This window comes from Lagenorhynchus albirostris, chromosome 9 (genome assembly GCF_949774975.1).
Source record: "Lagenorhynchus albirostris chromosome 9, mLagAlb1.1, whole genome shotgun sequence".
NCBI lineage: Eukaryota > Metazoa > Chordata > Mammalia > Artiodactyla > Delphinidae > Lagenorhynchus > Lagenorhynchus albirostris.
In genome coordinates this window covers 14776239-14918782 of record NC_083103.1, presented here as the reverse complement: position 1 = coordinate 14918782, position 142544 = coordinate 14776239, and the positions used below count along the sequence as shown (strand labels likewise).

Sequence of the window (142544 nt, the reverse complement as noted above, 5' to 3'; positions counted from 1 at the left end):
GAAGGCATCCAATAGCCTGCGAGGCTTTAACCTGAAGAACAGCCAACATGTTGATCGAGCATTTAGTAAGCGCTGTTCTACATGTACTTGCTCATTTCATCTTTACAAGAGCGCTGTGGTGTCATTTCATTAGTCCTTTTGATGGAGGAGGAAGCTGAAGCACAGAGATGCTAGGTAATTTGGCCCAGATCACACAGCCAGTGAATAGCAAACCAGAATTGGAACATGGGTCTCCATTTGCAAACACTGCACACATAGCTCCTAAGCTACATGCTACTCAGTTAGGGGAGGGACCAGGCTTAGACCAGGACCAAATTGCTGAGGGGAGAGGCTCAGCTAGTTACTGGACAGAATGGAGGGCTCCGACTGTCTTCAGGGAGCAGATATGGCCGGGAAGGGGAAAGGTGAGAAAAGAGTCAGTGGAAGATGTTAAGGAGAGGAACTGGGGAAAAGCCATGTCTTCTAAAAGCCACAGGAGCTTCCCACCTTCCGGGCGCTGCACTGGGCCCTTTCATTCTGAGATTCCTTAACCTCATACTTCATGCAGTCTTTCATAGCAGTAAGTCTCTCTCTGCCCTTGTACTCTTTGGAACCCCCCAAAAAGTAAATATTGTGATTAACAATAATGAATAAAAGCAAAGGAGAAAGCCAGTGCTTAGTTTATGAACTACACATCCCCTGCCCCATTCTTGAGTGCCCATCCGGGCAACCCCTCCCCCGGCCAGGATTATCTCATTCAATCCTCCTACCAGTGGTGCCTAAGATCTGCCCATTCTATAGATAGGGACATTGACATGGAAGTGATGCAGCTGGCTTTCCATGGAAGTCTATGAACCCAAATCACACGATCCCTAACAATTATCCTATATTACCTGTTGGGATGGTGTCAGACCTCCAGCTGACAGTCTACGCAGGTGACCAAGGAGCCACGTCCCTTGCCCAGGGTCAGGCAAATTTGGTTTCAGTCTGCCATTTTCCAGGTAGTATATATGGGGGAGAGCCCGTATGGGGGAGGGGAGGAGGACTGACTTGAGAGGGAAATCGACTTATCCAAGGCCACACAGCAGGTCCATGGTGGCCTCAGGTCTAGAACTCAAGTCCTGTTTGTCGCTGTCTCTCTCCTGCCCCCCTCCACCCCGGCGCACATGCCACACTCCTGAGACAGTTAGCCTGGGGCCGGCTGAGCAACCGTGTGCAGATTGGATTTAGATGAGCACGTCTCACTCTGCCTGGCGTGCTGCTTAGCGATTGTTCTAAACCCGTGTGTGGGCTTCTGCACTCCCCCAGTCTTCTATTTCTTTCTACGCCCCCAAATGATCTCCCTTCCCCCACTCACATCCCTCTAGCACCCAGCACAGCAAGCTACACTCAGCAGGTGTTCGAGGAACGCTTGCCGAGTGGATGAGGCATCAGACCATCTGCAGGGGCCGGAGTGGGTGTCAGGTTCCCCACCCCCATCCAGCGCCAGCTCCAGGGCCCAGCCTGGCCGTCCCTCCACAGGTGAGCCTCATGGGTCCCAGGCTGCCAAGGGGGCGGATGGAAAAGCCTGGGACTTCTAGAAGGAAGGGGCGAGGAGGCCTAGCTGTGTCCAGAAAGTCAGAGGATGCTCTAGGCCAGGAAACGCCCCACACTCAGCTCTGACCTCCAGCAGGGCCCTTGGGTGCCATCCTTGTCCCCTGCCTGAAAACCCCAGAAGAATGGGAGCGCAGACCCCTCCCCAGCGGGCAGACTCCTGAGGCACGCTGCCCAGGGGAAGGGAGTTGATACACAGCTAAAACTGCCCCATTTTGAATTTAGAAACTGCGGGGAACGTGTGAGCAGTGTGGGCAGCTGGGGAAGAAAGGAGAGAAGGCTCAGGCTCAGGCTTGCTCATCAGGACAAACGGACTCCCTGGCGTCCCTCAGGTCACATGGTGACCGGGCGCGGACGGTACTAAGGATTCCCAGCACTACGGGTTCCCCACCTCTGCTGTCCCTTGAGCCCGCGGTTCTCCCGCCTGGGTGTGCAGGATCACATGGGGACCTGGCTCGCAGGCAGTTTCCTGGGCTCCAGCCCCCAGAGTCTCATCTAGTAGGTCTTGGGTAAGGCCCAGGGATTTGCATTGTCAATGAGGCTCCTTTACCCCCGTCAGGCGGGTGATTCTGGTGCCTGGTCTTTGAACCCCACCCTGGAAGCGCTTCCTTGGGTTTTGTCCCGAAAGGGTGGAAGCCCCGTGCTTATCTAGAAGAAGTTCTGCTTGCAAAGCTTGGAGGCCCCGGCCTCTTGCCTGCGGCCACTCACACTCAGGTCACCTGGTCCCAGAGTGTCTCTGAAGGCTGCTGCTGGCCGCTGGCGTGAGCCCATCCAGGGCCTGAGCAGGGTGCCTGGCCCCTCCCCTCAAGGGCCAGCTAAGGGGACACACACTTTTCCCTGAGAGGGCCCAGACCCCAGGCTGGGGCTGGAGATGGAGATTCCTAGAAGGGACCAAAGAAAAGGGCCAGGAGAGCAAGCAGAGATCTGAGCTGCCCTCAGATGGGCAGGGGCGACCATGCAGGAGAGGAGGGGGAACCGGCCGTCCCTCACCCCCAGGGCTGCTCCTCTGGGCCAGCCCTGCGGGTGATGGTCACAGCTGGCAGAGCTGGGAGGGCCTGGAGATCAGCTAGCTGCTTCCTAGACGGGAGACTAAGGTTCCAGAAGCGTTCATCTTGAGCACTTATGGGATTTTTGTCTGTAAACGCATCCCCATAACTCACTGCAATGCAACAAGCTCTGGTCTCGGGCTCAGGAAACCGTGAACTCCAGCTTTAATCACAGAGACCCCGGGCAGGGACTTCGCATCACCTGGACTCACTTTTCCCATCAACAGTGAAGAGACGGATTGGGTCAAATCAGGTAAAGCCACAACCGATGGACAGTGGCCGCCTTGCGTACAGTCTGCAGGAACACAGGGGTGTGTGCGGGCTGAGAGGAGACAATCACAGCCTTGTGCAGTGTGTGCCTGGCACTGTCCTCAGCAGTTGACACATATTAGCTCGCTCAGTCCCCCACAGCACCAACGTGAAGTAGGTTTCCTTACTATCCCCACTTTACAGATGAGGAAACGGAGGCACAGAAAGGTTAGGGACCTTGCCCCAGGATTCAGTGAGTGTGTGTAGCAGAGCTGGGATTGAATCCTACGTAGTCTGGTCCTGGAGCCCGCGCCCTTACCCACCACACTGTGCTTCCTCAAACTCGACGCACGTCAGCAATCTGCCCTTGGGCACGGCAAGGACGTCAGAGCCCGCACTCATAGTCTTTGCAGCCACATTTCCTGTCTGCGGTCTGTCACCCATAAAAGCTCGCACCGACAGGAGGTGAACGGAACAAGGCCACACAGCACGTCATGGAGGATTGGAGCCCGGGACTGGCACTAGGTTCTCACATTTGAGTTCACTGCACCATTCCATGCCTCCCTGGATTCACCAGCATTTGAGTTCAAAGTCAAAGGGTGCTGCTGACTATTTTTTTAAAAATACCCGCCATTCCCACCTCTGGGCCTTTGCACAGGCTGATCTCTTCCTTGAAAACACCTTTCCTTCTTCAGAGCGCATCTCAAATATCACCTCCTCCGTGAAGCTCTTCCAGATTCTCCTCCAACCGAACAGAAGCTGCCCTTGCTCTGCAGCCCCAGGCGGGGGCCTGAGTCCCATCCTAGTCCCGTAACTTGCCCTGGGCCACAGCTTCCAGGCTCTGCGTGTGCGGCATGGATCCTGGTGCATAACAGGGGCTCAGTAAGAGACGGAGGCACTAAACGGAACTGCAGCCTTCAGATTTCTGGCCTGTTTGCCGTCTCATTCTCTCAAGCTTTTTTCTTAAATGGAAAAGTAAAAATGAATTCTAGGCCTGCCTATGAATAAGGATTTAAAATCACCTTAGTCACAAGAACCTGATCTTTTCTTTCCCAGAGTCTGGTCTGCTGACCAGCTTCCTTTGTCAACCAGTTTGGGGATTTTTGTCCACACTTGGCTGTAGAATTTGCAGGTCAGTCTAACCACAGAGGCCTGAACTTCCTGTCACCCCGGGCCTGTGCGTGGGGTGAGGAGGAGACTATGAAAAATGTTCCTCTGCCCTCCAGGAAGCGCCAGGCTGACAGACAGTCTGGGCACGTTCAAGTCCATGTCCACCGGTGCTCGGAGGCCGAGGGGCACGTGGCCAGGGCCCCTGTGGAAAGATGTGCCCAGAGCCTTCTCCATTTTCTCATCGCTGGTTTTCTTCTCCCTCTTCCCTAGTTAGAATAGTCCTCTTCTCTGCAGGGCCTTGCTGGGAGAGTGGACAGAGGGAGGGCGGCAGGGAGACAGCAAAGACGGGGATCGCAGCAAACCAGGCTGAGCTGGCATCTGGAGGAGAGGAGGGGTCCTCCAGGCAGGCAGCCCCAGGCAGAGGTCCACAGCTGACTTTGGCTGCCCAGGAAAGCCATCCCAGGCAAGACGATTGTCCCGGGGCTTAGTGGGATGGCGCCTCCTCTGGGAAGCCTGCTCTGGCCCCCCAACTGCATTAGGGCCCCTCCCTGGCGCTCCCACATCCCCTGTGTCCCTCTGTCGTGGTGCTGACTGCCCACTTCTGTGACTGTTTATTGCATACCTTTCCCCAGGAAACTGGGCGCTCCTAGAGGGAGGAGACTTGTCAGGTCCTGAGCAACCAACAGAGGGCCCAGCAGGGTCAGCATCAGTGAGTGAAGGAATGAACGAACGGTGTAGACCCTGGGGAGGGGCCTTAAAGGGCATATGGGTCTCTGCTGGGAAGAGCCATGTGTTCTTGCTCTTTGTACTTGGCGTGTGACAATCACAAGTTCTGTCTATTCTTCTCCCTCCTACTTCATCTTCCAAACTCTGATGCAACACCACACCTACATACACACATACAAAGCACACACTTCCACACAAACTACAGACACATATACAGTTATACACACACAGACTTACCCATAGACTCTAGACAAAGAACACTTACACACAGTAATACAATAATACCCATACACCACACAAACAAGAATACACACGCACACACAGCAAACAACACTTACATCCTTACATACTTGCACACATAATCCCACAAATAATCCCCACACACACATAGGCAGACATATACTCATGAACATGCAGACACACCACCCCCTCAAGGACACACACTCTGAATGATGTGCTTACATTACTTCTCTTCCATCCAAGGATTTGTTTCTTTGTCTTTCTTTTCCCATAGATCTTGCTTTTCACCTGCCAACCCTTATTGAGAACCTGCTCTGTGCCAGGTACTACATATAAAGATGAATAGGGCTCAGACCTGCCTCCAGGAGCCTGCCAGTCTCGTGGAAGAAGCAGACACAGAAAGTGACAAACGTAAGCTGGTGTGATCATTCGATTCAGGAACTATTAGTCGAGTACTCACTGTGTGCTGGACTTGTTCTGGGCTTTGGGAGTACAGAGGTAAGTAAGGTCTTACCTTATCTTTGAGTCTTACTTACCTTTGAGTCTTACCTTACTTACCTTTGAGTCTTCCTCGCTTCAAAGAAATTCCAGGCTGGAGGGGAAAGAGATGGACAAAGATATAAGTATAATATCTCACTATAATGTACACAGAACAGTGGGACCTCAGAGAGAGTGAATAACTCTGTTGAAAGAGAATCAGGGAGGGCTTCACAGAGAAGGTGGCACTGGACTTTGTAGGATGAAGAGGAGTTCACTGTGATGACCTGATTCTGGAGCAGGTTGGCATTTGACGCAGAACAAAGGCAGAGACCTCAGAGGAGTCGATCAACAGTTCTGTGGGTCTGGATTGTAATGAGGAGTGTGTGTGTTTGGGGATGGAGTGAGAGGGATTGGGGAGGTCTGAGGTTAAAGCTGAGGCTGAAAACGTAAACAGAGGCAGAGGCAGAGACCAACATCTCCATCTTACAGTTGAGGGAACCTGAGCCTTGAGGAGGTAACACTGGCCTCTGTTGGACTCTTTCCTGCTCTTAGGGCCTGCAGCAAACCCCTCTGCCCATTCTCTCCCAATGAGACGAGGCTGCTTGCTCGTAGCTGAACAAGTTAAAAGCTCAGGGCAGGCAGGAGGCATTATTATTGGTTGTGATGATTATTTTCTAAAGTCCAGCTTGGCAGTGTTTCTGCCTCGAATAATTAGCAGCCCAGCAGGCCCCAGGCTGGGGTGATTTGGGCCTTTGAGGCTGAGCTGCCCCCAGCCCTGGCCCGGGCCCCCTGCCCCGCCGCTGATTGGTGGCTGTAGGCCTCAGTCGGTCAGCTGTGTCTAGCAGCTGGAACCCCTCCCCTTGGGGATCCTCATTCTCTCCCCCGACCCCACTGTCACTTCCTACGGTTCCTACCATGATGTGTCCACCACTGCCGCCCTCTCGTTAGCTGACCTCCCCGCTTCCACCACCAATTCTTTATCCTCAGGCGATTAGCAGTTAGCTCCCTGCGCCTCTGAGGTTTCTCCTTCCCTCAGTCTGTGCTGGCAGAAGGGGCTGAGTCATTTTCCTGAAATGAACGTTGCCTGAGGATGTGGCCAGCGCCCTCTGCCCTCCCCCTCCCCCAGAGCTGGGTGATCTCAGGTAAGCCACTTCACCTCTCTGAGACTCAGTTTCCTCCCCTGTAAATGGGGGTGTTCATCCAGCTGGACGGTGAGTGCAAGGAGCTCACACTTGGACAAGTCTCTCGCCCACTCTGGGCCTCAGTTTCCCCCTTTGTGAAACGTCGGGGAAGGGTGAAGTCAGAGGTCGAAAATTAGGGGTGGCTGAGCGACAAGTTCAACCAGCCATTTCTTCCGGCCAACATCTTGTGTTCCAAAAATTGCAACTCCAGTGCGTACCCCAGCGTGGCCCAGCCGCGCCATCTCCTTCTGTCTCACTCCAGCTACCTTCCACGGCCTCTGAAGTCACCTGAGTTTGAGAGTCATGGATTAGCCGGTCTCAAAGCTGCCACGAAGCCCCGCTCTAGGTCTCGGTGGCCCGGGGGTCATGGGACAGGCCAGGGAGAGACAGCTGTGCTGCAACAAGAAGCCAAATACCGTCAGCCAGCTGCCCAGCGCAGAACTGCTCATCCATGGCCCTCCTTCCCCATCCAGACCCTCCTTCTCTCCCCGGACCTTTGCCCCAGCCGCCTCACCCCCTTCCAGCCCAAGACCCCCCTGTTCCTATCCCAGCTTGTGTCAGTGGGATTTCTCTGAAAAGACCAGGATTTGACCATGCAGTCCTTTTGCCGGACCTCACCACCAATTTGCCCCCAAGTCCTTGCCTGGCATTCGATGCCCCCACGATCCAGCCCCACCTACCTTCCCAGACTCATCACCCTGACCTGCACCCTCACACTCCATTGCCTGGGTGCCCTCCTCCCCTTACATCCACATCTCTGCGCTTTGCATAGGCTGATCCCTCTATCTGGAACTCCTTCCCTGCCCTCGTCACTTGGGAAAGGCTTCAAAGCCTTCTCCGAGGTTGCCTTTTCTAGGAAGCTGTCCCTGCCTGCACCCAGGGGGAGGAAGGGAGTGCCCCCTCTGGACACCCCTCGGCTACAGCAAGTACCAGGAGGTAGTGAAGCCGTCAGTATCAGCCCCTCCTTATCACAATGTTTTCAACAAACTTTATAAACATCCACTCATCACCTAACGCAGCCCCACCTCGAGCAGGACAGCAGACCTGCCCCGCCCCAGTCACCTTGTACCTTCGGAGCCCAGAAAGGAGGCTGGAAACTGGCCGTAGATGATCAGCTAATGTTTGCTATAGGAACAAACAACAAATCAGTGTGGCCAGCACTGCCTGCCCGACCCTAACTCACATGAAATGCGAGAGGCACGAAGATGGACACTTGCAAAGCCCCCGCCTCAGAGTAACGATCCCCTCCCTCTGCCCATTTGTAAGGACCTTACCATTTACAAAACACTTTGACTTCCTTGCCAAGCGTCCCCTGCAGATAGCACAAATCTGTCATCCATCATCCCTGTGTCGCAATTAGGCCCAGAGAAGCAGGAGGCTGCTGGAGCCCTCCGTGCCCCGCCCCAGCTCGCCCAGCCGCCACCCTCCTCCTCAACGCAGCTGGCCATCTCTGGCTTGTTCTTGTTGCTTAGTATGAATATAAATCCGTTTCTGTATGTCTCTTTGTCTTTCTGTGTTTCTCTCTGCCTTGCCTCAATGTTGTACGTCTATCTTTATTTCTCCAGGCTCCCACCCACTCTTCTGTATTGCTGATGCCCCCCACTGCCCCGGTCTCTCTCAGTCTCTGTCTCTGGTTCTGTCCCTTTTCCTGAGCTGTCTGTCTCTGTCTGCCTTTCTCTCCATAATTAGCCTCATTCCTAGCTTTTACTCTCAGGCCCCATGGGGGGATGGGGGCGGGCAGCAGGACCATGGGGGAACCGTCTTTCCAGCACGCAGAAAATGGGCCAATTAAAGCCACAAGGCTGCTCAGGCAGCCGACAAGGAAGCAAAAATAGCCCCAGGCGGGTCTAGCTGGAAAGATAAACAGAGAAAAAGGGAAAAAGGGCAAAATGAAGGCTGAGTCCCAAGGTCCTTCTTGGCCAGACCTCGGGGGAGGCCAGACCCGGGGGGATGGGGGTGGGGTGGGGGTGGGGATGGGGGGTGGGGTGTGGGGGTGAGGGGGTGGGGGGCTTGGATTCACGCTGCTGCTGGGCAGCGCTGCCTCATCCTCCAGCCCCGCAGGAGCCTTCCTCCCACCTGGAGGCAGCCTTGGGGCTGCCAGACCTCGCAGGGCCTCCTCCCAAGTGCAACTGTCCCACTTCACACCTTCTGGAGGTGGTGGCAGCTGCCCCTCCAGCCTGTGGGGATGCAGGGAGCTGGGAGGGGGGAGGCGAGGCGCATCTAAGGCCTTCTCACTCCTGCCCTTCCATCCCCAGGAAACCAGCGCCTGCTCCACCCAAGGCACTTCTGAGCTGGGGTTGGAACGGTGATAGAATGAGCACCACAGGGGCTCCCCTGGCGGTCCAGTGGTTGAGACTCCTTGCTTCCACTGCAGGGGCTCGGGTTCGATCCCTGGTCAGGGAACTAAGATCCTTCACGCCCCGTGGCGCGGCCAGAAAAAAAAGCACCGCAAATAGTCTCTCTTCCAAGGAGCTCACAGGTCAGTGGGGGAGCTGGATAGACAAACAGGCAGCAACATGTGTGGTCAGGCAGGGAGGGGCCCTTGACTCAGCCTGGGAAGTGGGGCAAGGGTCCCCAAGGAATTCATATCTGCCCCCAGTGGTCAGTAGGGGCTGGCGACTGTCTCAAACAGAGGAAAACACAGGGACATTCAAGGAAGTATACAAAACCCCATGAGGCCTGGGAGGAGTGAGGAGATGTCTTGGGGGGGGGCGGTGCTTGTAGTCCAGGACAAGAAGCTTAGAATTTGTGCTCAGGGCACTAGGGAGCCATGATGGGCTATAGGCAGGGGAAGGGCACCATGACATGCTCCTTTACAGAGATTCTGCTGCCTGCAGGGGAGGGGAGGATGGACAAGGCCAGGCCAGGTCCGCCAGGGAAGAGGCTCCAGGCCCTAAAGTGGCAATGTAAATGCTAAAATAAACATAAAACAAACAAACCTGTTAGATGAATGAGTTCCTCAATCTGTCATTCCTCAGCTGGCCTCCGAGGCTGGGGCTGTGGTCCTAAGCGCCCTCCCTAACCTTCTCCCTGCTTCTCCTCTTCCCACTGCCTTCCCACCAGCCTGCTAGATTCCCTAGACCTGCCCGGATTTATCCCACCTTTGTGTCTCTGCTCATCTGATGGCTTCCTTCTAGGATGCTCTTCCTTCGCTCTCACCTATCCAAATCCTACCCCTCCATCAAGATCCAGTTTAAATGACCCCTCCTCCACGCAGCCTTCCCTCCTCAGGAAACATTATCTGGGCCTCTCTCAGGGCACAGGCCAGTTTGTAATTCTGTATCATTTTTTGCAGCCTGCACTGGGAAGTCAGAGCATCACCAAGGCTGAAATCTGGGTCTGATTCAACAGTCCTCAGGACTGGGCCTGGCCCAGAGAGAGGTCTCCGTGAAAGTTTAATGAAGGAAGGAAGGAGGGAAGGAGGGAGGGAGGGAAGAAGGGAGGGGAGGAGAGAGTCAACATTTATTGGGTCACCATATGTGTGTGAGGCTTGAATTGCTTAGCTTCTTCGGGGTGATCCATTACTCTGCTGTGTCTTTCACTCCCTGCTTAGTTTCTGACTTGCTGAGTCTGACCTATATTCTGATGTTCCCATCAGAGATCCTGATTTTTTTTCCTTCCCTAAAATTTACTACAATTTCAACCTCATAGTTTCTGCCTAGCTACAGAAATAGATGGATGGATGGATGGATGGATGGATGGATGGATGGATGGATGGTTGGATATATAGATAATTGAGTGGATGGAGTGAATGATCAAATTAATGACTAAGAGGAAACCATTTAAGAACAATTAATTTTAAACTATAAGTGACGTGATACCAGCAGTTGGTGGACATCAATCAAATTCTGGCCAGGTAGTCATTTATTCACCTGACACTAAGCACCTCCTTTGTGTCAAACGTCAACGGCAGACCCTAGGCATCCAGTAGTGAACAAATAAACGTGGTGCCTGCCGTTGCAGAGCTTAGAGTCTAGCGAAGGAGGCAGACAGAGAAATTGCCAAGGTGACACAGCAGGATAAGCATTGTGATGGAGAATACGTGGGAAGCTATCCAAGCAAAGAGAAGGGGCATGCATCCCTCACGCATTCAGGAGTATCAGGGAAGGCTTCCAGGAGGAAGTGACATCCAAGCTGTGCAAGGAAAGACTGATGAGTAAAGGGTAGGAAGGGTAAATGAGCCTGGCAGAGGGAAAGGCGTGTCTAAGGGGCCAGGAGGAAGAGAGTGCAGGGCAGATTTTGTTTGGGAAACTAGAGAAGGCCAATCAGACTGAAGCATAGAGCAGTGGGGTGGCAGATGAGCAAAGAAGAAAGACAAGAGCCAGGTCTCTTCGGGCTGTGGGCTCTGGAGGAGTTTGGTCTCTGCCCTAAGAACAGGGGATCCCCCCGGAAAAGTTCCAAGCAGGGAGACACCTGACCAGGGATTCACAAAGACTATTAACTGAATAACCTCTCTCGAAATTCCTTCTGTTGATGCAAAGAGATCATTTTCTTCTGATGTTTTCCTGTAAATAACATTGTGCTATAAATCATCTGGGAAATTAAAAAGCAGGAAATCTTGTACTGTTTTTCTTGGCAATGAAAAATCAAGAAAACGAAAACAGAATTCACCTCTTACCCCCAAATTTGAAGATTCTCATTGACCAAGCTGAAATTGCTCTATTTCCATTTTATCTAAAAATGACTTCATTTCATATTTCTAGCCCCAAAGTTTAAAAGTTCAGTAATTAAAGCTTATGCTTGTTAAAATAATATCAAGCTTCACTGAAGAAAAATAACCGGAATGCCAGCGTGTGTTCTTCTGGTTAAATAATACATTTTCTGGCTTGGATCCCTTTCAGGAACCGTTCATTCTCAAAGTGCTCACAATAGCTCTGATTAACCTACCGAGAGGAGTATAGTTCACATGCTACGTAAACGACTGCTTCAAATAGCTTAGGTAAATACAATCATAAAAGTACCAATGGATTTTCAGCTGTAGCTGCAAAAGTCAACAGAAAACAGGAAAGAAATCGCTGTGTAAAAACACAGCAGATGCCTGTCAAAAGGAGACCTATGCCCATGTAGCCTGCAGTCAGCACCCTCCACCCACACACCTGGTAACCCAGGACCAGGTGCGTGCGATAGGTGGTACCTCCTACAGACGGCCATGGGTAGGGGAAGCTGTGTTCAGAAGGTCATTTTTAGACCTGAAGAAGGAAAAGGTGCTTGCCGTTAGAAGCGCCAAAGAAAGGATGGTCCAGGCAGGAGGAACAGCAGGTACCAAGGCCCAGGGGCAGGAAAAGATTTAATGGAGATCAAAGCAGACGCTTTGGAATCCCCGTGATGTCACTGCCTTGCTGGGGGAATGCTGGATCCTCACGCGTGCCCCACGTGCTCCTTCCATCCCTTCTGTGCCTTGTCTCTTCCTTCCTAAGTAGGAGAAGGGGGGATCCCAAGGATGTTCAGGAGCTGCCTTCTCCTGTTCTGGCCCTGCCATCCTCCCCCCACCTCCTCTCCATCTTGCCCTCTGGCTGAAGAAAGGAAGGAAGGAAGGAAGGAAAGAAAAGAAAGAGAGAGAGAGAGAGAGAGGGAGGGAGGGAGGGAGGGAGGGAGGGAGAGAGAGAGAGAAAGAAAGAAGAAAGAAAGAAAGAAGGAAAGAGAGGAAGAAAGAAAGAAAGAGAGGAAGAAAGAAGGAAAGAGAGAAAGAAAGAAAGGAAAGAAAGAAAGAAAGAAGGAAGGAAGGAAGGAAGGAAGGAAGGAAGGAAAAACCCCCAGCAGTTTAAGGACATCGGGTCTCTAAACAAACACTCAAATATTTCTTCTCCCCAAGGGAGGTGGCACCAGGGCCGGGGTCAGGGATGCGAGTGGGTGGGCAGGGTCCTGAATGGGGAGGGGGCAGTTCGCTTGCCCAGACTCCCTCCGTCCAGGGGGGTCTTGCCCCCAGGCCCTAAGAGCCAGCCTTGAGGATGTTCTGCTGGTCTCAAGCCAAGTGGTACCTTGAATAAGTCTATTTATTCCCTGGGCCTTCAGCAGGGATATGACTTCTGTTTTCTTGTTATATTAACTTTTCATTTGTACTTTTTATTGTGAAACATTATATACATATAAGATAATTTATATAACATATGCATTTTTTAAAAGAATATTATGTTCCCACCGCCTCTGCGGCACCCATCCCCACTACTCTCCGCTCCACTCGGGTCCTTGTGCTCTGGTGCCCCCGTCACCCTCAGCGCCTGCGGAGGGGAGGGGAGCCCAGGGTGCACTCCAGGGCGCTGGGCAGGCGCGTGCTAGGGCTAACATATTGCATGTTTTAAACAATAATATGGGGCTTCCCTGGTGGCGCAGTGGTTGAGAGTCCGCCCCGCCAAGGCAGGGGACACGGGTTCGTGCCCCGGTCCGGGGGGATCCCACGTGCCGCGGAGCTGCTGGGCCCATGAGCCATGGCCGCTGAGCCTGCGCGTCCGGAGCCTGTGCTCCGCAACGGGAGAGGCCACTGCAGCGAGAGGCCCGCGTACCGCAAAAAAAAAAAAAAAAAAGTAATATGTTTACGTATAAAATAATAAACAAACAAATGGAGTCCTAATATTCACCACTAACCTAAGAAACACTGCCAGTGCCTTCTGAGCTCCCCGTGTGCCCTGCCCCTCTGCTCACCGCACCCCCCGACCCCGTTTGCCCCAGTTACCACTGGGCTGAATGCTGTGCTCTTGAAGCCAACCAGCCAGACTCAGGAACACACTTGTGGTGGGAAAATGTTAGGTTTCTTAAGCCCGTAGCTGCAAGGGAACACAGCCCAGGGAGAGCCCTGGGGTTTCTTGGTGAGGGGGGTTTGGAAAAGCCCCTTCGTGGTCTGGGCTCACATTGGATGATCCCAAAGGAGGGCTGCGGAAGCAGGTCCCGTCTGGACTAAGTACTCTCCAAAGCTCGGCACCTGATCACCTTGATCTAGGAGGCCGGAGGGTGAAAGCAGGGCTGGGGTTGTCCTGGTGAGGGAGCTGCACTGGCTCCGAAAGGCCGTGTAGAGGCGGGTGCCATGTCACTCGTGGGCTTGCAGAGGGGCCCGGTCATGTCTCATGCTCAGCACAGCTTATGGTTCTTTGGAAATGTCATCCATTTGTCAACACAGTTTCTCATTAATTAGTGTTAATCATATCCTTGCTTTTCTTTGTCGTATGTAGGTATATGTAGATTATATATTTATGTATGACTAAACAAGATGTTTATCACCATCGCGATCACAGAACCACCATCACCATCACCACCATCATCACCACCATCATCACCACCTCCATCACCACCACCATCACCACCATCATCACCACTATCATAACCACCTCCATCTACACCATCACCACCTCCATCACCACCATCACCACCTCCATCACCACCTCCATCACCATCATCACCACTATCATCACCACCTCCATCACCACCGTCACCACCTCCATCACCATCATCACCACCTCCATCACCACCTCCATCACCATCATCACCACCTCCATCACCACCTCCATCACCATCATCACCACCTCCATCACCATCTCCATCACCTCCATCACCACCTCCATCACCACCATCACCACCATCATCACCACCTCCATCACCACCACCATCACCACTATCATCACCATTTCCATCACCACCACCATCACCACCTCCATCACCACCACCATCACCACCTCCATCACCACTATCATCACCACCTCCAACACCACCTCCATCACCACCACCATCACCACCTCCATCACCACTATCATCACCACCTCCAACACCACCATCACCACCTCCATCACCACTATCATCACCACCTCCATCACCACCATCACCACTATCGTCACCACCTCCATCACCACCACCATCACCACTATCATCACCATTTCCGTCACCACCACCATCACCACCTCTGTCACCACCACCATCACCACCACCATCACCACCTCCATCACTATCACTACCAATATGTAAAAGCCCTCCAACCTACACAGGCAGCCTGAGTGGGAGGTCATATTTGTTCTGGATGTTTCATGTGTGTGGGTGTGGTTCTGTGTATATGCTGGGATGATTGTTGGGGGTGAGATGGGGGAGGCTATTTAAAGAGTTTGAGGCTGAGCAGCCCTGACAGCCAAGAGGCTGGCTACAAAGACCTGGACCCTCCTCACTGAGCACCTACTGTGTTCCTCTCCTTGTCTTTCAACCTCTATGATGGCTGAGGGACTGGGCTGCCAAACAGGTGTGGGGACTGAGAGTTGGACCAGGGCTGGGACTGGCAGGGGACCAACAGCAAGGCTCTGATCCACCATATTCTGGCTCCCAGAAGTTTACTGTCTGGCTTCTAACAACTCTGCCTTGGTGAGCCTCAGTTTTCTCATCTATAAAATGGGAATAACAGTAACCAGTCTGAATGGACTGTAGTGAGGATAAAGTGCTGTGCAAGTGGCTAGCATGTAGTTGGAGCTCAGTGAACTTGAGTCCCTTGTTCCCATCTGTGGAAGGTCACCACTCTCTCTCCTGACCCCTGATGCTGGACAGGAAACTGGAGGCTCCCGGAGAGCCCAGAGCGGATGTGACCTTCCACCCAGGCTGCTCTTCAGTGTCCTCTGATCCTGTCCTGTGCCCAGTGGCAAGGAGAACCCTCGGAGAGCAGGGTGTGGGCAGTGCGAAGGTGGGGGAGGCCAGGAGGCCAGGAGAGGGGAGGAGTCCTGACGAGGAAGAAAGAAAAAAGGCAGGAAGAAAGAAAATGTGGGAGGAAGGGAGGGAGAGAGGAATGAAGGGGAGGAAGAAAAGACGCTGGGGAAGAGGAGTAAATAACAGAGAGAGGAGGGGGGCAGGGAGAGAGCAGGGAAGAAGGGGAGGGAGGAGGGGGGAGGGAGAGAGCAGGGAAGAAGGGGAGGGAGGAGGGGAGAGGGAGAGAGCAGGGAAGAAGGGGAGGGAGGAAGGGGGAGGGAGAGAGCAGGGAAGAAGGGGAGGGAGGAGGGGGAGGGAGAGAGCAGGGAAGAAGGGGGGAGGAGGGAGGAGGGAGAGAGCAGGGAAGAAGGGGGGGAGGAGGGGGGAGGGAGGGAGGGGAGGAAACTGAGCAGAAGGCACTCGGTGCTCAGCGTCCCGAGAAGAGTCTCAGGCAAGGCCCCTAGGCCACCCAGTCCAGCCACCAACCCAGGCAAGGGGGAGGGCTGGGGGACCCTGGGTGTGGGGCTGGGCAGGCTGGCCTTACCAGCTGCCTAACGACCCCCTCCCCTCCACCTGCTGCCCCAGTGGGATCCTATCAACTTACCATGTCGTCCACTGGGAACAATGGGGAGCTGTAGGAGCTGTGTCATCAGCCGCCTCCCCCAAAGGAGGTGATGGCAACGTCTCCCCATCCTGGGCCGCAGGGCCAGCTGCCAGCCCAGTGGGGGAAGGCCCAGCAGCTGGGCCTCCCTCTGTCATGGCTCCTCCCTCTTGGCGCCCCTCCCCTCCCCTCTACATCCTCCAGGTCCCTCTCCCCAGGGGGTCCCCTACATTGGGCTGCTATTTGCTCATAATGGGGGTGGCAGGCAGGGGAGGAGTAGTGCAGAGAGCACGAGGGCGTCAGGACATGTGTGTTTCAGTCTTTGTCATTGTGGCAGAGATGACCAGCTGTCCCTCATTATCTGTTCTCCCCTTCGTCCTGATGAATTACCACCCCTAATTTCGGGCTGGGCACATGGCTGTCCTGAGTAAAGACCACAGTTCTCAGGCTGCTTTGCAGTTAGCTTTGGCCACATGACTAAGTTCTGGCCATAATATAAGTGCAACACCTGGGCCACATCCTTTTTGGGAAGGGCATGTTCTTTTTCAACCCTCTGCTTTTCTGCTCTGGAATGCAGACATTATGACTGTAGATGGGGCAGCCATTTTGGGTCATGAGGTGAAAGTTGTATGTTGAGGACGGCAGAGCAAATTAGCAGGTACCTGGGTCCCCGATGATCGTGGAGCTGCTGTACCACACCAACCCTGTATGCTTACCTCTCTTAGTTTACTGGACAGAGAGATAAACTTACTTAAGCCATTGATTTGGGGGCCTTTCTGTCACTTACAGATATACATAATCCTAATTGATAGAGTCTCTAACTTGTGATACGACCTTGGGCAAGTCACTTTCTGCCTCTGGGTCTCAGTTGATCTCTTTGAACAATGACAGTTTTGGACTTATAGAGCATCTTCAAGGACCCATCCTGTCCTGACATTTTAAGGTTCACTGCTGGGGTTAAAGGCCCTGCCTAGTGAACTGACTTTACAGAGTAATAGGAGACTCCGGAAAATAGAAAAGTCACCAAGAGCTGAAGGGGTCCATCAAGACTGGAGAAGGTAAAACAAGTAAGTGTTTCCCCAGAGCTCACGAGCCTTACCTAATCAGGCCCTGCCCACCCCTCCCACCTCATCTCCTGTGACCCCCCTCTCTTACTGCCTACACCCCGGCCGCGCTGGCCTCCTTTCTAGGGCACCAAGCTTGCATCCACCTCAGGACCTTTGCACGTGCTGTTCCCTCTGTCTGGAATGCTCTTCCCTCCAGATCTTTATTCAAGCCCCTGCTCATTGTCATCTCCTCAGAAAGGTCCAGCCCAATTCCCCTACCTTATATTGCCACCCTTCACTCCCTAGCACAACAAAGTTTAAAGATTTTATAGCACTTACTGACATCAAAAATTTTCTTGTTCATTATTTGCTTCTTTTTTCTGACTTTCTCCAGCAAAATATAAACTCATGAGAGAAAGTACCTGCCATGTTAACTGCTGTATCACCAGGACTTGGAATAGGACCTGGCATACAGTAAGTGCTCAATAAGTACTCAAAGAATAAATACAGGTAATGCTGGAAGGACGAGAAGGGAATTGGCATTGACTGAGAACCTACGATGTGCCAGGCACTGTGCTGCACGCTTCATGTGAGTCATCTCATTCACTTGTCTTAACACTCTCAGTAGGACTTGTTATTCCCATTTTTCAAACCTGGAAACTGAGGTCCTCAGATGATGGTGACTCAATCTCAGGTCCCAGATCTCTAAGCACTAGGGCTGGGATTTAAGCCCAGGTTCCCTGGATGGAGCCCAGTGGGTTTTCATGATTCTGGCCAGGCCTGGCCACATGCTCTGGGACCAGTTGGCATCCTCAGATGTCCCTAATGCCTCCCACGTGCCCCATCCTCTCACCCCACTTGCTAAGCAGCTCCCTATCACCTCCCAGGCAGCCACTTCACTGGCTTTGATTTTCAGCATCTTTTCCGTCATTTTCCAAGGAGACTGTGCTCTAAGCCTGCAGCATCACAGAGGCACTGGATTCCAGAGATGCTTCTTCCCACTCTGAAATGTGAGGACTTGTTCCTTCAGGAGGGAAAAAAGCACATCCTCTGCCAGTCCGCTTCAGGAACTCCTGTCTGATCTTCATGGCCAACACTGGCAGGGAAGCAGCTCTGTGGCCTTGCTCTGGTCTCCTCTGCCCTCCAAGCCTCAGTTTTCTCATCTGGAAAGTGGGGATAACGACGATACAAATCTGGCAGTGTGCTTGAGGGGTAAATGGGATGAAGGTGGGGCAAGGGGATTTGGTTTTAAGGTTTAAATCAAGGAGATTTCCTGCATCTAAATAAAAACACCTGACCTCCATCCTGTGGGCAACCCCCATACCTCTGATTATGGCATCCTGGTGTTATAACACATCAACAGCTCACCAATTTAAAGACCACCCTCTATCCTGAGTCCTCTCCCTTCCCGACTATGTGGTCTTAAACAACTCCCTTCACCTAGCTCAGCCTCAGTTTCCTTATATGTAAACTGAATAGGTTGGACTAGAATCCACTCCAGCTCTGAAATTCTAAAGCTTCTTTATCAAAGGAAAGTCTGAGAGATAATAGCTATTACTTAATGAGCATTTATTATGTGCCAGGGACAACGGTCAGCCCTTTTACCTATATTGTCTCATTTTGTCCTCACAATAACCCTTGAGGAAGGTATTATTATTCCCATTTAACAGCTGAGGAAACTGAGGCTCACGGACGAGAGAAATCACACAAGGTCCCACAAGGGTGGTGGGATTCTCACTCGGGCGTCTGTCCAAAAGTTTGTAATATTTTACTCCACTGTGTGCACGAGATTTGAATTTATTTTCACCCCCATTTTTTGACCAGTGTTTACCTGCTTTGTCTGCTGCTGAGGACAGGACTGTCAGGAGGTTGCCAGGGCTTGGGACCACCTGTAGATGAGACAAGCAGTTTGCAGAAAGTATGGAGCTGGCCGGCTGGCAAGTGGGGCCACAGCTTGTGTTCCAGTCTCTTTATTAGTCCAGGTATCTGGGTGATACATCCAATTTTGGAGGTGCCTGCAGTGGTGGCAGGGGATGGGGAAGGGGTGGATATGACAGTTCTCCAAGGAATCCTGAAAGCAGGGGAAAGAGCTACATAGGCAACATCACGTCATTTGCAAAGGTGCCAGGGAAATGTCAGAGTAAAATGTGCTGGCTGAGATCTGGGAATGAAAAATCCATTCCTGGCTTCCCTGAAGCAAATCCCTGCACTTCTCAACATCCACCTCAGACAGAGGAATTAGTCACTTGGCAGTTCTCTTCAGCACCATGGACAGTACCCCAGATCTGCCTTCCGGGTACCCACCCAGGCCTCAGTGTGCCAGGCACAATGACTGGCACCATGGCCAGTGGAAGGGACACTTTTGCTCCCACATCCCTGGGAGCCTACCATCTGGTTCCAGGGAGAAGACTTACATCGGGGAAAACCCATTCACACAGTGCTGGGCGTTCACTTGTGCTGCAAAAGGACCCTCCCAGCCAATGTTGCACTTGACTTCCATTCATGCATTTGGCTGTTACTGAGCAGCTGCTGTGTGCCTGGTTCTGCACCAGATACCGAGGAGGAAGACTGCAGATGAATAAAGATGGTACTTGCCCTTGAAAAGCTTGGGGCTAGTGGGGGAGACTGGAAACCAGCGATTACAGGACAGATAAACAAAATGCTTGCAAACAGCTGCACTAATGATGTGCCAGGCGTGGCCCTGTGACACATGATGATGTAAATGAGCTGACTACTGTTCTTAGTTCCATTGTACAGGTGGAGAAACCAGGTCAGGGGACTTGCCCAAGGTCACATGGCGATGAAGAGGCAGAGCTGGGATTTGCACCCAGGTGGTCAGGCTCTAGAATCTGCGACTTAAACCACTACCACAGTCTGTAAGGTAGTAGCGGGGAAGCATTTGGATGAGCCTAGAAGGAGGCGGTGGAGAATTCCTGGAGGAGGTGACAGCTGGGCTGAATTTTCCTAGTTGAGGGGAAGTGAGGAAGCAGAAGAGAGAATAGCCCATGTGAAGCCACAGAAACATAGCATCCCATATTGGTTCCTGTGGCTACAGCAAAGAGGGTGGGAGCAGGGAGGTGTTGGAAGAAGAGGTTAGAGGGGTCCCCAGAGGCGGGACCCTGGGGAGCATTGTACTAAACTAGGGAGTTGGGCTTTATTCCGAAACTCTGTGGAGACAGCAAAAGGTTTCAAGTATTGAAGGCAGATGATCAGATTTGTCCTCTGGAAAATGGCTGGCAGTGCACGCGGGGGTGGGCGGGGGGGTGGACCGGACGGGGACCACTGGAAGGTGGGATGTCCAGCCAGGGAGCTGCTGCAGAACACCAGTTGATCTGCAAGGGGGGACTGCGGTGGGGCAATGGAGTGGATGGTATGACCACAAGAGCCCTTGAGGAGGACGATTCATGATTAAGACCACAGGCTCTGGCCCCACATCTCCTGGTTCATAACCAAGACCAGGAGTGAGGAAGCAGCTGCTGAAGACAGCTCACCTTCAAGCTCATGCGCTTTGCTCACAAGTCCTTCTTGCTCAGGGCCCACTTACTCTGACTTTACATACAATTCCAACAGAGTTAAGGCTCTGATTCCCAAATCCACAGCACGTTAGAAGGAGAAAGTTCTCCAGGATGGGAGAAGAACTGTTAAGAGGCAGGTACCCTGAGAGCAGGGAAGAATGATAGCCAACATTAAGAGACCAAAACTTTTTCTAAAAAGCACAATAAAGTGGCATCATTTGGTAGATTTCAAAAGCAACAATACAACTTACATTAAAGGATACTCTATTTAATAACGTAAGGAAATAGATTATATATGTAAAAACATTTTCATCCAAAGGCGAAAATGAAATTTGAAAGTTTGAGTGATTAAAGGAGCAAACCCTTAGCTGTGCAGATTGGCCACTTGCTCCTAGGATCCAGGGGACTGAGTTTTGTGCCTTGCATGTTCAGGGTACCTTTCAGAACCCTATCCTATCCATGAGCTTACCTGGTCCTCACACCCATTCCATGAGGGAAATAGGCAGAGAGGCCATGCCCATGTCACAGAGGAAGAAACTCGTGCCTGTCTTTTCACAGTCTGTCCAAACAGCTCTTCATCTTTGCGCTCCGGCTTGGAGCGCAGGTCTCCAGACTGGTAGCCCAGAGCTCTCAATCAGTGCCCGCCCCCACCCCTGTCTGCCTCCCCTTATCTCCCTCCCCTTCTCTCCCTCCCCTTCCAAGACAGACCACACCCCCAACCCCCAACTCCCCGCCCCCGCCCCCCCCACCGCAGGTGCTCAACACATGCTGCTGCCGATTGGCTGGTGAGATGGCCCTGAGCAGCAGCCCTCTCCTCCATAGGTCTGTGTGTGGTGACGCCATATTCATTTGCATACCCATCAGCCAATCAGCATCCACCCTCCAGCAGGCAGTCCATCTCTGTACGGACCAAGCCCTCTCACTGAGACTGAGTTCCCCCCCCCCCCCCCCCCCGCAACTTACAACCGTGACAGAACCACCTTTAATCCAATACTCACAGTGCCAGGCCTGCACTGTGAGTTTTGCGCGTGTTCCCTCACTGAATGTGCACACCTGCGTGAGGTAGGAACTGTTCGTATTCCCATTTCTCAGATTAAGATACTTCCGAAGTTTAAGAATTTGGCCAAGGTCATGCACATGATAAATGATAGAGAAGGACTTTGAACCCGAGACGGTCTGACTCCAAATGCTGGGTTCTCAACAGCTCTAGTGTCTTCCAGCAGGGGTACAAGCGGGCATTCGCTAGGGCTTGGGTGGGGGCCCCACATGACTTCAGCCTGGGAAGGCAGCCCTCCAGATCCCTTTCTCCACTGCCCCACAGATTCTTGCTGGGGGAGAGAAGTCCCTACTGAGTCTGCTCCATCCGAGGAAGGAACTGGAGAGGAACTTCCAGGTAGGGGAGGAGCGGGTAGTGAAGCCGGGTTTTTAGATCTGGGAGGATCCTGTAAGGCCTTCTGGGGAGCCCTAGCTGGGGGCTCAAGGCAGGGCAGAGCCAAGGTCTTGTTGCCAAGGTGCTGGGTGACCTGGGCCATTGTGTGAGTAATGAGTCCTGAGGGCTCTTCCTCACCTGCCTTCTGCGAGGTTGACTTTCCAGGGACAGGAGATGGCAGATCCTAGCAGGACACAGATGAGGGAAGACACAAGCTCAGCCTCTCAGCATTCCCCCTTGTCTGGCACAGGCAAAGCACCCCAGCAGGGACCCAGGCACATCACCTGCCCTCCACGATCCAGCCACTCCCAGGAAGAGGGATAGAAGACCACCAAGAGCTTTGCGGTAAGTCTCCCTGTCACTGAGCCATTGCACAGGGGACAGCCAAGATAACCAATTCAGTGACGACGCAGTCAGGGAAGCCTTCCTGGGGGTAGCGGTAATTCAGCTAGACTTCTTAGGCCGGCTGATTGGATGGGCAGAATGTGGAGGGGAGAGCATGCCAGGTGCAGGGAATAACAAATACAAAAAAACAAGAGTTTACCTTGTAGAAGGAAAAGACCACCCCCTGAGGTCAAGGCAGGCAGGTGACTCAGACAGTGTATGACAGGGGTAACACTACAACCTTGGTTTCTTCACTCCCAGCCCAGCATTCATCTCTGTCTGAGCCCCAGCCTGCATTTCTATCCTCTTGTCTGTCTGGGTGTCAATGGACTGGGGCCTGGGTTAGGGTCATCTCCGCTATGTCTGCTGGGCAGGGCCCTGCTCCCCACCCCTGCCCCAAAACCCTGACTGGCCAGGCCCAACGCCTCCAGGCCCTTAGAGGCCAGCCTTGATTCTGCAGTTGGTCCTTTGGCTCCATCTGGTGGTAAAGCTGTGAAATGACAACAGGTGGCCCTTAAGAAGAGGCTGTGGGGGGAAGTGGTGGAAGAGGAAACGTTTGAGTCAGAGGAAGAGAAAACGGAGAGAAGGGGTGAGAAAAGAAAGAAGAAGTAACTGCTTTGTAGCCCATATGGATCCATGCACGTTGGTGAGAGGCTGACTGATCTTGGTCCCAACCCATAGCAGCTATACACAGACCCTCCCTGTTTACTCATCTATAAAATGGGTATAAAACCCCCCAACTTTATAGTGTTACCTTTGGTGATGCATTGACTGAGGGGCTTGAAGGGGCCTTCAAGGGTGCTAGAAATGATCTCTATAATGGTGGTTGTTACACAGTTGTAAAAAGTCATAGAGCTGGACACGCAAGGCTGTGCCCTTTATATAAGTTGAATTTAAATAAAAATACAATATAAACAATAATATCAATCTCACAGGATTTTGGTGAGGACTAGGTGAGATCATGTAGGAAAGGGGCTTAGCTTGGAGTCGGGCACACAGTAAGGATGCAGTGAGAGTTACTGCTGTTGTCACCAAGCGCTTTCAAATATAGCTATCCTTCCAGTTTCACAACAATCCTGTAAGTTGACTTACATCCTATAGCTGAAAAATGGAGGCTTGGTGAAAAAGTGCTCCAGATTGTCTAATTCCATTTCCTAGACTTTTTCTACTGGGCCCTCAAGCCAGCTTGGGCTGCACAGGACCCGGGTCATCATAGTTTTCTGGGCAGGCCCAAGGGCCACTATGCCCAGCAAAGCACCAGGTTAAGGTGTTGACTGCAGGTTCCCAGAAGACCTGGATCTTCTGGGTCACAGGGCACCAGAGATGTCCCTCTCAACAGAGCAGAAGAGAAAGAACCAAGCAGTCCACTGAAGGGACGGGGGAGGAGGGCAGCATGGGAGTGTGGGGTAGGGGAGAGATCCAGGGCAGATCTGGGTCGAAACCCAGGCTCTGCCGAGTGATGGGAGGTGAGTTGCTTCTCATCCATGGGGATCAGTTTCCTCCTCTGTAAAATGGGGATGAGAGTGTGGGCCGTTCCTGCAGCTTGGGGTTACCGTGAGAGCTGAGTGACACTGTGCGGGTGAAGACACTCCGGTCCTCCCACTGACCTTGCAGGTGGGCAAGAGCCTCCCCATTTTACAAATGAGGAAACTTTGAGGCTTAGATGCTACAGACCCTACCCAGCTCCCACCTTAGACCTCAGCCCCAAGATAAGCCATGGCATTAAAGCAGCCCAGGAAAGTGGAGTGAAGGCCTGGGAGTGTGGAGTCCTAAGGCCAGTCCAGAAACCTCAGTGCTGCAGATTAAATGGGATGATGTATGCGGCCGAAAGGATGGGTGGGGGCGGCACCCTGGAACACGTGATAGCCCTTTGGTTAATTCAGATCAGGGTAACAGCCTTGGCCTCCACAGCTGCAGTTGACCCTGCTGCCCCTCCTCCCAGCCATGGTGACACCAGAGCCCCTGGAGGAAACTGGGCTTCCCAGTCCCGGGTCACCCCTAGGATGGCCAGTCCCAGCAGTCCCTTGTGGCCCTGGCCTGCCATCTGGTGGCCATGGTAAGAACTGCCAGGACAAGACGTCAGTCTCTGGCCCCGCCTCCCTCTCCCTCAGTGCTGTGCCAGCCTCTGCGTGAAGGGAGCCTGGGGGAGCTGGTGGCTCTCCTCAGTAGCCCTCCGCTCCGGCTTCCTTGGTGGTGCGGTGGTTAAGAATCCACCTGCCAATGCAGCGGACACGGGTTCAAGCCCTGGTCCGGGAAGATCTCACATGCCACGGAGCCACTAAGCCTGTGCGCCACAACTACTGAGCCTGCGCTCCAGACCCCGCGAGCCACAACTACTGAGTTCACGCGCCACATCTATTGAAGCCCCCGTACTCTAGAGCCTGTGCTCTGCAACAAAAGAAGCCATGGCAATGAGAAGCCCGCGCACCGCAACGAAGAGCAGCCCCCACTCGCTGCAACTAGAGAAAGCCCGCACGAAGCAACGCAACTAGAGAAAAGACTCAATGCAGCCAAAAATAATAAATAAATAAAAATAAATAAATTTTAAAAAGCCCTCCGCTCTGGTGGGCAGCATCTCTGAGTGCCTGTCACTAAGCCCCAAGGCTACAGAGTAAACAGGACAAAGGTCTCTTTTTGGGTCAGGGTCAAGCATCACAGACCATGAGGTCAGGTTGGTTTGGGGCAGAACATTCTAACATAATTTCCTTTGGACAAAACAGAGCCCATGGCCCTGGGCAGGCTTTTACTACACAAACTCAGGTGTGGAAGAAATCACCCATTTCAAGTTTCCTTCCAAAGTTTCTTCTGAATTCCTCCTCCTCCTGGGCTTACCCATGATTGAATGTTCCCCACCTTGGATCACAAAGAACAGAGGTTTCTGCAGCCCCCCAAATGGGGACAGGGCCTCTGGGGGTTATCACAGGCCCAAGTGCACCTGGTCCATGGAGGGAGGAGGTCCCATGCTCCTGTGCTACCCAGGCTCAGGAGTTCCTACCCAGGTTGGCAGCCCCAGCTTGGGGTCCATCCTCTCTCAGTCTACCGTGAAGTCATTCCCCTTGGAGGCCTTGGCATCTCTTGGGGTGCCCCAGGGTGCAGGGATTGGCTTCCAGCTCCTCTGTCCTGCCTCCTCTTACCCCTTCGCAGCCTGGGGCAAATTAATTCTTTTCTTTGTTGCTTCTTTCACTATCCACCTGATTTAGTTAGTATTGCTATGTTACAGACCAACCCCCAACTGGGTGCATCAGACAGCCATCTAAGTATGATCATGAATTCTGCAGGTTAGACATTTGGACGGGGCACAGCGGAGACAGTGGTCTCTGCTCTATGATGCCTGAGGCCGCGGCTAGAAGACTTGAAGGCCGAGGTGGGAATCATCAGAGGCGTCTTCACTCACAGATTTGGTGGCCAACACTGGCTGTTGGCTAGAACTTTGAGGTCTTTCTGCATGTGTTAGATTGGGCTTCCCCACAACACGGTAGCTGGATTCCAAGAATAAGTATCGCGAGAGATGGAGGCAGAAGTTCACGGCATCATTCAGATCTAGCCCTGGACGTCACACAGCATCTTCTACCATCTTCTACTAGTTGAAGCAGTCGCCAAGGTCTGCCCTGGTCATAGGCTTCACCACTTGATGGCAGTGGTGTCAGGGTCACACTGTAAGAACACGTGGATGGGAGATATTGCTGTGGCCGTACTTAGGAAGTCCATCTGCCACGCCACCTCAACCAAAGCCAGCGCTTTTAGAGAAGAACCGCCGGCTTGTTCTTTCCAATACGCAACACTGAACTGCCAGAAACAAGGCAGCTCAGCGCTGGGCTGCCTGCTGATCCTGCGGAGGAGAACGTGAGAGGGAACTCTGAGTGGATGACTGCAAACAGGGAAGCCTGTCCAGAACAGAGTGCGTACTCTGGGAATGAGGTTCCAGGAGGAGAAATGGTTCAGGTCAGTTAAAAGCAAAAGCCAGAACAGTCTCTGTCTCAAAGCAGGAAAGCAGAGTCACTGCGTGTGGCTGATTGGCGGCTGTACCTGGGCTTGTCGTTTAGGTAAGTGCAGCTGGCAGAACGTAGTCTGCCATGGGCGCCCACCTGGGGTTAGGGGGCCTGGGAACCTCAGCTGAGCAGTGATACGTACACACAAGCACCAGGTTAGAGATGCAGTGCTCTAGCAGGTCTGCGCCGGGGCCGCCAGGTTTGCCCGAATATCTCAGCAAATGATGGAACTCAAAGACCAGGCAATACTGAGATGGCTAGGCACAAGGTCATGGGGTCAGACACCCCTGGCTTGATGGATGGATGACATCTCCAAGCTTCACTTTCTCATCTGCAAAATGGGGATAATTCTAGTCATAGAGCCATAGGCAATTTTAGGGTAAAGTTCTAAATCGGTAAGGCAAAAATCGAGTACAGACAAAACCACCCTTGAAAGCCCCTTAATTTCCCCCCCAACATGTGTACACATGGTTTTGCAGGTACAACCGTGTAGAGTGATTCTAAAGAAAACTAAATTTGGAGAACTGATGAGCCAGAACAGAGAAGGGCAAAGGAGAAGCCAGGAACAGATGGCTTGGCTGTCACACCATCTGCCTTTGAGAAAATATCCAGCCCCTTGCTGAGTGGGGGACCTGGAGGGGTGAGGATGGGATTCTACCTGTCAGGTTCCCTGACTGACTTCTCTTCTGTTTTCATATTAATCCTCTATAATCTTAATATGTGTTGTGGATTTGTGTGCTCTCGTCAACATGAAACTAGGTAATACACACGAAGGCTCCCAGCACAGTCTGTGGCACATAACAGATGCTCAGTAAACATGGGCTGGATTTGAGTCTTAATCTTGCTGGACCAGACAAGGCTCGTTTGCAGCCAGGACAGCTGTCCAGGTTGTTAGGACATCAAAACATGTCCCTACCAGTTGATATAGAGCTGCTGTCCCAGTGCCCCCTGAGGGCTCCCCACTGCCCCAGTTGCCCTGGCCTCTCACCTGGGATCCCCAAATCCCCCCATGATCCAGCGCCTTGAGGGGTGACCCTGGTCCAGGACCCTGCTCAGGCATAAGGCTGGAGTCTGTTCTGATTGGTTGATCCCTTGAGCTTCTAGGGTTAAATGTTTCAGGGGTCACCCTGCCCATGTTCCCAAGCCCCATGCAAAGCTGTCGGGAGGAGTCGGTACTGTTTCTTGCACTTCTCTACTGGCATGTCCTGCTGGGGCCCCGAGGATCCCTCACTCTGCCTGGGCTTTGGCTCCCACACATCCAGGGGGCTGAGCAGGTGCGGGGCAGGAGCGTGGGGTAGTGCACAGCCAGGGCCCACCAGGGCGGCTGTCTGTGAAGTCCTTGAGCCCATCTCCTCTCAGGCTAGCCCTGCAGCTGTGTGGAGACCCAGGGCCAGTGCCTCTGAGACTGCATCCTAGGACCTCTCCTCCAGCACTTTCTCAACTCCCCCCGGCATGCCTGATCATGCAAGAATGAACAAGTTGACCTGGTAGCCCAGGCGGCCAGCCCAAAGCAGCTGACACAAGTGTGAAATTTCTTCAAAGTCTTGGGTTTTGTTTCAAAATTACAGATTGTGCATTCTGCTCCACGATGTTTCTGTTTTTGTGTACATCTAAAAATAGTGCTTTAAATTACCTCCACTGAAGAAAATTGACTCTCCAGGAAGATGGCAGGCTCATCCTGTGACCTCATAGATACCTGGGTTCACTGCCATGGCCCTCTGGGCGCTCAAGGCTGGAAATTTGGAAAGGTTGGCCTCCACCCCTCAGGTAGACTAGATCTCTAACTTTTCGCCTCTGACCTGTGCACAGACACACTTTTTGAGCCACCGCTAATTTCGGTCTCTCTGAAACCGTAGTTAACCCTGACCACTGCCCTACGGCCCTATCAGGAGAGACTGTCTCTTTCTGCTTCGGGTAGGACAGAGTCTGGGCAGTGCCAGGGACCTGGTTCCCACCCTGCCTGGCAGTAAAAGCAGTATGGCCGGGAAAGGGGAAGCCCAGAGACAGAGCGTTCGCCCTCCTGGACCCAGCGGCATCTTGGCCATCCCAGGTGGTGCCCATAAATTCCTCTTGTTTTACCTAAGCTAGCATGAGCTGAGCCTCATCACTTGCTGCCGAAAGAGTCCCAATTAGTCAACATTCTGAGAGAGGAGACCACTCTGGGGGGACCTTCTCCGTCTCCTCAAATACTTGGAGACCTTCATGGAGAGGAGGGAACGTGGGCCAGAACCAAGACCGAGACATGGGAGATGGAGTGAGGCAGATGAAGGATGGGAGAAGGCAGTACTTTCTGAGTCAGATCCTTCCAGAGACAGCAGGGCCTGCCTCAACAGAGAGTGAGCTAAAGACCCCCTGGTAAGGAAGAGTAGGGGGATCCAGGCACTAGACGGGGCCGGGTGGGCTACTGGTCTCATAAAGTCGCTTCCCTTTCTGAGTCTCTGATTCCACGCTACTCTCTAAGCCCTGTCCAAGGATGGCATCTCCCTGCTCCAGTGCCCAGGCCTGCCTGAAGTCACCTCTCAGCTGCAGCACTGGGGGGTGGGCAGGTGAGCCTGTTCTCAGCCCAGGCGTGGTAACTGGCTGTCCACGTGTCAGGATTCTAGAATAGGAAAACTCAGTGACCCGAAGTGGCCCTTGTCTGAATCTCTCCATGACTGCTGTGGTTCATGCCCTTTGCCTGCAAACATCCCTGGAGGGCAGGGCATACAATCTCGGCAGGGCTGAGGTTTGCATGAAAACTTTCCTGTCCCCCTTTCTAGGGGCAGCTTCTCCCGCAGGAAAGATGAGCACCTCTGAGACCAGAGCCAAGACGTGGAGGCTAAGCATTGGAGCTAGAAAAGCACAGGCCCGAGTAAGAGTAAGATGTAGGTACTGGTGTCCCCTGCTCACAGTCCATCCCCGATTGGAATCACCGGGAAAACGTGCAATTGTGTGTGTGGCCGGGGGTGGGGGGGGGGACTAGGGTTACAGGAGGATTCGAACAAGGAAAAGAGGTGCACACTCTGGATTTTGAGGAATTTCTACACATTGTAGATGAGGCCAATTTGGAAAAAGCCCCCAGACTCGAGGTGCCACCCGACCCCAAACATCTGGCGGGCTGATACTGCCAAGGGGCTCTTCCCTGAACTGTGGGTGACAGCACTCAGACGGAGGACATGCCACGCTGCTCTGGCCGCCTAGGCACAACGACCTCACCGGCTTGTAGACAAAGGCCAGGTCAAAGTGTCCCAGATGGGCGGTGCACGATAGCACTTCCTAACCAGCGCACCGCATAACCCAGCGGGCACCTTCACGTCCGAGTCGCTGTCTGGTTTGCAGAAGTATTACTTCAGTTTTCCAGCAGAGGGCAAGGTGCTCCAAGGAAGAGGCGCCGTTTTCTGATTAGCACGGAAACCATTATGATCTTCGGGCAGCAGGAATCTTGGAAGTGACAACCCTCCAGACTCAAACCTGAGTCCGATCCCTTTTTCTATTTACATAACTCTAATTTTAATCAAAGTAATACCTCACCTTTTAAAAATGTCAAATGGTTCTCTGACTCAACAAAACCCAACGGTCTCCTCTCGTCTCATCCACTCCCCAGGTGCAACCACTTCAAATGCTTTCGGTGTTTCTTCTGCTAATCTACAGATTTCTAAATAACCTGCTTATCGTTCTAGTTCCTGGTTTCCTAATTTTAGACATCATCTTTGACTTACTATGATGGAAGATGAAGATTTATCTTTCTTATGATCTACCCCAAGTTCTCCCCTCTCTCAAACACACACGCACGCACGCACGCACGCACGCACACGTACTTTCTCTCTGTTGCCCGGCGTAATTATCTGTTTTTGTTAAGTCAATATTCCGGATATTTACTTGCCTACGATATTTCTGCCATCTCTGGACAGACGGAATGCCTATTTGCCGTCATGATTTTCCACCCAACATTGCTTCTAAGATACATGCAAAAGAGCGACCATGGACTTGGGCCCCGGGAAGTCACTAGTCTCACCATATACTCCATCATCCGAAAGCTGGGAGCCTAATTGGAGAGTGGAAGGGCCTTCAGAAGACTCGGTTAGTGCTACTTGAGAGAGAGTATCCTAAATGCTTGAGGATCTGATGTGCTTTCACTCAGCAGTCAGTATGAGGTATTTCCCCACCCCTGTCCACGGTAACTGGGCCAGGAAACACGGAGGGGAAGTGGCTTTTCTCACTATTATACCTAATAACCACTTGCAGAATTTCTGCTTCTTGTCCCCACGACTTTGAACACTGCTGATTTGGAAATCTTTGTTCGCAAGGGAGAAACAAAGGGGGAAGAAACCCGCTTCCTTAGGGATTAGAGACCTAGCTGTATGAGGTGCTGTCAGCAGCCAGCCAGCACCCTCTCCCCAGAAGTCTCAGTACCAGCTGTGCAGAGACCCCCCTTGGAGCTCTGGAAATGCCAGCACTGGCCGGGCAGCATCCCCTCCAAAGAGGCCTGAGTCCCAGTCCTGTGAGACACCTCCTCCAAAAAGTCTCTTCCCCTCCTCCCCTACCCCGAGGCAGGTAGATGTTTCCCCAAGTTACCAGCTCTGTATTTCCTCAGAGTTTCTGCTGTGTCTTCCAGGACCTGATTAACCAATTCTCTCTGTATTTCTCATTGTCACAAACTAGCATGGTTTCTGTTTTCATGGCTGGATCCCAACTCATGCAGCCATGAGCAAGTAAATATGGTAAATCCAACTTATAGTGCTTGTAAAGAAAAAGAAAACAAAGATTATGTGCAGTTCTTATAAAAACGTTTCTTTCAATTGCCAGATGTCGATACTTAAATACTTTGTGATGAATTTTACAAAATGTGGGTAGGATCTAGATGAAGAAAACTACAAAATGTAGCTTTGTAGTGAGCAACAGAAAGTATGCCCTGAACCAGTGGAGGCACATATCATTACAGGAAGAAAGTATCAATATTATAGATACCAATAATCACCCGTATAAATCTATAAACGTAATGAAATTCCAGTCAACGTCCCATGGGGCTTTTTTTTTTTTTTTGAAGTACAACGATGTAAGTCTAAAGTTTACCTGGAGGAATAAATCATCAGCGCTCAATAAAATAATGAAACAAAGGGAAACCTGCATGACAGTTATCAAAATGCATTACAAAAATGCAGCAATTAAAATCGTGTGGTTTGGCTCTATATCCAGTAACGGTGAAATGGTTTTCCTTGAATTAAACCTTCCTTCAGGTAATAATTATATACTCTGAACAAAGTATTTAAAAAAAAACTATTTTAAAAATGATTTCACTGAAGAGTGAAAAAATAATGAATCCAGAATTGTATATCCAGAAAAAAGTATCCTTTAAACGCGGGAAATAGATATTTCAAATAACTAAAAACTGGGAGAATTCACTGCCAGCAGAGCTTCTTGCTCTACTAGAAATACGAAAAGAAGTTCTTCAGGCTGAAGGGAAATTACACCCGAAGGAAACTTAGATTTACAGGAAGGAACGAACTCCCCAAATGGTAAACATGTAAGTATTTATTAAAGAAAAAACATATTTTATTCTCTTAATTCATTTAAAAGGCATAAAATTGAGGCAAAAGTCATAACACTGTATTATGGAGTTTGTAATACATAGTTGTAATATATGTGATAAAAGCAACACAACCAGGAAATTGTTACAAAGTTCTTACCTTGATGTGTTACAATACTGCTGATAACCTAAGGCTGCATGTTGAAATCCCTAGAGCACATACTACAAAATAATGCAAAGATGCTTAGCTAAAAGGTCAATAGAGAAATTAAAAGGTTATTATTTTTTAATTTTTATACAATGATTTGGAATACTGTGCATTTTAAATTTATTTATTTATTTTTGGCTGTGTTGGGTCTTCGTTTCTGTGCGAGGACTTTCTCTAGTTGCGGCTAGCGGGGGCCACTCTTCATCGCGGTGCGCGGGCCTCTCACTATCGCGGCCTCTCTTGTTGTGGAGCACAGGCTCCAGACACGCAGGCTCAGTAGTTGTGGGCCTAGTTGCTCCGCGGCATGTGGGATCCTCCCAGACCAGAACTCGAACCCGTGTCCCCTGCATTAGCAGGCAGATTCTCAACCACTGCGCCACCAGGGAAGTCCCAAAAGATTATTTTTTTAAATATTTAACTCAAAAGAAGACAGGAAAGGAGAAACAGGAGCAAAAGATGCATGGGACAAATGGGAAATAAATAGCAAAATGGATAAACCTCCATTCGACTATATCAATAATTATGTTAAATGCAGATGGATTAAATACTCCAGTTAAAAAGCAGAGCTTATCAGACTGGCTAAAAGAGCGGAAGCAACTATATGCTACATATAAGAGGCAATTTTTCAATATAGAGATACAATTAGGTTGAAAGTAAAAGGGTGGGAAAAGATAAACCATGCAAGCATTGGAAAGCTGGAAGCAGTAATGTTAAATCAGGTCAAATATATTTTAAAACAAGCAATATCAGCTGAGATAAAGAACATATCAGTGCTTTTGTTAAAAGCACTGAATTATAGACATGTATATTCCTAGTTACACAGCTTCAATTAAAAAAAAAAAAGGCTGACAAGACTAAAGGGAGAAATAGCAAAACCTGTGATCAGGTTTTGAAGATGCTACACTCCTTTCTCAGAAATCAAACAGACCAAAACTCAGTTAAGATATAAAAAATATGAATAAGATTATAAAGTATTTTGATCTAATTGTCATTTATAGAATACTACACCAAACAACTACAAAAAAAAAATACATGTCCTTTGCAAGGGCATTTAGAACACACACCAAGAGAGACCATATAGTAGACCGTTAAAAAAAACCTCAAAAAATTTCAAAAGATTGAAATCTTACGAAGTGTGTTCTCTGTCAACAATGGAATTAAATTGGATATTAGCAACAATAATATATCTAAAAAAATCCCCAAATAATTGGAAATTAAATAACACAATTTTAAATAATTCATTGGTCAAAGAAGAAATTATAGAAAAAAAATAGAAAATATCTTAGACTGAATAATAAAAATACATCTCAAAATGTGTGGGATATAGCTAAAGCAGTGCTTAGAAAGAAATTTATGCCATTAACTGTTCATATTAGAAAAGAAGAACAATTCAATTTCAATGGCTTAAATTTCCACCTGATGAAACGAGGAAAAGATGACCAACTAGACTCTGAGTAACTATAGACTTTAGTGAGAAATAAACTGTTAATACTGGCTCACTAACCATAACAAATTTATCACAGTAACATAAGATGCTAATAAATAATATGGGAAATTGGGTGAGGCATACACAAGAACACTGTGTACTGTCTTCTCAATTTTTCTGTAAGTCTAAACCTCAAAATATAAAATCTATTAAAAAGTAAAAATATAGCAGATGTAATTCAGCAACATATAAAAATGATGATACATCATGAGCAGTTGAGGTTCTTCTCAGTAATGTGAGTTTGTTTTAACATTTCAGAAGCAATCAGTGTAACTCACCTGTTAATTGTTTATTCTGTTAACAGAATTTGGTAGAATTCAACACCCATTCATGGTAAAAAAAAATTTCATCAAATTAGCAATAGGTGGGCACTTACTCCATCTGGTAAAGGAGATCTAGGTCCAGGTAGATAGAGATAGATGATATTTAGATAGACAAATAGAGACATAGGTAGATGGAAAACCTTTAGCTAATTTCATACTAATGAACAACTAGAGGTTTTTCCTCCAAAATCAGCAGTAAAACAAGAGCAGCTCCTGACACTTCTCTTCTACATTGTACTGATAGTTCTAGCTAGTGCAAGAAGGAAAACATTACTTACCATGCAAGAAAAAGTAAAAAATATTGTAGTCTGATATTCATGTTTTTAAAATGGAATTTTTAATTAAAAATCTTTCTGGAAAGAAACCTCTGGGACCAGATATCTTCCCCGGTGAATTCTTCCAAATATTTAAGGGAGAAACGATGCCAATATTATATAAATTCTTTCAGAAAATTGAGAAAGAGAAAACACTTCCAAGCTTGTTTTATAAAGCTGACATAACTGTGATAACGAAGACTAACATTTTATTATATATAGAGTCCCTGACTTACGATGGTTCGCCTTATGATTTGTTTTTTACTTTATGATGGTGCAAAAGCAGTACGAATTCATAGAAACTGTATTTTGAATTTTGATCTTTGCCTGGGCTAGAGATATTTGGTACTATGCACTCTTGTAATGCTGGGCAGTGGCAGCCACAGCTCCCAGTCAGCCACGTGATAACGAGGGTAAACAACTGATGTACATAAAACCATTCTGTACCAGACAACCATTCTGTTTTTCACGTTCAGTACAGTATTCAATAGATTACATGAGATATTCAACACTTTATTCTAAAATAGGCTTTGTATTAGATGATTTTGCCCAACCGTAAGCTAATGTAAGTGTTCTGAGCACATTTAAAGCAGGCGAGGCTAAGCTACGCTGTTCAGTAGGTTAAGTGTATTAAATGCATTTTCAACTTATGATATTTTCAACTTATGGTGGCTTTATTGAGCTGTAACCCCATTGTAAGTTGGGGAAGATTTGTATATTACAAGAAAGAAAAAGAAAATCACAGGTCAATATCTCTCTTAAATATAAATGTAAAAACCCTAAGTAAAATATTTGCAAATTAAATCTAGTGACATATAAAAGGGAACTATATCATGACCGAGTGGTGTTTATTCCAAGAATGCAAAGTTACCTTAACATTCTTTCAGTGCAATTTACCACATTATCAGAATTAAAAAGAAAAATTATGTAATCATCACAATAGATACAGAAATATTATTTGACAAAATTCAATACTTGTTCATAATAAGCTACCAGAAAAATGGAAATAGAAAGGAACTTCCTTACTCTAAACTAGTATATAGAAAAACACTCAGCTAACATTTTTAATGGTGAAATGGTGAATGCTTTCCCCTGATATTAGGAACAAGACAAGAAAGACTACTATCACTACTTCTATTCAGCATTGTACTGAAGATCCTAGCCAGTGAAATAAGGTAAGAAAAAGAATTAAAAGGTATAAGATTGGAAAAGTAAAACTACCATTTTTCACATACGACATAGGATGGTGTATGTCAAAAATTCAAAAGGATCTATGAACAACCTATTAGAATTAATAAGCAAATTTGGAAAAGTTGTTTAAACAAGGTGACTTTTCATAAATTAATTATATCTCTACATAATATTTTAAAAAATGGAAATAGAACTTCAAAACCCACCATTAACAAGTGGATTTTAAAAATGAAATGCTTGGGACTTGGCACAGTGGTTAAGAATCTGCCTGCCAGTGCAGGGGACACAGGTTCAAGCCCTGGTCCAGGAGGATCCTACATGCTACGGAGCAGCTGGGCCCGTGCACCACAGCTACTGAGCCTGCGCTCTAGAGCCCATGAGCCACAACTGTGGAGCCCATGTGTCACAACTACTGAAGCCCACATGCCTCCCACAACAAGGAAGCCCACCTCAATGAGAGGCCCATGCACTGCAATGAAGAGTGGCCCCCGTTCACTCCAACTAGAGAAAGCCTGTGCACAGCAATGAAGACCCAGTGCAGCCAAAAATGAATAAGTAAATAGATTTATTTTAGAAAATCAAATGCTTAAGAACAAAAACAATGAAAAATTGCAAGACATCTACACTGAAATCATTGTTGAGAGAAATTAAATAAGACATAAAAATGAATTGACATTCCATATTTATTGATTGGAAGACTCATACTGTTTCTCTCCAAATACCAATATCTCTCCTGATTTATAGATTCAGTGCCATTTCAATAAAAATCCCAGAAGGAAATTGAAAATTTTCTTCTAAAATATACATAGGCATGCAGAGAAACTAGAATAGCCGAAATGGTCTTGAAGAAGAACAAAATTGGAAGATTCACACCACTAGATATTAATGCTTAAAATTTAAAGCTACAATGATTAAGAAGGTTATATGGTTTTGTTTGACACCATAAACAAATAGAAGAAGGAAGTAGGATAGAGTCAGCAATAGACCAACATTTATATGGTCAGTTGATATTTGACAATGGGTCACTGCATTTCAGGGGGTAAAGGATTCTTTTAAAATAAATGTTGTAATGTTCTTACATCATTTGGCTATCCCTATGGGTAAAAATGAACCTTGATCCGTAACTCATACCATGTAAACTTAATTTGAAATGGATAATGGATCTAAATGTGGAAGACAGAACAATAAGGCTCTTAGATGAAAACATAGAGGAATATCTTTATGACTTTGGGGTAGGCAAACAAATTCTTAAACAGAACTCAAAAAACATGAACCATAAAATAGACTTCATTAAAATTAAGAACTTCTGTTCATAAAAAGACATCAGGAGAGTGAAAAAGCAAGTTACCAGGGAGAAGATATTCACAACACATATATCTGAAAAATAAATAAAACAAAGCCCAAAACCCCAGTTAAACATTGGGCGCAAAACTTAAGCACTTCACAAGAGAGAATATCCAAATGGCCAATAAACACATGAAAAGGTGCTCAACATCATTATTCATCGGGAAAAAGCCAATTAAAACCACAATGAGACACTACTATACATCCTCTAAAATGAATAAAAATAAAGCTTGACAATAGTAAGTGTAGGCAGTTATGTGGAACACCTGGGACTCTCTCATACAGTATATTGTTTGGGGGAAAAGTAAATTGATACGATTACTTTGGAGAACTCTTTGAAAATTTTGTATAAAGTTAAACATACACCTACCCCATCATCAAGCAATTTGAATCCTAGGTAACTACCCAAGAGATATTAATATACACATGTCCATCAAAAAATGTACAAAAATGTTTATAGCAACTTTGCTCAAAATAGCCATGAATTGGACAAAAGTTAAATGTCCATCAGCAGTAAAATAGATCACTGGTATATTCCTACAAGGGAACACTACACAGCAATGAAAGTGGCAAACTTCTGTATTCTAACAATATGGGTGAATCTCAGATATGATGATCAAAAGGAGTAGACATCGGGCTTCCCTGGTGGCGCAGTGGTTGAGAGTCCGCCTGCTGATGCAGGGGACACAGAAATTGAAGGAAGCAGGTAATACACAGAATAAGGGGGAAGAAGATATTCCTAGAGAAGTGAAAACATTGTATCCATTAAAAATAAAAGAAGCTATAAGAAAAACAGAGAACAAGAAATCTTGTTTTTTGATGGAAATTTAAACTATGAGAGCTGAAATTATTTTTTTTTAATTAATTTATTTTTGACTGCATTGGGCCTTCGTTGCTGCGTGCGGGCGCTCTCCAGATGTGGTGAGCAGGGGCCACTCCTCGCTGTGGTGCTCAGGCCTCTCACTGCGGTGGCCTCTCCCATTGTGGAGCACAGGCTCTAGGCACTCAGGCTTCAGTAGTTGTGGCACATGGGCTCAGTAGTTGTGTCTTGAGGGCTCTATTGCGCAGGCTCAGTAGTTGTGGCGCACAGGCCCAGTTGCCCCGCGGCATGTGGGATCTTCCCAGACCAGTGCTCAAACCCATGTCCCCTGCATTGGCAGGCAGATCCCAACAACTGAGCCACCAGCAAAGCCCTGAGAGCTGAAATTTTTTAAGAAAAAAGTCTAAATATTGAAAGATAAGGTCATGGAAATCTCCCAGAAAGTACAATAAAAAATCGTGGTATATCAATGAAAGGAAATGCTACTCAATACTAAAAATGGACTAACTGCTGGCTTAAACAACAATGTGAATGAATCTCAAAACATGCTGAAAAAAGTGTTGTAGAAAAAACAAAACAAAAAAAACAAGAATATGTGACAGAGACTCCAGGGAGTTACAAAGCCTATAGCTTATCTGACTCTTTTCAGAAAGATTTCTGGTCCACTATACAAGAAAAAAAGTCTGTAGGGAAAAAATATTTCTGATAGATCATTTGAAAGTTCTGAGGATGTCAAAAATTGTAGTGAAAGGCATTCTATAGTGTTGGAGTAAAATCTTAGATGTTAAAAAAAACTTAGCAAATGAAAAAAGATGTCTATTATGAACCCTAGGAAAACCAAAAAGCTGTAATCAAGGTAATTTAATTACAGTGTGTCTTTGGCTTAGCAATTCGCAACATTCACATGGTCATTACAATGAACACGCTGAGTAGGGACACACGCCAACACTGAGATGTGACCAGGTTGAGCCCAAGGTGGTAGTGGTGCGTGGGGCATCAGGGAAGAGGGAGTGTAAGTGAATGGAAGACTCATCTTCCACGTCAGAAAAATCAATGCATAACATCTAAAACTGATTAATCAGAAGCTAGCAATGTAAACATACAATTTGGAATATGAAGGCAAATACCATCTAAGAGTTAAAATTTCTGCCTCTAGGAATTAGAACAAGTTAATTAAATTAAAAAGATAAGGCAAAGTGGGGGCTGTGCCCTGTCTAACTTTAAAATATACTGTAAAGCTATAGTAACCTGAACAGTTTGGTACTGTGCAAATAGACAAATGATCAATGATACATAATAGAGAGACAAGAAGTAGGCATGTGTATGATATGGAAATTTAACACGGGATACAGATAGCACTGCAAAACAATGAGAAATGGGTGAATTATACAATAATTGGTGTTAGGACAGCTAGCTATTCACTAAGGATAAAAATAAAGTTAGATCCCTATGTTACACTCTGCACCAAAATAAATTCCAGGTGGATCAAATATTTTTTTCAAAATATTAAACAAAAAAAGAATCTAAGAGCATGTTTTTATAATTATCTGAAGGAGAGGGTCTTTCTAACTCTGCCCACAAAACCATAAAGGAAAAACAAAATATTTAAATTTCCATATAGCAAAAAAAATCATAAATACATTTATGAAAAATTTATGAATTGAGAAAATAAATTGTGTTATAGATTTCAAAGACTTGTTAACCTTCATATGTAAACTACATTTATGAGTCAATAAAAAGATACAAGATCCCAAATTTAAAGTGGACAAAGGATGTGATAAGCAATTCACAAAAGAAGCACAAAGATTAATAAACACATGAAACTATGCTGATGTTGCTAACAATATCAGTTTAAATATTGATCTGAAACAGCAATGAGATCGCTCACTTGCACATCAAATTACTGAAGATTAAGCAGATGGATGATGTTCAGCGTAAGGGTTTAGAGAAACAAACAGGCTCACACAAAGCCAATGAGAACTGATATTGGTACAACCTTTCTGGAGGGCGATTTGGCAAAACGTTTCAGGATGTGAAGCTGGGCATACATTTTGACCCTGAAACTTCTGGAACTTATTCCAATGGAATAATGAGAGAAGCACACAAAATATACATCTAAGGGTGTCTACTTCAGTATTTTTATGATAGGAAAATATGAACTACAGATGTCCATTTGTTTACATGTCTTTATGTTGGTCTCCCCAGGGACCCTCTTAGCTCCATGTGGGAAGTGGCTCTTTCTGGTATGTGAGAGGCCTTCAATGAATGTTTTAGGATTGGATGGACAGACGGGTGAGTTGATGAAAGAAGGGAGGGAAAGAGGGGGAAACAATGTTGGAGGTTGTTTGGAATCATCTAGTCTATTGATTCCCATATTTCTTAATTTCATGCACTAATATCCATTCCAAAATAATTGAGGGAACTATTATACGTTTGTCAACTCTTTATTTTGCCCAGTAAGGTCACTGGGGAAAAATCCCCCACAAAATTACCTCCAACTTGGGCTTCCCTGGTGGCGCAGTGGTTGAGAGTCCGCCTGCCGATGCAGGGGATGCAGGTTCGTGCCCTGGTCCGGGAAGATTCCATATGCCGCAGAGTGGCTGGGCCCGTGAGCCATGGCTGCTGAGCCTGTGCATCCGGAGCCTGTGCTCCGCAATGAGAGAGGCCACAACAGTGAGAGGCCCGCGTACCGCAAAAAAAAAAAAAAAAGTTACCTCCAACTTTCACATATGCTATTAACATCCATTCATAAAAGAACATTTAAACACCAAAATAAGAGAGACCACATCAACACTCTGACTAAAAGATAATCCTTCAAGTTGAATGGATTTAGCTTTATAAAAACAATCTCTATTACTTTATGGTTTTCATCTTCTCGAGGACCAGGGAAAAGTTCTCTGACAGAGGTGGTTCCATGAACCAGCATGTGGAAATTGGTCCCTCATTTTACAGGTTGCGAGACTGAGGCTCTGAGCCGAGGTAGGACCTGACTGGAGTCCCCCAGAGACCAAATAGTAGGGGGAGCACCAGAACCCACATCTCTTGATTCCTGGCCCAGAGCTCCATCTTCAAGACAGTGCCCACCACCTAACAACATGGCCACACCCTTCCTAGAATCAAGAATACTCCCCTGTGGTAGGGACTTCGGAGCTCACCAAAGCTAACATCTGATCTGGGCATAAATTATCTCGAAAACCCCCCTCCGCCCCACCCCCCTGGCTTACAGACCTCCACTAAAGCAAGCTCACCATTTGCAGCTACAGCCCCTTTTGTTGTCGGCTGGCGGGGGGAGGGCTCCATTTCTTAGGCAGTTCTCTTTTTCCCTGGAGCTGAAACGTGTTTTAATGTGGTTCCACCCCACATCCCTGAACCTGCTCCCCTATCTGCATGAGGTCCTGCAGGTTTAGGAATGTGTGGCATTCAGGGGTCTTATCCTAGAGTTTCCTGGAAGTTGAAAACAGCCTCTGTAACGCCTCAATCTTCATCCCTCCCTCCTTTCCAATCACTAACGCACAAGAAGAAGAGAACAACGCGTTGAATGCTGATTGAATCCAACATTCCCAACCCAATTTACAGATAACGAGAATGAGACTTAGAGCAGAGATCTGGGGCTAACTGAGGTCCCCTGAAATGGAGGGAGTTGCCCAGACTCTCATGTTTGGAAGAAGAGCTCCAACAACTAGCACTCAGACCAATGTTTCCAACTTTGATTTTACCAGTCTACCAAGGAAGGCCCTGTCTAGGATGCAGAGAAGTTTGCAAGGCAAGCTCTGCAGTTGGCACTCACCTGAGAGCTGGGGGTGTCTTTGGTCTACTGTCCTGGCTATATATATGGTTAAGAATTGTGGAGAATAGCTTTGTGATTGTCTACAAGTTACATCATTTCTTAGGTCGTAATGTTGCAAAGCAATAGAAATTGCTCTGATGATTCTGGTCATTACCCTCCAAGGTGACCCCCAACAAGCCTTCCTCCCGGTATTCACACCCTTGTGTAGTCCCCCCAACACTGTACCAGGGTTGGTCTGTGTAGCCAATAGAATGTGGCAGAAGGGATAGTATGCCACTCTGAGGTTAGGTTATAAAAGACTATGGTTTTCTTCTCCTCTCTCTGTCTCCCTCTCTCTCTCTCTCTGATCATTCACTCCACGGGAGACCAGCTGCCATACCACAAACAGCCCTACTGACATGCCCACTGCAAGAATCTAAGCCCTCTTTCCAACAACCACAGGAATAGGGTGACCAACCCACCCTGGTTTGCCTGGAGCCAACCTGGCTTCAAAGCTGAAATTCCCATATCCTGGGAATCCCCCCTCAATCCCAGGCAAATGGATCATTGGTTGTCCGACATGTGAGGGAGTTTGGAAGTGGATTCACCAGCCCCTGGCAAGGCTTCAGTTGACTGTAGCCCCAGCTGACAGCTTGACTGTAACCTCATGAGAGATTCTGATCCAGAACCACCCAGGTAAGCTGCTCCCAGGATTCTTGATTCTCAGAAACTGGGAGAGAATAGATGTTTATTGTCTTTAGCTGCTAAGTTTTGGGGTCATTTGTTATGTAGCGATTGATAACTAGTACATTGATTTAAGCAGAAGAGGAACATATTGAAAGGAGTTCAGGTAGCTCATGACCCTCTGGAAGGTTGGAGAAGCAAGTGTGGGGTACGCAGGAGCAGAGCCACGGCCAAGACCACACCACAGAACCAATGCAGTGAGGACACTGCCTGCTACTGCCCAACAGGTACTATAGCTTGCACCACAAGCCCCGCAGCACTGCTGGATCCAGCTACAGGCACTCCTGCCCCTGAGAACTGACTGTACCGCACCCCTACTCTCACCAGAAAGGACTGTCCATGGTTCATGCCTCTACGTGTCCCTAGCTTCCAATTCAAAGGTGGGGGAACTCATCCAATGGGCTGAGTCTCCATCATGTATCTCTGCCTTACTTTTGAGCTACTATATAACAGAGTACCACCGACTGGCAGCTTATAAAAAACAGAAAATTATGTCTCATGGTTCTGGAGGCTGGAAGTCCAAGATCAAGATGCCAGCAGATTGTGTCTGGAGGTAACCAATTTTCTGGTTCATGGACAGCTGTCTTCTCTCTGTGTCCTTCTATGGCGGGAGGGTTGAGTGAGCTCTCTGGAGTCTCTTTGGTAAGGGCACTAATCTCATTCATGAGGGCCCCACTTTCATGACCATTACACCTCCCAAAGTCCTCATCCGAATATTATCATGCTGGGGATTAGGTTTCAACACATGAATTTGGGGGGGGCGGTGCAGGGGCGGACACAAACATTCAGTCTATAGCACTGGGAAAGGGAATTTATGAGGTTTTCAGATTCTCTAGTGGGGACGGGGGAGGCCACACCCTGCTTCTCCCCAAGGCTTGGAAGGTGGGAATTTCTCCAGTCCCTGGAAGGGAAGTCAGTTGCTGGGCAGCCAGAAAAAAGACAAGTCCACATCAACCTTATAATGGGGTGGGGGGTGGGGGGGTGATAGTTAAATAAGATGGTTTGTGAACATACCTACCCACTTACCTGCCACTAGGTCAATGTTAGTAGCCACATGGCAGCCAAGGTGATTGTGTTAAAACATAAGTCAGGCCCTGAGTCTACCCAGCTATAAATCATCAGTGGTTTCCACTGATGTTCAAATAAAACCAAACCAAGGAAAAACATGGCCAAGATTCAACCCCTTCTCCTTCTCCTTCTTGTCTCCTTCCCTGTCTCCCCTTCCATACGATACTCTGCACACTGGCCATGGGCCATACAACAAGCCTGGCTAGCTCCTGCTTCAGGGCCTTTGCATGGGCTGTGTCCCCTGCTGAGGGGACTCAACTACTCCACTGTAGGAGAGGCTGACTCCTTTCCATTGATCAAGACTCCCATGAAATGCCACCTCCTCAGAGACGCCTTCCCTGTCCTAGGTTCTGAAGTTGCTCCTTTACTCCCAACCTCCATCCTAATCACCTCACCTTGCTGGGCACGTGGTAAGCAGCCCATAAGTGGCAGTGGCTTCTTTAGAAAAGAGGAGGCTGTTCCCTGCCAAACCTCAACAAGAGGGACAAATGGGGGATATCTTGGGGGGGGGATGGGTAGGGGATAGTGGTCTATCTTCCTGGGGAGTTGCCAGGAGAGAGGCACGCTATTTGTCAGTAGAACCAAAAAATAGCCATGATGATCTGATGCAGGGCATTTGATCTTAGCCGTCGTCAGCAGCTGAGTGAGGAATCCCTTGGTCTTAAGCCAGTCCCTCCTTCCTTCCAAGAGAGGAATCCCTCAGCTGTTGGGCGAGTGGACAAGACCAGAACAGAACGGTGCCTGGCTTAACACAAGGCCCATGGAATCCAGCTCCCTTCAGCAACTCTTCCAAATGTGGATTTATTTTAAATATTTATTTCTTGCCATTAAAAAGGGGGGGCATCTTTAATAAATGGCAGAGAAAACAAAGCTGAGTCAGTAGGATTAGAAGTGGGAAAGGAGGAATGAGGAGGAAGCAACTGCCAAAGTTGTTGGGAATGGGGGTAGAATTTGGCTCTGAGCTTCCTGGCAGGCTGTGTAAAAAGGGAAACCTGATCAGTTACGGAGCTCTTCTTATTAGCAAGGGAGATGCTTGCCAGTTCCTTGGGGGAAATGCAGTTGGTTTTTAGTTTGTTTTTTCCAGGCACTAAATCCTGAATGAAATTTCTCCCTCAAGGCCTTTGGAAGGGTCATTAATTGATGCAATAAACACTTGTCCTTGTTTTACAGCAAATGTGGAAGTGATCTGGGGGGCATTTAACTTGCAGCTCGTTGTATGTATGTTTTACCTGGGTGTCATTATTATTAGTAGGTAAGAAAGGCCTCAGATTGACTTTTCCTTCCAAAGAGCTGAGCTTCATTCACCTAGAGCATCTAAATATCCTCCCAGGGACCTGCAAGTGACTGGGATTGTTGACACATGTTTTGTAGGGCAGGTCATGAAGTACCTGACCTCCCATCACAAAGTTCTGGTCAGCTTCTATTGTGTGATATGCCCAAGGGAGAAACCAGGGAGATATATCTTACAAACCTTTAGGCTGAAAAGTTGCATTATGGAGAAGGACGATAAACCAGAAACAACCAAGAGTGGAAGGCATTGAACGATGGAGTCAGGCAGATGTAGATTTGAACCTTATCCTACCTCTAACTAGCTGTGTGGCCTCGGGCAAGTTTCTTAATCTCTCTGAGCATGGTTTCCCTGTCTGTAAAAATAATGATGATGAGGTCTGCCTTGGATTACTGAGAGAGTCAAATGGTAAGGTCCCTGAAAGTGTGTGTCATGTGCTCTATTCACTTCAATCCCCTTTGTACCACCCCTCCCCGCAACCAACTTGCTCTCAGAGAATTTGTGTGGAGCTCCCACTCCCATCCCTACTTCTGTGTTTCAGGCCCAACTCAGCCCACAGAGGGCAGCTGAGGCACAGCCTCACAAGACCTGCCTTGTCCAGACCGCTTGTCTATGGTGATTACCTTCAGGCCCTGGGGCCAGTTGCTGCCCACTGACCCAGAGCACCTGTGCCAGCCCTTGGCTGCCTTGGGCTCCCAGCAACCCTCCCAGCCTTGTTCCAGATTCCTTCCTGCGCTCTGGTCTTGATTATGTGGTTACAGGGCAGCTTCTTGAGGGCAGAATGTAGGACCCCTGGTCCAAATTCTTTGTGTCACACAGGAAGAAGCTGGAGCCCAGACAGGCAGAGTCACGTGCCCCAGGTTCCACGGCATGGAGTGGCAGGCTGGACCTCAGACCTGGGTCTCTGAACCATGCAGTGTCTCTGTGCTCCCCAAGTGTGACGCCAGAAGATTCCCGGCCTGCAATGCCTGAGGACCAGCCCCACTCCAGAGTTGCTGCCTGAAGGCCGATTGTCCCTGGCAAAGAGAAGCTAGACCAGGCCAAATGGATGGGGAGATTTAAATAGAAAACCAGCACCACATGGAAAAATTCCCTCTTTGCCTCACTCACCACCTCCTACTCTTAAAGATCTTTTTGCATTTCGGAGGCTGTGACCATGTTCTCTCTTTATCCACTTGGCTTTCTGGCCTCACCTCTGGTTCCTCTGCCCCACCCACTCTCTATTCCATTCACACCTGGCCACATGTCACACACCCTGGCCACTTTGAGATCTCCATGTCTTTGCCAGTGCCGTTTGCCTTCCTGGAATGCCATCCTAGCACTGGTGGAAATTGCAAACCCCCTCTTAGGGCCCACCTCTGACATCATTTCCTTGGTGAATCCTACTCCTCAAAAGGAACAAATGGCTCCCTCCTCAGTGTCCTTTCCCCTCCCTGCCCAAGCACCTGGCCTCCAGTATAAAGCTTAGCACAGTCGGGTGTGCATTAATTATTGAATCAATTTGAGTTAGCCATGAGTTCCTTCATCTCCTGGCCAGAACAAGACCTCCTGGAAGGACCAGATCTAACTAATCTTGGTACTCCCCAGTACCCAATACTCTGCCTGGCATGGAACAGACAGACACTAGGAAACTTTGATAGTTATATTGAGTCATATAATTATGGTGTTAATTACCATTACTTGAGCATCTACTGTGAGCAATCTGGTGCTACGCTCCTGAAGTACTCTCATGGCTCCTCACACAGAGCCAGCAGCGTGGGTTACTGGTGTGCCCCACTTTGCAGATAAGGAAACTGAGACTCCGTTACTTACTCAAGATCACACAGCAAGTAAGAGATGGGGGATTCCAAGAAGCTGTGTTTGTGATGCCAAAGTCAAGGGAAACAAATGAAGTGGTGCATGAAGTGCTTCCCCCCACAAGCCCCAACATCCAAACTCCGGGAGCACGTCCTGGGGTCTGACCATGGACGCCATCTGGGGTCGAGGCTCCCTGCCGGCCAAGAAATTGACAGGGAACTCCATCCCCGAGAGGAGGTCATCACAGGGAGGTCCCCACCGGAGGCCTCCTGTGCCAGGCCTTTCAGGGCTTCCACGGATGTCTGGGGGGCGCCCCACCGCGGTCCTGGGGATAATTTCTACTGGAGGTTACGCCCCGGTTTTAGAGCCAGAGCAGCGCAGCCTCCCCTGACAGGAGACATCTCGCACTTCGGCCACTCGCAGACAACACCACCAGAATAAAACGGTTATTTGGGGAATGGTTGTCTCGGTTACGCCATCCCGTCGGTTTTCTAAGCGCAGGAGAAAGACTTTCAAGCCTTTAAACACTTTGTCTTTATGAAAATTCTGCCCCATCTTTTCCTTGCTACCTTGTTACTCTGTGATGTTAAATCCCATTTCACAGATGGAGAAACTAAGGAACCGAGCAGGCGAGCGCAGTTTAAACATCTTTTCCAAGGCAGCCGGGGACCAGCCCGTCGGGTTCTCAGAATCTCAATCCCGGTGATAAATTTCGATTTGAAGAACACGCTCGGTTCGCGACTTTAAATCCGCAACCCCACGTAAATAACATTTTAAACGAACTCCCCCCCACACACACACACAAAGACCCTTTCCCTCAGCTTTCAGCGGGATGCCCCTGTTTTACAACTTTAGTTTGAATCTCCAAACAGCTGGGCATTCAAAGGGTTAAACTGGATCAGCTGGGGGCCAGCTGCGGGCAGCGAAGCCAAGAAAGGGTTAAAAATATCAACGCATTTATTCCCCAGACTGGCTCAAAAGGGGCAGCAATATGATCGGGGAGCCAGGGAGCACCCCCCAAGGAATGACTTTTTAAAATTCTAGAACTTTTAATTCCGACCAAAAAAAAAAAGTGTCCCAGCTCGAAAGTTCTTTTAACCTTTTCATTTTTCATTTATTATTTTTTTTTCTAGATTTCTCCGCGGGCTGGTTTATAAAAGTCGCCCTCTCCTTTTGGGTTCGAGAAGCCAGGTTCCCCCCTCCGGGCAGGGCGCGGGGCGGGGGCCGAGGGGGCCCCGGGAGTTTTCTCCGGGGCCGGGTTGGGACGCGGCTGGTGAGTCCCGGCTCCGGCCCCTGAATTGGGGGGTCCGCGTCTGCCCCAAACGCCGCTTTCTTCCGTTTTCCATGTCATTTCCTGTACTAATAAGATGGTGGTCAAAGCAGGGGAGGAGAGCAGCAGCGAGTCGCCGCCGCCGCCGCGCCGAGGCTGGCGCTGAAACTTTGCCTCGCCGGGGACCAGCGCGCCCGCAGCGCGGCCGCTCCCGCCGCGGGGGCCGCCAGCCCGGGCCGCGCCGCCTCCGCCGAGCCGCCCGCCGGGCCGCCCGCGCCGCCCGGGCCCCGCGGCTGCCGCAGCATTCCCGGGAAGGTGAGTCAGCCCCGGTAGCCAATGTGGCCATTGAAAATGGCTTCGGAAAGCGCTCGGCAGTTTGCCAACGCGCGCGGGGGCCGCCGGTGCAGGGGCTGCGAGCGGCCTCGGGGGTGGCGGGCGGCCGGGGGAGTCATCGCGAGCAGTGCGGGGGGCCCGGGCGGCGCGGGCGCGGACCGGGGGGGCGCCTCGCCCCGGCCCCGAGGTGGGTTAACCCTCGGCAGGTAGGTGCTGCCGCTGCCGCCGCCGCTGCCGCCGCCGCCGCCGCCGCCGCCGTGGGATTCGGGGGCAGCCCCTCCGCCTCCTTCCTCCCCGCTAGCTCCTAGCTCGCTCGCCTTGTTACAATGTAGCCTTTTCTCTGCGCCGACGTGCCGCCCGCTGACGGACGTGGCCGCCGACCAATGGGAGCGGCCTCCCGGGCCGAGCTTTCGGAATGAGAACGCGGTGACACGGGCGGGGCGGGGCGCCGAAGGCTGGAGGGCTCGCCGCCGCCGCTGGCCTAGTTTTCGGGGGCACTTTGGGCTCGGCGCCCGGGGGCCGATTTGGGGGGCACGGGTCCTGCCGGGGTGCAGTGGGACCTCTTCCCACGCGCCGCACGATTTCCCGCTAAACGTGGCCGCGCCGGGGGCTGTTTCTTTAATACATTTTCCATCTTAGTTGCGGTGTAGACTCTTAGGGAAATGTCCGGAGTGTAGCCTCCATCCCCCACTCGCAATCCCCAAGGTGCTCTGCTCTGCAGGCACTTAGCGGCCGATGACCTTTCTCCGGTCAAGGCCAGCACGCCCTGGGCAAGTGACTGCAAGGAGAACACAAATGTCTCGAGCGCTGAGCAGTGCTGGCGGAAAAGTTGCTTGTGTCTTGTATGGGGTTGGGCGATAGGGGCTTAAGATCCCAGGGGTGGGCTGGGACTTCGGGGAGAAGAATGTTAAACCTCTCTTCTTAGACGTTTGCTTCATGTGGAGAAAGGCTGTGGTATATAATTTAGAGTGGTTGAAGGAAACACACCCAGTTCTTTGTCCGTGGGGACAGGAGGCAATAATGAGAGATTGCTCTCCATGCCTGGAAACCCTATAAAATGGGGGTTTTATCTGTGCTGGAGCAAAAGAATTTTCCATGGAGCATGACGCCTCTGGCACCCAAGCTGGCTTTGCCCACATTTCCCCTTGAGAGGAAGGAAGGGGTTAGGGTTGTGAGGTCCATGGGGCAAAAGTAACAGGCTGTGTTTCCTTCCAGGGGGAGCGGGGCATGATTTTCACCCACCAACGCTCCGAGAGGTGGGCAAGCAGATTTCTGTGTGGGCACGTGTCTGGGAATAGAGCCCAGGGCTGTTGCTTTAGTTTAATGAAAAGGGGCTTCTCCATTGGAGTCCTTCCTCCCCTTCATACTAATATGCGACTTTGGACTTGGCACGGTTACTTTTGAGCTCTCTGGGCCTTGCTTCTCCATCCCTAAAGTGGGGCTAACATAGCCTGCCTGGCCAGTCAGCTGTGAGATTACATGAGATAGCACAGAGAAAATGCCTAGCCCGGGGGCCACACATGATGTAAGAAGTGTTGTTCTCTCTGCCTGGGATTGTTGCAGAGCACTCTCTTGGGAATATCAGGATTGCCCAACAAGCCCCACCTCGGTCCATTCAGTCCCAAACTGACGGGGCCTCCAAGGAGCAGCTGGGGCAGGGTCTACTCTCCCTTCCCTAGTGACATATTCAAAGAGGAGGGGCTCCCCTCACTAGTCCCAGGAGCCCTGATCAGCCATCACAACCATCACTTATATACTACTCTGACCTGAGTTACAGTTCTGTCCTCCGGACCCTTTGGATTGATGTGTTTCATACATTTGTTCTCCTTGGTGTCAAGTTAAGACTACAATCATCTGAATCTTTCCTCACCTGGACTTAAATTGGGTGGGGGAGGGGAGGCGAGGTTTCCCCGGTTCTAAGTTATTGGCAAGTATGAAGGAAGTAAAGACCACTGAACCAGGAGTCAGGAGTCATTCCTGTTTATTCAGCTGCCTCCTCGGTCTGTTCTCTTGACCATCTCACAGTTATGACCAACACACGGATTCCAAGGCTGTCCCATCATCTTCCTCCTTAAACCTCCTACAGGGCTCTCGTCTTGGCCACGGCTACCACCATTCTGCTAGTCCTTAAGGCAGAAACCTTTGTGTCTCCGTTCCCTCACCACAATCCACTATGTCTCCAGATCTAGGGAACTTTAACCTATAAATTGAATCCATACACTCTTCTCCGTCTTCTCTTCCCCAGTGTCTTGGTCAAGCCACCACTGTCTATCCCCAGGACAACAGCACTAGCCTCCCAACGGTCCACCTGTGACCTCCCCTCCACGCCAGTCTCAGGATGGCAGTAAGAGTGATCTGTTCCAAAGAAGATCACAGCAAGCTCCCCATTTTTGTGTAAAGCACTGAGAAGTCTTCCCAGTGCTTTTGGGATAAAGAACCAAATTGTTACCATAACCTAGAAGCCTCTGAGTAATCTGGCCCCTACCCTTTCCTTGGCCTCATCTCCCACCTACTCTAGATCTCTCTGCACTCCGTATTCTCGCCTGCACATGCTGGTCCCTCCTTCTGGAATACTGAAACAGTTGTGATCTAATGAATGAGTTAAGGCTGGGGAAGGGCAAGATGGAGTGGGAGAGTGTCTGGTGGTCCTTAATACTACCCCCTAAATATTTCCAGTTCATCCAAGCACATGTAGGATTGGATCTAGGTCCCCTTGTGTTGGGTGGGGCTGTGTGACTGGCCAGTGAGTTGTGAACTATGGTGACACATGCCACCTCTGGGCCAAAGCATCTAGTTGCTGGTGTGAGACCCTCATGAGTGCTCTTTTCCTGTGGTGTGGAAACTGGCAGGAGGTGGGGTGATGGCTGCTTCTGCTAGCCTGGGTCCCCGTGTTGCTCCCTGAGTGGAGTCCCTTAGTACCCCATGATGGACATGCAGCATGAGTGATAATTAAGCCTTTGTTGTTTTAAACCACTTAGATTTGGGGGTTGTTTGTTACTGCAGCATAACCTAGCCTGTCCTGACTGATACAGAGAGTAGGGGAGCATTCCAGGCAGAGACAAGTATACACACGCAGGAAAAGCTCATCCTCAGCAGCCAGGGTGAGCTTTTCTGACAAATAAATCTGAGTCTATCAACCTCTTCCTGAAGAACCTTCAGGGACTCCCACTGTATTTAGGAGAAAGACAGAAATCCTTAAGTTGCCCTCTAGATGCTATGGGGACACCATCCTGCCTCCCCCTATTTACCATGTTTAGCCTAACGTGGTGCTATCCTCATGTTGCCCCCTGTGCCCTGACCATGCATTCCACTCCTCTCGTAGGCCTCCTCCTCATCTTTTAGCTTTAGCATCACCTCTTCAGGGAAGCCCTCCCAGATTAGGTTGAACTCCCTATTACGGCCTTTCATGACCCCATGTACCTCGCATTTATAGCACTCGTCTTAGTAGCAGTTTTACATTTATTGTTGTAATGATTGCTTGCAGTCTCACTCTTTCATCAGACCGTAAGCTCTGCGAGGGCAGGGCCTGGGTTGGTGTGTGTGTGTCGCTGCACCTCCAGTGTCTGTGCATGAGAGCTGCTCACGGAATGCCTTCTGATAAATCCCCGAGCATTGGCTGGGGGCTCACAATGTGCTGGGGGCTAAGGACAGGATTAATAAATGCTGCTTCCTTGGAGTATGGGCAGGTGGGTCCAGCTGCAAGGAGGTGTCAGGCGTGGGAGGAAGACTGGCCCGTAGAGTTCAGATCCTAAGCTCCCCATACTTACAGGTGTCCATGCCCTAGAAGGACCATGTTTCTAGAGTGTACGAGGGAAAATTCCAGAAAGGCCAAGAGGGTGAGATTTAACAGATCCTTGAGGTCTCTGATCTGTGGAGTATGTGATTCAGTGAAGGGACCACACAGTAGGAGATCCAGGGCTGATGAAGATGAAGAGAATGATGATGAAGGCGGCTAATATTTACTGAGGGCTTTTTTTTTTTTTTTTTTTTTGCGGTACGCGGGCCTCTCACTGCCGTGGGCGGAGCACAGGCTCCAGACGCGCAAGCCCGGCGGCCACGGCCCACGGGCCCAGCCGCCCCGCGGCATACGGGATCCCCCGAGACCGGGGCACGAACCCGCGCCCCCCCGCATCGGCAGGCGGACCCCCAACCACTGCGCCACCAGGGAAGCCCTACTGAGGGCTTCTTGTGTGCCAGGTGTGGTCCTAAGCATGTCACATACCTTACACAGAAAACAAGGTAGGTATTATTATTTCCATTTCACAGATGGGGAAACTGAGGCCCCAAGAGCTGATGGAAGGGAGCCATGGTTACACAGCAGTGTGGCCAGGATTGGAACGCTGGCAGTCTGATGCCATCTCCCTCGGGATGCCCTCTTAGAGTGAGGGCAGGGAACCCCAGACCCACCAAGGAGAAGCCCCTTTGGAAATGTCACATGGCATTATAAAGTTTCCAGGAGGTAACATCCACCTAACATTGAGGTTTGGGAAAAGGGGTTCCTGGCTCAGAGGTGCCTGGTGGCCGGTGCCAGGGCATCTGGTGCCTTTCCACCCCTGTTCTGGCCCGGGAGTCCTTAGAGGCCCCAGAGCTCCATGTTCTTAGAGTGGGGCCTGGGAGGGACTTCCCTGCAGCTGGCCCCGGGGCTGCGCCGGAAAAATAAGCCGTGCAGAAAGAAAAAAAAACAATGAAGAAAAAAGAAAAATGTGCTGTTATTTTTAAAAAGCCTGTTTCCTATTGCAGATTTGTATCTGCGTTGGAAAGGCCAGTGTTCACAGGGGCAGTCACACGCGTGGTGGCGTCGCTGGGGCTAAGGCTCTTTAAGAGGGAAGGCCTGGGGCATCCTTCAGTTCTTCCTTCATTCATCAGGTGGTCAGTGCACACAGCGAGGCACTGTGCTGGGCTTAGGGGTGCAGTGTGGAACCCAGTCCTTGCCCCTCCAGAACTCACAGACCAGTGGGAGGAGGTGGGCAGTTAACCAGGCAGTCACAGTTTATAGCAGAAGGATGCAAGGGAGACAGCCATCGACTCTAAGTCAAGGAAAGCTTCCCTGAGGAGGAGGCCTTTTAGCTGGGTTTTGAAGGATGAGTAGGAGTTGGAAAGAAAGGGGAGAGGCGTTCCAGCGTGGGACGAGGTTTGTACAAAGGCATGAGCACACGGAATGGCTTGGAGAGGCTTGGGTGGTTCATTTGGCTGGAGAGTGTGGGCAAGGGAGGAGGTGGAGGGAGATGAGGCTAGAAAGAGAATAACAGTGATGATAATAGTAATGTGACTAACACACCAGTCCTGATCCTGCCTCAGGGCCTTTGCACTGGTTGTTCCTGCTGCTAGAACACTCTTACCCATTATCTCCATGGCAGGCTCCCTCATCTCCATCAGGATTTGCTCAAATGTCGCCTTCTTGTGGGCACTTTCTTATTTAAAATGGCAACCCCTGCCCCCTTATCCTCCTCTGCTTGCCTGCTTTTTTTTCTCCTTAGTGCATAGCACATATAACATGCCCTGTGTTTTACTTATTTATCAGTATGTTGTCTTTGGCTGCCTCCCTTAATTATGCTGTAAGTTCCCGGAGAGCGGGGAGTTTTGTCAGCTTTGTTCAGTGCTGCATGAACAGTGCAGAGCACATAGTAAGGCCTCATATTTGTGGAATGAATGAATGAATTGAGCACTTACTATGTGCAAAGTGCTTCAGAACACATTTTCTATTTCATCTTCCCAGCAGTACCCTGATATTGGTACTATTATTTCCCCATTCTACTGACACTATTATTTCCCTTTGGGAAACCAGAGCTCAGAGAGGTGGAGTAACTTGCCCGGGTCTTCTGGCTCCTGAGCCCTCCCACCTAACCCCGATGCTTTATCCCAGCCAGACTGTGAAAGGTTATGACTGCTATGCTGAGGCGTTTGCACTCTGTCTGTGGGGCCTCTGGGAACCGCAGAGGGTTTTATGACGAGAAAGCTGACATGCAGAGCAGGTTCAGGTCCCGGAAATCAGCAGCAGCAGCAGCTTGGGTGTGAGGCTGGAGGCAGGGAGGCCGATTAGGAGGCTGTTACAGTAGTCAAGGTAGGAGAGGATGAGCATGGGCTTGGTGATGGCCATTCCAAAAGCGAAGGTGGAGGAAAGAGGTGAGGACTTGGTTCTCCACACTGAGGCTCAGTGCAGATGGTTTGGGGCACAGTTCTGGGGGCTGCAAGCTTCCTAGAGTGCGTCTGGCTTCATTTCTGAGTAGCCATGGCACCCCCAGAGAAGACGCAGCAAAGTGCCTTGGGCTGGCCTCTAGGTGGGGGCCACTGAGAGGGAGCGTGTGGGCGGGGACAGCGCTCTGCCCTTGAGGCGGGTTCATTCCTGCCCCTGCGCCTGGCAGCTGGGAGATGTGGGTTAGAGGCTGCCTGTCTGGGGGTTGCCTGTCTCCGCGTCTGCACAGCAGGAGTGATAATGGTGCTGGCCTCGCAGAGGCTCCTGAGGAAGCAGCACCCGAGCACCAGTGTGGCGTGGGGGCGGCTCTGGCGCCACCTCCTCGTGTGTGAGGTCGTGACCACAGGGGAGGCACGCCCTAGGGCACGGAAATAACCTTGCGCCCCTTTCTGGGGACAGCAGTGCCTGAATGTGAGAGAGTGCATGAGTCATGGGGGGTCTCTACTTGAAGGTGACTGGAACGCACCTTCAGACACTTACCCACCCCCGCAGGCTTGTGTTCAAGGCCAACCATGCTTGGGCCTCAGTCTCCCTTTCTGTACATGGAGACGGTAATGTCAGCCCTGCATTACCTTCTGTGGAAGAAAACTTTTTCCTCCCTGTTTTCAGGACCACGTGTTAAGAGGAACACGTATTGAGCGTCAGGGCACTTGACGTTGGCCCCGTGAGGTCTCTTCTACATCCATTTCTGGTTGAGGAAACTTGGGTTCAGAGAGGATACATGACTAGCTTCAGATCCCACAGTCATAATCTAAGCTTTCCAATCACCTGGAGAAGCCCACATCGACAAAGGAGGCTTTAGGGGTTGCCTCCTTGTTTTACGTAACAATTCCCAGCAGGGCCCCTGGGTGCTTTCAAACCAGGATTTGATTTATAAGCTCTTGGTTTACACAGCCGGCTTCAGGACCCTCTCCCCACCCAGGACCCTCTCCCTACCCAGGGACCTCTCCCCACCCAGGACCCTCTCCCCACCCAGGACCCTCTCCCCACCCAGGAACCTCTCCCCACCCAGGGACCTCTCCCCACCCAGGGACCTCCCCCACCCAGGACCCTCTCCCCACCCAGGGACCTCTCCCCACCCAGGGACCTCCCCCACCCAGGACCCTCTCCCCACCCAGGGACCTCTCCCCACCCAGGGACCTCCCCCACCCAGGACCCTCTCCCCACCCAGGACCCTCTCCCCACCCAGGGACCTCTCCCCACCCAGGGACCTCCCCCACCCAGGACCCTCTCCCCACCCAGGACCCTCTCCCCACCCAGGGACCTCTCCCCACCCAGGGACCTCATGGATCAGGTCTTGCTGGCGCATCCGGACAAACTAAGAGCCTCCTGTGAACTGACTCTGGGCTGTGAGAGCAGAGGTGGAGAAGGACAGAGGGCTGCTGGCCACCCTGCACCCCAGCATCCGCCTCAGATCAGGGGTGGGTGCTGAGGGTGAGGACCCTGTTTGCAAAGTGAGGCGAACCTGGGCTTCTGGAGCCTTCAGTGCCTTCTAGGGCTTTCCCTTCCACCCCTATTTCTTCCCCACCCCACCTGATCCATAAGGGCAACCCAGGACTCTCTTCTTGACTTCAAACTCCTCCCAAATCCTTTATCATTAGTCTCTGAGGCAGGCAGAACAGCTCTCATGACCCCCATTTTATAGCTGAAAAAACTGAGGTCAGAGATGGGAAGTGACTTGCTGGAGGTCATACAATTTAGGGAGTGACCGAGCTAAAATTCTAACCCCACATCTAGCATTTCTTCCTCCGCACCCCAGGCCTCCACTTCCTGGAATTAGAGCAGAATGGGGACCTCTGAGAGCGTTGGCCTAGTCTTCGTGCCCAGCCCTCCAAAAGGACAGGCTGCCCGGCCACTGCTTGAATACCTGTAGCGGCAGGAGCTCACCCCGTCCTGAGGGGACAGAGGCAGCAACCCTGGGTGATGTGCAGGAAGGAGCTCGGGGTAGGAGGGGCTGGTGACCAGTGGGCTCCTTCTCCTGGGCAGGGCTGGGGGCGAGAGAGATCAGCAGGCAGGATATCAACTTGTCTTGGGCTGGGCTGCAGTGGACGTCACTGAGCAAGTAAATATGGAACCACGCCCACGATGTCAGCTTTCCCAGAGTGGCTTCTCCCACTATCTTGTACTTTCCCCAAGGAAAATTGCTGAGGACCAGGAAGGGATCCTGCTGCCCGATGCCCAGGGGTTGGAGATAGCCAGCTTGAGAGGCTCCAGGATGGCTGAGGGGCGTGGAGAGCAGCCCACCGGACCCTCAGCCCCAGCAGGGAGTGAGCCTCTTGTAGGGACAGCCGACCAGGACCCAGACGGGGTGGACTCAGCATCGTCATGGCCCAAGGTACAGGGCAGGTGGGCTCTGGGTGGGTGAGGGTGGAGTTGCAGGCTGGGGCCCGACCCCACCTCACAGCCCGGCTCTTCACTGCTCTAACCTAACCCAACAGGGGGCATTTCCCGGGGTGGTGCAGGGCCCCTCCTCAGACCAGCTGTATTCCAGAGGGGGCTGGTATTTGGAGAGGAGGTGAAGAGGATCAGAGGCTAAGGTGTCCCAGGGAGGGGGGCAGGGTGAGAAGGGAGAAGCCCCTTAGCCTGGAGTGGGGGTGGGCAGGGCGGTGAGATCACCAAAGGAGATCAGCAGCCAGGAAGAATTTACTCCCAAGAGAAGATGTTGGGTCTTTCGGGGAGAGTGAGCAGAAAGGGAAGACCCGGGTCAAGAGTTCCAGACTGGGTAATCCCAGGTCTTTCATACACGTCAGTAACAGCCAGACCTGAATGGCGCTTACAGGTGTGTGTGGGCTCTGCCTGAAGCAGGGTGCCGCCTGACTCATGCTATTAGCCTCAGTTTACAGAGGAAAGATGGAGGCCCAGAGAAGTGAAGTGACGAACCCAAGGCCACACAGCTATGAAAGGCTGAGCCAGGATGTGAACCCAGGTCTGGTCTGATTCCGGAGGCTGAGCTCTTCACCACTGCACGGGGCTACCTCACTGTTACTGCAGTGGGAAGTGCTGTCAGGAGCCTGTGCTGGGGGTGGGATGGTGGACTTGAGGGCGTGCAGGTTCTGAAAGTCTGCCCCTGTGACGCTGGGCAGTACAGAGAGGGTACAGTGTGGGCCAGCTTTATTCTGTTGCATGGCAGTGAATTCCACCATTCTGTCTTCAGCTCACTTATTGGTTCTTCAGCCTCAGTCATTCTGCTATTGATTCCTTCTAGTGCAGTTTTCATTTCAGTTATTGTGTTATTCATCTCTGTTTGTTCTTCAGTTCTTCTAGGTCTTTGTTAGACATTTCTTGTATCTTCTAGATCTGTCCCTCCATTTTTTTTCTGAGATCTTGGATTATCTTTACTGTCATTACTCTGAATTCTTTTTTGGGTAGATCCAGTGTGGGCCAGCTGTGACATCAGGCCAGTCACCCTCTGTGTGTTTCTACGTGCTCACCTGAGAAATGGGGATGCCTAGCACAGGTAATGCACCTGTTACAGGGTTGCTGGGACCTTGCCATGCAATATTTGAGACAGTAGATGTTCATGGAGCACCCCTTTGGGCTCTGGAGGTCCGAACATAGACATAATTTGATGGGCCCTGCACCGGGAGCCCAGAGCCCTGCCAGTGCCATGGAGAGGGTGGTCTGCAGACTACCGCCCATCCATGAGCTCTGTGTTACTGGTCTGCAGTGAGACAGGTACAGGCATTAGAGTAAGTGTTGAGAAACTCATATTGCAACTTGACACTGCCTCGCCATTTTTTATTGTAATTTACAAAAGCATCAGTGGGCAGCAGATTGGAAAACTTAAAAAAAAAAAAGTTTCTTTACCATAAATAGTTTGAGCAGCTCTGGCCCAGATCCTAACTGTGATTGAAGGTAGGAAGTGCCCTGCTGCTCAGAGACAGGGTGGGGAAGGGAGCAAGTATTCCGTCTTGGCAGTGGGGGAGGGAGAGCATGGGTAGGCTTCCCAGAAGTGATGTCAAGCTGGACCTTGAAGGAGGAGTAAGAGTTTGCCAGGTGGAGGAAGAGGGAAGGACATTGTCAGCACTGGGAACGGTATGTGCAAAGGCAGGCAACGTGAGGATCCCAGGGTTCAGGGAACGGCGGGTGAGCAGGGTGTTTGGACAAGAGGTGGCTGAATGGCGCTGGAGAGGCAGGTTAGGGCCAGCCCACGAAGGCCCTGAAGGCCAGGCTAAGGAGTTGAGACCTAAAGACTCAGGTGGGAGGTAAGATCCTGAGGTGGGAGGTAAGGTCACGCTGAGTAGGTGCTTTAATGGACTGACGGGGCCATCAGGTGGAGTTTCCTTTTGGTCTTCACGCTTGAGGAAGGCTGCTTCTTGGTACCCAGTGGGGTAGGTTACTAGTAAGCAGACCCCATAGCTCTGCTGGTCCCTGGCTGCCCTGGGAGTCAGCCGTGGCTGGACAGGCAGGCTGTTCTCCGGCGTGAGCAGCGGGCCTTCCCAGGCTGTCCTGGCCAGTGGGGTGGCATCTGGTGGTTGGGTGGCCATGGCTGAACCCTCTTGTCCCCACTGCCCTAAGCTCCCAGCGCTGCGAGCTCACAGGGGCTGTGGCAGCCACCCCCTGGGAGTCAGTGTGGGCCGGAGGAGCGAGGCCTGAGGTCTGCAGCTGAGTTTGGGGGCTGGCCAGGCGCCACGAGCCTGGTGTGTGATGGCTTGGGTCCGTTTAGGAGGTGAGCAGTGGATGGCAGCCTGAAGTGGCTTCCTGCATGAACACTCTGATGGGCCAGAGCTGAGCTGAGGCCTGCCTTTGAGACCTGAGGGGTGAACACTTGGTTGAGGTGACGAGGGAGAGTTGATGTCCCCACCTGGGCCAGCTGGCGGCAGCAGACGGCACAGTGTCGGGGCAGCGGAGTTGCTGCTATGGTCCTGAGCTCCGGCCCAGCCTCCTGTTCCGAGAGGAGGCCACCTGCCCTGTCCCGGGGCCCCTGGGAACAGACCAACGTGCACCTGGGCCTGCGTGTGGCCACAGGTCCACGGAGAGCGTGGTGGCCTGCCTAGGAGGGAGCTGTGCGGAGCGCCCCTCCCACCAGCCCCACCCACGCCCTCCTCCCTGGGGCCCTGTTCAAGGTGGCCCAGCCTCTGGCTCCCTCCCTGCAGCTCCCGCGGGCTGGCTGCCATTCAGCGGGGAGTCCAGCTGCCTGGGATCCTGCCCGATGGGGCTGGGGAGGCGTTCGCAGGAGTCATTGGGGTGCTTTGGGGGTTTTTTTTGTAGATACTAATCCAACTATATATATACATATATTTTTTTAACATGTTTATTAGAGTATAATTGCTTTACAATGCTGTGTCAGTTTCTGCTTTATAACAAAGTGAATCAGTTGTACATACACATATGTCCCCATATCCCCTCCCTCGTGTCTCCCTCCCTCCCACCCTCCCTATCCCGCCCCTCCAGGCGGTCACAGAGCACCGAGCTGATCTCCCTGTGCTATGCGGCTGCTTCCCACTAGCTCTCTCTTTTACGTTTGGTGCTTTGGTTTTGACAGTGGCCTTGGTCATGCTTGGAGGCTTCTGTCCTCAGACCTCCCTGGCCCTCTGTGCCGCGGGCTGGGCCCACGCTGGACTCAGTATTGCCACAGCCCTGGGTCTCCCTGAGGCAGGAGGGGACAGCTCTGGGGCAGCTGGACCACCTCAGGCTTCGTCCTGCTGCCCCACCCTCCCCCAGAGCTGGTACTTTTCACTGTGAGTGCCAGGTGGCACCTTCTTGCTTCTCAGCAGCCCCTCTCCTCACAGGACCCCGAGCCAGTTCTGCGTGGCCCGTACTGCTTTGCCTCCCAGGTGGAATCCTCCAAAGCCGGCCCTTTGCTCGCCCCTTCTGGCAGTGACGGAGCTTTGCTCTTCCTGCCCTTGATTCCCATTGTGGGTCTGTCGCCCGCCCCTGCCCCAGCTCCCTGGGCTAGCGGTGAGGCGAGGACTCGCTGGCCTGGCTCCCAGGAGCCCCTTCCCCCAGTTTCAGGTAGAAACCAGACTCCTCCCTGGCACCTGTCGGTGGCTCCCTGCCCTCCCCGCAAGCACCCTGGCCCTCGGCCCAGGACAGTAGCCAAGAAAGGCTCCCCTGCCCTTTTGGACTCGCTGCTGTCTTGCAGCAAGTGTGGCTGCCTTTGGCGATGAGGTGCTGCCACCTCCTTTTCTGTCTGCGGCACGGATGAGGCCGTGTGCTTTGTGGGGGTCCGTATGGTTCACAGAGGGGCTGCACGGATGATACTTCATCTGCACAGCAGGCTTGGGAGGTGGATACTGTGAGCCCATTTTGCGGATGCGGGAGTTGAAGCTCCACAGGTTCAGTGACGGTTAAGTTCTTGTAGGAAGTCAGGGGCCAAGCTGGGACTCAGAGCTATATCGCCTGACTCTTTTCTTGACGCTGTAGCTGTCTTGAAGGTAAGAGCTTCACTGCTCCTGGCTTGTTATAGTGCTTGACTAGGGCTAGGGGTCTGGCTGGCGCTAGGGATCAGCCTGTTGGGGACTAGGGCTCCTCTTGTGACCTGGGCTGTTGCCTGGGCTCAGTGTCACAGTCAGGGGCGCTCAGCCCTGTAAGCATTTCACATCCACTTCCCCCTTCCTTCCTGAACTCTTGTCCCCAAATGTGAGGTCTTCCCAAAGACATGGCCCCCGCCCTGGTAGTCTGAGGCTGACGCCAGACATGCTGGCCAGGGGCTGGGGGCTGCTGGGACAGAGGGGCCAGGGCTGGGTGTTATTGGGAGAAAGGGAGGGGTGGAGCTGGACAGCTGGAGGTGGACTTGGTAGCTGGCCTGTGTGCCTCTGACTGTGTCACAGTGAGCGTCCACAGCTCCTGGCCTCTCCCTCCTCCAAGATCTGGTTCTCTGTGCTTCCTTAAAGCCACTCGTGATGCGGGGACAGTAAGGGCTTTGCTCTACTCCCCTGATGAGGCTGTGAGGCCCAGAAGGACTGGTCCCACCTATCCTTGTGGTAAATCCCTCCACCCCAATGCACAGGCTTGCACGCTTCCAGGGACCAGTAGCTCACTGTTTCCAAGACGGCTCGTTGAGTCTTTTTTATGTTGTTTTACTACGTTTTAATTATATTAGGGATATACGGATACATTTTTGCTATAAAAAAATCAAATAATATTTAAAAAGCGAAATATAGTCTCCTTGATAACCGTAGCATTCCAGCCTCCTCTGCAAAGTTAATCATCACTGTTATTACTTTGCTATATATCCATCTAGATCGTTGTCTATGCACTGCACACAGAACCTATAGGAATATGTACCGTTATAGCACGTGCGTGTGTGTGTGCATGCATATGTGTGTTTAAACAAATGGTTTCATTCCTCAAATTGCTTTTCTCACTTAACATTGGATCTAGGAAATCTAGTCATAGTTTTACACAGTGAACTTACCATTTTGTTTTTCTTCTTTTTTTTTTAAACTAATATACAGTAGTGTATCAGTGGAGAGGATCGTCATTTATTTATCCATTCTCTTACTGCTGGACATTTAGGTTAATTCTGATTTTATTCTTGTGCCTCTTTGGTCATATCTGTAGCAGCTACTGCTGGGTTATGGGAGCCAGTTGCATTCTTCTTTTTTTTTTTTTTGCCGTACGCGGGCCTCTCACCGTTGTGGCCTCTCCCGTTGCGGAGCACAGGCTCCGGACGTGCAGGCTCAGCGGCCATGGCTCACGGGCCCAGCCGCTCCGTGGCATGTGGGATCTTCCCAGACCGGGGCACGAACCCGCGTCCCCTGCATCGGCAGGCAGACTCTCAACCACTGTGCCACCAGGGAAGCCTGCCAGTTGCATTTTTAACAAATTATTGTGCAGTATCTAAAAATCTGTCCCCTGAGGCTTTGCACAGAACCAAATGTCTCCCTGTGGGTCTCCCACTATTCCTGAATCCCTTCTTTAGCCAGAGAGAAAATCTGCTCCTGTGCCCTCTGCCAGTCCCCAGAGAGCTGGAAACAATGGCCGTGGCCCCTGGAGTCTTTTCTCTTTCACACTTGGGTTTTTCTACCGTTACTCAAAAGGTGTGTTTTTGAATGACTCCTCTCTCAGGTGGCTGTTGTGATAAGTGAACTTTGGAATCCAGATGCCTTGGTTAAAATCCTGGTGTTTCTGGGAAATTGACTTAACCTCTCGGTGCCTAGTTTCGTCCTTTGTAACCTAGAGCTGACAATAGCATGCATACCATGGTGCTTCTGTGAGGACCAAGTAAACTAACGTGTATAAGGCGCAAAATGCTCACAAAATCCTAATAATATTATTATCCTGGGGTCTCTTGTCTGCGTTAGGTCCAGGCCCACCTCGGTGGGCAGAGGGCCCATGTTCCCGTGGGCAGCCTGGGATGGCTCCGGTCTTTGCGACAGCTTCATCCCACTGTCCACTGATTTCCCAGAGGAGGCTGCTGCCTGGGAATGCAGTGGGTGATCCGATTTCTGCCTGGCTTGGTCCTGTAGGTTCTGGATCAGGGCCTACTGGGAGGGAAGGAGGTCAGCCTGACCCTTTGCTTAGTGGTGGTGGCCAGGAACCTGGTAACATAACCCCACACCTCGGGCAGATTTACCGACTCTCAATGGGGCCTGTTGTGGCCGGGGATTTGATCTCCCTTGGCCTGCAGGGTGGGCAGGAGAAGAAAGCAGCTTGGGGCCAAGCTCTCCCCTGAGAGCCCCGGGGCCCCTCTGGGCCACACTGGCCGGTCCAGGCCTGGGTTTACCTTTCAGCCCATGGGGCAAATCTCCGCAGGTGACTGTATATTTAGTGCTGGAAAGGATGGCCCCTTTGCTTTTTTCTCACACCTCCATCCCCCCGACCCCCTTTCAGGTTCAAAACCACCTTTATGCCACCAACTAACCAGCTCTGCACAGCCACCCTCTGAACTAGGCAGCCTGGTCAAGGCCATTTCACACATGTGGAATCAGAGGCCCAGAGACGTCAAGTGACTTTCCCAAAGCCACACAGCCGCTGGCAGGGCTGGGAATGTACCCAGGCCGTCTGGCTCCTCGTTCGGTTCTTTTTCACGAGGCCGCCCAACGTGAGATCTTGGCGGAAGGTGCCCAGCGGGGCTGCCCTGCTTGACCTCTTGCCCTCTGGTCTGTGGCATGTGTGGTCAATGAGCACAGAGGGTTGGGATTATTTCCCGAGAGGTGAGAAGCACCGTCGGTGGCCCGGGGCCCAGCCCTTCCCCGGCACCAGCCACAAACCCTCTCAGTAGCCAGAGGTGGCAGGGGCAGTGCGGCTGTTTCAGCTGAGGCCACGTGCCCTGCTGGGGAGAAGGCTCGCTCTCTGGGCCTGTCCTGTGGTGTGCAGCAGCCCTGGGGACTCTGGGTACTTGCCCAGGGAGGCAGGAGGGCAGCCATCATGGGGTACGTTTTATTCTTGGCCCCAAGCTGCTTTCTTCTCCTGCCCACCCTGCAGGCCAAGACTGGGGGAAGCAAGGCTCAGAAAGGCCCAGGGGCTGCTCTGAGCTGGTGGCTGGCAGAGGGGAGACTTGAACCCACCTTCTGATTCTTACCGTAGCCCCTCACCAGTCATGCTGCTGGGTCACACCTCGGACACTGAGCCGGCCTAGCCTTGAGTTAAGAGCATGGCTGCTGGCGTCAGAGGGAGGTGGGCTTGCGTCCTGGCTCAACAATAACTGTTCATGTTTATTGAGTGCTTACTAAGTGCCGGGTGCTATTCTAAGTCTTGACCCGTAATATTGCACTTAATCTTCAGAATAACCTCATGAGGTAGACACCATTCTTATCCTCCATTTACTGAGGAAGCTGAGGTGCAGAGAGGTGACTTCTCAAGGACATATGGGGTGAAGCCGGGACTGGAATCCCAGCAGAGTGGCTCGAGGTTGCCCGTGAACACCACAAGGCCTCTCACGGCCAGGAGGGCCACACGTGCCTGTCTCATCCTGGCACCGTGCGTGGCGCACGGTGGGCCTCGGCACACGCTTGTCGAGTGAATAATTGCATGAACGGATGTGAGGCTTTGGACAAGCGACTCAGCCTCTCTGAGTGTCAGTAAAGTGAGGACCCAGCCACCTTTTCCCCAGCGTTGATGGGAAGGGTCCAGTGCGGTGATGTTTGAAAGTGTTGTGCTCAGGGCCGGCCCACGGCAGCTGCGGTCACTCTGGGGAGACGGTGCCTCTGAGCTGCTCTGAACCGCCCTGGGAGTGGGGTGTGGCTCTGAGCTGTCTCACTGGTGTGCAGCTGCCCAGCCCCGGGGACAGAGGCAAGTTCCCTCTGCATGGGTGGCTGTGGGGTGTCACCCGTGGCTGGCCTTGGGCTTCCTCTGGGCAAAGCCGGGGGCCAGAGGGGCAGAGGGTGAGCACCGTGACGGGGCTCGTGTGGGACTCCTGCATTCCTGTGGGACGCTCACAGCCTGCTAGGTGGTTCACACACACATTTTTCTTGTCAGTTCCCCGTGCCCGTCTTTCATCCAGGCTCAGGGAGGCGAGGTGACTCACCCAGGTTCCCACAGGCGTGGAGTCTCACCTACTGCCTTCTGAGGGGCCCTCTCCGGTTCCTCACTGTGGGTTCCAAAACTGGGGGCAGATGCCTGGGGAAGAACCAGATCAAGGGCCCCTGGAGGCCTCGGGTGACTCCCGCCTCAGCTGCCCCTGCATGCTGGGAACCCCCATTCAGATTCGCTCACTTTGTGAACAGCTCTGACAGGAGGCTCTCTGCAGTGGGACACAGGAGATGCAGGTCCATCCCATCCTCTGCCATAGCTCTCCTGTGTGGCCTTGAGTAAGTTCCTACCCCTCTCTGGGCCTTGGGGTCTGGCCCCATGAAGTGGGACCATGGGGCTCACCGATACCTGCTGTTCTGTCCTTCCCTTTTAGGGGTAGGGGTATGATTTATGGCTCAGGGCCCAGCCTGGCATTTTCTCAACCCCTTTTGAAGATACTAGTATACTGGGGACTCTCCACCTTGCCAGTTGGGACAACTGGGCTTGGAGTCAAGGACCAGGTCCTCGTCCTAAATAGTCCTGAGACTGAGAAGCACAGGGCAGGATGAGGTGGGGCTTGCCAGGGAACCCCACCAGGTCCATTCCCTCGCCCCACCCTGAGAAACTGGGGCTCGGCAGACAGCACCCCGCGTGGGGGGAAAGCACTGATTCTGGGGTCCATGCGATCTGGGTTTGAATGTGAGCTTTGCCACACACCTTTGGCCACTCACCTGGCCTCTCTGAGCCTCAGTGTCCTCACCTGTGAGACAGGAGGTGAAACTTTCCCCCCAAGGCTGAGGTGAGGGTGAAACGCATGCGCGTCTCCGCAGCCGCCCGCTGACACTCAGCAGGTCCCTAATGTCACGAGCAGATCTGTTGAGGGGGTGGAAGGGATCAGAGAAAGCTCCGGAAGCCTCGCCAACAGCCCTGGAGGCTGAGTCCAGAAATAGAAGACCCCAGAGGCAGAGGCTCCTGATGGCCAGGCTGGTGTCCGCCAGCCCCCAGGAGGCCACACTGAGCTGGCAGCGGGGGCCTTCCCTCCCTCCTGGGGCTGTTGGCTGTATAAATTACTCGGCAGCCTCTGGGCTAATTTTACCTTCTTGGTTTTCATGAATCATTTCCCATCCGGGGGCGTGTGAGAGAAATGGAAATGGCTCTGCCAACTGGATGACCAGGCGCCAGCCGCAGTGAAACGCCTGTGCCAAGAGCCCTGCTTGCAGGCTCAGAAGCAAGCACAGGATACCCTGGGGTCCCTGAAAGGGCCCCCGAGGGCCGGCTCCTTGCAGCTGTGTCCCTGTGCCTTTGGGTTATGATTTGGAATAAATGAGCCGCAGCAGGTCCTGGGGCTGGAACTTGGCTAAGTCTAAATGAATTTGGAATCAAACGGTTATACCATGATACCATGATGGACATTCAGGTGTGTTCTGACCTCAGTGGGGGAGTGGTTTAGCAGAGAGACCCCTGGGACCCGCTAGGGTGCTTCTTTGTGGCCCAGCTCTGGGAGTTTGCAGGAATGCTGAATTTTCCTAGTCACGGAATACCAGAGCTGGTAAGTTCAAGCCGAAAATCAAATCTAACCGCCTCGGGTAAACTGAGGCTCAGAGAGGGGAAGGAATTTATCTCAGGTCAGCGAATCATGGAAGAAGTCAGTTACTTACTCACTGCTTACCATTTTGCTCACGACAACCCTCTGATTATTATTATCTCCATTTTATGGAGGGGTAACTGAAGGCCCAGAAGGTGAAAATAACTTCCGCAGATGACAGTTGTATGTGGTGGAGCCGCAATTTGTGCCCATTCCAGAGCCCACGTTGTTCCTGACTTCTACACCAAGGTGCCTCTTGGAGTTGGTTTGTAAGGTCGCTGTGAGGTGGTGGTCCTGGAAGCTCCCAGCTCACACTCTCGTTTTCTTCTTCCCTCCACCAAGTGTGCATTGAGCCCCTACCAGGGACCGTTCTGGGCCCTGGGGACTTGGGAGCAGCCAGAGCGGACAGAGGCGGGGGGCCCACCGTGGTCCCTCCCCAGCGCCCTCCTCTCACCTGAGGCTGGGTTCTCAGAGGACAGCGTCTACACAGCACTCTGGTCTCTGCCATGCAGGCCACACACTCAGCAGCCCAGCCCAGGCAGGGGACGTCCCTGAGTGACACGGGCTGGCCGGAGATCTGGAAAGTAAGTGCTTTGCCCATTTGGCCACCGTCACCCAACTCTGGCAAATTATTGCCACGTGAGACCCCCTACCTAGCGTTGCTAGTACTTCTGGTTCTCCAGAAAAGCTGAACATCCATGTTTTTACACGAAATCTTATGTTTCTTTAAAGTTGGCAACTAAAGCCAAAATAAAAACTGGAAAAAAAACACCAGCCACTAGCTTGTAAGCTGTGGATCCTTTCCTCTGCTGCCTCTCTACAGACCTGTCTCTGATTAGAGCAAGTCTTGTTCTAATCATCCCCCAGGGGCCACCTCTCCTAGGAGGCCCCTTCACTCCCTGACATGGAAGACCCTACCTCACGCTCAACTGCAGCTTATCTCCCTCTACACTGCCACCTTGGAGTAGTGGAAAGGGCATGGGCTTTGACTCGGAGAGTCTCCAGACAGTTACAGTGCATCCTTATCCAAGCCACTTAACCTCTCTGAGCCTCCGTTTTCTGTCTGAAAAACAAGTAAAGTAAAAGTGTACTCAGTAGATTGTTGAAAGGACTAAATACAATCAGACAGAATTTCAAGTCTAGCAGGATTAGGCAAAAGTGGAATTTACAGGCTCCGCAAAGTGAGAAGTCCAGGAGCATCTACGGCTTCAGGCACAGTTGGATCCAGGGCTCACAGAGTGTCACCGGGACTCGGCCTGTCTATCCTACTCTGCTTTATTCTGTACTGGCTCCGCTCACAGGCAGGCTGCCGTGTGTGGTGGCACCGTGGCTGCCAGCCAGCAGATCCGTACTTACGTTCTATTTTTTCAGAGTTCCTCTTCCCAGCAGATTCCTCCCAAACCCCCAAACTGCAGCTCTTCATTAACTGGGCCCTTTACCCTTCCCTACACCATTCCCTAGGATGGGCAGATATAAGCACTGGTGGGTTGGCCTTTGGGCCAACCAATCAGAGTGAAGCATTTTGAAAAGGGGTCTCCCCAAGGACACCTACAGACATTCTCCCCAGGCTGCAAGCCCCACGAGCTCAGGGACCTAGTTCACCCCGGGTTCCCAGCACCTAGGACAGTGCTTGGCACGCCATAGCATGGAAAAGCCAAGAGCGAATAAATGAGTATCCTCCACGGTACGTGTAGAACACCGGGCACAGAGCCTGGCATCAGCCACATCTGTGCTCCTTTTTCCTCCAGGACCAGGATGAAGGTCTTCTGTCCTTGGTCCTTGCCAGGTTCACCCCCCACCCGCCCCAGCACCCACCTACAGAGTGTCACGGTTCCGCAGTGTCTCCTCCGGGCAGAGCTTGTCAGCCCAGCCGGAGAAGCCCCAGGACACTGTTTGTTCGGTCCAGCTTGACACACAATCATAATAATTAGTGATCACAGCGCCTCGCATTCACAGGTATCCTCCGAAATCATCTCATTCTTTGTTTACTTCTTTATTGCCTGTGTCCAGATCATTTATGCTTGTTACTGTTTCAGGATTGAGCCGCTGGTAGAGCTTCAGTTTCCTCAAATATAAAACGGGGATAGACTCCACCCTGCAGGTTTGCGAAGAGGATTAAGTGAGATAATAAAAAAGTGGAGCACCTGGCCAAGACCTGGCGCAAAGCAGGTGCTCAAGAAGGGCCAGGTTCCCTTTGACTCCCCTCAAATCGAGGTCCTCGTATAAACCCACGTGTGTGAGCCTTTCCATGAGTACGTGGGAAGATAATTAATGCTTCATAAATGGCCACTCCTGGTACCCACACACAGACAGACACACCTCCACACACACACGTAGTAGGAAAGAACCCTAATCTGGCGTGGATGCCACATGTGGCCAAGACTCCACGGATCATCAGGACAGCTTCTTACCCCCAGCACAGGAGGGAGACAGCGGGATCACGCGCACGGTAGCACCGGTTACTGTGCCTCCAAGTCCCATCGGGTGACACGATGGACCCAGATGGTGACACGATGGACCCAGAGCTCTTACACTGCACTGGAAGAGCTCAGGGCAGAGGGCTCGGCACCTTTTGTAGCAAGCGGTAAAGAAGCTGGTTCCCCTTCCCCGGGGAGCGAGCAGTTGTATGGTAGTATTCATGCTGTGGTCACCGTGACCTACTTAGTTACCTATGTGACTAGCTACGGAAATGGCTCACAGTCAGAGGTCAGAGAATGGTGAGGGCTTGCAGTCCGATAAACTCAGCAGGGGACGCTCAGGACCCATGGCGGACCACCCCTTCCATCTCTCTCTCTCTCTCTCACACACACTCACACACACACACCCCTTACTTGTCCGAAGATGGGATGGTGGCCTGGCCGCCTGGTTCCCTGTTGGAGGTGTTCAAGCGCGCTCAGTGATGATAGACACCGCGGCTTCCAGCCTCTTGCAGTTTAGACTAGCGCTTCTCAAACTCAACTCTGCATACAAATCACTGGGGGAATCTCCTGTTTTAAGGCACACTCTGATTCAGGGGGTCTGGGGTGGAGCTCGGGACTCTGCATTTCTAACAAGTGCCGTGTGATGGCCCTATTGCTGGTCTGTGGACCACGCCAGGAGAAGCAAAGATTTAGGTGACTTTTGAACTTTCTTTTCATTCTGAGATTCTGGGCAGGACTGGGCGAAAAAACAGCCAGTGAGAACGGCAGGGCCGGATGGAACAAGGAGGGGAGGGAGCTGAAGGAGACTGCAGGAGAGGTGAAGGCTGGTACCAGGCCACGGGCCCCCCGAGGGCCCTGCAGCCCCTCCCTGCACGGGCCTTTCCCTCCGGGAGTCGTGGTGCGGACAGTAGGACCCCTTTCCTTGTGGCCAAAACACCGCGTGGTGTTTCACCAGGGTCCCACCTGGCTAAATAGAGGCTCCAGCTCCATGGGTGGGTGGGTCGGAAGGACTGTAGAGGCGAGGACGCTAAGAGCGCTGTGGAGAGGGGCAGGGAGAGCAGGGCGGGAGAGGGGCTGCAAGCACAGGCTGGAGGGCGGTGGGTTTGTATCTCCCAGAGTCTTCCTCTGGGAGGCCTTGTGCAAGTCACTGCCTCTGGGCCTCCCGTTTCCTCGTCTAGAAAGGAGGGGCCTGGGAGCGTCCTTCAGCTCTAACAGCCTGTAGGAGGCAGTAAGATGCGAGAGCACACCTTCCCCAGCCCTGCCCCTTAAGAGGCAGATTGCTTAAAGTCACACACTTGCAGGTGTGACTTGGGGGCAGATTGCTTAAAGACTGCGTGCCCTCTGCCTTAGCATCACAGGGGTAAGGAGCGGGGGACACCAGAGGACAAGTCTGGTCTCCCAACAGACCAGACTGCCTGCAAGCAATCAATGCAGGCCGTCTCTGATTGTCCTTCAATGAATGTACACATCCAGGCCGTTTTCCATCAAGACCTTCCCTTCCTCCCGCTTTGGCGTCTGCTGCAGGCGTGGCCTCCCTGAGCCCCTGGTAGCTCAGCCCAGAGACCCTACGCCACTTGCAGCCTGACCCAGCGCTCCCAGCACAGCCCTTCTCCCCCAGCCTTGTGTGGATGACTTGGTGCTTGGAATCCTGGAGCCGGCTGGGACTCAGGGAATTTGTTTGGACTTCAGGGTCCCTCTCCGTGGGGACAGCAGGTGGCTGGAAGGAGCCCCGACCCCCACCCCTGCCCACCCTCCCTCCATCAGCAGATGCAGTCTTCCCTTCTGTTCCACTCGCTGGCATGCTGGGAGGGGAGGTGGCAGGGTAGCTTGGGACTTCTTTTTTAAACTATTAATACTGATACGTACTCTAAAACTTTTTTACTCTACAAAAAAGATAGAAGAGTACAATAAACTTCCAGGTACCTATCACCCAGCCTCAACAATTGACAACTCCTAGGCATTGCTAATCTATTTTTTAAATTAGAAATGCGTGGATCTGGTGTAAAATTCAGTGAGAACTTTCCTCCCTCAGCTGGCAGTCCCAGGGACAGCAGCTGTTGTAGCCTAGAGCCATTCTGTGCACACATGAGCGCATACGAATGTGTATGTCCTTCTAATTTTATTAAAACGGGGTATGTTTATTTTATGTAACACACATTTATATAGCCCACTCAGCTTGTGTCAGACACCATTCTAGGTAGATAACAAATACTAACTCATTTAATCCTCATAACAGCCTTACCACGTAGGTGCTATGAATATCTCCAGGTACAGAGAGGTTAAGGAACTCCCCCGACAGCACACAGTGGTTGACGCAGTTGGGGGTTGAACGTAGTCAGCCTGGTCTCAGACCGCCATTTTCTGCTGCCTCTCAAATTATACAAAGTCTTCTTTACCAAGATTTTGTTTTCACCACGAATTATGTAATCCATTCAACATGTGTGTATTGTGTGCTTCACTTTGCACCAGGCATTCTTCTAGTGGCCGAGGATACAGCAATGAACAAAACAGATAAATATCTCTGCCTTCCTGGACTTTACATTCTTGTCGGGGAGACAGCCAGCCAGGAATATAAATAAGTACTGCATGTATTTGACAGTGAATAGTGCTCTGGAGGAAAATGAAGCAAGGAAGGAGGGGTAGAAAGCGTAAGGGGGCTGCAATTTTATATAGGTGGCCAGAGAATGTGATATTCAGCAAAGGGCTGAAGGGCGTGAAGGAGTGAGCCCTGTGGGTCCCTGGGGGCAGAGCATGCCAGGCAGAGGGAACAGCCAGTGCAAAGGCTCAAGACGAAGCGTGTCTTGTTGCAGGCTGTGCAAGGCAGCCTCTGGGGCTGTGGTGGGCGTGAAAGGGGAGTGGGAGGAGATGAGTTCCAGAGGGCGTGAGGGCAGACTGGGTCCGGCTGGCACGCCGCTGAAGAGCTTTGCTCTTTGCTCTGCGTGAGGTGGGGCTCTGAGGAGGGTTTTGAGCTGGGGGCCATCTGATCTGACCTAGGTTGTAATGGGCTCACCCTGGCTGTGGGGTGGAGAATGGACAGTAGAGGCAGAGTGGAAGCAGGGAATGGAGTTTGTTCCGTCAGTTCCTTCCTTGAAACAGCTGCCTGTTGTATGGTTATGCTATCAGTTATTTAACCAACCTCCAGATGGACACGCTGGTTGTTCCTTGCGCTTCCAGACAGTGCTGCAATGAATACCCTTACACATGTGTCTCGGAGAAACTCCTAGAAGTGGAATTGCAGGATCAAAGATTATGTGCATTTTTGAAAGGTTCCCAGTGCCAAACTGCTCTCCCTAGAGGTACCAGCTTTACACTCCCACCAGCAGTGCATGAGAGAGAGAGCTCAGGTTATAGCTGCAGGTCAGATCTTGGGCTTAGGGGAGAGGGGTGGCTGGGGGTGTAATGCTGCAGCCCCTCCCTTTGCCCCTTTGTAGTCCAAGGCACCATCGGGGAGGATGCTTTACAGAGGCACAGCCCCAGTGGACCTGCGGGTAGGTGGAGCCTGCACCTTTGGCAGGGTAGGGTACCAGTGAGGATGGCTGGGGCTGCATGTAACAGAGACCCTGTCCTAGTCAGGCTTGAGTAAAAAGAAGTAACAGGAAGTGCAGAAGTAGGGCAGATATCAGGACCCGTTGATTTAATGCCTTAACCATGTCATTTAAAGTCCCCGTCTCTGGTGTGTTTTCCAGTACCGAACAAACCATGCTCTGATACTTTGACACCAACTGAAACTAAGTATCCAGAATGAGCACAGATCCCACAGGCTGGCGGCCCACTCCCTCAAGATGGTTCCCACTTCAAACACCACTTGCAAGTCCTGGGCCACCCATACTTCTGACCAACATAAATCAGGGGTTTCCATGTCCCCCTCCCCAGGTTCTATAACTCCCTAGAACAATTCACAGAACTCAGGAAAGTGCTTTACTTACTAATTTTTGGTTTATTATAAAGGATACAACTCAGGAACAGCCAGATGGAAGAGATGCCTAGGGCAAGGTATGGGGAGAGGGGCGTGGAGCTTCCGTGCCCTTTCCAGGCGCGCTACTCTCCCAGCACCCGGACGTGTTCACCAACCACGAAGCTCTCTGAATCTTAAGAATTTTTATAGAGTTCAGTCTTTACCCCCACCCCCAAGTCAGTGGATGGGACTGAAAGTTCTAACTCTAATCTCTTGGTCTTTCTGGTGATCAGCCCCATCTTAAGCCTATCAAGGGGCCCCATCCTAAGTCACTTCATTAGCATCAACTCAGGTGTGACAGCAAGGGGCTCCTTGTGAATAACAAAAGACACTCCTATTGGGAAATGCCAAGGGTTTTAGGAGCTCTGTTCCAGGAGCTGGGGACAAAGACCAGATATATTTATGACTATACCACACCTTTCCACTGCTCTGCCGTGCTAGGTCATCCTAAGGGTGATTCCTGCTGCGGTCTTCCACAGGACGTGGCGGCCATTTGCAACAAAGGCTGCGTGCTTCCCACCCCCCCGAGGGTAGGGCAGTAGGTCCAGTGAGGAAGGTGTAGCATCTGAACAGAGTCCAATTCCATTAGTGGGAGGAAAGGCGGAATGGGATCCCGGTAAGCCACTAGCAGCATCCGCTGTAAGAAGCAAACTCATTAAAGAAGGTGGCGTCCTTCGCCAGCTTCTCCATTTGCCTCACGAACCTTTACACTGTTTCTCCCAACTCCTTATCAAAGTCTTACCATCATGGAGTAAACATATTACCTCTAAAAGGTTCTGCAGGAGGAACCACCTTGGGAGAATGTGTTCTGCAGGCCTCAGCCAGCTGTACCACCGATGCTCAGTGGAAACTGCCACGCAGGTAAAGGCCTGAAACCAGATCCGCCATGACTGGGGCAGAAGCCTCACCTGGCTGGACCGCAGTTCCCCCAGCTGCAAAATCAAGGGCTGGATGGGGTTGGAGGTCCCGCCACGGGGAGTTCCTTGCCCTGAGGGCCCCTGCAGATTCTTTTCTTTGTTATTATTAACATACATATAAAAATGCACATATTATAAGAGCATGGCTCAATATATTTTCACAAACTTAACACACCCAAGGGGCCAGTACCCAGATCCAGAAATAGAGCATGGCCAGCACCCTAGAACCCCCTTTTCTGCCCATTTCTATAATAATTCTTTGCAAGGATAACCAGCAACACCTGTAACCACCACAGTTTTGCCTAGTTTTAACTATACAAATTAAACCATACGGCATGTACTCTATGGGGTCTCGTTTCTTTTCTCAGTATTATGACTCATCTATACTACAGCATGCAGTTGTGGTCGTCTCAATTCTGCATAGTATTCTATCCGCCGAGCTATGTTTTGGACGTAGAGAAGTGTAAGGAAACTCGCACGGCTCCCTGTAACCAGCAGGACACGTGAATGAACGGGCCAGATTTCTTTGCTTTTGCTTAGAATGACGGCAGAGAACCCATGTGTTCACCCTAGTTATCACATAACCTGTGGGTATTAGAAAAACCAGGAAAATGAATGAATTATCATACAATACATGCAGTATGTCTTTCAAATGGGAATCATAAAAGATTAAAACGGAGTTGTTTCATGGCTGAAATATTGGGGCCCTTATTGCTCAGTTGGTCGATTGATTGATTCCTTCATCCATCCAGTGTGCATCAAGTGACAATATGCCTGGTGTTCAGTCTTTGGATCCTCCTTCCTCCCAAATAATTGGTTCGATCTCAGTGTCTAATGACAGGTGGGTAAAGATGGAAGAACCTTAGTTATTATCTTCTCTGGCGATTTCTCAACTAAATGAGTATGAAGAGTTCCTTTAGAAATTTTTTTAAGTGACTTATTGTTCTCTTTAGCAAAAAGAAAGCAGAAACTCTCTTTAACATAAGCCCCGCAACTGACCACTAGTGATATCCCAATACGTATCCTTCCAGATCTGTGTGTGCAAATCCATATAGCTAAATATACATTTTATATGGAATTATTTTGTATCTATCTTTGCAACTTTCGTTTAAAAAATAGACTTTATTATTATTTTTTAAAATAAATAAATTTATTTATTTGCTTTTTGGCTGCGTTGGGTCTTCGTTGCCGCACGCAGGCTTTCTCTCTATTTGCAGCAAGCGGGGGCTCGCTTCATTGCGGTGTGCGGGCTTATTGCGGTGGCTTCTCTTCTTGCAGAGCACGGGCTCTAGGTGCACAGGCTTCAGTAGTTGTGGCACGCGGCCTCAGTAGTTGTGACTCGCAGGCTCTAGAGCTCAGGCTCAGTAGTTGTGGTGCACAGGCTTAGTTGTTCTGCGGTATGTGGGATCTTCCCGGACCAGGGCTCGAACCCGTGTCCCCTGCATTGGCAGGCAGATTCCCAATCACTGCACCACCAGGGAAGTCCCTAGACTTTATTTTTTAGAGCAGTTTTAGGTTCATAGGAAAATCAAGCAGAAACTAGAGGGTTTCCCTATGCTCCCTGGCCCCCACCTCCAGAACCTCCCCCACTATGGACAGCAGCATTAGTCGAAGGACTAGCCCAGACTCCAAGAGCCGGAGGTGTGCTTGGACCCATCAGTCCTCAGCTATGTGGCCAGTCCGGTGGCCACCCCAGCAGGCATTCAGCTGTTGGTTATACAGTTAAAACCAGAGGCAGGTACATTTGTTCCAAATGCTGAACCTACACTGACATCATTATCATCCCAAGGCCACAGCTTACATTAAGGCTCACTGGTGTTTTACATTCTGAGGGTTTGGACAAATGTATAATGACGTGTATCCACCATTATAGTATCATACAGAGTAGTTTCACTGCCCTAAAAATCCTCTGTGCTCTGCCCATTCACCCTTCCCACCTTCTTACCCCTGGCAGCTACTGATCTTTTTACTCTGTCCATAGTTTTGCCTTTTCCAGAATGTCATAGAGTTGGAATCGCACAGGATGTAGCCTTTTCAGATTGGCTTCTTTCACTTCATAACTTTCAGTTTTTCTGTAACAGTATGTTGAGCCTGTTTCCGTGTCAATAAATATTCTTCTAAAGCACTGTTAATTGCTGTGTAATATTTCATTGTGTGTTATGTATTAACTTCTCCCCTATTTTCGAGGTTTAAGTTGTTTCCTGTTTTTTGCTACTAAAAATAGTGTTGCAGAGGAAAGCCTTGTGGGTAAATCTTTGCACACAACTTAATTATGTCCTTAGGATAAATTCCTAGATTTGGGACTGCTCCTACAAAGGTTTTGCTCATTTCAAGACTTTTCATATGCATTGCCAAATTGCCCTGCAGAAAGATTACACCGATTTCTATTCTAACTAGTAGGGTATGTAGGGTATTTCCCCCACACATTTGCCAACTCTGACTAGTATCAAGATTTTTAATCTTTGCCAGTTTAATAGAGGAGAAATGATATTTATTTGTTTTAACTTATATTTATTTGAGTATTAGCGTTTTGTGATTTTCCATAAAGCAGATTGGCCATTTGTCTCTTTTCTTTTGCAGATTGCTTTTTCATGTTCTTTTCCATTTTATTTTTCCATTGGGATAAGCATCTTTATAGTATAGATTTATTAAAAGTGTTTCTCTATTAAGGGTATTGACTACTCGTGAAGACCCTCTTTTATTATTATTATTTTTTATAAATTTATTTATTTATTTTGGGCTGTGTTGGGTCTTCGTTGCTGCGCGCGGGCTTTCGCTAGTTGTGGCGAGCGGGGGTTACTCTTCGTTGTGGTGCACAGGCTTCTCACTGCGGTGGCTTCTCTTGTGTGGACCACAAGCTCTAGGTGCGCGGGCTTCAGTACTTGTGGCATGTGGGCTCAGTAGTTGTGGCTGGAGGGCTCTAGAGCGCAGGTTCAGTAGTTGTGGTGCACGGGCTTAGTTGCTCCGTGGCATGTGGGATCTTCCCGGACCAGGGCTTGAACCCGTGTCTCCTGCATTGGCAGGCGGATTCTTAACCACTGCGCCACCAGGGAAGCCCAAGGCCCTCTTTTAATGTCAAAAAAATTTCACCAACAGGCTCACCTGATGTGTGCTACACGTTTAAAATAATAAATAAAATGGACGATAAGAAGAACTAATATCTATAGAGTACCTATTATATGCCAGGCACTGTGCTCTGTAAAGCAGCCCTAGGAGGTAGGATCTGATATCTGTCCCATTGGACAGATGAGGAAACCGAGGTGGAGCAGGTAGTGAATTTTCTCAAGGTTACACAGCTTGTTGAGTGGCTGTGCTGGTATCAGTTGGTTAACAAAACACATGGTGCCGTAGGGCTTCTATGAATCAATAACACTGTTAAATAAATTTACCTTTAGTTCATCGCAAAAGTATCTACACACATTTGCAAATCTGTCTTGTGCATAAGTTCAAGGCATATAATCTGTTCTTTCCATAGGCAGAGCTTGCTGGACATATAAATCCAACAACTCCCTGTAATAATTCCATGCTTTCCCCCAATTATCCCCATGGTTTACTGTTAAGAACCACGTTGGAACTTTCATTTTTCAGGAAGGGGAAACTGAGGCTCAGGGCCAGGCAGGAACTTGCTCAGGATCACCTAAAAAGTTTATGGCACAGGGCCTTCCCTGGTGGCGCAGTGGTTAAGAATCTGCCTGCCAATGCAGGGGACACAGGTTCGAGCCCTGGTCCGGGAAGATCCCACATGCGGCCGAACAACCAAGCCCGTGCACCACAACTACTGAGCCTGCGCTCTAGAGCCCGGGAGCCACAGCTGCTGAAGCCCGTGCGCCTAGAGCCCGTGATCCGCAACGGGGGAGAGGCCACCGCCATGAGAAGCCCGCACACCGCAAGGAAGAGTAGCCCCCGCTCGCTGCAACTAGAGAAAAGCCTGCACGCAGCAACGAAGACCCAACGCAGCCATGAATAAGTAAATAAATAAAAGTTTATGGCACAGTCAGGACTGAGAGCCAAGGCTTGGGATACCCAGCCCAGGTCACTGTGTAACTTGGGCCAGCCACCTCACTGCGTGTCCCTTTGTCATCGGGGAGACAACACAGAATGCTGTGGGGGTACAAGAGCAGGCCTGCCAGGTTCTCCTGGCGCTAGCCTCTAGGGTACCCAAGTGGGTACAGGCCCCTGGTCCTCTGGCCACACTGGCTGCCGGGCATTCCAGGACCCTGGCAACCTGCCAAGAGTGAAAACAGAGCTGCAGGCTCCTGAGCCGCATTCTGCCCCCTCCTCTTGGGTCTGCATCTCATTGCTGGGTTTGCAACATGCCTAATCTCTGCGGGTGCAGACTCAGAGGAGCCAGCTGAGAGGGAGCATTGCCAGCAGCTTGGAGTCCTCTACGAGGCCTGCTGACCCCCACCCCCACCCCGCCCTCCCCTAAGCCCCTCTCTGGGCAAGCAGGGCCAGAGCAGTCTGCGGAAACAGTTGCTGGAGCTTCACCTGGCTGGGGCCTTACCGTGCCCGCTGAGCTGGACCTAATGAAGGACACAAGCCCGTGTTCTTCCTCTCTTCCCAAATGGAAGTTCATTCAGTCCTGCCACATCCCATCTTCTCCCTCCCTGCCCCCATGGCCTTCACTACAGACACAGAAAGGAGTTGTAATACACACCAGTTATGTAAGTGAGAGTTAATTCTGGTTCTCCAGGCAGCTGGACCCCTCCAAGAATGAAAAGAACTTAATTGTGCAGCCAGTCAATAAATAGGTATCAAATAATGAGTACTTTGTAACCCATCGTGTTTCCCTTTTTGCCTTAGCCGCCAGGAGGCTCAGAACTGAATGGAAAGCTCGATCACTAAACATCTTACCACAGATTCTGTGTATAACTGGCATCACTCCTCTCCATGAGGTCTCTGGTTGTTCAGCTGTCCTGCTGAGTATGAGTTTATGTTATAAATCGTCACAACTTTTTTAATGGGATGAAGGTGGGATGTAAATGAAAAATAAGACATGAAAGTACGTGGCCCACAGACATCTCTACTTTGAGATTCAAATGAATGCTTTTTTTTATCAGGGGATGTTTTCCCCAGGACCATTTAAGACTTAGAAAAATGTCTGTGTGCCTCTTCCCTCTGTCTCTCTGAGTCTCCCTCTCCCTTTCGACCTTTTTCTCCGATTTCCTCTCCTCTCCCTCTTCCCCTCCAGCCTTTATTCCCTTACTATTGCCTACTTCTCCCTCCTTTCCTTCGCCCCCAGTCTCTCTTCCCTCCATCCCCCCTCTCCTTTCTCTTCCTGCTCACCCCCTTGCCTCTGGCAGCCAGTTTAGAGCCAGTAAGGGATTAATATCCCTTCCAAACCCTTAGCACTTGGCTCTTTCCAAGACCTTGACCCAGCCTTTGCCTCAGTGATTTCTCTGGGGCAATTTTGATTATTTCCATTTTACCAAGGAAGACACTAAGGCCTAGAGAGTTGAAGTCACATGCCCATGGTTGCACAGCTTATACTTTACACTTATTATCAAATTCAGGCTCCAGGCCTCAGGAGTCTAATCCCATCACACTCTCACTGTCCCTCACTGCCTCTCGATGCCAGCCTCCCCCACCTTGCCTGGCAGAGGTCACGAGAAAGTACCCCATGAAGAGGGTTCAAAACAATAACCCACCCACCCTATCTCCCCCTCTGAGGTCTCTTACAGAGTTGAGATACTCAAAGGGGCCAGAAGAACATATTGGTGGGAGACAGTGAGTTATGACGGGTCATTGGGTCATGAATTAACTTGGCAAACATTTATTGAGAATATGCTATGTGATAGGCAAGGCTGAGACCCGGGTAAGGCAAGCAAGGCACCTAGGGGTGCAAAATTGAAGGAGGCACTCAGTCTCAGGTGCCAGCCCTGCAAGCGCATGACCCTGAGAATGGGTGCCTCCTTAAAGTTCATGCCCTAGCATATGGCTTGTCTTTCACTTGTTCTGCCCTGACGTCAGGCACTCACTGTTACAAGTGCTGGCCATTCAGTGGTGAGCAAAAAGGCCTGCCCTCTGCCCTTGGGGAGCTTCTAATCTATTATGGGAAACAGATATTCATCAAATAATCATACTGACAGAAGACTGCTCTAAGAGTGACAAGTGTCATGAGGAAAGGGACATGGGGCTAGAGAGGGTATTATGGGTGGGGGGACAGTGAGGGCTGAAGAATAGGTAGGAGTTTTCCAGGTGTGTTCCAGGTGGAATACACAGCAAGTTCACAGGCCCCCCTGGCAGGGTGGAGCATGGCATACAGGTGAAGCCGGGGGAGGGCAGAGGGGCTAGAACAGGAGAGCTCAATGCAAAATGGTCCCGAGCGGTCAGTTCCTATGATAGTGGCAGAGTCTGCAAATGACTGACTTAAAATAAATCCAATCCAAAGGAGAGAATTCAAAGCCACTCCTTAATGATGTCACACATACCCATCTTCCTGATGAGCTTTACTCAGTGGATGTATAGAGACGGTGCCTAGCTCCCTAGCTCCCTCCAAACACGTCTCTGTCGGTTTAATACAGCAACGTCTGTGATAGAATCTAATACTTGACACATTTTCCCGATGAAGAAATGGAAGCACAGAGAAGTTAGACAGCCTGCTGCCCAGGTCAGCTCGGGCTGTCATAACAAAATGCCGTAAACTGGGTGGCTTACACACCAGACACTTATTTCTTACAGTTCAGGAGGCTGGGAAGTCCAAGATCAAGGTGCTGGCTAATTTGATTCCTGGTGAAGGCTCTCTTCCTGGCTTGCAGACTGTTGCCTTCCTACTGTCCTCACCTGGTGGAGAGAGGGGGCGCTCTGGTGTCTCTTCCCCTTCTTTAAGGGCACCAGCCTTATTAGATTAGGGCCCCATCCTTGTGACCTCATTTAACCTTTATCACCCCCTCGCAGGCCCTGTCTCCAAATACAGGCACACTGCGGGTTAGGGCATCCAACATAGGGATTATGGATTTTTTTTTTTTTTTTTTCTGAGGGGGCACATACAAACATTCAGTCCTTAACACCTGCCTAGGGTCACAGAGCCAATAGCTGGCATTTGAACACAAGCAGTGGGCTCTGGGAGCCCAGGCTCCTAAACTCTAGACCAGCTGCCTCAGGATGTGTTGCGTGTAAATGTTGTCCATGCGGTTGAGAGGTGCTCCTTAGGGCAGGGGTGTTGTGACTGTTTATAAATCCACTGGGTCCTGCCCCCACCTGGCAGCTGCACCTATGTGCTGAGTCCTGAACCCACCCCAGGGTGATTCGGGTGATACTTCTAGAAGAAGACTGGACTGAGGGTGTGGCGTGAAAGTGAACCAGTCCTGAAACAAAACGCTTACATTTCGGGGTCCTGCTGTTTCCCATTTACTCAGAGGAGGCCCTAGGCTCCAGTGCAGACTTCGCCAGGAATGGGCTGCGTGACCTTGGGCGAGTCACTGGACGTCTTCCAGCTCTAGGTTCCTGCCTCGCTGACTCCCAATCCCTGCCCACCTCACGGGTGGCTTGGGGGCCATTTCGTGGGCTATGAGGTCAGCCAAGCACCAACCTTGGGGCCCCTCGCAGACGCTGGTCCCCACCCTAGGCCGCGCAGGCGGGGAAGGGGCGGGCTTGCGGTGCGTGGCCGGCGACTTGGGTGTCGCTGGCGCTCTGGCCGCGCCGCAGGCCGCGCTGCCGCCGTGCCGAGTGGGCTGCGGAGGCTGGGAGGGCGCGCGGTGGGCCGCGGGGCCCAGCCTCCCCGGCGCTATCATCCTCACCAGACGCCCGCGAGGCGCCCCCCGGCCCGCGTGGGGGCCGAGGCCCGCGGGAGGGGCTGGAATTCCTCCCAGGCGGGGCCCCCTCCCGGGCGCCCGCTTCCTCTCGCTCCCCGCGCGCCCCCCTCCCGGCCGCCAGCCAACTGCGTGCCCCCGGGGCCGGCAAGAAGCCACATGCCCCCGCAAGGAATGCCGGGCCTGGCGGGCGGGGGGCGGGCGCTGGGCAGGGCCGGGCTGGGCAGGGAGCGCCCCGCCGGGAAGGTTGGTGAGAGGGAGAGCGCGAGCCCGCGCCCTCCCCGGCCCCCCGCGCCGCCCCTGCTCCCGGCCGGTGCGCAGTGCCGGCCGGATCTCGGGATCTCACACTTTCCCAGCCGGACACGCAGCCGGGATGACCCGCGGGCTTCAGGAGCTGGGGGTCCCTGGGGGGACGGTGGGGGGCTGGGGCGGGGCTTCTCGGCCCGGCCCGGGCCTCCCCCGCCCCCCTCCGCGCGCCCCCAGTCCCCGCCGGCTCGGAGAAGGGGGCAGGCCGTCACGTTTCCCCACACCCCTCCCGCTGCCGGCGGCTTTGGGGCCCCGGTGGGGAGCAGGGGGCTGATTAGCCGAGGAGCAGGGGTGTGGCCAGCGGGGCCCCGGGTAGTGAGTCACACACGCTGCTCGCCCAGTCCGGGGGCCGAGCGCGCTCCCAGCCCGAGCTGAGCGCTGTTCTGGCCAGAAGAGTGTCCCCGGGCTTGGCATGAGGACCCTGGGGTGCCAAGGGAGGGGCTGAAGCCCAGCGCGGTGGTGGAGGAGGGCGGTAAGCTGCGGGCTAGGGAGACTCCCCTAGAGAGAGCTGGGTGGGGCTTGGAGTCAGGGCCGGCCCACACGGGGACCCCCAGGCCCCGCCTGTACCTGCTCTGAGCTGGCGAAGCGAGCCTGGCTGCATTCCCTGGAAGCCCCTGGGTGAGGGGCTGTGCAGCCAGGCGCTCGGGGCCCATTTCATCTGCCTGCCCCCTTTGGCCCCAGCTGGACTTGAGTCGATCCCTCCCCTGCTCCCCATTGCAGGGTTTTGTGCAGAGGCTCCTGTGGGTCCCTCGTACCCTTTGCTCTTTGGTCTTGGGGTACAGGCTGTGCTTCTCAGCCCTGCCTCCTGGCCTGAGCTACTCCCGGCCCCTGACCCCATGGGGCTGGTGGCTCCAGTCGTCCCCAGGACCAGCCCGGGATAGAAATGGCATTTCCTCTTGGCTGGGCTACAGCTGTTTTTGTTGTCTGTGTTCTCAAGCGCTTCCTCTGGGGATGGCAGGGAGGGTAACCAGACTCCAGGAGACCCCCGCTTGCCCTCTCTGCCACTCACCCCTCTTCCCCTGTCTCTTTGATCCTCTTCCTGTGGTGGTCCCGCCTTCGCGTCCCCAGGACAGAATGACTGAGAACATGAAGGAGTGCTTGGCGCAGACCAAGGCAGCCGTGGGGGAGATGGTGACGGTGGTGAAGACAGAGGTCTGCTCACCGCTCCGCGACCAGGAGTATGGCCAACCCTGGTGAGGCCCCAATGTGGGGACAGGCGAGGGAGAAGGGGGGGAGCATTGCTGGGCTGGGTTGATGGGAGACCCTGGGAAGACATCCCATGCTTTACTCATCTTCCATACTCTGCTCTGGGCAACTCCTAGGACCAGGGGTGAGCACAGGCTCTAGAAAAACCCAAGTAGTGGCCCAAGAAAGCCTGAACCCAGGTCTCAGGACTCCTACCTTTCCACTACCCACTGCACTGAACAAGCAGGTGGGCTGGGGTTCCTCCACCTGCCTCACATCCGGTCACGTCCTCGGTTTCCCTGCCCAGCAGCCTCTCACTCTGATCGCTTTGTGCTTTCTCTACTGGCCCCTGTCCTGGCCAGCTCTAGGAGACCAGACCCCTCCGCCATGGAAGTGGAGCCCAGGAAACTGAAGGGGAAGCGTGACCTCATCATGCCCAAAAGCTTCCAGCAAGTGGACTTCTGGTGTAAGTGGAGCTTGGGGCTACTCTTGGCCACTCTGCGTGCCCTTCACCGCCCCCCCACTCCCCCCCCCCATCCCATCTCTGCTTAGGGAATTTGCAGTGAGAATACTGAAGATAGACACTCACCTATTATGTACCAGACACAGGTCCAGGCCTCAGTTAATCCTCACCGTTAGCCACTGAGGTGTCCATTATTTGGTCCCATTTTCCAGGGGAGGACACTGAGACTGGGTGAGGGTTCAGTACCACCTGCGTCAGGTCCCACAGCTCACAGATGCACAGCTGCAATTCAAACCCAGACCTATTTGACTCCAGTCATGATCTTTCTTCTATTTTTTCAAACTGGCTTCCTTGGTGTTGGTGGGTGTGTCCTTTGAGTCCCCAGGGAGGGGAGTGAGTTATCACTACTGAAGACTCAGGGGCCTGTGACTGGCTGGGGTGGAGCCAGGGCTGGGACTCCCGAGTCCCATGCTGTGTACTTTGCACTGGCTCACGCTGTCCTCAGGGTGGGCCTCCCATCAGCCCCTCAGCCACCTCCATGGGGGTCCTACCTCCCAACTGAGGCTCTCTTTCCTCTTTCCATCCCTCCAGTCTGCGAGTCCTGCCAGGAGTACTTTGTGGATGAGTGCCCGAACCATGGTCCCCCGGTGTTTGTGTCCGACACGCCGGTGCCTGTGGGCATCCCAGACCGGGCGGCCCTCACCATCCCCCAGGGCATGGAGGTGGTCAAGGAAGCCAGTGGGGAGAATGACGTGCGTTGCATAAATGAGGTCATCCCCAAGGGCCACATCTTCGGCCCCTATGAGGGGCAGATCTCCACCCAGGACAAATCAGCTGGCTTCTTCTCGTGGCTGGTGAGTGTCTCCTGGGCTGTGCCTCGGAAAAGGGTGCCACGAACATGGAAGGAAACCAGCAGGGGGAGCCATACGCTGGCCCAGCCTGGCCCAGAGCTTTTCTGCCATCACTCCTGGACACGTGGATGATGGATCTTGCTGTCCCCTTGCCCCTGTGACCCTTGGTAGCCAAGGGCCATGCGGAGGAGCCCCATCTGGCAGTAGTCAGCGGAATCAGTGGTGGGGCAATTTCTCCATGAATCCTCGTGCGCGTGTCTGGCGGGCCATTCTATGACATTTATGAAGGGTTTACCCCAGCCCTCCTCTGGAGTGGGTGACCTGGAGCATAGCATGACGTTCAGCTAAAAAAGCAGTGATATCCGATGCTAGAGGTAAAGCTTCCAACAAGACAGGCACGGCCCCTGCCCTCTGGGAGTGGACAGTCTGGTGGGAAGCACAGGCAGTGAACAAATACATGCGCATGTGACAAATTGCTACTGAAGGGGGAATACAGGACGCTCTGGGTACACAGGGAGATGGCAGCGTTCACAGAGCTCTGGGATTTGGGGCCTGGAGCCTGAGTTCATCATGTCAGCCGGTTTGCTAATTACTATCTAATGTGACCTTGGATGAGTCATTGAACCTCTCTGTGCCAGGATAATCATAGCGGATGGTGAAGATGAAATGAGTTAATGCTGCAAAGTTCTTAGAATCGTGCTTGCCTTTAGTAAGCACGCAGTGACTGTCAGCTATTATTGTTGTTCTTGGCCTACTTGAGGGGTTTGGTCAAGACTTCCTCTGGTCTGAGACTTGAAGAATGAGTAGCAGTTAGTAGAAGGGGGATGGAAAAATGCTCCATGTAGGCAGAACAGCTGAGAGAGAGGAACCTAAGAAGTCCGGTGGGGCAGCAGCAGTGAGCCTGAGAGGCAGAGCGGCGAGAATTGGCAGGAGAGGGAGGTGGGAGCCAGATCATGCTGTGTTTCATAGGCCGTGACAAGTGCATCCTTCATCCTGTGGGTCAGGGGAAGCCATCGGAACGTTTCAAGCAGAGGTGTGACGTGGTAGGTTGCAGAATGGAGAATTGGGATTCTAGGTAAAAGGCTGGAGTGGGAGTTCGCATCTGGAAAGATGGTGGCTTAAACTCAAGTGCTAAAGGTGGGCACGTTTGAGAGATTTAGCGGGGGAGAATCCCCGAGATTCGTTGATAGACAGGATGTGAAGGTGAGGAAGAGGGATTTTCAGATTCGAAAATTATCAGTGATGACTTTCAGGCACCAAACTTGACCACAGATAGGGGGACATGGGACAGTAGAGACAGGCAGGCTGGGGGTAGGAAGATGATTCATTTATCTTTAAATAAACACCTCTTGAAGGTCTGCTTTGTGTCAAGCACTGGGCTGGCTCTGGGGACACAATGGTGGACCAGATCAGACATCAGTTCTGCCCTCATAGAATTTACTGTGGGGAAGATGGAAGAAATTAAAGAATAAGATAAGCATCAATAAATGTAACATTATGGGGCTTCCCTGGTGGCCCAGTGGTTGAGAGTCCGCCTGCCGATGCAGGGGACACGGGTTCGTGCCCCGGTCCGGGAAGATCCCACATGCCGTGGAGCGGCTGGGCCCTTGAGCCATGGCCGCTGAGCCTGCGCGTCCAGAGCCTGTGCTCCGCAACGGGAGAGGCCCCAACGGTGAGAGGCCCGCGTACCGCACAAATAAATAAATAAATAAATAAAAATAGATGTAACATTATGGCTCTGAAAGGTAATGGAGCGACAGTGGGGCTAGGAGAAAAGTGCTCAACCAAGGGATGTGATGGGGCCAGGAGTTGGGGAAGACTTCCTAACAGTTGAGCTGTGATTGAAGGAGGAGAATTCCCACCGGGTGATGCTTGGTGAGGGGCATCAAGATGGATGGAGCACCAGGAGCAAAGGTCCTGTGGCAGAAGGGAGCACGTTTGAGCAACTGGGCGGTCAGTGTGCCTGGAGTGCAGCAAACGTGGCCTGGAAGAGACCGCGGCTGGGTCACGTAGGGCCCAGTGGGCCAGACTGGGACTTCCGTTCTCCATTTTCAGAACAGCGGAAAGCTTTCATTTATGTTTTGAAAGGGTGACTTTGGCTGCAGGCTGGAGAACTGATGGGGTGGAGGCATTGGTCAAGAATGGACGTCTGCACCCCAGTCGGAGGACTGTGTTCGTTCTTGAAGTCAGTGACGGTGGAGGGTTGAGCTAGGGTGGGGCAGAGACATGGAGACAAGTGAACTGGTTTGTGAACTACTTCAGAGGTGAAAGAGATTTGACTTGCGAAGAGACCTATTGGCCCAAGTAAGGGAGAGGGAAGTGTCATGAACAACTCCGGCAGCGTTCCTCTCCCTACAGGTCAGGAATGGTGAATTTCTGTGAGAAATAGGGAACGCCAGAAGGGGACTGGGTTGAGGGGAAGATCCTGATTTTGGTTTGGGGCTTGTTGAGTTTGGAGTGATGCCTTGGCTATCTTGTTGAGTGATGCCAAGATATCCAAGTAGTGATATCAACTAGGCAGCTTTATATATATGGGTTCAGAGCTTGGAAAGGACGACTGGAGATGTTACTTCATGAGTCACCTGTGCATAGGTGATCCGTGGGGCCAGAGGGCTGGAGGGCAGCCCCCAGGGAGAACGGGCTGAGCGAGAGGTGCAACAGCCTGAGGACTAAGCTTTGAGGAACTTCAACGGTGAGCGCTCCAGCAGGGGAGCTCGATCCTGCAGGGGAGCCAGAGCAAGAGTGGCCTGAGGGGGGAAGGCCAGAATGTCCAGCAATGTCCAGCTCTGCTGAGAAGCCAAGCAAGAGAAGGGCTCGAAAGCATTCACTGGATTTAGTGCAGGGAAGTCATTGGTGACTTTAGCAAGAGCTGTTACTATAAGCCAGTGGTTGTCAACCTGGGGCAATTTATACCCCCCACCCCCTTTCTGGGGTAGTTGGAAATGTCTGGATTTTTTTTTTTTTTTTTTTTTGCCATCACAACTTAAGATGGAGATATGCTACTGGCATCTAGAAGTAAGAGGCCAGGGATGCTGCTAAACCTTTTATAATACATAGGACAACCTCCTACAACAAAGAATGATCTGGCCTCAGTTGTCAACAGTACCAGGGCTGAGAAATCCTGCAGAAGAGTAATGAGATGGGAACCTCATTAGAATGGAGGTGACTGGTGTAGTCACTTCTCAGAAGTTTGATTAGAAATACGTGGAGGAGAGAGACAGGAAGGGTGATGGCTGAGGGAAGACTGGGGTCAAGGGAGTTTGTTAATGAGACATTAACTTCCTTAAAAAACCCAATGGAGGGAGTCCTGCTGAAGAAATGATTGAATATACAGTAGAGATAAGGCGTGATGGGTAAGCTTTTATATTACCTAAGAAGGTTCACATGGAGACACTGGCTGTAGAAAGGAGGTGGGCCAACATTTTGTCTGTCCCTGGAGGGATATCCTAGAGATTTGGAGCAGGTGAAGGGAGGTGACTATAGTAGGCCAAACAATGGCTCTCCAAAGATGGCCATGTCCAGATCCCTGGAACTTGTGAATGTGTTATCTTACATGGTAAAAGGAACTTTGCACATGTGATCAAGTTAAGGACCTTGAGATGGAGAAATTATCTTGGCTTAGCGGGGTGGGCCCACTGCAGTTACAAGCATCTTTATGAGAGGGAGGCAGGAGAGTTAGAGTCAGAGAGAAAAGATTGGAAGACCCTATGCTGTTGGCCTTGAAGATGGAGAAGGAGCCAGGAGCTAAGGCCTGCAGAGTCTACAAAAGGCCAGGAAGCAGAGTCTTCCCTCAAGCCACCTGAAAAAACCTCAGCCCTGCCAACACCTTGATTTTAGGCTTCCTTACTTCCAGAAAAGGAAGACAATAAGTTTGTGTTGTTTTCAGCCACCGTGTTTGTGGCCGTTTGTTACAGCCGTAGTAGGGCACTAATCCGGTGGGCTTGTGTTTGGGGGGACGTCTGCTAAAATGTGCAGAGAGGTGGTAGCCTGAGACTGAGGAGAAGGCGAGTTCAGGTTGGGATGGGTAGAGATGGAGATGCCCTCGAGATGCCCAGGTGGCGCTGTCCCGAGGCACGTCGGTGTGTGTGGGTCAGCAGCCGAGGGCAGATGCCTGCGTATGGAGGGAAAACCAAGCATATAAATATATGCAGCGGAAGCCCTGGGAAGGGTTGAGCAGTGGGGTCAGTGCTGCAGAGGGCGAGAAGCTTGGGGATCGAGAGCCCATTGGCACACAGGTCTTGGTGTCCTTGGCAGGGGAAGTTTCACGGGTGGAAGCCACATTGCCGTGGATCGAGATGTGAGTGGGAGGTGAGGAGGGGGAGCCAGCAAGGGTGATTGGCTTGTTTTCAAAGTCTGGCTGCTCATTGAGCAATTATTATATGCCAGGTGTATACCACATTCTCCCTCAAAACAGTCCCACAGGTGGAGGTGGCTGCCCTTCTCGTTCAGATAAGGGAACCCGGGACTGAAGAGGTCAAGCAAGCAGCCCCAACTCCCGTAGCTGGTACCTGGCAGACCTTGGGTTCCTTCAAAGACAGCATCCCTTCGTGATGCCTGGGGCTTTAAGGAGTTCCATCATGGGGAGACATGCCTAAGGAGGGGGAGCAGTGAATGTGGTTATGTGTCCAAATTCAATCTATCCTCACAGACACAGAGCAACTCCCATGCACTGGGCACTGAGCAGGAAGTTCTGGAGGTAACACAAATACAAGAAGTTTGCTCTCTGTTTTTTGGGTGTTTTTATTTTGCGGTATGCGGGCCTCTCACCGCCGTGGCCTCTCCCATTGCGGAGCACAGGCTCTGGACACGCAGGCTCAGCGGCCATGGCTCACGGGCCCAGCATGTGGGATCCTCCCGGACCAGGGCACGAACCCTCGTCCCCTGCATTGGCAGGCGGACTCTCAACCACTGCGCCACCAGGGAAGCCCTGCTCTCTGTTTTTACAGAGCCTTTGGTTCAGCCACAGGGAGCGGGGACTGAGGTAGATGGGAAGGCAGGAGGCCTATTCCCGACCCAGAGTTTTGCTGGTGATTGTGGTGCTGCAGTAGGCTGTAGGGGTAGGCAGAAGGGGAGTTGGTTTTGGCTGGGCAAATTGGGGATGGGTTTTGAAGGATGGGTAGGAGTTCAGCAGAGGAGGCTGATGCCTTCTCAGCCTGCAGGAAAATCTCAGGGGAGAAAAATCTAGCGTCATGCCCAGGGAAGGGCTAGTAGGGTCCCCTTCTTTCCCATCAGAGTCTACCCTTTGGGACAGCCCAGCCGGGAAAGGTTGGAGTCTCTAAAGCAGATAGCTTCCCCAGGTTCGTGGTCTGGCATGGGTCCGGGTCCAGAGAAAAGGGATAATAGGAAGCTCTGGAGTTTGCAGCGTGATCATAGACCAGCTCCATCTGTTCGTGGCCTGTCGTTCAGGGGCAGGGCCAGAGGCAGCAGTGTTGCTTCCTTGGAGGTTCCTTCCACGGGCCTCTGAGCTGCGGCATACGCATGGGTGCAGGGACAGTATGGCTGGAGGTCGCAGGACCACGTGGAGGCTTTGACCTTTGTGATGCAGAGAAGTGAGAGACGTTGAAGCCTGTGTGTGTGTCTGTGTGTCTGTCCTCAGTTGCAGCCTCAGCTGGGGAAAAGCAGGAATGAGGAACAGCTCTGCCTGCTCAGACGATGGGTTGGCTGAATGGTGCGAGGGGGGGAAAGGTGGGCTGAACCACGGCCCTGACTTTGGACCAGGATCCGGAAACTCCACATCCTAAATAAACTGCATTCATCTGTCAAATCCTGTCCCAAAGCTATACTTGTCTGTTCTTGACCTTCTGCCTGCCTTCCAAAGCTCTGGCCTCCATCCAACACAACACATTTCCTTCCATAACTCAGTGTATAGAGTCCCCTCCAGCAGAAACGATGGTGGTGCTGTAAGGATAAGCGTAGCCGTTAATGCTTATTGAGCGCCTACTTCGTGTCTGGGTCTGTACCCAGCACTTCACAGGATGGTCTCATTTGGTCCTGGCGATGCCCCTGTGAAGCAGGTATTGTTCTATCCATTGCACAGCTGAGAAGACTGAGGCCTGGAGAGGATGAGTCATTCTGCACAAAGCTAAACGGCTAGTGAGTAGCTGAGCTGGGGTTCCAACCTGGGCAGGGTGCTTCCAGAACCCACCTTCTCGTTCGGCCTCCTGGTCCTCTCCACCTGCCTTACTTGTCGGGCCTATGCCTACATCCTGGCCTTGGTCGACTCTGTTCCACTCATCCTTCCTGCCCAGTACAAGGTCCCTGTCCATCTCCCCTCAACCTGGAGGAAAGCTGGTCCCGCTGCGTACAGTGTGCTGCAGGGACAGGGCCCGGGTTTAGATGAACCAAATAGCCATTTCCACTTTGCATCTCTCCTTCATGGCCTGGCCTCCTTGGAAGGAGTTTTGCTCTCACTTCTGACTGTTTAGAAAAGAAATTCCACTTCCTCTGCTTACTCATCTCACTGGAAATCACAGACTCCATAAGTCATTGCCAAGGTTGCCAGGCTGCCCTCAGGCACTGCAGGCCAGAGACGATGCTGCAGGCATGAGATGCTTGGGGAGCGCCAGGCAGCCATATGGTTTGGTAAGAGGCAGAGAAAGAGGAGGCCAGCACAGGGTTTCTGTTTCAGCTTTTCACTGAGACCCAGTCTGGTTCCAGAAGGGATTTAGGGCAGCCTAGCAGCATATATCAAATATAACATGATAGCATATTAAAACTGAGAGAGAGAGAAGAAAGAAAAACAAGGGTGGAGACCCTAAATGGAGCCAGGAATGAGGCTAAAAATGCATACCATAATGACCTGTGCGTGCACTTTTAGCTATAGAAGGTCCCAGTCCGGCAGCCACTGGGAAAAGGCAAGCCTGCTTAGCTACCAGTACTTTCTGGCCATAACTCGAGAAGTCCCAGGTAGCTCCCGAGGAGGTCTCCTTTTCTGGGTAGAGGCTGGATGGGAGATTTCCCAGGCCTCCTTATAGAGAGGACACTGTGTGGTGGGATTGTTCCCCCGCAGTCAGCCAGCCTCTCTGCCTGCCAGGCTCCTACTGTTCTGGGGAGAAGCAGACGTGAAATGGGGTTTCAGTGTTTTCCATTTCAGCTTCCATCGTAAAAATGGAGATTTATTTTAAAACTTGAAATTGGATGTGCAAAAGCTCATGACGCCCTCCAGAACAGAGTCTGAGAAACCCCGAGTAGCTGGGATAGATGAAGTGTTGAGCCGACAGTTGCAACAGTGCAAGATGTCAGCGGGAGCAGGGGGTGGGGTGGGGCTCAGAGAAGGGAAGAACAAGGGGCTGGTCCAGGAAGGAAAGAAGGCCCATTTGAAACAGGTTGGGCTTCTGTGTGTGTGTGAGAGTCTGAGCAAGTGAGTTTCATGCTTATTTGTTAATTTCTATTAACTCTTTATTCTGAAATTTTCAAACTCTACAGAAGTATGAGAATAGTATGATCAACAGCCACACACCCTGCATCTAGATTCGCCCGCTGCTAACATTTTATAACAATTGCTTCAGTCTCTCTCCATATATCTACCTACAGGCACGTGCACGCACGCGCGCGCGCACACACATTCTTTTTCGTTTGGTTTTTCTGAACTGTTTGAGACGTAGTTCCAGACATCAGGCTTCACGGGCTCTGCAGTGTCTGTCACCGCTACCCAGCTCTGCCTTTGTACCATGAAAGCAGCCGTAGACAGCACATGAATGAATGAGCGTTGCTGGGTTCCAATAAAACTTTATTTGTAAGCACTGACATGTGAATTTCATATAAGTTCAAATGAAATTTGAGTTTCACAAGTTTTGAAAATCAAACAAATGAAATTATACGCAAAAATTTTTTTTCAATTATTAAAAAAACAACAAGCAAAACCACACTTAGCTCACAGGCTGTATAAAAATAGATGAGGAGCTGGGTTTGACCTGCCGGCAGTAGTTTGCTGACCCCTGTCCTGTATAATCACAATATAATTATTATATTCAGGAAATTTAACCATGGATACAGTACTGTCTCAACTACAATCCATCTTCAGATTTTCCCAATTGCCTTGCGTAACGGCCTTGGTAGTTTTCCCTCCATTCAGGACCCGCTCAAGCATCACACATTGCATTTACTTGTCATGTCTCATTAGTCTCCTTTATTCCAGAACAGTTTCCCTGCATTGTGTTTTCTCTTTCACGATATCGCTGCTTTGGAAGAGTTCAGGACAGTTGTTTGTAGAACGTTCCACAGTTTAGATTTGTCTGATTGTTTCCTCATGATAGGTTCAGATTATAGATTTTTTGGCACAGAGGGTGTTTTGTCTTTCGCACTGCAGATAGCAGGAACACGTGACGTCCGTTTGTCTTCTCTTTAACCCAGTGCTTTTAGCAACTATTGATGATTCTTGCCTGTATCAATTATTTTTCATGGTTCAAAATGATTTGTAACCATTCCTTCTACACTTATGACTTGACATTCTTCTGTTAGGAAAAAAAGTGCTCAACTTTCTCCCCCACCCCATTCCTTAAAGTTATTTTTAGTAGCAGTATGGACTCAAGGATTCTTTTTTTTCTTCAGTGTGTTCTAGTCCATTCCCGTCATTATTCATTTTGAGCTTTAAATTGCCCTAGATGTGGCCAACAGGAACCCGTTCAGACTGGCTTCTTGTCCTTCTTTTAGTATTTCCTTACTTCCTGTGCAAAGAAATTCTTTTTTTTTTTTTTTCCATGGCACGTGGCATGCAGGTTCTTTAGTTCCCTGACCAGAGATCGAACCCATGCCTCCTGCAGTGGAAGCTCAGAGTCTTAACCACTGGACTGCCAGGGAAGTCCCAAAGAAGATGTTCTAGCCATCTCTCTTAGGAGCTCTAATTTGCTTTAGTGAGAAATGGTATTTAGAATTCAAATCTCTGGGCACTAGGTGTGTGCATTGCTCCTGGGGTGTCCTTGCTTCTAAGCCTGAACTAGGTTTTGAGGGATGTGTTGAAGTGAGTGGCCAACAGAGTCAGGAAATGAGGGAACACGGAATCACAAGCAGTGGGCATAACATGTGCAAAGGCCCAGGGACACATGTGTAAGTTGAGGTGCGGAATGGTAATGGGGTATAGCAGAGGTACAGGATGTGCTTAGAAGGAAAAGTGGAAGATGGTGCTAGAAAAAAGTTGCTTTTCTCATGTTCTAAGATGTTATGGATCTTAAAACACTATTGATTCAATATCAGCTTTTCCAGGAATAAAAATGTGTACCTCAACCCTAAGATTCCTCTTAATATCAGAAGCATTAAATGGCTTGGCTTGTATAACTTTTATAAATGCTGGTAGTTTGGTTACTGAATCATGAACCAAACCAAAGATGCCCCCCCCAACCCCAAATATAATATGCTAGTGAACTAGTTTTGGCTGGAACTGAGTCTGTAATTCTCAGACTCTATTATATGGAACAAAAATAAAGCATGAAAAACTATTCTGAACTCTTCTGAATTTTCACTATAAGCCGGCTTCTAACTTGACCTTCAACATTCCTTGTCTCCGCAGCGCTTCCACTGCAGTTGTGTTTCGCACTTTTGTTATATTGAGGCCGCTTTTTAAAATATATGTATATATTTTACTATAGTTACCGTGCTGTACATCACATACCCAGGAGTAATTTATTTTGACCACCTTTCTTGCATTTTGACAACACCCCACCTCCCGCCTCTGGCAATCACCCGTTTTCTGTATCTGTGAGTTCAGGGTTTGTTTGCTTGTTGTTTTAGATTCCACATATAAGTGCGATCGTACGGCATTTGTCTTGATCTCACTTGTCTTAGCACAATGCCTTCAAGGCCCATCCATGCCATTGCACATGGCAGGATTTCCTTCCTTTTTATGGCTGAAAAATATTCCCTTGTATGTCTGTCTATCCACGTATTCTTTATCCGTTCATCCGTTGATGGGCACTTAGGTTGTTTCCATTTCTTGGCTGTTATACATAATGCTGCAGTGAACATGGGGGTGTAGATACCTTTTTGTGTTAAGTTTCCATCGGTGAAATACCCAGAAGTGGAATTAGTGGATCATATGGCAGTTCTATTTTTCATTCTTTAAGGAACCTCCATACTGGTTTCCATACTGGCTGCACCAATTTACATTCCCAAAACAGTGCTCAAGGGTTCCCTTTTCCCCACATCCTCGTCAACACTTGTTATTTCTTGTCTTTTTGGTGAAAGCCATTCTGAGAGGTGTGAACTGGTGTCTCGTTGTGGTTTTAACTGCATTTCCCTGATGACTGGTGATGTTGAGCATCTTTTCATGGGCACTTTGGTCAGGTGTCTGACTTTTATTCTTTATGGGGTCCCAGTGTTACATTAATTTTATTCTAAAGTTACTTTAAAAGGTTTAAACATAAAAAACTAGATAAACACATTTCTTATAGCTTTTAAACAACTATAAAACCGAGACAGACTTAAAAATATAAAATGAACAGAACTATACAAACCAACATAATTCAAATGAACAAAATCAATGTCCTGTGTTGGATAATGTGTTACTGAAACTAACGTGCTGTTTATAGGGTGAATACTACTTAGACACGGCTTCTTCCGCATTGGGCATGCCTGTGCTTTTGTGTGCCACGTGACACTTTTCTTTGTTTGTCTCTGTTTAAAACACTGGGAAATCTTTCATTAATGCAACTGCCACGATGTGTCTTAGTCTTTGCCAGAATGCATCATTTCCGTATTAAACTTGGTATCTGTTCTTTTTTCATCGGCTCATGGCAAGTAGTCATGATTGGTGTTGTACAGTCAGCTGTTACGATGGGACAAGCAGTGGAATAGAATGGAGCTCTGTAAACTTTTTGTGTTAAGGGGCCAGATAGTAAGTATTTTAGGCTTTGTGGCCCATACAGTGTCTGTCACACTACTCAATCCTGCCATTGCAGTGTGAGAGCCGCTGGAGGTGTGTGCGTTCTAGTAAGACTTTGTTTATGGAGACTGAAATGTGAATTCCGCGTAATTTTCACATGATGAAATAGTCTTCTTTTGATTTATTTTCAACCATTTAGAAATGTACAAACCATTCTTAGCTGGTGGGCTGTACAAAACAATTGGGGGGTGCTGGATTAAGCCTGCAGGCCCTGGTTTGCTGACCCCTGGCGTATAGAACAACAATCATTCAGCCCTGCTCGGGTATCTGCTGGCTGATTGCAGATCCTCATTGATTCTGGTGTGTCCACTGGTTCCCTGCGGTTGGGCTGATTTAGTTGGGCTTGGCTGCTCACCGAGGCCCAAGGCTGCTCCAAGTGTGTCTGTTCTGGGCCCAGACTGAAGAGGCGGAGCCTCCCTGGGGAAGCTCTTCTCATCCCGGAGGCAAGCCCACCCTCACAAGCACGTTTCAAGCCCGTGTCCGCATCATGCGTGTTCACACCCCATTGGCCAAATAAGTCACGTGGCTGAACCCAAGGTCAAGGAGTGAAGAAGTATGGGCCACCTGTAAGAGTCTAGTGCGGAGTCACACGGCCAGGGTGATAGGGAGGGGCGAGAGCTGCGCCAAGAATTCAGCCTACCCCGGGTGCCAACTCAGTCACAAGCACAATACTCTTTTTTAATTTTTTTTTTTGGCTGCGCGATAGGGCTTGCGGGATCTTCCTTCCCAGATCAGGGATCTAACCCAGGCCCCCTGCAGTGGAAGCATGGAGTTTTAACCGCTGGACCACCAGGGAATTTCCACAAGCACAATACTCTTGTGGGGCAGAAATCTCATGGGGATTCCCATGTATTGATTTTTCTTTTTTAAGGAAAACATTGAATTAAACATTCTTAGAACTTTTGGATCTTGAGAACATATCCAAAGACCCGACTTTGAGAAACACTCATCTCTAGTGAACTTTCTGGCTTTAACAGTAGGGGTTTGGGGGTTTCCTGGTGTATGAAAATTCCTCCAGGAGAGGTCTTGTCTGATTTATACCCTCAGAGCCAAGTTCAGCACCACTTAAACCCCGGTGGGTCCTCAGCAAATGCTAGTTAGGGTTGGTGGGCAAGCATCATAATAATAGCAACAACAATTGCTGTTGTTCGTTGGGCACTGAAAGATTTGTGGGTCTTAATTCTTGTATCCTCACAACCATTCTATGGGATAGGTATTATCATCCCCCTTTTACAGATTGGGAAACTGGGGCTTAAAGGGCCAGGTTACTCATCTGAGGCCATGCAGTGTGGAAGCAGGTCTCCGAACCAAAGCTTGAGCTCCTAATCTCCAACCCCGAATGTGACTGTCTAGATGCCCACGTGACGTCTGTCGGTCTTCCCGCTGCCACCGACACACCCTTTTCTCTGGGGAAGGCTTTTCAAGCCAGTGACGTAAGGTCGTTTCCTTTTCCTTGTCTGATGGCTGATGAAGGTTTGGCAGGTATTTTAAACTGCTTTATTGAGATGGAAGTCATGTACCACACGATTCACCCATTTAAAGTATCGTTCAATGGTCTTCAGTGTATTCCCAGATATGTGCAGCATCACCACAGCCAGTTTCAGTACATTTTCATCACCTCAAGAAGTAACTCCATCCTTTAGCTGTTACCCGCCTCTTCCCTTCTTTGCCTTCCAGCCCTAGGCATCCACTACTCTACTCTTTGTCTCTATCAGTTTCCCTATTCTGGACTTTTCATGTGAACAGAATCAATCATATACTATGTGGTCTTCCGTGACCAGCTTCTTTAACGAGGCTTAACGTTTTCAAGGTGTGTGTCCGCGTTGTAACGGTATCATTCCTTTTTATGGCCGAATAATATTCTACTGTGTGGATATACCACGTTTTGTTTATCTGTGCATTCTTGCATGGACAGTTAGGTTGTCTCCACCTTTTGGCTATTATGAATAATGCTACTGTAAACACTTGTGTACAAGTTTCTGTGTAGACATATGTTTTCCCATCTCTTGTGTCTGTGCTTCAGAATGGAACTGTTGGGTCATATGGTAACTCTATGTTTAATTGTTTGAGGAGCTGCCAGACTGTTTCCGGAGTGACTGGACCGTTTTACATTCCCACCGACAGTATATGAGGGCTCTGATTTCTCTCTTCTGATTTCCAACATTTACTGTTACCTGCCTTTTTGATTCTAACCATCCGAGTAGGTGTGAAGCGATATCTCCTTGTGGGCCTTTGGGTTTTTCTCTGCTTTTTTCTGTCTCTTGTCCATTTCACTGGTTATTAGGGAGAGTTGCCCATGATGGGTGTGCAGGTTGTGTTCTGAATAACCCCACGGGGTGAGTTTCACACCTGTCCTGTCACCACCTCCCTCTGCCTCTGTCACCACCTCCCTCTGCCTTGTTAACCAGGAAGACCTTTCAGGTCTGTAGCATGATGTATAAAGTTTGTTGCTCGCTAATTTCTGTCTGACAGCATGCCCATTCTTATTTGCATTTTTGCTGCCTCCCAGATGGGCACATTCTCCTGGCTATCTCCCCCACCCTTGCCCCAAGACCCTCATGTCAGGCATAATGAAGAGACAGGATTCAGGCCAGTTTCCTGACCCCGCTCCTCAAGTCCTGGTCCAAGGGCTCATTTCATCAGTTTCACCAACAGCCAGATTTATTACCAAGGAGAGTGAGGCTGAGTGCGTTCAGGGTAGAGGGTGGTCGTTTCTGTGGGTGCCTTTTCCAGACAGAGCAGAGGGACTTGGGAAAGGAAGAGCTGTCTGCATTGGTGACGGGGCTCTGGACTCGCATTCCTCCCGCTTGAAAGAAGCGTGTTTGGGGGCTGGTCACCGTTTTCTCTGAGCTCTAGTTTTCTTATCCATCAGATGGGGATGCACAATCTAATGGAACGTACCCCATGAGTTGCTATTGTTCATGCTTGTCGCGTGCCTGGTGTGTAGTAGGTGATGGGCACGTTGCAGCTGTATTATCTCCAGTCAGCTTCACGTGGGTTTCAGGACCGGCTGGGGGTGATGAGTGAAATTACAGTTGCAAAACCTGGATGTGGAATTTGGGATTGTATGTAAACATGCCTCATTTACCAGGTCTCCAGGGCCTTTTTGAAATTTGATAAATAGAATAATGAAAGGAAGTACGTACAGTTGTTCCTCAGAATCGGCGGGGATTGGTTCCAGGGGCCTCCATGGATACCCAAATCCATGGGTGCGCAAGTCCCTTCTATAAAATGGTGCAGTGTTTGCATGTGACCTACACATATCCTCCTGTGTATTTTAAATCATCTCTAGAATACTTATAATACCTAATACAATGTAAATGCTATGTAAATTATTGTAAATGCTATGTAAATAGTTTCTGGTGTGTGGCAAATTTAAAATTTTGCTTTTTGGAACTTCTGGAAAAAAGTTTTAAAAATAGTTTTGATCCTTGGTTCGTTGAATCCGTGGGTGTGGAACCCGCAGATACATAGCGCTGACTGTACTAATTCCATCATCGGTTAAATGGTGGTGCAGGAGGTGTGGGGCTGGGTTAGATCATGGTTCTTGAGCCTTCTTGAGTCACCTAGGGGGTTATACTCATATGCTCATATACTCATATGCCTAAGGGGTTATACTTATATACTCATATACTCATATACCTAGGGGGTTATACTCATATACTCATATACCTAGGGGGTTATACTCATGTATATTCATAAAATGCTATGCACATTTTAAGGGACTGCCCCCCATTCTCCTGGCCGAAGTCCATCCATAGACACCAAGTTAGGAACCCAGGCCCTGAATAATCTCAGAGGCCCCCTTTCAATTTAAGCGTTCTTCATTCCGTGTTTCTGGGCATAGCAGGAGCCAGAGTTCAAGTTCAAGTTCAGGCCGGCCTCTTTATCTCTCTACGTTTCAGCCTGGGAAGTGGCCGGGGACTGAGGTGATGCCGCCTGCCTCCTGGGCTTCTGGGAGGAGCATCTGAGACATGTGAAAGAACTTTGTCAACTGTCAGTGGCTTCACAAATCGTTTTTGTAACCGCTTTGCTCTAAGAGGAGTTGCAGAGCTGAAAATCAGAACGTTTTATGGATTCGTTGGGTTCCTGGAAAGTTGCAGGCAAATCAGGTTTTTAAAAATCCAGTCTTGGGCTTCCCTGGTGGCGCAGTGGTTGAGAGTCCGCCTGCCGATGCAGGGGACGCGGGTTCGTGCCCCGGTCCGGGAAGATCCCACATGCTGCGGAGTGGCTGGGCCCGTGAGCCATGGCTGCTGAGCCTGCGCGTCCGGAGCCTGTGCTCCGCGACAGGAGATGCCATAACAGTGAGAGGCCCGCGTACCGCAAAAAAAAAAAAAAATCCAGTCTTGCCAGCACCTGGTTATTTAGAGGAGTCCAACAGTGAATCCTCGATTGTGGCAGACGTTCTGCCGCAAAGCAGAATGTTCCTCCCTGTTAAAATGCCGACCTTCGCATCAGTATGCGAAAGATAATGATTTGCTCAAACCAGCAGCAAAGCTGGAAGTCCACCGGAGAGGGCCCCAGGACACGATCCTGGTTGATTCTGATGAGGTCATTCGGGGGAGCCTGGGGTGGCATCCATCACTCTGCAGAGCGCTTAAGAGCAAGGGCTGTACCTGCAGAGTCTAAACTCTAGCTGCCCCACACATTTCCTTTGTGGCCTCAGGCAAGTTGCCTACTGGGTCTGAACCTCAGTTTCCTAGTCTGTAAAATGGAGATAATAGTTGTAGCTACCTTCATAGAGTTGTGAGAATTCATGAGATCAGAGTACTTGGCACAGTAAAATTGCTCCATCAATGGCAGCGGGTGACGTTTTATTATTGATGTCTCTGTTAATTATTACCATGGTCAGAAATAGTGTTCTAGTCCACATGGACCCATGCTTGACCCAGGGAGCCAAACCTTATGTTTTTTTATATTATTTTCTGAGGATCTGTCCACATAGCATCATAAAATTCTTAGACAGAATTTTATACGTCATTTAGGACAGACTTCCACTCAGTGGGGAAATTCTTTCTTCCGCTTCCCTGACAACGAGTCATCCTGCTACTGCTTAAATACTTCCAGTAACAAGAAACTCACCACCTCACAAGGCTTCTTGTTCCATTGCAGGACGGTTTTGCATGTTAGAACGTGTATCTTAGGACCGTTCTGCATGCATATTCCTCGCGCCAAGTTCAGGCCTGTGTCCTCTAAGTGGTCCTGGTTTTGCCTGCCCTTCCCCACATTGTGGTCCTTCCCACATTTGATGACGGCTCTGCTTTCTCTAGCCTCTTCTTCTCCAGTCTAAGGGACCCTCTTACCATGCAGGTCATCCTTCTCTGGTCAGGCCCAGGTTATCAAAGTCCTTCTCACATCACAGTGTTCAGCGTCTGGGCTGGTCCAGGAAGTGCTGGGTTCAGAAGGCCAAGGAATCGACCTTGAAGGATGAGGCAAAGGAGGATGCTGGGAAACCAGTGTTCTTGGGCTTGGTCCCGAGCATCTGGCCCTGACCGGGCCTTCGTGGACCATCTCAGTCGCAGGACTTGAGGCCCACAGCCCGCTGTCTACTCGGATGGCAGGGCTAATCAGTAACATGTGATGTGCTCTAAATACCCTCCGTGATCCTGCGCGCCCCGCTTCCTCCACCTAGAACCCCCTCGCCCTCTTCTTCTCCAAGACTGCAGCTTAGATTCCACACCCTCCAAGAAGTCCTCCACTGACCACCAGGTACAGGGCTCCAGCTCTGCGCTCCCGTGTTCCACAGAATTCCCCACCACACTGCTGACCACGGGACAGCACAGTGGCCTCTCTTCTGCATCCCTTGGACTGTGAGTTTTGTGAGAGCAAAGACATTGTCTTCCCAGATCACCATTTTATCCCCAGAGCCTGTCACTGTAGCTGCTCCCTTGGTGATATTTGCTGAATGACTGAATGCTCGATTGGAGAAAATCCTGACGGACAGGGACGATAAACCAAGAAACATCCCTCAGCAAACCTGGACATCTTAGGGGGATCTGAAGCCAGCAACAGAGACCTTAGGCAGCTCCTGTGTCCCTCACGGCTCCCACTCAGGCCTCTCGGCCCAGCTGAAGCTGCAAAAAGTCTGATTACAACTACTGTTGACCCCTACCACCCAGAATTAATCAGAACGAACATTTGGTCCCTTTAATAATCACCATTACGATCACAGTGCTCACAGCGACCTCTTATGGAGTGCCTCTAAATCAGTCATTATGGCAGTGCCGCAAGGTTGGTTTTTACCCCTTTTTACAGGGGAGGAAACTGAAGCCTGACCAGGGAAGTCACTTGCCCAAGACCACTCAGCTCGTCAGTGGTGACGCTGAGACTCTAGCCGATTCCTCGGGCTCCGCGACTCTCACTACCCACTAGGTGCTCTTGCTACTGGCTGCGGGACCTACAGATGCTTCCCTTTTCCCCGCAGAGAGAAAGGAGCAATCTGAAAATGATAATGAAGGGTGATTAGTATTATGATAAAGTACAGGGTTCCCTGAGATTCCAGGGGAAGGTCCCTGTAGACTGGGGTGTCATCTGGGGAGATTGCCAGGGGAAGGGAAGCCTGAGCTTGCATGTTTTCTCTTTTTTGTCTGAGAGTTTTAAGCCACGGAGACAGTAGAGTCTTGTAGCTAGACAAACAGAGCAAAAGCTTCATCCTCCTTCCCTCTGCCCTCCCCTCTAGAGGTAACCAGAGGTGAGGGTTTGAAACGCGTCTCCCAGACTGTCTGTGCACATGCAAACATGTGGTGTGATGTGCTAGCAAATATTTAGCAACCTGCTGCCTGCTGATGGCTGCACTGCAGGATACATGTGCCAGTTTTCTTGATGTCAAGGCTCCCAGCGTGGCTGGTTTCAAGCTGCCAACATGAAGGCATGAAATGAGTAGCTGGGAAGAGATATATCGTGACAGTTGTTCTATAGTATCTCTACCATGCGGATACGGTAGATGCCAGTACCCTCGAGAACACTGATATCGTAAAATATAGTAAAATCATTAGGAAGCTTTGGGTATATATTACCTTCATAAAAATAGAATGTATTGAATTGTAAGTTTATGTAATTTAATTTTTAATGCTGGCTGTGTTTCACAACTGGTTCATGAGATTCTGGAAAATTTTGCCGTCAGCTCTCGTTAGCCAGCTCGAGCCCGCTCCAGCACGCCACTCATTTCCTTTATACTCAAGTATTAACAGTATATACTTTGGCTCTCCATCCAATCCTTCATTCATTCAACCAGTATTCTACCGTGTGCCGTGCCCCGTGGTAGGAACCGGGGCCAGGCCACTGTCATGAGCAGATAGCCATGCACTTGGCCGTCACCAGCTTATGGTCTAAAGAGAAGGCAGTCAGTTACCACATTGGCAAGTAGACAGACCCTGCAATTGGGTCTCTAAAAGGAAGCAACAGGACAGTGTTACAGAGATAATACTGAGAGAGGCATGTGGAGGTCAGGGTGTGGAAGGGGAGAACCTCCCTGAGGCTCAGGTCAAGAAAACCTTCTTCTGAGGAAGTGACAGAAGCCGAGACCCAAAAGATAGGAAGGGACCAGCCGTGCGAAACTTAGAAAACGTTGCCAAAGTGATAATACCTTCACTTGGGTGCCATTTCTGTAAACTGTACAAACATGCAAAATGGTTCTGTACGTTGTTTTTAGAAGAAATCCTTGTATAGTAAAATTGAGAAGGTTCCCTTCCAGCTTCAGGACGGAGGGAGGGTGGGAAAGAGAATGAATTGGAGGCAGAGATGGTCGTCAACAACATCTATGTATCTTCCTGAAGCAAGAGGAGACAGAGGTCCGGGACAGAAATGCTGGTGGTCATTTTTTTTGGCTCTCACTGATGGGTACAAGGTGGTCAGTTACATTACTCTTTATAATTTCTGAATGCTTGAGATATTTCATGAATATCATTTTTTTTAAGAGTGGGGAAAAGAGGTGGCAGGCAGCGTGAAGTCTCACTCTTACAGCATTGTGGCTGCAGAAAAGTGAAGGGGGAGAGAGAGGCCTGAGAGAAGTTGGGAGGTAGGCGGGGACCAGGTCGCACAAGCCTTCAAGGCAGTGAACCTAAGTATGAATTTTATTGTAAGTACAGTGTATGCCTTCTTGAGCTGGTGGGTGCCATGATCTAATTTACATTAATAGATTCCTCCGGCTGCTTTGAGGAGAATCAGTGGAGAGTTAAGAATGGCATCAGGGAGGTTAGTAGGGACCTCTTGTAGCTGTCTGGAGGAGAGCTGATGATGGCAGGAAGCAGTGGAGACAGGAGCCGTTTTGAAATTTGGTTTGGAGGACTTGCTGAGGGATTAGATATGTGGGGATCAAGAGAGCGGGGCATGACCCCTATGTTCGTAGCAGCACTGTTTGCAATAGCCAAGGCATGGAAGCAACCTAAATGTCCATCGACAGATGCATGGAGAGAGAAGATGCGGTACATGTGCACAGTGGAACATTACTCAGCCATAAAAAAGAATGAGATGATGCTATTTGCAGCAACATGGATGGAGATTATGATACTAAAGTAAGTCAGAAAGAGAAAGACAAATACCATATGGTATCACTTATATGTGGAATCTAAAAAAACGACACAAACGAACATACCTACAAAACAAAAACAGACTCACAGCTGTAGAGAACAGACTTGTGGTTGCCAAGGGGGAGGGGAGGTGGGGGAGGGAAGGATTGGGAGTTTGGGATTAGCAAATGCAGACTATTATATATAGGATGGATAAACAACAAGGTCCTACTGTATATTACAGGGAACTATATTCAGTCTCCTGTGATAAACCATAATGGAAAAGAATATGAAAAAGAATATATGTATGTATAACTGAATCACTTTGCTGTACAGCAGAAACTAACACAACATTGTAAATCAACTATACTTCAATAAAATTTAAAAAAGAGGGAGGCATGAAGGATGACTTTCCTTTTTTTTTTTTAGCAGCTCTATGGAGGTATAATTCACATACTGTACAGTTCATTCATTTAAAGTGTTACAATTCACTGGGGTTTGGTAGGGATGACTTTCTTTCTGAAACCTGAGTGGATGGTGGTTTCAAATACTGTGATGGGGAAAATGAGAGGAACAGGCTTGGGGGTGGAGCCTGAGGTGAGTTTGAGCAGCCAGTGAGATATCCAAGGGGGCGTGTCACATGGGAAATCAGATATTCACACCTGGGGCTTGAGATGAAAATCTGTGAGTAATGAACAGATTGAGAGTATGGAAATGGATGCGAATGTCCAGAGAAAGAGTATAGGTAAAGAAGATGTGTGTGGAGGGGGCACGAGGGCTTGCAATTCAGATGGACTGAGGGTTCACACTTTGAGCCCCAGCCAGAAAAAAAAGAGAAGAAAAAGAAAAAAAATGACAGAGAGAGAGAAGGAGAGAAACATGAAGTGATCACAGAACTGAAAACAAAGGCCCGTAGGGCTCTAGTCTAGTGCAATCACTTTTAGCTCCTGTAGGGTACTATGAAATAGAAGTGCCCCAGGTGAGGTGGAGAGGGGAGCCAGGTTGACTGCTTCAAATGAGAAAAAGCAAGAGGTAGGCAGACAAACTCCTACTCAAGATGAGCCTCTGGACCAAACCTCCAGAACTAATGAAGAAAACTAATGTTACAAAGACAGCCTTCAAAAACAATGACAAATGAATTCACTCTAATTAAAATAAAAATAGTAGCATATTCTGAAAATGAATTTAAAATAACTAGGATCTGAATCAGGAGTAGGTTTGACTGTGAGTCACTGAGATTCAAAATAACAGTGGCTTGAGCAAAACAGGAATTAAGTTTTCTTCCATGAATACCTTCTGAGCCTGTATTAAGTCCTCAGGAACCAAGCTTGATCCAGCTAATCACTGTCTCAATGCTTGGATTATAGCCTCATAGTCTAAGTTGATAGGTAGAGCTCCAGCCATTACATCTGCATTCCAGGCAGCAGGATAGTAGAAGCGCATATATCAGCTGTATTTTTTTTTAAGGAATTTTGCCTTTTTAAAAAAATTTTATTTATTTATTTATGGCTATGTTGGCTCTTCATTTCAGTGCGAGGGCTTGCTCTAGTTGCGGCAAGTGGGGTCCCCTCCTCATTGCGGTGCACGGGCCTCTCACTATCGCGGCCTCTCTTGTTGCGGAGCACAGGCTCCAGACGCGCAGGCTCGGTAATTGTGGCTCACGGGGCTAGTCGCTCCGCGGCATGCGGCATCTTCCCAGACCAGGGCTCGAACCCGTGTCCCCTGCATTGGCAGGCAGACTCTCAACCACTGCGCCACCAGGGAAGCCCTATCAGCTGTATTTTAAAGAAGTTTTCAGGAAGATGACACATGACACTTCCACCTACATTCTATTGGCCAGAACTTAGCCAGAGGAGAAGCCAAGAGATGTATTCTGTTATTACAGGTAGCCAGGTATTCGGTTATAATCCAGGGGTTCTGTTACTGTGGATGAAAGGGGTAACAGATAATTAACACTCACAGCCTTAGGATCTTCAAAGAAATAAAGTAAGGATAACATCCATTAAGAAGAAAAAGACAGTGAGTTTTTATTTGTTTGTTTGGATTTAAAGCCTCTGCTCTTAGAAAGACACCACCAAAAGAGTGAATAAACAAGCCATAGACTAGGAGAAAATATTTGTAAGACATATGCCTGATAAAGGACTTGTATCCAAAATATATTTTTTAAAAACTCCCAAAACTCAACAATAAGAAAAAGCCCCACTATTTAAAAAATGGGCCAAAGATTTGAATAGACCCTTCACCAGAGAAGACAATGCAGCTGACAAATGAGTGCACAAAAAGATATTCAGTATCATTAGTCATCAGAGAAATGCACATTAAAACCACAATGAGATACTGCTTCATACCTATCAAAATGGCTAAAATGAAAAAGCCTGTTCATACCAAGTATTGGCAAGGATGTGAGGCAACTGGAAATCCCGCACACAGCTGGTGGGCATGTAAAATGGTGCAACCACTTTGGAAAACAGTTTAGCAGTTTCTTAAAAGTTAGACCTATTCTTACCATGTGTCCCAGCAATTCCACTACTAATTATTTGCCCAAGAGCAATTAAAGCATATGTGTCTATACAAAGATTTATTAGTGATGTCTCTTAGCAGCTTTATTTGTAATGGCCAAAAACTAGACACAACCCAAATGTCCATCAATAAGGAGATTAAAAAAAAAAAAAAAATAGTGGCACATCCAAACGGTGGAATACTACTCACCAATACAGAGAAATAAACTCTGATACACACATCAGTAGGAACAAATCTCAAAATAATTGTGCTGAGTGAAGGAAGGCAGACATGCCTTCCATTTGATTCTACTTGTGTAAAGTCTTGAAAACTGCAAAGTAATTTATGGTGACAGAAAGTAGCTTACTATTTGCCTGTGGACTGGGAAAGGGAGATGTGGAGAGAAGCAGGAGGGAGGGATTACAGGGGCCCTGAAGAAGTTCTTAGGGGTGATGGATATGTTTGTTATCTTGATTGTGATATATACATTTGTCAAAATTTATCAAATGGTATATTATATGTTAATTATACTTCAATAAAGCTGTTAGAAGAAGAAGGAACACAACATTATGAAACAAAAAAGAGGCAGAATAAGAAAAAATGGGTATGAAAAAGAACCGATTGAAAATCCTGGGAATGAAAAATATTCACTGCATTAAAAGTAGTCATTTAAAATGGAAGGAAAAAATAAAATAAAAAGGAAGGCCAGAAAGAAAGGAAAAACCTCAGCAGACAGATAAACTCTGGACCAGACAAAGTCAAAGAGAGAATGAGTGAATTGGAAGAGAGTTCTGAGAAATTTTCTGAGAGCATCACCCAGAAAGATAAAGAGGGAAAATTATGAAAGGGTAGTTGTAAGACATGGAGAATAGATTGGGCTCCTGCCATATCTGTTTAATAGAAATTCTGCTGGAAGAGACTGGAGAAAATGACTGAGAAGCTGTACTCAAAAGCACAATAGCTCAGAATTTCCCAGAATTGAAATAAGTCCTTATCAAGTAATGTGCTTGACCAGTAATGAGGAGAATTTTAAAAAGTAAATCTCCATTTCAAAACCACATAGTGAAACTGCAGAAAATCAAGAATACAGGGGAAGTCTTAAAATTTACTATAGACAGATCATGCGTGAAAGAACAACACTAGACTGACAGTAGGTTGCTTAAGCGCCTATGGCAGCCTTTTTGGCAGTCTTTATTTGTTGGAAGAAAATAAAGTTCATCTGTCTAGAATTCCATATCCAGCTGAACTCTGATTCGAAAGTGATGATGAAATAAAGACAATTTTATAGAAGATGAAGGGGCCCATTGCAAACCCTGAGGCTCTTGAACATTTGGAGACTGGGGAGAGGAGAAGCCCTCCGAAATCACATATGCCCAGTCACTCAGTGCCAGCCTCTGTCTCCCAGAGAAACCATAGAGAGAGGGGAAGGACTGAATTTAGCTGGTGGTGCAACGTGATGCTATTGGAAATGCCACTTGTTGGCCATGTTGCTGGGTATTCCATCAAGATAGAGGAGGGAGATGGGATTCCTGCCCCAGCTCAGGGGTCAGTCCTGCAGCAGTGGGGGCATTGCAGGGGGAGAGACGGGAAGGTTCTGTGTGGTGTCCTTGGGCCCTGGTCTGGAGAGGAGTCCAGAGACACGAGAGCCCCCTCGAGGATGCCCATTCTAGACTCTCTCTCTGTCTTCCAGATTGTGGACAAGAACAACCGCTACAAGTCCATTGATGGGTCAGATGAGACTAAAGCCAACTGGATGAGGTGAGTCCTGCTGTCTGCTGATTTCCCGGGAGCCTTGCCCGAACTCTGGAAAGGAGGCCAAGGGAGCATGTTGGGCCTTTAGGGTCTCCAGTGCTAGAGGTCCCTGAAGGCCCCGGGACTGCTCTTTGCGGGGACGTGTCTAGCTCTGGGGGACCAACCCTCCAGCTCCCACAGGCTTCCCTCAGGGGGCTCTGGAGGAGGCCTGTGGCCAGACCAGTCATTTACTGGGACACCCTTGTCAGTGTTTCTGGAAGCCCTAGGCCCCAGGCTCCTGACAGCATTCCCAAGTTGGGGTGGGGGCGTGTCCTTGCCACAGGACTGTGACACCTCTCACAGGCAGAGTCCGGCTGGAGGGGTGCAGGAATCATCCCAGTGCAGCCCTCAGCCATTGTTTAAAAGCCCCCCAGAGAAAAGGGCACAGTCTCTAGCTCAGTTTTCGATTGCTAGACTGGTTTTGTCCATTGCTTGGGACAGAAGTTTGCGCCAGAAGGATCCTTCACGGCCAGCCAGAGAGAGCAGGGGACTGGTCCAGGGTCACCCAGAGGCAGCCGAGCTGAGCTCGGGACCGAGGGCACTCCTTTGGGTTCTGTGCTGCTGGCCTGTGTGGTGTGCTGGGGGGCCCTGCCTGGGGGGGTCAGCCAGCAGTGTGGGAGGTCGGGCTTGCCTCATCGTCTCCTTGGTGGCCTCTCTCTGGGATTCAGGAGCTGTGACGGGGGTTAGGAGCTGGGTTGGGGGGGAAGGGAGGCCTCAGAGGGCTGGACCCAGGGGCAGAACCGCGCCGTGGATCAGGCCCACTGTCGGTGTTTGTGCAGTTCTGTGCCCCGTGGGGCTGGGGGCTGGGGGCTGGGAGGTTGAGGAGAGATTGTGCTTGGAGGGAGGGCAGTTAGGGCCTCGCTAAGAGGGAGATTGCTGGATGTAAACCCTGAGACGTGCCAAGCAAATGAGGAGAAATCGGTTTGAGGTGGGGAGGCCGTGGTAGCTCTCCAGCCCCCTTCCCCGGCGCCCCGCTGCCCACAGGGGCTCCCACCTGCGGCCCGCTGATGTGTGGGCTGCAGTTTGCACTGTCCGGGGCCCTTAAGGATTCACCCTCTCATTTGTCGGGGCCACTGTCCTCATCGTCATTTAACAGGTGCAGAAGCAGAGGCACCGAGGGACAGGCGGGCCCCAGCCTTGTGCTGTGGGGACAGGCACCCCCTCCCCAGCCCCCTTTCACAGCATCAGGTCAGCCATGCCCTGAAAGTGGCTCCAAGAAGGTGGATGGGCACCTCTGCTCTCTTCTCCGCGACCGCCGGGTGCAGGTCAGCTTAGCACATGCAACTCCACCCATTCCTGAGCACCTGTGGCGCGTCAGAGCCTGTACTGGGCGCCCTAGATGGGTGGGCCCAGCCCTGCCCCCCTGGCCCTCCCAGGACTCACACCTTCCGCCGTGGAAATTGCTTTTTCTAATAAGGCTGTTTGATGGAGGCATGGACAATGCGCTGGGAGGGCTCAGATGAAAGCAGGGGTGGGGAGGGCCTTTGAGCTGGGCCTTCAAAGGGGCTGGGCTTTCATTTGAGGACATTGTGAGCAAAGACTCAGAAGTGGGAAGTGGGGGCCAGGTGTCCGGCAGGTCGTCAGATGGGCTGCATGGCCCAGACCCCTGGCCTGTAGCTCTGGTGTGGCTCTAGGCAAGCAAAGGAGAGTGTGTTTGAGTGAAGTCTGGGTCAGACCTTTCTGCACTGACGCTTTGGCCGGGACAAGGCTTTACGGTAACCGCAAAGAAGGGGATTCATCATCTGTACGAACTGAGTGGACATCTAGCACCCAGCGATTCTGACTTAATCAGGCTGGGGCTGAGCCCAGGACACTGGTCATTTTTAAAGCTCTCCAGAGTGATTACGATGCGCCGCTGGTGTTGAGAACCACTGCTCTGTTCTGATCTCCATGCTACAGTGCTAAACTGAGGCCCAGAGCAGGGCAGGGTCTTACTCAAGATCACGCAGTCAGCGGCAGAACAGAACAGATCATGCAGTCAGCGGCAGAACATCTCTGAGCGTCTAGGCCTGTGTTCTTTCTGCTTGTACCCAAGGGACCAGGCACAGCATGGCTTCCTGGGCCTTGTGTGGGGTGGGTTCAGCTACTGCTATCTTGCTGGCCTGGGATCTATCCTGTTCCCGCTCCAAGACCCATTCTGATCCAGGGTGGCGCCAGGGTTGTCACAGATGGTGGGCCCTCGTCTCATTGGAGATTCAAGGAGTAGGTTGGGTTTGGGTGTATGGTTTGTTGCCAGGGAGATGGCCTTCTGGTGGTAGTTGGAGTGAGGGGGAAGCCAGTTCATCCTGGGAACCCTCCTTTCCCGTTCAGGTAAGGCTTCCATTTGTACAGCTCCTCCTGACTTTCAGGCACTTTCACTAGCACTGTCACAGCGTAGGCTCTTGCAGATAGATGATCGAATGGAGTTGGTTAACCTCCTCAAACCCGAAGCGGTAGGCCAGGAAGAGAACAGGCGCCCGCGTGATGAGCGTGGGGCTCTGCCTTCATGAAATCAGTGGCCAACAACCACAGGCTCTCTTGTCCCCGGGAGGCATTGGCAGCGCCTTGAGACCTTTTTGGTTGTCACACCTCTGCAGGTAGATGCTTCTGGTTTCTGTCGAGCAGAAGCCAAGGATGCTGATGAAGATCCTGCATTGTCCAGGATGCCCCCTCCCCCACCAACAAAGAATTTCCTGATCCCACATGGTGAGATTAGGAAGTCCTGAATGAACTCTTCCTGGCAGGTCTTGGAGGTGGTACTGGGGGAAATGGGGTTTGCACAGGAGACTCAGCCTCTCATCCAAAGTCTGCCTGAGTGCAAAGCCCAGGCCCCAGCCCCGGGCCCTCCACTGTCTTGGCCAGGTGACAAAGTCTCGGCCTCCTTCTCCTGCCTCCTGGGCTGTGATATTCTGGGGGGGAGGTGAAGGCTGAAGGATCTCTGTGCCCTTGCGTCTTGCTGTGGCTTCGGCACCTGCCAGAGGAGTGAACCAGGCTCCCTCCATGGCCTAGGTTCTTCTCTTGGATGGACATTTGGGACCTTGGGCATGAGTTAAAGAGTGGACAGAACCACACTGTGGAGATACGGAGCTGCAGAGCCAGAGTAGGTGCCAGGCCAGAGGGGTCAGGGCTGTGCTGTGCCCATGCCCGGGGCCCCTGGCTGCTCTGTGCAGATGGAAGCCGAGGTCATTCCTGGTCTGCATCAAAGTGGAACCTGTCTCCCGATGGGTGCTCATGGGGTCCTCACATTCTACCCCTGAGCTGCCCAAAAGCACAGCAGCCCGCCCCCAGAGGAGCTGCTGCCAGCCAGCGCTCCAGTGGGAGGGGAGCCTGTACACACCCAGAGGTGGGGGCTGGGGAGCCTGGGAAGGGGAAGAGCCGCAGGACAGAACAGGCTTTCTGTGGCCACGCCCTAATCACGGGCATCACCAGCGAGGCCACACCCCATGGAAGCCCACTGTAAATAGTCTCACTGCGTAAAGGTCTTCCTCCAAGCCACCGGGGTCTATGGCGCTAGGTAAAGATTGCTTTGTGGAGGCAATGGCCTCACCCTAACCCCAGTAAGGATCCTTTATTCCCGTTCAGGGCTTTAAAGCTCTTTCACATCGCTGTGCTTTTGCCTCCTTAGTAACAAGCCCCTAGGTTGGTGCAGTTGTTACTCGGGTTCCGGATGGAGTGAGTGGGACCAGGAGAGGCTGCTGAGCGGCCATGGCTCTCACAGCTAGTCAGAGGCGAGGCAGGGCCTGAAACTGAAGGCGTCCGGCTCCGTCCAGCACTCCCATCGAGTACGCCGCGTCTCCTCCTGCCCTCCAAGGAGCAGTGGAAGGGGCCTGTCGCTAGGAAGAGGGTGTGGTGGTGGTGAGCGGGCGAGGGCGCCCAGGTGCCTCCTGGCTCCCCGGCTGGGGGCCGGCAATTAGGAAGGAGGAGGCCTGCCGCGTTGACGGTCATTTACCCAATTGTGCTTTGTGGGATATTCAACCCAAGGAACGTGGTGCCCCTGGCTGAGCGTAAGAGGAAGCCCAAGTTCTCCAAGGAGGAGCTGGACATTCTGGTCACGGAGGTGACCCACCACGAAGCGGTTCTCTTTGGGAGGGAGACCATGCGGCTGTCCCATGCCGACAGGGACAAGATTTGGGAAGGCATAGCTCGGAAAATCACCTCCGTCAGCCAGGTCCCCCGCTCCGTCAAGGACATTAAGCACAGATGGGATGACATGAAACGGAGGACCAAGGACAAGCTGGCCTTCATGCAGAAGTCCCTGTCGGGCCCAGGGGCCGGGGGTCGGGCCCCCGCCATCGTGCTCACTGCCCACGAGAGGGCCATCGAGTCAGCGCTGCTCACAGCCCGGTCCGGGCGCGGCTTCCCCAGGGTGGAACTGGATGGTACCGACAGCCCTTCGACCAGCTGTGAGTACTGCCCGCCTCCCCTCCCCGGGCTGCCCCTGCCTGTTCCCCACCCACTCCTGGCGGAGTCCCCTGCACCCGCCTTCTTTCTCCTGTCCCTCTGCCTCGCCCAGTCTTTCCGTCCTTCCCTCCCTCCCCCACTTCTGTCCTCTCTACCTCTTTCCCTTCACTCATTCGAGAATATTTCCTGAACACCGTGCCGGAAGTTGCGCTGGGAGCTGGGAAGACAGAGATGGGCATAAAACCTACCCTAGGGCTTCCCTGGTGGCGCAGTGGTTGAGAGTCCGCCTGCCGATGTAGGGGACACGGGTTCGTGCCCCGGTCCGGGAAGATCCCACATGCCGCGGAGCGGCTGGGCCCGTGAGCCATGGCCGCTGGGCCTGCATGTCCGGAGCCTGTGCTCCGCAACGGGAGAGGCCACAGCAGTGAGAGGCCCGCGTACCGCAAAAAAAAAAAAAAAAAAAAAAGCAAACCTACCCTGCCCCTGCTCTTGGGACGTTCGTTCCTTAAACTCGTGAGAATAAACACACTTTAATTAAATAATTGCGCAAGGAAATTTGAAAGAAGGCATGAAGGACAAATACAGGAGGTACTGAGAGCAGGGCTGACTACTTGGGTGTGCGACCCGTCGCTCTCAAGGCCGGAGCTGGGCTGACTGCTCCTCGGTTGCCTTCCTGAAACTCAGACTAGTTTTTGAACGAGGCGCCCGCATTTTCGTGTTGCATTCGACCCTGCAGATTATGTAGCGGCCCGTCTGAGCGCAGGAGCGGTGGACTGGCCATCCACCGAGGCTGGGGAAGGCTCCCGGGAATGACAGTTGAACTGAGACCAAGGGTGAGGAAGAGTTAAGCCTGCCGGTACGCGTGGGCCGTGGGGCGCAGCGCAGGGGAGGGGAGGGCCTCGCAGGCAGAACAGCATGTACGAGGCCCCGAGGCCCTGCATCAGGAAGGCGCTTGGCACGTTCCAGGAACAGAGAGGAGCCAGGGAAGCCCCGTGTAGCAGGCGAGGGGGAGGGGCGCGAGGGGAAGCCAGCCAAGTCCCAGGCCCCGAAAGCTCAGTCCTTTCTGTCTGTGTATTCCGAGTGTCTTTATTTCTGTGTTATTTCCACACTCCCCTCCGCGGTGCCACTCTGCCTTCTCTTCTCTCTGCGCTCTGCCTCTTTCTGCCCACCGCCCCCCCCCCACAAACCCCCGCCCCAGGGCTCTCACTAGGACCCCTCTCTCTGTGCTCTGGGTCCCCTCCGCATGGCCCCCTCCACCCCTCTGCTCCCCAGCACTCGTCTCCCTCTTTCCCCTCTGCTTCCTGTGTCTCAGGATGAACTTGGATGCCAGGGGTTGGGGGTGTGGAATCTCCTGGCCTACACGGGGCGTCCTTTGGGGCTGTAGTGCTTATCGGGGCTCACCAGAAGGGGGAGCACTCGAGGCCCTTCCCTGCTGGGGCTGCACCCCCTTCAGCTGTGCTTCTGCACAGACCTGCCCCCCACTCACAGCCCGCGGTCCCAGCTGGAGGCTGTCTGGCTTGTGAGAGACCAGTCGGGCAGCAGGGCTCCAGGAACACCAGCCCTCGGGAAGATGGTTCACAAAGACCCAGCCTCCCCTCCCCAGGCCCCTTGCCGCAGGGAGCTTGCTAATTTCCTGTCTGGCTGGGGCTCCTGACAGGTGGCCATTCGGAGTCAGATATTGAGAACTAGGAAAGAAGGAGGAGATCATTCGGTCCCACTTCCATGTTGTCCAGATGAGGTAGTTAAACTCCAGACACAGAGGTGGTCTCGGAGCCTGATTCAGAATGAGGACTTGAACCTGGGTCTGCCAGCTGCCGCTGGATCAGTGTATCCGGGAGTTTCAGGATGATGCGACCTAATTATGAGAAAAGGGAGAAGGCTAGCATCTAGTGAAGTCTGTTCCTTAAATTCTGTCTTGCTCATCCTTCCGTCTCCCCGAGACCAAAGTTAATGAGGTTACCAAATGTGACCTGAACTGGGTAGGGGGCCCAGGACCCCTCCACCGCAGGCTGGTCCAGGCCTCCTTTTCCCAGCTGCTACGGCACTTGGCTAGGGGCTGGGTAGAATGAGGCCCTGAAAGGGAGGGAGCAGCATCACGGCAGCCCGTCCCACTTCTTTCAACCCTGCCCTTCCAGAATGGGTGTCTGCCAAGTGGGGGTCATGAGGCACTAGGCTCTCTTGCTGTGCTGGCCCAAGTGAGATGCCGGGACCCTTCGGAGGCATGCGGCTCAGGGCAACGGGAATCTGTCTGTCTTCCCGTCACCTCCCCTGGGGTGGTTCTGAATTCAGCCCCCCAGGTACAGGCAGGGAGGTGTGCCTGTCAGGAGGGTCAGCCTGTATACTTTTCGCTCTTGCTGTGGGAACCAGCTCACGAGAGAGCCGCCGAGACCCGCGTGTGCAGGGCTGGGCCCCTCCCTGCGACTGGTCACAAGTAGCAGTCTGTCTGATCGTCCCTGTGTGCCGTCAGGTGCTCCAGGTAGAAGGGGCGTGTCTGCTCGGGTAGCCTGCCTTGGGGCGCTGAGAGGACGGCAGGGCTGGTCGCCCAGGTAGATCTGCTCTGCATCATGTGGGCTTGTCTGTCCCAGAGCCATCCCTTCCCTCCCTTCTCCAGCCTGTCAGCTTCCCCCTCTATGACCTAAAGCTGCAGATTCCAGCAGGGCCACAAGGTGGCCCCAAGCAGCTCAGAAATGGCCGCATGGAGGCGGGAACTCAGGGCGGCCAAGAGCATCATAGTACCTTTTGGCAGGTGTCGCTCTTCGAGCTTCGCAGAGTGCCTTTCTGTCTGTCCTCCTGTGTAGTCTTAACAACCCTGCTAGGTGGGCAAGTGGTCGGGGAGGTAGGCAGAGCAGTTGTTACCTTTGCTTTGCAGAAACTGAGCCGCAGAGAGAGGAAGTGAGCCCTTGGGTCGACGTGCCATCCCTGGGGCTGGGGTCCCACTAGAAAGTTGCTGTTCCTGTACAAGGAAGGGGACCTGGGAACCTGGGCACTGTTCATGCTCACCTGTCTCCCCAGGCGTGCCTGGCCCAAGTACCTCAGGGATCTAGGGAGCAGGTGCTTCTCTACAGGTGGGGGGGGGCAGGTGCCGAACGAGGCTAAGGGGTAGCAGGGTGGGGGGAGGCTAGGTAACTTTGGGGGGTGCGTCCGAGCCCAGGGCTGCCTTCTTTCTCGCAGTTGTAATCAATTGCCCTTCTTTGTTTTTTTGTCCCCCAAGATGATGAAGATGAGGAGACGCCCGGGCCCTCGAGGCAGCCCCTCCAGGGGCCCCTGCAGCCGTCGCCAGAGGAAGAGGCCTGCCTGGCCAGGCCCGCCCTGCTCCTCTCTTCTTCCTCCTCTGACCAGTCCGAGACAGTGGGCCGCAAGCCCGAGGCCCTGCCCCGGCCCTCGCCTCAGGCCCAGGCCACCTGCAGGGCCCCTCGGCCGCACCCTGGCCCACCCAGCACAGGCCTAGACTGGCAGCTGTTCCACACCCACACCCAGCAGACTGAGGTGTTTCGGCAGTTCTGCCAGGAGCTGGTGACCGTGCACCGGGACATGGCAAGCGGCATGCAGGCCATCGGCCAGGCCATGGCCGAGCTGACCAGCCGTGTCAGCCAGATGTGCCAGACGCTGACAGAGATCCGGGATGGGGTCCAGGCATCTCAGCGGGGGCCTGACGGGGCAGCGCCCGCAGGCTCCACCCCCCGGGCCGAGGCTCCCCCAGCGGAGCCCCCAGAGGCGCCCCCAGCGCCGGCCCACGCACGGACTACCAGGTCTCGGAAGAGAAAGCACAGTTTGTAAGCCGGCCAGTCTGCGCTGGGAGGAAGAGAGATGGAGGAGGGGTGTCTGGCCCTGAGACAGGGGCCAGTCTCTTGTGTCCAAGATCGAAGACCCTTGTAGGGTGTTGGGGGGACTGTCATCTCCTCACTGCGTACAGGTTGGCTGCCCTGGGCTCAGCCCTGCTCCCTCATCTTTGGCAGGTGCTCAAGATGCAGGAGAAGCTGCCTGCCTGATGCTTGCTTGGCCTGAGGGTCGGCCTCCTCTTGGTCTGCACCCCACAGCAGCAGGCCTTGCAGGGAAAGGGGGAGCGAGAGTGGGGGGCATCCGGATGGAATCCCGCTCTCCGTCCTCAGGGCTGCCGCATCAGCCTCCCCGGCCCTGAGGCTGCTGCTTTCGAGGAGGGTGAGGCCTGAGAATGGGCAAGCAGAGCTCAGCCCTTCCAGGAGGGGTCTGTCCTCCCCTCCCCCAGGGCTCTGAGCCCCGGTGGGTGGCGCCCCAGCCTTGGCCTTCCGCTTGCCCTCGCTCGTGTGCTCAGCTGCCATGCTTGCCTTTTGTGGAGCCGGGAGAAGAGGGGAGTGACGTCGGAGGAAGGGGAAGACTACCTGGCATTCTTAGAGCACTTTATGTTTCTCCCTGCGCTCGCAGACGTGTGATCTCAGTGGGTCCTCAGGACAGTGGGAGAGGCAGCCACGTCGGGTACTGTGATCAACTTTATTACCATCGTCATCTGCATTTCATACAAATGAAACAGTAGTCGGTCGCGGGGCCAGGACTGGAAGCCAGGTCTGTGGATTTTTCCAGCTCCCCTGTCAGAGACCAGATGTGGGACTTGGGAGGGGGGTTGCTCCTGCCCCTGCCCAGCTCTTCGGGGTTTCAGTGGGAGGCCACAGCAGCGTTCAGGGCGCGAGTCCACCCCACCCCGCCCCGGCACGAAGGCTGGCAGCCAGTGGCTGGGGAGAAGTAGGGCCTAGGTCTCGGGATCCAGAAGGCGACCCCTCCTCTGGCCCCTCCCAAGCCCAGCAGGGCTCCTGTCCCGTTCCAGGTCCCAGCATGCCTTGCCTCTGCTTGCTTGGGCTGCGTATGCATTAGCTACACACATCTCGAAGCTTCGTGTTTGGGTTTGGAGTGTGGGGAGAGAGCCCGGTTCTTAGAGTTAGGGCGGGAGGCGGGGAGTGGCGGATGCAAGCTCAGCTCTGACGTGGGTGCAGCTCAGCTGTGTGTCCTCTTTGCTCCCTGGCCTGAGGCTGACTCATATCCCAACCCTCCATCCTGCCACACCTGCCCCCTAGAGCCACAGTTGGGTGGGGGCTGGGAGGACTGCTATGCCCAGGGCCTGCTGCCGCCATTCCTGGAGTCCTGCTTCTCACCCCAGCCCAAGCTTAGCCCCGTGGCGGGAGAATGGAGGGCAACTGCAACGTCCCTGTGTCCTGGGCTCCTTCTCCCAGCCTGTGGTTCTCTGGGGGTTCCTGCTCCCCCTGTCCGACAGCCCGATGGCTTGACTATTGCCTGGCATTGCCTTGCCCTCCGATGCTGGAATCAAAGATTGCCTTCCCAAGTACTTTTGTTAAGATGGCAATAAAAAGAAATTGATCTCACACTTGGAACACACCCGGTCTCCAGGATCTTTCTTTGGTGTATATTCTCTTTCTTCGCTTCCTGTGGAAACCTCGAGGCCCCCAAAGCAGGGGTTAGATGACCGAGGAGAAGTGTGTTGCTGAGGGAGACTCAAGCGCCCCTGGTGCTTCCCAGATCTCATCAGCTCTCAGACGCCCTGTGTTCAGCACCCTTAGAGGAAAGGAAAGGAAAGGAACTGATGGGCCGAGGTGGACAAAGCATCCACGTATGAAAGCGTTTCACTATATTTAATTTCTCTGCAAATCGAAAGTGAGATGTTGCTCAATGAATTCTACCTTTTTTTCTCTAAAGGTATGTCAGGGGTCCTGGGGAGAAACCCCACCATTTCTGGCAGGAGACTCCAGAGGGTCAGGGGCTGTCCACTTGCCAGGGTACTTCAGGGACCACCCTGAGGCACTCACCTTTTTTTTGGTCACCTCCCCACTGATCTGGGTATCTGACTGTCACAGGTAAGGCCCTGCCCACCTAGAGTTGAGGCTTCTCAAAGTAATTGAAATGGCTTCCTCTGGCTCCCCTTGAGAGTCTCCTCAGCAGGAAAGGGACCCCCTGATCCGTGCATTGCCCTGGCTTGCTTCCAGTCACAGGGAGAGGTTCTCCCAGGCAGGAAATACCCATGTCCTGACCAGGGATCCATCCGCTTTCTGGAAGATTCCAGCCTGCTTTAACCAGACCTGGGAATCCAGGTCATCCTCTGCCATTCTTGACCAAAAAGCATGGTCAAGGAAATCAAGATTTTCCGATCTCCAGGAGATACAGAGTTTCTGTGAAGCCAGGCCTAGGGTCTTTCCCACCAAGGTCAGGGTACTAAGCAGTGACTGGCTGGCCTCTCCCTCTGGTCCTGGGGAGGGAAAGGGGCCAAGTTGAAAGCAAAGGGGACAGAGAGATGAAGAGACTTGTCAACTTCAGATGGAAAAGATCTCAGTTTCTTTTTCTTGGCTTCAGTGGGGCTAGCACGTCAAACAGGAAGGTGAAACTGGAGCCGGTGGATGGAAATGCATGGGCAGCCAATTTCAGCTTAAGATGGGGACCTCCGCCACTAAGAGTCTGAGGCCTCCAGCCATGCCAAGGACTGGCTGCGTGGTGTTCTGTTAGAGTCCGGGTGACCATCTAGTGGGTGGATGCATGACCCAAAGACCTTCCCAGCCCAGAGACCTCAATGCATGTGAAAATACAGAGCCCAGCCTCTTCTTGGTCAGTCTTTCCTCATCTCTGCCTCAGTGACTGGGGCAGTTTCCTTTCCATCGGAGGCATAGCCACTGAGTGAGGGTGTCTGAGCCCGGCCTTTGTCTATCCCTTCCAACAAAATGGAGGCCCCTTGGGTTATTTTCCTCTCTTGAGTTGGAACTGATAGCCATTTCCTGGCCCAGCTAGAAAATATGGTGCACTGGATAAGACACAGTGGATGAGGTCTGAAAAGTGGTGTCTTCGTGCTTATCTAGCCAATACCCAAAGTCAGCAAAGAGTTTGGAATAAAAACAATCCATTATCATCGTGAAAGTTTCAGTCCAGAACCACCCCTCCACCGCCACTCCCCGTGCACCCCCTCGATTGCTTCAAAGGGTCTGATTTGAAAAGCTATCAAATAAGCACCAGTGTTTACAGACCAGCCTGTGCTATGCATCTTCCATCCCCCTTCTGACATACTCTGTGCCTTCCCTCCAATGAAGTAGTGACCTGGAAACTACTTCAAATAGAAAGATTTTTCACTCCCTGGAAGCCTTCTGTTCCGGGAAGGGCTCTTGTTCACCCGCAGCCGTGTAATGGGACAGGCAGGCCTCCTCGTACAGGGACTGTTGTGTGGGAACAGGATTCTTGGAGTGGATCAAGCCATTGGGTGTTACTGCAAAATACTTACAATGGGGAGACCTGACTAGAAGTAATTGGGGTTGGCACTTAGCTGGCTCCATTTAGCTTTACCTCAAAAATGATGTAGCGTAAACATCTTCTCAGGGAGAGTGGATTGTTACGATTCACTGAGAGTTGCCATATATATCTTATTGCAAATGCCAACTTTCAGAACCACCCAGTACAACTGGATGCTGAACCAATTTTGATCTTTGAAGATACTTCGTGATCCATACAAAGATTTGGAGCTCTCTTCCTAAATATTTTTAAAAATTTTATTGAAGTCTAGTTGATTTATAGTGTTGTGTTCATTTCTGCTGTACAGCAAAAGTGATTCAGTTATACATATATACATTCTTTTTCATATTCTTTTCCATTACCGTTTATCACAGGATATTGAATATAGTTCCCTGTGCTATCCAGGAGGACCTCTATTCCTAAATATCGATTCTTGTTGGGTAGGAAAACACCAGAAGTTGGAAGGGGAGATTGACTTGAGTCTTTCTAAACCTTCTGACGTCCTCACCAAGTTGCTTTTTGGAATAAATCCCTGATAGTTACGTGTTTCTCATCTACCTTTTTTCTCTTTAAGTTGAGTGCCAGAGAAAACAATTCTAGCTTTTAGAGCCTGACAGCTGTTTAGAGACTGAAAAAAGAAAAGACTGTATTCTTCTTTCCTTGTGCTCTATGATTTAAGTGATTCTTGTTAGAAAAAACATGAGTGATGGTTTGCCTTCTGTGTCTGGGAATAGGAAGGTTTGGATCTAACTCAGTTCCATGCTGTGCTCACCACTAGGTCAATTCCCAGACTCTTGCTGAACTGGGGACTAGAAAATAGTGTGCACATTCAGAAGAAATCTCACGTATGAAGAAAAGGCAGACTTCCGCAGTTGGAGAGTTGAGATTGTATGTGAGGGGCACTATGCCTGGGGTACCACAAATGTAGATTCCCAATGCTGCTGGCCACCGTGACCGTCACCACTGCCACCCTGTACTGGAATTGGCGTTGGTGTATGTCTTTTCCTTTTTTAGGGGGTGGGGGAGAGGGAGTAACAGTAATAATTGCTTATTGAGGAAGACTTGGAAAGTACAGAAAATTACAAAGAAGTAGAACCATGTATAATGGATAATCACTGTTAAAACAGTGGTGTGTTTCCTTCAAGCAGTTTACCCAGGCTTGTTTGTAAAGCATGGTTAGAACCGTAATATAAATAGCTTTGAGTCCTGTTGTTCCCACTCTGCCTTATATCAGGACCATTTTTCCATGTCATGAAAGATTCTTTGAAAACATTTTTCTGTAGATGAGTAACATTCCTTTGTACAAATATACCATGGTTTATTCAGTTGTTTCTCTAGTATCAGAAGTTTAGATGTTCTAGCTTTTGCTCCATTACAAACAGCGGAACAGTCAGCGTGGCGGTATGCATTTTGCATTCTTGTTCCACACCTTAACGTTCTGGTGTTCTTTTTTAAATTCTACAAATATTGTGGAAAGACCCAAATGAAATAAAATTTACCACTTTAACCATTTTTAAGTGTAAAGTTCAGTGGTATTAAGTATATTCACACTGTTGGGCAACCATCACCATTATCCCTCCCCATAACTCTTCCCATCTTCCCCAACTGAAGCTCTGTACCCATTCAACGCTAGCTCCCTATTCCCCCCTCCCCCATCCCCTGGCAACCACCATCCTACTTTCTGTCTCTGTGAATTTGACTACTCATATAAGTGGGATCCTGTAGTATTTGTTGTTTTATGACTGGCTTATTTCACTTGGTATGTGTCGTCAAGGATCATTCATGTTGTAGCGTGGGTCAGAGTTTCCTTCCTATTTATGGCTGACTAATATCCCATTGGGTGTATATTACCACATCTTATTTATCCATTCATCCATCAGTTGACACGTGGGTTGCTTCCACCTTTGACTATTGTGAATAATGCTGCTGTGAACGTGAATGAACAAATACTTGTTCGAGTCCCTGTTGCCAGGTCGTTTCCCAAAGTGTCATGCCAGCTTATGCTCCACCATTAGTATGGGAGACCCTAGTCTTGCCACCTTTACCAATACAGAGCTTACAATGTAAAAAAGTTCTCTGTGCCAACAAGACAATGTGCTGCTTTGTGCCTCTTTTCGTATTAGTGATGCTGAATCCTTTCATTTGTTCATTATCCATTTGGATTTATTTCTGTGAATTATTGTTTCCCTTGGGCTGCTCCAAGTACAGTTCTTTGGGCTGTGCCAGTCGCACAGACTTTGATTTCTTCCCTGGCTTTTGAGACAAATCATAGCATAAGGAAAAGAAGTTTGTTTTTGACTACAAATTTCCTAGGCACTTGGATACCACAGAACCCTAAAACTCCAAATAATTTCCTCTTGCCTGTTCGATCTGTACATCTCCACCTCTCTACAGGTATTGCATCATCTCACCTTTTGGAGGCGAGTGAGGTGGCAGGTTGGATATCGGAAATGTCATTTCAGGGAGAATGGGTGAGGTCCATAGATTCTGAGGGTCTGACAGAACTTTAAAGGTTATCTGGGCATTGCTGAGTTGGTGCTTTACATGCCCACATAGGAGCCGTGAGTACTAGTGAGAAAAGCATGGACCTCAATGCTCAATCTCCCATTTATTAGCTGTGTGACCTTAGGCAAGTCACTTAGCCTCTCTGAGCCTCAGTTTCCTTACCTTCAAATGACTTGGATTGACCTGTGGTTGCTCACATTTCCTTGCCTTTCCCTACCTCCCCTGTCCCCACTGGACCCTCTATTTGTAAAGATGTTGGTCTTCAGCGTTTATTAATTGATCTCGTGGGCACCCTTTTCACATAGGCTTTGTGACATTCTGAGAACAGTTCAAGGATCTCGCCCTTACCGCCATCAGAGGCCTGCGGGTATCTGGGAATGCCTGCGGTTAAAAGTTAGGGAAGAATGGTTTTCCAATCACCTGTATATCTGGTATTGAACCTCGTATTTACCAGAACCTAGGAGGCAGGAAGGGCAGGTGTCATTTCCAGTCCCAGAAAACAGAGATTCTTAGAGGTTCAAAGGCTTGCTTGAAGTCCACAGAACAGTGAGACAAGGGACTGGCTCCAGCTGGAGTGCCTTTCCTCGGCAGGGAAGCCGCTCCGTAGACTTTTGCAGATGCCCGCACGCTCACAGGCGGCTAGCCGCTGGCAGCTGCCCGGCACCGCGCCTGGTACCGGCAGGCACTCGCCAAAGAGTGGCCCGCGCGTTCTTACCTGTCCCCCTCGCCCCCAGGTACGTGGTCATCTCCCGGGAGGAGAGGGAGCAGAACCTGCTGGCGTTCCAGCACAGCGAGTGCATCTACTTTCGGGCGTGCCGGGACATCCGGCCCGGGGAGCGGCTGCGGGTCTGGTACAGCGAAGACTACATGAAGCGCCTGCACAGCATGTCCCAAGAGACCATCCACCGCAACCTGGCCAGAGGTGAGTGCCCACACCCAAGGGAGGGCCACGCCCGCTGCCAAGCCCCAGGGGAGGCCAGAAACGCTTCTCTAGGAGCTTCCTAGGAAAACCGATGGGAAATACAGTACACCAGCAATGGGGAGACCCAGAGGGACTCAGGGGCACTGATGGGCTAGGCAGGAGCAGCCGCTCTGGCATCGGCCGTGGCCACCCGGTGTGTCCCCTCCCTCAGACATGGTCAGAAGCCCTATTATAGACGTTTCAGAGGATCAGGGAGAGAGACAAGTCTCCAATGCCAAGCATATAAGTTTAATCAAAATTGATTCTGTTTCCCCGACTCAAATTGATGGAAGGATGTTGCGAACTGCCACTGGCTCAATAATAGGTGACATTTACTAAGTACTTAATACGTGCTAAGCAGGTTTTCTACGGTGTCCCCTGTAATCGTCCTAGGAGCACCTGCCCGATGAGTGCCCAGGAAGAGTTAGATGGTAATCTACGTAACACATTAGAACCACGTCTGTCGTGACCATCGTAAGCCCTCAGCTGTGAACTTTAATACTAATGATAGCATGTGGGTTATTGTCCCCACCTTACAAATGTAGAAACCGAGCATCAGATAAATACAGTGACTCCCCCAGAATCCCATGGCAAGCAGGGGCAGAGCTAGGTTCCTAACCCACATCTGTCTGGGTCCAGGGTCTAAGCTCTAACCTACAGTGTTATAAGGCCTCCCAGACAAAACTAGTTTCTTCCCTGCTTCCTCCTGGTCTCATTCCTGGCAGTCCTAATGATATGCTGTGAAAGAACAATCTCTGTTAGGAGAAGAAGATTGGAGGGAGGTGGGTGGTGGCCTGGTGGGTGGGTATCCATCCAGGCTCCATTTAACTGAGTCATTTGAAAGTGGTTTAAAATACTCCCCAGCTCCTAGGCCTTTCTTACCTCTTTACTCCATCCTCAGCCATGCCAGGGCAAACGGGTGAGCCCAAGGTCCTTTTTCCAGCAGGACCTTCCTTACACTAAAACCACATATCCAAAGACCCAGAGTCCATCTGGTCCCGGGAACCAAGCCTATACCCAAGCCCCACCATATCATGTTTCTGACCAATCTACTTATTGGAAGTAAAGCTTCATTTAGAGCATGAGGGGAAGAGATGAAAAGGGGGTAAGAGTGACCCATTGGAAGTAAGCTGTCTTCAAAACCAAAACAGAGCAAAGCGAATTGTGGACATTGAGCGCACAACTGCTGCCTGACTTGGTAAAAGGTATCTGGTGATTGGATGAGCAGTGAAAGGAGACCCAATAGATACCCTCATCTCTTGTTTTCTTTGGAGCTGGGTGTTAGGCACGTACATGCCGATTATACTTGGGAAGGCATGTTTCTGTGACATGATTGCCGTGGTTTCCGCTTGACTTCTGGAGATGCCATGTAAAAAAGTGTCTGATGCATAGTACATCCTCCATAAATCTTGGTTGAATGGATAAAAGAAGAAATGAATGAAGACCACCGAGAAGTCTCCAAAAGAATCATATCACCAGAAGAAGAGCAAACCAAGAGAAGTCATATCCGAGGACATGGGTCCCATCCCTTGGCCATGATCTTCTTGAATTCTTCTGGATTTGTAATGTCCTTTCTTCCCCGTGTCTACTCCAGAGCACCTCAAGCTGCTTCATCCTCAGAGAGCCCTGAGACCCAAGGGGAGCGCTCAGAGAAGGGCATCAGCTTTCAGGAGTGGTTCAAAGGAGCGTGGCAGACAGACTTGAAATGAGATAAACCAAGATGTGTGAAGATACAGGAGGAAGGAGTGTCTATTCCTGGCCAGGCTGAGAAGTAGGAAACACGAAGGAAACTGGAAGCCACCCATGGGGCAGGGCCAGAGCAGAGGGCGGACTTGGCCGTAAAGCCCTTGGGAAGCAGCCGTGGAGCTCAGTGGCCTTTAGACGTGTGTCCTGTGGCCTGTAGCTTTGGCTCTGACACGTGGCTCTGACACGGTTAGTGGTGCCTCAGATCTGTGTACCAGTTCTGCTCTGTAGGGGGCATTCCCCACGCTCAACCGCTCAAGGTCTTGCGTGGGAGGAGGCTTCTTTGGAATTGGAGGCCGGAGCCGTGGTGAAGTCCAGAGCATGACTTATGAGCTCTTATTAAGTAGAGACATTAGTTGGAGCCCAGAACTGCTTCCTGAAGAGTATAAATTATTCCTCTGTGGTTATCTTTTAAGGATAGGATGCATCTAATACATGTATTCAAAGAATTTATGTTTTTTGTCTACTTTGGGTCATTGATTTTCTTTGTGGTGTTTCCCTCATGTTTTATGGAGGCTCTAGAATCAATTTCATAATGCTTAAAGGTTTTTTTTGACCCATAGATTTTTCCGGGAGCCTTGAGCCCAAAGAAATCGCCTGCTCATCCTAGGAAATTTGAATAACCTTGTCCTTGAGTACAGATGCATGAGGAATCCCCGGTGATGCGTATCCTGGACCTCCTGAGATCCTCAGCTATTTGCTGCCTGATTGGTCCATGAGAAAGTGAAAGGGTGGCCTTTGACTTTCAGAGATTCTGATGGGCAAGTGTCTGATCTGTAAGGCGAACGAGTTGCATTTTTGAAAAGTTCTTTTCATCTCCACCCTCAGATGTTATAGAAACAAGGCTGCGGGGAGCCGCCTGAGCTCAGGAGAAGCCTTGGAGCCTTCAGGAGATAAGGTCGTTCCTTAGGTGTTCATGTGAGGACAGAAAAGGACCATCCTGAATAGGCTGCTCCCTTCTGTGCTGTGACCTGTGGGAAACCTGGAGTCACACACGGGCCAGGGTCCATCAGGCCATGCCAGCTGTGGGATGCCAAGGCTTGGTCACAGCACGGAACATCTGGATTGCACACGGAGAGCCCTTGGCCTTCACTCGGAGGCCTTGAGCAAACGCAGCTCTCAGAAGCCTAATGACAACATATATTCAGGTCAAGACGTTGGTCAGAGTCACATCTCCCAGGGCCCCGCCCCTGATCTAGGAAGCCTTTGAGAGTTCTAGCTCCATAGACGGCTGTCAGGACCTTCTGAGGGTCCCTCTTAGCATCTGTCGCCCCAGGCAGCATCTATACATCTATAGCAATTTATGCAACTGTGTTGGCCATTTGGAAAAATCAGGCTAACATAATATATTGCTGGGGTGTTCACCAAGGTCTTTGACGTCATTTGCATGACAGAAATAGAAAAGGAAATGTCCTTAGAATTGTCAGGTAAGGACACACAGCTACTGTAGTTTGAACGTGTGTTGGGTCCGCGTGGGCGTGTCGTGCTTTATCGTGCTGGGGGGCTGCCATCTTGGAGCTCACAGCCGCTGTTGGTATGCCCGACTTCCCTTTTCTTCCTGCCTCGGGCATCCGTGAGAGCCACAGAGGTTCAGGCCGTGCTTCCTCACATAATCCAAGGCTTCCGGTTCCTGGGAGAATTAGAAAGGACGGTTGCTATAAGGCAGACTTTGCCCTAACAGGGCTGTCTCCCAGGAGTCAGGGAGGAGGGAGGAGTGGGCCTCAGTGTTTCGTGTGTACCTTTTACCAAGTCGAAGCAGCCACCTTCCGATTGCTGGGACTGGAGGAGCTGCCTGGAGGGGTGGGGACTCCACATGCACTTAGCTGAGCTATGGTACCACCCACCTGGCTAATCACGTGGGATACCATCTTCTAAGACGACAGGATGGCCAGTTCCTTAACTTCCAACTCCCTGCCCCTATAGCGTTTGCTCAACTTATGAACATAGAGCTTCTACGCATAAAGCTCCGTGGAAACAGTCTCTTTAAAAAGAGCTCTTCCCACTTTTTCAGGTCCTTTGACTCTAGACCCCGCGATCCATTGAGTAATCCACCTCCCTTTTTGCCACACCTGCTCCATTAGGCCAGACCCAGAGGGATGTGTCAAGCGACTTCCTGAGAGGAGCGCTTCGTTTTCTGTTGGTTTCTCCTCTTTGGGGCTTTTCCCCACTTCCTCACACCCTGGTTTTCCTTCCTAGGAGAGAAGAAGTTGCAGAGGGAGAAGTCTGAGCAGGCTCTGGATAACCCAGAAGACCTGAGGGGTCCCCTGCAGCTCCCCGTGTTGAGACAGGGCAAAAGTCCCTACAAGCGTGGCTTTGATGAGGGGGACGTGCACCCCCAGGCCAAGAAGAAGAAAATCGACCTCATTTTCAAGGATGTGTTGGAGGCCTCACTGGAATCTGCAAAGGTAGAAGCCCACCGGCTGGCACTGAGCACCTCGCTGGTCATCAGGAAGGTCCCCAAGTACCAGAACGACGCCTACAGTCAGTGTGCAATGACTGTGTCACATGGCGTGCAAAATGTCACCCGGACCCAGGGAGAAGGAGACTGGAAGATCCCCCAAGGGGTTTCCAAGGAGGCAGGCCCACTGGAGGATGAAGAGGAGGAGCCTTCGTCGTTCAAGGCCGACAGTCCCGCCGAGGCCTCCCTTGCATCCGACCCTCACGAGCTGCCCACCACCTCCTTTTGCCCTAACTGTATTCGTCTAAAGAAGAAGGTCCGGGAACTCCAGGCCGAACTAGACATGCTTAAGTCTGGCACGCTTCCTGAGCCCCCCACCTTGCCAGCACAGGTACTGGAGCTCCCCGAATTCTCAGACCCCGCAGGTAAGTTGGTGTGGATGAGACTGTTGTCAGAGGGAAGAGCACGTGGTGGGCAGTGTGGAGGGGGGCCTGGCGCTCCCCAGGGGAGCCACCTTTGGGGAGACCTGGGGCGTGGAGCTCAGAGATGGGTACCGGCCGCAGCGCACGCCCTCGGGTGCCTCCGACGGGCCGCCTTACAGCTCGGGTGGGGCTTTGGGTCTTGCCCTTGTATCCTCCTCGTCAATAAAGGAAGTTCTGCTGCAGGAGGGGTGTGTGCTGTGTTCTTGACCCCTTGCCTTTCTCCAGTGTCTTACCCCAAAGCCCAACTTCCAAACCCAATCTTCCTCTCTCCCAGTCTCAGGCAGGCTGTCCCGTGGGGGAGAGCCCCCGGCCTTACCGACGGGGATACAGGGCATTTAGTTGCCTTCGCTGCTTTCTGTTGGCTGCCTGCATCTTTTAGGGATGCTCAACCACAAGGAGGTTTTCTCAGTACGCACCTGCAGCTGAGTTAGAGAGTTACATAGCACTTCCTATTTTAACCGCACCCCCTAGCTCAGAACGAGGTGTTTCAGATGTTCAAAGCACGCATCTTAACTACACTGCATTCTGATCCCGAAATCACTTGGGGCCCGAGCTCCCTTCATTTGAGGGCAGCGCGCCTTCCCCTGACCGCCTTGGTGGTGGGACGCGTCCCACGTCCTGTCCTTGCTGTGTACCACTATGGAACCTCTGACGTGCTCTGTTGCTCCAGCAGCTCTGCCCTCCTAGTTGTGCTGTTCGGCTGACACAGAACATTTAAGGTCCTTGAGCACCTACTCGTGGAAGGTGAGGGCAGGCAGCCTGGAGCGCGGTGGCCCCCGGGGCTAATGCACAGAGAGGGTGAGACATGCATGGACGACAGGAGCGCTTCTAAATGAATTCCAGGTTGGGATTCAGTCTGTCATAGGGATCGGCTCCTGTTTCACAGAATGCGACACCTACCTTTTGGGCCCTATCTCCTTCATTTTGGAAATGTCCGTGTTTTTTCCAGCCGGTGTAACTGTTTCTTTCCCATTTGTCTTCCAGCCTCAGAGAGCATGGTCTCCGGCCCTGCCATCATGGAGGACGACGACCAGGAGGTCGATTCGGCAGACGAATCCGTCTCCAACGATATGATGACGGCCACCGATGAGCCCTCCAAGATGTCGTCGGCCACCGGGCGCCGAATCCGGCGCTTCAAGCAGGAGTGGCTGAAGAAATTCTGGTTCCTGCGGTACTCCCCGACCCTCAACGAGATGTGGTGTCACGTCTGCCGCCAGTACACGGTGCAGTCCTCCCGCACCTCGGCCTTCATCATCGGCTCCAAGCAGTTCAAGATTCACACCATCAAGCTGCACAGCCAGAGCAACCTGCACAAGAAGTGTCTGCAGCTCTACAAGCTCCGCATGCACCCCGAGAAGACGGAGGAGATGTGTCGCAACATGACCCTGCTCTTCAACACCGCCTACCACCTGGCCCTGGAGGGCAGGCCCTACCTGGACTTCCGGCCCCTGGCCGAGCTGCTGCGGAAGTGCGAGCTCAAGGTGGTGGACCAGTACATGAACGAGGGAGACTGTCAGATCCTCATCCACCACATCGCCCGGGCGCTGCGCGAAGACCTGGTGGAGCGCATCCGCCAGTCACCCTGCCTCAGCATCATCCTGGACGGACAGAGCGACGACCTGCTGGCTGACACGGTGGCGGTCTACGTCCAATACACCAGCAGCGACGGGCCCCCGGCCACGGAGTTCCTGTCCCTGCAGGAGCTGGGGTTCTCCAGCACAGAGAGCTATCTGCAGGCGCTTGACCGGGCCTTTTCCGCCTTGGGCATTCGGCTGCAGGATGAGAAGCCCACCGTGGGCTTGGGCATAGACGGGGCCAACGTCACGGCCAGCCTGCGGGCCAGCATGTTCATGACGATACGCAAGACGCTGCCCTGGCTGCTGTGCCTGCCCTTCATGGTGCACCGGCCCCACCTGGAGATCCTGGATGCCATCAGTGGGAAGGAGCTCCCCTGCCTGGAGGAGCTGGAGAACAACCTGAAGCAGCTGCTGAGCTTCTACCGTTACTCGCCACGCCTCCTGTGCGAGCTGCGGTCCACGGCGTCCACCCTCTGCGAGGAGACGGAGTTCCTGGGGGACATCCGGGCTGTGAGGTGGATCATCGGAGAGCAGAACGTCCTCAATGCCCTCATCAAGGACTACCTGGAGGTGGTGGCCCACCTCAAGGATGTCAGCAGCCAGACCCAGAGGGCAGACGCCTCGGCCATCGCACTGGCCCTGCTGCAGTTCCTCATGGACTACCAGTCCATCAAGCTCGTCTACTTCCTCCTGGACGTGATCGCCGTGCTGTCGCGCCTGGCCTACGTCTTCCAGGGCGAGTACCTCCTGGTGTCCCAGGTGGACGACAAGCTCGAGGAGGCCATCCAGGAGATCAGCCGGCTGGCCGACTCTCCGGGGGAGTACCTGCAGGAGTTCGAGGAGAACTTCCGGGAGAGCTTCAACGGGATCTCCGTGAAGAACCTCAGGGTGGCCGAAGCCAAGTTCCAGTCCATCCGGGAGAAGATCTGCCAGAAGACCCAAGTGATCCTGGCTCAGCGGTTCGATTCCCGCAGCCGGATCTTCGTGAAGGCCTGCCAGGTGTTTGACCTGGCCGCCTGGCCCAGGAGCAGCGAGGAGCTCATGAGCTACGGCAAGGAGGACATGGTGCAGATCTTTGATCACCTGGAGGCCATCCCCACCTTTTCCCGGGATGTCTGCAGGGAAGGGCTGGACCCCCGGGGGAGTCTGCTGATGGAGTGGCGGGAACTCAAGGCTGATTACTACACCAAAAACGGCTTCAAGGACCTGATCGGCCACATCTGCAAATACAAGCAGAGGTTTCCACTCTTGAACAAGATCATCCAGGTCATCAAAGTCCTCCCCACCTCCACCGCTTGCTGCGAGAAAGGCCGAAACGCCCTGCAGCGAGTCCGCAAAAACCACCGCTCCCGCCTGACCCTGGAGCAGCTCAGCGACCTGTTGACCATCGCTGTCAACGGCCCCCCGATCGCCAACTTTGATGCCAAGCGAGCCCTGGACAGCTGGTTCGAGGAGAAGTCTGGCAACAGTTACACACTGTCGGCCGAGGTCCTCAGCAGGATGTCTGCGCTGGAACAGAAGCCAGTGCTTCAGACCGTGGACCACGGGTCAGAGTTTTACCCGGATATTTAGGGAGCCGGATCGCAGAGTTCACTAAGCTGTTGAATATTTTTTTAACCTATACTCATAAGCTTTGATACATTATATAAATATATATTATATTATATATATATATATATATACATATATATATATATATATATATATATAAACCCACACTGAAAAAATGTTAAAAACCAAGGTGACACGTCCACCAGAAGCTACTGGGAAAGGAATAATGTCAGAAACTGACTCTCGTCTACAAAATTTGGCAGCTGCAACACACGTGGAAACTCATTTTCACTCACAGAAGCATGTGCTGGGGCCACACGTGCTCCCACCTCACAGTCAACCAACCGCATAAGCTAAAATGACGGGTCTGTCATCACCTTAGGTAGCTCATTTTGTTTCTGTTCTCGTTCGGGGGTTGAGGGGTTTGGGTTTGGGTGTATGTTCTTGCCTTTTTTTTTTTCTTGTTTGGTTTCATGAGGGGGGTTTCTTGGCCTCTTCATTGACCGGCTGGTCCAGCTGAATCCGATCTCTCATTTGGGAGAGGGTGGGCTGTGTATCTGGATCGGGGTATTTGACTTTTCCCTCTCCCACCCAACTTCAGCTTGAGAGATTTTCATTCATTTCCTGACCAGCGTTCCTTCACTGTCTCGAAACAAAAGCGTCGGTCAGACTGTGACACCCACCACTCCCTACCCGTGTCGCTTGTCCTGTCCCTTGTCTGTTGAATCCCTCCTTCCAGACCCCTGGATCCTAAACATTTTCCCTGTTATACTGAAGGCAAAATCGCCTTACACCGAGCTTGAAATCCCGGGGACGGGGTGGGGGTGGGGCGTGAGCGCCCTGCCTTCCTGTTTGACCTGGTGTGGGATAACATAATATAATTCCATTCAGATCCAGGGAATATGGGGGGAATGAAGAGCCAAAAAGTCTATACCCCAGTAGGGCAGCAATTTTTGGCTAAAAACAAGTAAAATGAAAAGTATGTAATCAATTTACATGAATTATTTATACTCTGTCTTTATAATCGTATAATGTGTTTGGGGGTATTTTATTTTCCCTTTAATAATCAAGAAATGCCTGCTAGAGTTCGGTGGCAGGAGATGTCAATGCAAGTTGTGCCCTGGGTTATGCGTAACTCCGATGAGAGTCTCTAGAGATTGGGTCCTTTTGCAGTAAGGCTGATGACGAGCCCTGCAGCCTGGCAGGAAGGTAGTGGGAAAGTGGGTAATGCATCTATGCCGGCGAACGCTTCCTTTTTTGAACAGGGTAGAGACGTCCTAAAAGAAAGGAATACACAAGAGGTAAGACAGAACTCTCAAGGCATCAGCCTACACACACACACACGCACACGCACACGCGCACACACACACACACACCCCCCGAGATATAAGCTTTAGAAATAGCCACTCGCCTACTCCCTGAGGCAAGTAGTGGTTTAATCTAGAGGAGTCTTGATCAATGCTCTTTTGTTCATTTAATTACCAGTATACCTCGCAAGGGAGTTTTTTAAAAAATGTGCGTGAGCTGTTAAAAACTTCTGTCCATGTTTCCACATCTGATGTATGCATATCTGATATGCAGAGATCCTGCATCGTGGGTGCAGGTTATACTGGGGGGAGAGAGGAAGAGCTGCATTGTCTGTGGTCTGTCGGGAGCCATCCCTCTCAGTTGGCAGAGGGTGGGCAAAGGACGGTGTGATCTGGCCACAGGCATGGCTCCAGCGTCCCCCACCTGCTCGGCTCAGACATTAGGAAACTGTGGTGGCTTCCTTCCTTCTTGGTTTATCTTGTCTCCGAGGGCTCATGCCACCGTTGAGAACCGGAGTGGAACTGTCATCAACACTGAACATGTCACCCCCTCCTTCCTTGTCCTGCCAGACCTTCACCCCCTCCAGATCCCTTCCCCCCCACCCCATGGTCTTGGTGCTAAGATAACTTTAGAGTCATTGCTGCTAGTCGATAGCTTTTCATTATATAAATATATTATATATATTATATATTATTTTTGAAACTTTTTTGTTCGTTTTCAACAGTGATGTAGCATGTTAAAAAAACAAAAAACCAACTGGTTTTCTCCGACTGTCCCACTGCCAGGCCTCATATGCTGCCTTCTTCAACAAATCAATGCACCCCTGCCTGGTGACATTCACCCCTCACCCCCCTCCCCAGTCGCACGTACTTTCCCACCCTCCTCTGAACAAGGAGAGAGTTAGCAGGAACTTGCAAGGAAAGACCCAGAGCCCTTCCTTGTGCTTTGAAGTTCCCAGCTTCATCCGCTTCTCCACTTTAGGCCGATGTCTTCTCTCCCCATCTGCCTCCTCCCATCAGGGTCAGTAACTGTGGTCAAGTGCAAAGCACAAGGGTCCACCTTTCCCTCCCCAACTTCCTCTCCACCACACACCCAAACCACCGTGTCTGTGGGAGCTTCCTTTGAACATCGCACAGACTGAGATGCGTTGAGGGCAGAGATGGCTGGCAAGGTGGGCCTCCGTAGGGGTCAGAAACAGTAGTCGGGATCCTTTCTTCTAGCCAACAGTTGCCTTACGCCTCCTCCTGCCCCCCTCTGCACCTCCCCAGCCACTATGTCGGGAGATAGGGAGTCCTCCCCTAGACCACTCATTTGGAAACCAGGAGGAGAGAATCGCCCATGGCTGCCTGAGTACCGCAGCAGGGCTGCGACTGTTTCCTCTCAGGAGGCCGTGGCCAAAATCAGCTCAAATTTTTATCCAGAGGGGAAAAAATCCTTTGGGCCAATGCCAGTGTCTACCTTGTCTTTTTAGAGGGGCAGGAGCTGGCCACCTGCCTCTGGGCCAGAAGCCTGAGCAGCTGCTAGCGGCACGAGGCTGCTAGCCATCACCTGCCCAGCTAGACTCCAGACCTCAGAGAGGATGAGCTCTCTGGCAGGTCCTGAAGTTGGGGAAGGCCTCCCTAAAACTCCAGTTGCCCATGATACTCTGAAGGCCGCTTTGCCTTGGGACAGGGAGCAATTTGGGTGACACACCACTGCAATTGACACAGAGTCTTTACCCCTTGGAGGCTCCAGTGTTTCTATCCTGTGAATGCTGCATGCAATTACCCATGATTTCCATCCCTGGCGTTTCCACTCTTCTGCGTCCTTGAGAAGGACTCTTGGACTGTGGGGACCCTCGGGGTTTGGCCCAGGGAACCGCATGCTTGGGCAGTCTAACCTCCCTTTGATAAGTACAAAAAGCTGTGGCTAGGCGGTCCTTGCATCCTCGTCCCTTCGGACGAGACAGAGCCCTTAAACTCAGCCCCTGGCTTAGGAGTGACGACCATTGGCTTAGAATGAAAGGTCTGTGTCTCTAGAATTGAAACTTGTCCTCATTGGGTTGGCTGATCAGTGACTTTCTTCGGTTCATGGAGGGGGCGGGAAGTGAGATCAGGTTCGTGGCCAATTGTGCCAAAGAGACATCACAGAGCTCGGGAGCCAGAAGCCCTTGTGATTAAAATGGTCTGCTTTTCCTCAGTGGAGGAAAAAAAAGACCCATTGCCATTTTGTACCTATCTGTGAGACCCGAGGACAGCCCAGCCCTGTCTGTAACTCTTGCCATGTCCCAATTTCCGAGTTTCGCCTGCCTGGTTGAATGTGAGAATCCACGACACCAGCTTTTTTTTTTTTTTTTTTTTTTCTTCCATGGCTGCGGGCAGCATCCTGTGGTGCTGGGCAGACCCTCATTTCCTCATCCTCACGGGAGGATGAGACCAGGCTCGACGTCCTGGATCCCTGGCTGGTCGCGTTCGGTGCTGGGCCCTGAATCTAGGGCAGCTGGAGGTCTCCAGCCTGCCCCTGCTACCCGTTTCCATGCTGAGCTGTCTTGCTGAGGCCCCTCTCCTTGACTTGCTTATGTTGACGCTTTGATTTGGAGAAAGGAGCTTGTAATTATTTAAGATGATGTTTAAATATTTTCCAGTTGTTTAGAAGTGTTATCAAGAAGGAGAAAACAGGCGAAAGCATGTAGAGTGCTGAAAATGATCGTGGAGAGACTGAAATGGATCAGACGTGGCCCAGCTTGGGCTGTGGGGCGGGCATCGTTTTAGCCGTTCACCTGGAGCCTCATGGGGCCCAGGAAGTGGCTTGGGGGTTGAAAGAGAACTTCTAGATTCCCCCCCGCTTTGTTTGTTCTCCCACCCCCCTAGGAACAGGAATTCTGTATCTAGAGCTGGTTGTGGTTTCCGGTCTGGGTGGATTTCCAAGTCGAATTTGTGTCCTGTCTTGGTCCCTACACCCAGTTAGGGTAGAAGGTTCTGGATTCCCTCGCCCGTTCAAGCAGCAGGCCCAGCCAGGCCAGCCCGGGACAGCCAAAGTGGGGAGTGCCTCTTCCTTAGACAAGAAAGGCATGTTCAGAGGGCAGGTGAGCTTGGGACAGTCCCGTTGCAGATGCCGGCCTCCTGGGGAACGTGGGTCATGGGTTCTAGGCTGGCTCCCTCCTCCAGCTTCGAGGAGGGAAGATTATGTCCAGAGATACACAGGGCCCTTCTCCTGCTCGGAGGAAGGCCTCTCTCTACTATCTGTGGACATGGTGCTTTAGGTGAGTGGATGGAGCTGTGATATTTTAAGAAGACTTTGAGGTGATCTTTGTGTGTTAGCCAGAGGGAGGAAAAGTGCCCTTTTGGGAGGAAAATGGTACGGCCCTCCTCTTCGGTCTGGCTCTCCCCATCCCCCCATCCCTTCAAGTGGTATCGCCCTGGAAATACCTATGCAATCCAGTCTCCCTAGGAGAGCGCATGGAAGCAGGGGTATGTGCAGTGTATGATACAAATGCTACAGCATATATATTGTATATATGGACATATGCAGTACGTATACACACAGAGTAAGAGATTAAATCCCGTCTATATATCTATGAATAATATCCTATATATTTATACATTTCTATGTTTAAATAGATATAAAAATAGAGTCTATAGAGAGCTGGGAGAGCAGCGGGAAAGCCTGTCGCTTGAGAAGAGGGAGGAGGCAGAGCCTTTGCGGGGGGGGGGGGGGGGGCCGGGGAAGCTGAGCAGGCAGGGTTTGCTGGGAACGGGGCCTCCGAGACCCGGAGTGTTGAAGAGGAGGGGAGCCGGGCCCTGACCCTCTCCGTGCACTTTCTCTTCTTTCCCGCAGGCTTGGTCTGAGGTTGGAAGGAGATACTCAGCCCCTGAGCTCCCCGTGGAGTGCCCCCTTAGTCCCCGCCCCCCACAAGCCTACGCTTGGGTGGTCACTGCTGCTTGGCAGTAGGTTGTGGTCTCTGACCCCTGGTGGAGGGACCACTGCACAGTTTCCCCAAATACCCTCCCCCTCACAGGAATAAGCAGCATTTGTGGCCATAGGAAAGGTGCAAATTGGACCAAGAGAGGTCCAGGAAAGATGCCACCCGCTCCCCCTTTAGATGCTTTTTGCTGCCCCCTAGAGGCCAAACCTCTGAACTACAGCCGTCCTGGCCTCCCTCACCCACTCCGTCGCTGTCTGCCAGGGCAGCATGGCCAGCCAGCGCTGCCCACCATCCAGAGGCTTTCTGGCCAGGGCAGGGGGCATCAGCTAACGGGGAAGGGTGAGAGAGACATATCCGCACACTCATAAATTCAGTAGCAACTCAAGTTCAGAAGGAGGGCTTTGGCCCAGCCCACTTTGCACAGCTGCTGCTGGCTGTACTCAGGTCAACGCTCTTCCCTCTCTTGCACGGAGGCCCAGCGACCCCTCACCCCACCGACACCGTAACAGGCAGGTTTAGTTCACGTACACTGTTCTGATTCTGTGACTCGAGGCAGAGGCTAAGCCGGATGCCCCAAGCTCATTCACTTCCTCCGGGGAGGGCGCCTCCCTCAGTTTGTCCCTGCTCCCACCCCTAGATGGCAGGGATGTCTGGGGGCCTGAGGGGGCACTGGTGCCACTGGCAGCATGACGAAGGGCTTGTGCAGCCCTGACAGAATCAGAAACCCGTTTCACTTCCAGGTTTCTCTCGATCGTTTCTTTCCCTGGGAGGTAGGGAGGTAGGGGCTGATGGGGCTACAGATGATGGGAGACGGAGGGCAGTGGCATCCTCTGTTCTCTAGACCAGCCTCTGCCTTTTGGCCTTCAAAGGCGCTTATCTCCCATCTCCGAGCCTCCCCTGACCTCTGTCCTACTCTTCCTCCCATCTTACCAACGTACCTCAGTCCCCAGCAGACATCCCCATACCTACAGTCCGGGGAGGGTCTGTTCTGACAGTGCCCACCTCTTCTCCCCTCCACGTCCACCTGGGTCTCCTTGAGCCACAGCTAGCTGCCAACCGGGCCTCCAAACACCCTCCAGTGCCTGGCTCAAGAGAGACCAGGCCCGGCCCGAGCCTTCCTCCCTCTGCGGTGGACCAGACCCGTGGCCAGGGGATGGGCATCCCCGGGTAGCAATCCCACAATGCACTGTACCTCAGAGAGAGAGCATACCATGGGGCATCAAGGGCGCCGGGCCCTCCCTCCAGAGGAGGACAGCCGGTTACAATACTGCTTACAAAAAGACAAGGGCCAGGCTGCCCTCGGGGCACCCTCAGTCTTCACTTTTGTCTCTCCGGAAGAGCCAGCAGTCTGATTCCGTCTTTTTCAGCCCCGTCTCTCTCCTTCTCTCCACCCCCCACGCTGCTGAACCGTTTCATTTCAATCACAAAGGAAAAACACAGTGGGGTGGGGGGAATACCTAGGAGTCTATTATCACATACATATTAATATGTTAATACTTTCTTTCTTAAAAAAAACAACTCTTGATGTTATTACTTTGCAGACTACGCTTTATAGTACCTGTGTGACGGGACCTAGAACACTGGATACAAATAGAGCTATGTTGGTTTATCATAATATGTACGCAGAAACTTTCCTTTTGTCATATTATCCTTGTAATGTAAGAAGATTGTTAATAAAAGCATTTAAATTTACCCACGGAGGTCGAATCTCTGCCTTCTTGCCTCTCTCCCAGCCTGTGCTCAGGGCGATTCAGAATGAGTCCCATGCTTGGGTGTCAGGTGAGATACCTACTGCCTGCCAGGTGGGAAGGAACTGGAAGAGGTCTTCCAAGTCCCTTCCTGCTGTTCTCACTTTTCCGCCATTCAAGTCCACTTCCACCAGGTAACTTACATGCCTCACCCACCCGTCAGGCCAAAAAGAGGTGTCACCAAAACCATTTAAAATAAATCTCTCTGCCCTCACACACATTTAGCCCACAAAAATCTCAGATTTTATTGCAGGTAAACAGTGTTCTAATTCTCCCTCCAACTACCTCGCCTGATTCTCCACTGGCAGACTCAGTCCCCAGGGAGGGGTCCTTCCCCAGTAGTTTGCTAATGGCACTGGTCTGGGGGTGGGTGATAAGTGATGTTTTGTTGTTGTTGTTGTTTTAATTTTTTAAAAAAATTTAAATTAATTTATTTTTGGCTGCATTGGGTCTTTGTTGGTGCGCGCGGGCTTCTCATTGCGGTGGCTTCTCTTGTTGTAGAGCACGGGCTCTAGACGCGCAGGCTTCAGTAGTTGTGGCTCGCGGGCTCTAGAGTGCAGGCTCAGTAGTTGTGGCTCACGGGCTTAGTTGCTCCACGGCATGCGGGATCTTCCCAGACCAGGGCCGAACCCATGTCCCCTGCATTGGCAGGCGGATTCTTAACCGCTGCGCCACCAGGGAAGTCCCGATAAGTGATGTTTTCCCCAAATTGTTTTAGAAAGAAGATGGGCATACATTCAAGAAAAATATAGAAAAGTGGTTGTATTGTTTCCTCCCGGATGCTGAACCCTCCTCCTCTCAGCCCCTTCTCACCCCAGCCCAGCTTCCTGTCAGGGGCCTTCCCTCTCCCTTTTTCTGAACCTCCGCCTTCTCAGTTCCCGCCATCTTCCTCCCAGCCTGGGTCCCTTCCAGCCCCTAGGTCACCCAGAGGCTTCCTGTTGTGAAGGCCTTTCCACAGTCTCCATAGAATGTTGGGGTTCTCTTCTTTTCCCAGGGGAGGGGGAGTGGGAAGGAAGGAGCAGAGGGGCACAGCTGTCCATGTCTAACCAGCTCCGGTGAACCAGGGTCAGCCCCGCCCCACTGCTGGCCATCGGATTTGACCCACATTTGCAGCTGGGAAGCAAGGAAAAGAAAGATATTCCATCTGCACTTGGCTGTGAGCTCGGTCTCCCCAAAGTGGGGCTTGGAGTATGTGGCAAGTGGGGAGGTCTAGTCCACTCCCTCCCCTCCCTCTTCTCCCCAGCTGCCCCAGCTTCCCTCTCCAAGCTTCAAAAGACAAGTTCACCCCAGAAAGAAGACTCAGGAAGGAGGCTGGCCTGAAGACCCAAAGGTCTGCTATGTGACCATTTCTACAGTGATCTTGTGAGAACACAGATCTAGTCGTGGTATCCTCTCTGCTTAGAAACCTCTGTTTCCCATTGCTCTTAGAGTTCAATCCAAAGTCCTGAGTGTGGCCCATCAGCTCTGCATTGTCCAGCCCCTGCCTACCTCCTGGGCTCCTGTGCCCTCCTCTGCCCATGCCCCCTGGCCTCCTCTCTGTTCCTCAAGCTCACTGGGCTCTTTCCCACCACAGGACCTCCCAGTACCCTGTGCCCCCTGCCTGGGATGGTTTCCCCAGGACAGTAGCTCTTCTCATCTTTTAAGTGTCAGCTGAAACACTTCCTTCCAAGGGGGTCTTTCCTGACCATGTCCTCTAAATAGCTACCCTCAAGGCACTATTCACTGTTCCTCCTGAGATTTCCATTCATAACACTTATCTCACTTTGGAACTGTGTAATTATCGTGTGTGTGTGTGTGTGTGTGTGTGTGTGTGTGTGTGTGTGTGTTCTATGTCTGGTCTTCCTCCTCTGTATTGTAATGCCCATAAGGGAAAAGTAGAGACTTTTTAATACCACTGTGTGCAGTTCCTGCCACATAGTGCACCTAATCAGTGTTTATCGAAGGGATGAATGAATGAATGTAAATTTCATTTGCCCGATAAAAGTGCAATCTCAGCAATGTTGTATTGGTCACAGTAGAAATCCCAGATTCTTCCACTTTGCCCGTCTCTGTCTCAGTTTCCTCATTTGACTAGGATGCCCCAGCACTTACACCCGGCTACACCTGGCCTTGACCCAGCCCCTTCTCTACAAAGTGGAGGCGGCCCCTGAGGTGCTTACTTGAGTTCTCCTCCACTCCAACCTGCTCCTGTTCTTTGGATAATGTTCCACCCCACCCAGGCAGGTATTCCGAGTTCCCCCAGGGAAGAGAACTTTTCCAGCTCCTTCCAGAGTGGCAATTCTGAGTCCACGGTTCCAGGTAGCGCTGTGAAACTACTGCCTACGCATCTGTTATGTTTCCGATAAAAACCCTTGGCCACTGGCTCTAAGTCAGAACCTGAACTTTAGGGTTAGAGTGGTACCAGATTCAAGTCCCCCCTCTGCCTCTTACAAGCTGTGGGACCTTGGACAAGTCATTTATCTGAGTCTGCATCTTCAGGGCTCAGTACAGAGCAGAGGCTTAACAACATGGTGACCAGGGTCATTATCATCGTTACTGTTACCTCTAACATCAGGTTGAAGTAGATGCTAGGAAGTTTAGGGTTCCCTTCTTTCACCCTGAATCCCAGGGTCTACCCTGGATGAGGGGTTGCCTGTGACTTTTAATACAGAGCTACCAATACCTATGCCACAGCTGACTTGGAGACCTCTGCCTGACTCACCTTTTCCTTCTCAGCCTGGAGAGAGAGCCTCAGGGCACCTTCTTCTGGTCAACAGCTCAACTCCCTGGCTCTCGAGGGAAAGGGGACTGCAAAGAGGGTTGGTTTGTTTGTTTTTGGCTGGAAGAACAGATCTCTCCTCATCTGTCCCTGGTTTGAATCCTGAGTTTCTGAAACAGGATTTCTGCCATCACCCACTTGCCCTGAGCCACCAAGAAGGAGTGCTGGGAAATTGGGATGGGAAACCGGGCTCCAGCAGAGTCTGCCTTGAGAAGAGACCTCACCTGGCCGAGGACAAGCCACCAGTAGACTGGTTTCTATGGTAACATCTGGCTTCCGGTCCTAAGACAGGCTTCCTCCCACCTCCTCCCAGGTAGGCACCTGCCCCCATCTCTGGCTTTGGGAAGCTGCCAGGGTCCCCGCCAGGGACCATCTGTGCTGGCTCACCTGCAGGAGATGAGGGAGGGGCACAGGGGGCCTTCTCCAAGGCTGGTACCAAGAAAACACCCCACCCCCTAAATCCATCCACAGCCACATCGCACGGCTCTGTCCTTGCCAGGCATCTGCCCAGGGAGGGAGACAGAACAGATGCCAGGGTTCCAAGCTCTTGAAATGTTGGGCTTCTAACCGGCTCTGAAAAAACAGAAACTCTTGGGTGGAAAATTACCACCGGCTCCGTTAGCAATTAAGCAAATGAGAAGAGGCTGACTCAGAGCCTCAGGTAACATCACATACTGTCTGGAGGAGCGGGTGGCTGTCAGGACACCAAACCAGGGGCAGGGAAGGCAGGTACACATGTACGTGGGTTTAGTCCATTTTATGCATGAGATTGGAGGCCAGAGATACATGTAAAAAGTCTCAATTACCAAATCACAAAATGTTCAAACTTGAAGAGTGATCATTTTGTCCACATTTATTTTACAGATGCGGGCACAAGCCCAGAGGCAAGTGACGTGACCAGGGCCACAAAGGTGGCAGTGACAAAGCCCGGCTGGGTTGCAGGTTCTCAGCTCCTAAATGCAGTGCTCTAGATTTGAGTTATTTCATAGGCAGGAGCAGAGTTTGTAATTTAAGGCGGTTCGGGGGGAAGCCCCATATAAAATGATTCCTGAACCCTTCTTGCCTCTTCCGTTTCTCTTTTATATAAATCCAGACTCTCAAATATTAGTTTTGGGCTCCAGGAGCCATATTCGTAGTTGCCTGTGAAACATAGTCTACACAGTATTCGGCTACGTGGGATAAAACCCACTTCTATTTAATTATGGAAATTTAAATCCTGGCTGTAATTAAAAGGTAACAAATATGTATATGATATAAAATAAGGAATTACATGCACAGACTTGAAAAGCAAAGCCTTTCTTTACGGCTCATTTATCCTCTTTAAGAGCCTTTGGTTTTAATTCCATGTGACCTGGCTGATTGCCTACTGACTTGAAAATTCAGGCCCTTCCCCTGGCTTAATGCCTGAGCCCCTTCCGGAAGCCAGGGCTGCAGCAGCAACCAGGAGGGCCTAAGATGACAGGATTCTGGAAGTTCCCTTGTCCCTGCCCACCACCTGGAGCACAGGTGAACCCCAATCCACTGCCCTGACTCTTCCAGTGATGGGAGTACCACTTCGGGGGATGTTAGAGAAGGTCTCTAGTTTCCACCTGATTTTTCTTCTCAAGAATAAAGCTAAATCCCCACGAGGCCTTGCCCAAGAATGTTCACAGCAGCATTTCCTGTAACGGAAAAAAAAAAGAAAAGAAATATCTAAACATACGTCAACAGGAGAATGGGACTGTGATATATTCACGCAATGGAAAATAACACAGCAGCAAAAAAAATAAAGGAACTAGAGCTAAATAAATATGCATGGATAAAGCTCAACATTTTAATGTAGAGCAAAAATAATGTGATGCGATTTAAACTAAAAAACACGAAATGTTCTGTAGTGCTCACGGTTTACAGGTACAGGTAGTAAAAAGATAAAGAAAGGTTCGAGGTGAGAAACCCACAATTCAGGACGGCGGTCTCCTGAGTGAGAGGCTGAGCGGATTTCAACTGCATTTGTCAAGTTTTATAAAACGTGGCAGGGGTTCACGAGTGTTTATCAAATGATTTTTTCTACACTTTATATGTCTAAAATATTAAGTAAAAGGGAACAAAAAACACCAGGCAGCTGACCCTGTTGGAAATTATTTATTTACCACTGCAAGATTTTTGCTCCAAAGTGTGACACCAGACATGTGACTACAATATCTCATGCGTCTTTTTGTGCTTCGGTTCATGATTACAAAACAGACACACACTTAGAATTGACAACAGGAACATAGGAAGCAAAAACAAATCCCAAGGACTAGGTCTCTCTTTTGGTCCTGACCTCCATTTGACTTAAGCTGCCCAGGACTCCTTTACATCCCAAAGGAATTGCCCCTGAAGAACTGCTCTCCCAAATTGTTCTCTCTACGTAGCTTTGTTTGGGGTGATTTGCCATTGAATCCACACCAAGAGTCACATCTCAGATTGGACAGATGTGTGCAAGGTCTTGATCAATAGGCACTCAACAAATATATACTGATTTGAGGCAAGGAGTGAGTCGCAGGTTAATGAGATTCGACTCCCAATTCACCTCTGATTCATGCACTTCTTAGAAAATGCTTCCTGGCAAAGGACAAGGTGTT

General features: G+C 51.0%; 1 protein-coding gene across 3 annotated transcripts; it reads left to right on the top strand.

Moving 5' to 3' along the window:
- The first annotated feature begins 47627 nt into the window (after nt 1-47627).
- Nucleotides 47628-130244, top strand: PRDM11 (PR/SET domain 11). 3 transcript variants are annotated; one of them, XM_060159343.1, is made up of 8 exons: nt 47628-47657; nt 82269-82393; nt 82748-82851; nt 83440-83702; nt 107272-107339; nt 122246-122433; nt 126412-127038; nt 128080-130244. In XM_060159343.1, exons 2-8 carry the CDS (start codon nt 82275-82277, stop codon nt 130242-130244), a joined length of 3534 nt encoding a protein of 1177 aa, XP_060015326.1. In that variant the 5' UTR covers nt 47628-47657; nt 82269-82274. The 3 variants fall into 3 exon arrangements, with proteins under 3 accessions (XP_060015326.1, XP_060015325.1, XP_060015327.1); XM_060159342.1 differs by lacking the exon at nt 47628-47657 and having other exon boundaries at nt 82042-82393; XM_060159344.1 differs by lacking the exons at nt 47628-47657; nt 122246-122433; nt 126412-127038; nt 128080-130244 and adding exons at nt 111333-111754; nt 114964-117107 and having other exon boundaries at nt 82042-82393.
- Nucleotides 130245-142544: the final 12300 nt, after the last annotated feature.

Coding starts and splice junctions, on each gene's coding strand:
- PRDM11 (XM_060159342.1), top strand. CDS start 82,152: ATGGCAGGGAGGGTAACCAGACTCCAGGAGACCCCCGCTTGCCCTCTC. Junction 82,394..82,747: donor CAGGAGTATGGCCAACCCTG/GTGAGGCCCCAA, acceptor TGTCCTGGCCAG/CTCTAGGAGACCAGACCCCT. Junction 122,434..126,411: donor CCACCGCAACCTGGCCAGAG/GTGAGTGCCCAC, acceptor TTTCCTTCCTAG/GAGAGAAGAAGTTGCAGAGG.